This window comes from Ochotona princeps, chromosome 28 (genome assembly GCF_030435755.1).
Source record: "Ochotona princeps isolate mOchPri1 chromosome 28, mOchPri1.hap1, whole genome shotgun sequence".
Classification (NCBI taxonomy): domain Eukaryota; kingdom Metazoa; phylum Chordata; class Mammalia; order Lagomorpha; family Ochotonidae; genus Ochotona; species Ochotona princeps.
In genome coordinates, this window is record NC_080859.1 from 1,703,011 (window position 1) to 1,808,388 (window position 105,378).

Here is a 105,378-nt window from a genome sequence, read left to right on the forward strand (position 1 = left end):
ACGGTGTTGCACAACATTCGACCGTGGAGTGCAGAGGCAGGAGGAAGTGGTTCTGGGATGGGGAGAAGAGATGGGAGAGGTGCTGCGGATACACACCTCAGCCTCAGCAGGAATGAGTGGGCAGCTAGGGCTGGTGTCCCTCATTGCCCTGTGACCACCCTGCCCAGTCCAGCAGGGGAAAGAAGACCTAAGGTTCGCCCACTTAGATGCCAATGGTTACATTAATTTCAAGATGATCCACGCAGTTTGCGAGCGGGATATGGGACAGCTTCACTTGCACTGTACCCTGGCCTGCAGGTGACAGATCTCTGAGGGGGCAGTGTCCACTTGCCACCGGCTTGCGCCGTGGCTGACCCCTGCACCAGTGGAGCAACCCTCGAGGCTCCGAGCTCACGCCAGGAGCAGCTTCAGTCCATTGTTGGCTGTGTCCTGTGCAATGCAGGTTCTGAGAGGGGCAGGAGGAAGATTGCTTTTAGCTCAAATCCTGCAGCCCGTGAAGGTGACAATCTGGACAAGAACTCCAACGGCCAACGCAAGGGGAGCACTGTGCTCCCCTCGTGCTGCCCGGGGCTTAGCACCTCCTACCCTCATCCACCCCTCAAAATCCACCAGCTGGGAAATAAGGTAGTACATTGCCCCTTCACAAAAAACACAGACACCGCAGCCCATCAGAGCGCTGGTTCCAGGCCCAGCCGCTCCACTCCCGCCTCTCCTTCCTAATGTGCCTAAGCAGTAGGTGCTGGCCCCGTGCCTGGGTCCCTGCAGCCCACCATTGGGAGTCCTGTGTGGAGCTCTGGGCTCCGGGTCTGGCACGGGCCAGCTCTGGCCATGGCAGCCCACCATGGGAGGCCTGCGTGGAGCTCTGGGCTCCGGGTCTGGCACGGGCCAGCTCTGGCCATGGCAGCCCACCATGGGAGGCCTGCGTGGAGCTCTGGGCTCCGGGTCTGGCACGGGCCAGCTCTGGCCATGGCAGCCCACCATGGGAGGCCTGCGTGGAGCTCTGGGCTCCGGGTCTGGCACGGGCCAGCTCTGGCCATGGCAGCCCACCATGGGAGGCCTGCGTGGAGCTCTGGGCTCCGGGTCTGGCACGGGCCAGCTCTGGCCATGGCAGCCCACCATGGGAGGCCTGCGTGGAGCTCTGGGCTCCGGGTCTAGCACGGGCCAGCTCTGGCCATGGCAGACACTGGAGGAGTGGATAGTGCAAGGAAAGTGGGTTTTTTCTTTTGTCTTCAAAAAACAAACGAGCAAACTCCAAAATTGCAGGACTGTCTGTCTTTCTTTGCCAACAATTCCAGTTTTAAGTATCTCTGTAGTTGGTCAGATTTCTGAAGTTCTCCTGATGCTGCTTTAGAGAAGGCGGAAGATCCGGACTCCCAACACAGCTGCTCTGCCTGCTCTGCACAGGCCAGCACCTCGGCTTGTGTCTCCGGCAGGCTTGCAATGTGGTGCTTTCAGCATAAAGCACCAGATGTTGCGTGAATGGCCTTCCCTGCAACATCTGGGTACTATTCTTTCGGTTAATCTGGCATCCTATGTCCAGCTTAGATTCCTAGCACATTGTGCCACAGTGTGGATTTCCCTACATTGCTTTGTTAGCATAACTCATAGGTAAAAACGGGGCATGTTACAGTCCGTGAGGCAGCCCATGCTCTCTCCCTCACAGCCTACACTCCATTTCACATCTGAGTCTGTGAGCACTGAGTCCTGGGGCACAACAGGGCAGTGGGGGGAAGGGGCACCACATCAACCTCCATGTAGAATACAAGGCTCATTCAAAGACAAGCACCCCCCCCCCCCCGCCCTGTAAAAAGGTGCTAACTTGCAGTTGCGGTCATCATGTACATGTTTATCATGTGATAAGTCACAGTGGTTAGTGAAGCTTTGCCCCAGTGATCAGATTAGCTGCAGGCTCTACAGGGGACAGACTGGGGCTAAATCTGACTGCTGCGAGGCTGCGTGTCGCTGACTGATGCCATCAGGTTGACCTCCCAGCTCCTCATGATGCCATCCAGCTATACCTGCTTCTGTGGCTGGTGCACTGCCTGTCACCTTTTGTCCCATACAAGGTGCCCAGGTGCTCCTGTCTCTCATCGTGTTCATGGTGCCCAGCGGTGTCCTCACTGCCCCTGAGGGTCGCTACCCCCAGCCTGTCTTCTCATGGGCCCTGCGACCTCCTCCTCTCACCCTCCTCCCTGGGCTCGCCCAACACAGGCAGCTGTAACAGGTGGATGGTTACCTGTTCTCCTTGCTGTCCGTGAACAGTCTAGGGGCAGGGAGTCCGTGTGGGCCCCCTCTGCCTCTCCGGCGCCTGACCCACACGACGTGGACATGTTGCTAATGAAAGGAAGTGCAAGCACTGTGGTGGCTTCAGCGGAGTTCAAGTAGCTGGGTGGGTGGCAGGGCTGGCCACAGCAGGTCTCCAGCAGCCCTGTGTCACCTGACCATGTCCATGCCTCACAGCTCTCTGCTGCTTCCAGCATCTACCCCTGGGGGAAAGCTACCCTTTCCTCACTCGCAGCATTGCTCTGTATAAACCACTGAACAATTGTGAGGATTTGTTAACGGCAGGATTCAAAGGCAGAACAATTATTTTAAAGAAAGGTTTATGTATTTATTTGAAAGAGAATTTCAGAAAGAGAGGGCGAAACAAAGAAAGGCAGAAAGGGAGATCTACCCACTGGTTCACTCTGCAAATGCCTGCAACAGCCAGGCCTGGGCCAGGTCTAAACCGAAGGCCAGGAACCGCCTCGGCCCCCATGGGCTTGGCAGGGCTGAGGACATGGCTGTCACTGCTGCTTCCCGGATGTGTTAGCAGGAAGCTGGAACTGGAAGCAGAGGCAGGACGATCCTGGGCTCTGTGAAACAAGATGTGAGTCTCTCATAACTGACGCTTTGACATGAAGCTTCATAGAAGACAGACACACTGGAGCCAGCATTGTGGCACATCATGTTAAGCTGCCGACTGTGATGCTGGCATCCCGTATGAGTGCCGGTTCAAATCCTGCTTCTCTGTTTCCAATCTAGCTCTCTGCTGATGCATCTGGAAAAACAACGGAAGATGGCTCACGGCTTGGACCTCTGTCCCTGCACAGGACCCAGGTGGAGTTGCTGGCTCCTGGTTTGGGCCTGGCCCAGCTCTAGCAGTGTGACCATCTGGGGAGTGAACCAGCAGATGAGAGGCGTCTCTGTCTTGCTCTGTGCCTCTCTGCAGCTATGCCTTTCTGATAAACAAATGTTCCAAGAGGAGAAAGAGGAAGCTCCAATTAGGGTGACATCTGTGGTTTCCGGGGGTGCTGGCTGAAGGATGTGCTTACATGGGTGAAACTCTATCCTGGGACAGCACCAGTCTCTCATTTCGTTCAGCCTGAGGAAACACAAGATCTTGGTGAAATTCCTGAGCCTGTCTGCTGCTCAGTGCCCCCAAGCAGCAACTTACAACGGCCATGTTCTCCTCGTCTTCTTCCGCATCAGCAGCAAAGCAGAGAGGCACAGACTGGCTTCCATGAGAGCAGTGTTTCAATCACATGACAGGCGGGCATTTCTGCCATGGCAGGAGTGCTCCCAGCTCAGGCAGGAAGCATCCATCCCTGAGGAGCTCCCTCTGCCAGCACAGAGCACTGCCAGGCCCAGTGGTGCCTGCTGCTTGCTCACAGCCCGGCCCTGAGCCTCCCGGCTGGCCCACAGGGTTCCGGCATGCTCTCTGAGTCCTCAGTCGGCTGGCCAGCACCGCTGGGAACTTAGGGCTTGGGGGCCCACCTGGTCTTCTTCCTGGGAGCTCCCAGCATGGTGAGGCTCCCAGCTTCTTTCCCAACCACACTGACAGTTTCTGCCTTTGGTGCTGACCTGTCTGCTCTCCATGCACATTGCCATAGTCTGAATGGCCCAACTCACTGTCACCCATGGCTAAGTTCTATTGTTGGTCAGCAGACCAATAGGTTGATGCTGAGCCAAGTGACAAGGCCAGCACCACCGACCCGGGGTGCTGGGTGACCCACAAGTCCCCACAGCAACTCATCCCGACAAGGGACAAAGTGAGGGCAGCTTCTGAAGGAAATGTAAGCAGACGTTATAGCTGGGGTTTCCAACGGCTTGCTACGCACCCGCATGCTTGGTGGTTTGGATACTAAGACATGAATTCAATGATGCACATTGACTGTCGCTGCTTGCTGCAAGGACATCCAAACTCCGGGAGGGAGCAAGCAGAGAGAGAGGAGTCTGCCTCGAGTCCCAGGGCCACACCGTGGGAGGAAGCTGAGGAGCCCCGGGCTCTGGGCTGCAGCAGGCACAGGTGCTGAGCCGGGAGGTGACCAACACCTCTAAGAGCCAGGGAGCACCTATCCCCAAGGGGAGGCCCCCTTGCTCATGGACAGGACAGCAGCAGCTGGATGAGTCCTCCAAGTGACCACGGTGACACGGCAGCTAAAATGTAAATATGACTCCTTTCCAGGACTCATAAGCCGAGAAATCATTCTAGTTTATTCTTCCTTAAAAAGGGTTTATTTGTGTTTTTATTTAACAGGCAGAGTTATAGAGAGAATGGAAGATGGAGAAATGGCTGCGATAGCCAGAGCCAAGCTAGGAACTTCTTCTGGCTCCCCCACATGGTAGCAGGGGCTCAATTATTTAAGCAGGGAGCTGTATTGGAAGTGGAACAGCTGGGAATCAAACTAGCACCCATATGAGTTGCTGGCACCACAGATAGAGGCCTGGCCTACTATACCACAGCCACAGGCCCTAGAGTCTAACTACACTCTTAAGCCCCAGGAAGGTAGCTTATCTTGGATAACATGTGTAACCGTTGCATCTGTTTATATGTGGATTATAAATGAAAAACTTCCTTTCACCAGAACAACTGCATGGATTCAGTCAAGCAAACCCATCAGACTCCACACAGCACAGCAGCTGCCTCAGGGGCCTCTCCCTCACCCCACAGGGGCCTCTCCCTCACCCCACAGAGGCCTCTCCCTCACCCCACACAGTGCAGAGGACCAGCCTGCTCCCCGCCCTTGGTCCACCACACTGTGAACTGAAGGCAGCACAGGTGGGTGCCAGGGATGTCAGCGCGTGTTGATCCTCCCCAAGGAGCCACCTGCCCACAGTCACGCAAGTGTCTACATTGTAACGTCCCAGGCTCCTGAGGAAGTGGGGAGTAAGGATCAGGGGCATTTGCTGTGCCTTCCCGTGAGCTCTCCTCTGAAATCACTGCCCAGAGGATGGGGGCAACGTGCAGACACCCTCAAGGAACTCATAAATAAAATCATGAATATTTTGGAGATCTGATTTAAATGTGACCTGTTTCTAAGTCTCTGAAGCTCTTACTAGTTTCATGGAAATAGTAAAATGAGCACTTTGTCACTTAAGGAAAGCCGTCTCAATGAGACAAACCCATCCAGTGGCTGTTTTTATGTAAAAGATGCTTTGTTAATTCATAGTCGGCTATCAGTGTTCCCTGTCTGCCCCTGGCTTCAGCTGTGACAACAATCACCCAGCAGCAAACACCTGACGCTCTGCCGACTGGGTTACAAACAATAATCGAAACACGCATTGGGAAGGACACATTAGCCATTCATTCGTCCATGAGGAAATAATCCTGGGAAGAGGAGGATGGGGAACCCTCCCATAAGCCACCTCCCTCACCTCAGGGCTGGCGGCCAGGACGCGCCAGGCTCTCAGCCCCTGCTCGTCCCGCCCTGCTTCTGCCGCCGACTTCTGACCGGCTCTGGCAGCACCAGCGGCTCCTGCGTGACAACAGCGGGGTAGTTCTGGCCCAGCAGCTCCACCTCCACCTGCTGGCCCACAGAGGCCAGCGCCACGGGGACGTAGGCGAAGGCCAGGCTCTTGCCGATGCCGTAGCTGTAGCCCCCGGATGTGGTGTTGCCGACCACCTGGAAGACAAGAGCCATGAGCCGGGCACCTGCGCTCCGCCTGGCTGCGAGCTGCAGGGCCCCTGGGGATGGTGCCGCGCCCAGAGTCGGCTGGCAGGCAAGGCTGGCAGGCAAGCCCGGGAGCTGGGAAAGCGGCCTTGCAGGGTGTGCAGCAGGGCACACAGCTGTGCTCCTCCACAACTTCCTGTAAGGTACACTTGGGGGCATAATGTTTGTCATTGTCTTGCTCAGTTTCCCACCAGGAGATATGATAACAGAAGGATGGAATATCTTAATTTTAAACTTAACATTTTTCCCTTCCTGGGGCGGGCGTTCCTGGTGCCCAGCTTCCTGCTGATGTACCCTGGGAGGCAGCGGGGGCTCAGGAGTCAGGTCCTTGGCACCCACAGGAGAAGTGGCTGGCTGCTGTCCTCTCCCAGCCTGCAGGCAACTGGGGAGTGAACCGGCTGGCAGATGGGACCGCACCCTCTCCCAAATAACTAAGCTCTAAACAGATTTTTAAAAAATTACATGTTTTTCTGTCATCCAACTAGCAGGACAATACTAGATAACAGGCAGAAGCCAGAAACCAAAATGCAGAGTTGGTCATGGCCCCTGTTAGGGCTGAGCAAATAGTGCAGAACTTGTGACCCCTCAGAGCCGGTGAAGTGTACATCCGTGTGAGAGAACGCTAGCGGTGCGTGCAGTGTGCCCTGCAATCCTGAGGATGGGCTCAGGGCCGCTGTGGAGCCATGTGCCTCGTCCCTCGGCCCTCGTAGAAAGCTGACACCTTACATACACTCTCTGACTGCCAGAACTCATCTCTTGGCTCCTTCCGCAGGGATACAACATAGCAGCAAATTCAAGTACTGCCTTTCAGAACTTCCTGGATTTTTTTCTAAAAAATATTTTTGACTCATGGTTGGTTGAATCAGCAGGTGTGGAACCACAGAAGGTGAAGTACAGTTTCTGATGACTGTTCAGCACTGCTAGCTCCACCAGCCCTGGCACGGCATGGCACGGCACAGCTCAGAGCCTCCCGGGCACCAGCCAGCACGGCCAGCCATGTAGAATGCTGCTCCAAATGCCCGTGGGTGTGAATCAACCCAGTGGCCATGCTGCTGCCTGGGCAGAGAGCACATGGAGATGCCGACACAGTCCCCTGGTACAGGCTCCTGCTCCAGGCCCCCTAACCCCACACCGGGAGCTCCCATGTGACCTCTGAGCTCACCCTGACCGGGACGGCAAATGAAAACAACGACCTTGAGAAGGCTGTTCTGCTGAGGCGTCCCTGGCAGGTCACTGGCTGCCTGGGCAGGACACGCACCTTTCTCCTTTCCCTTCCAGTCAGGTGATCAGAACAGGGACTTGGGATGAGGGATGCAAAGGCCCAGGATACTTGGTCATTCCCTGACACCTCCCCCAGCCCTCTCCACTCCCAGTGTCCCAGGAGACCCACTGCACAGGCACCTGCCTCAGCCACCCACAGGAATGAGTGCTGCCGGCTCCTGGATTAAAGACAGATTAACCTAGAGACCAAAGTAAAATCCTAGCAGAAAGCAAAGCACCTTTGAAGATGAGCTCCATTTCTGTGGGGAGTCCAGGAGGCATGGGGAGATGTCATGGCTGGAGCAAAGGCAATTAGCCGAGAACCGGCCGTGCCCCCTCGGAGGGCTGCATCTCCCCGAGGCCCAGAGACCAGGGCTCATCACCAGTGCAAAGCGTGTCAACTGTGGGCATATTTGAAAACTGCAGGAAGAACACAGATTAAGCAAAGGGTTGAGTCAGAGATAGGGAGAAGAAAGAGGAAGTGGGGAGGTGAGGAAATTCCAACAGAACAGCACTGCAGGCTGGCAGGGAGGGCAGCCCAGACACCCGGCGAGAGCTGGCAATGTCCACTGGCCTCGTGGGGTCTGAGTGCGTCCACTGCTACTCACACGTGCCAGGTCTGGAGTGACTCCTAAGGCAGGAGGGGCAGAGAAAGAACATACTGCAGGACTCAGCAAGGCCTTGAAGAAAGGTCAGAAACTCAGCATCCAGTGCCCCCAACAGGGCAGCTCAAGCCGGTTCCACGGCCCCCTCCTCGGGCAGGTGCCGTGTGACAGAGGCCCCTCAATCACAAGCAGGCCGTCAGTGGGGGTTAGCCATGCGTGGAGTCCGCCCCTCCTCGGCCCATGCTTGTTTCCTCAGGAAGCTGAGGCTGCAGCCTGTCTCCCCGCCTATCACTACAGAGGCAGTGAAAGCAAACACAGAGGTGCTGCAGCTGGCTGGGAAGGGTGGTGGCTCAGGTCCCGATCATGCCCAGGACACTCGCAGCGGACACCTGCTCAGATGAGCCCCGAAGGGCTGTCCCTCCCCACCCCAGCAACTGCCTGTCCGTGTAGCCAAATGCCAAGGCATCCTGGGGTGTACCGTCACAGAGAGGGTGGGAGACACAGACCCCTGAGGAGGTGGCTGACTGCCCCTGGCTTCACTGAACACAGACGTGGCACAGTGCAATCTGCAGAGCGAACAGCAAAGACCTCTCTCTCCTCCAAGCACCCGGGGCTGCTGCCTCTCCCTGTACCTGTGATGGTTCCACCCGCCACTCCTGCACGTGTGTGCGGCTGCTGGTCTGCAGAAGTGCCTCCTTCCCAAGGTTCAGGCTCTTTGTAAAACTCAATGTCAACCAATGGGTTCTTTTACTCCCCTAACCAACACCTTTGTCACTGCCAGCAGGGTTGCGAGCTTTAGACAGAGCACACAGGATGTCACATTTTTCAAAGACAAGCAGCTAGCTATTGTCTTCCTCTCAGTTAACTGTCAAGTGAGAAGTCCCGCCAATAAATAAGTAGTCAAGCACTCAGAGAGAGCCTGCTGCAGGAACTGCATGGCCCCGGCAGCAGGGACCCGCAGCACTCACCTCGCCCTCGAACCAGACGCTTTCATTTCCCTCCGGATCAACATCGTTCGTGGCCAAGGTGAGGCACACCAGTCTCCGTTTCAGCCCCGTGGCTTTAATCTGTTTCAGGGCGTGCTTTCCTGTGAAGTCTGCAGGCTGCGGCAGAGCGAGATAATGATGATGAATGAATGCTCAGACGTTGTGACAAGGTTAGAGACACAAGCGTTGAAATTTGTCATTGCTATTTTCTCACCAATTACATATCAAAGAAAAACACAGATTGGATCAAATGTCCAGAGAAATCCTTAGTCCTCTGGTGACAGGATCAGCTGTGTATTCCTTCAGAACAGTTTATCCCCAAGGGTAAGGGATTGTGATGACGGCTCTGCCAGCACCACTTAGGCAGAAAGCCACCACTCTGTTGGGCCTGCCGGAATTCATCTGGAGGAAGGATCACAAAGAAAGTCACAGCAAACCCAAGATTAGAAAAGTGGGAACTCATGCACTGGAGTGAACTGCAGCCACTGGACCTGCCGGCCTGCACAGGAGCCAGGGCTGGGAGTGGATCTGACAGGGGCTACAGAGAGCACGCACCGTGGGTCATGAGACCAGGCCGGTGGACCTGCCGGCCTGCACGGGAGCCAGGACTTGGGGGTGGAGTGGGTAGTGTATGTGCGGGGGCTGCAGGGGCAGATGGCAGTACCTGCTGTGGAGGAGGAGAGTGTAGAATGGCATGGACGAGGGGAGGAGACAGCCCACTGGTGGCTTGGCATCACCAAGCAGCCTGTGTTCTCATTTCACTTTGACCTCAGACACATCAGGACCCCTGATCTTAGAGATCAGAACCATGGGTGTGTTGTTTGGCCTCAGCACACACATTGCATGACTTGTTGCTGATTCCTGTGCAAAGAAGCCCTCGGCTTCTCAGAGTAAAGATGAGGACATGGAGGCTACAGCCATGGGCACTGAGTGGAAATTCTCCAGCCCATGAGAGGGATGCGTTGGATGAGTCAGAAAGTCCTGTCGGGCCTCGGAAATGGAAGCAACGAGGTGGAAAAGCTGAAAATACCGACCCTGCGTGTTCTCGGGTCACAGTGACTCTGAGTCTGCAAGTCCCAACCTCTTCAACTCCACCAGACAACCCAGACGGAGCGACAGCCAGGAAAGCCTCCGCCACACCTCCGTGTGAGCACAGCTGACCAATCCCAGGCACTGGGAGGGTGACGGGATGAGATCTGGATTCTTGAGAAAACGGGGCGGGGAACCTGGGTGCAACAGACTGTATAATATGACAGCAAGGGAATGTGGGGGAGAGGTACGTTCGAACTCTGTACTCTTTCACAATCTTTGCTTTGTACACTCAAAACTGTTCTGAAATAAAATTTGCATTAAAAGAAAAAAGGAACTGCAGCCATGGCAAATACCTTGCTATCCTTACCTTCTTTTAAAGGTTTACTTATTTGAAAGAGTTAAAAATCTAATATTCCCCGGTTCACTCATCAGATGGCTCCAGTGTGAGGGGCCATCTTCCACCGTCTCAACCACTGGCTGTCCTGAAAGTGGAGCAGCTGGGACAACGGGGTACTGAGCATCAGGCGGCGGCTTTATCCCGCTGTACCACAGTGCCGGCCCCTAACCTTGTTGTCTCTACAAGGAGCCTCACTGTGGTGGACAAAGCTGACAGGTGACTCCAGATGGCTCTCCCCACGGCTAGCAAAGAGGCCCAGGCCCAAGCTGGGGCCAACGCCGCATGTGCGGGGCTGGCAGCAAAGCCAGGTGTCGATCTGTCTGCCCTCGAATCGTTCACCATTAGAGATTCAATTACATCTTGAAGGCTTTGGCCTTTCTGAATGCCCTGGAAGGAATTTCCTACTGTGCCCTGCCCTCTGGATAGGCAGGGATGGCTCAGGGCCAGACAGAACCCAGACCCGCAGCTTCAGGAAGTCCTGGGGAAGGGTGACCTCTGTCCCCTGTGTGCTCCCTGAGGATAAAAGGCCCAATCTCTTACAAACAAACTGAGGGAGAGGCCCAGCCAGATGTCTCAGTGGCTAAATCATCCCCTTGCATGCTCCAGGATCCCATATGGGTTCTGGCTTCTGTCCTGGCTGCTGCACTTCCTATCCAGCTCCTTGCTTGTGACCTGGGAAAGCAGTCGAGGATGGTCCAAAGCCTTGGGAACCTGCCTTCAGGCAGGAGAACTGAAAGAAGCTCCTGGCTCCTGGCTTTGGATTGGCTCAGCTCCAGCTATTGCAGCCACTTGGGGAGTGAACCAGTAGACAATCTTGCCCTCTCCAATATAAATAAACAAATAAATATTTATCCCCTACGCACACAGAGAGGGAGAAATGCAAACACACACCTGCTGTAGCATGGGTGTGAGCTGCACGCCGGGGGTTGTGGGGACAAGGACACGGGCAGCACGCCAAAGCGGGGCTGGGCAGCACCAGCAGCTACAGTCAGCCACAGCTGCATGGAGGAAGTGGCTGGCACTGAGCTTGCAAAGACGGGGAGCCCCCAGCACAAAACTGCAATGTGTATACCTGTCAAAAGATTTATGTCTACATTACATACAAGCTTTAAAAACTCACTAACAAGATGGGTAAGAGATCTGGCCAGATCCTTCAACAAAAGAAGAGTTTAAGGGGTGGTAGTGGATGAAGTTAGCACCTACGACACTGGCATCCCACATAGTCACGTGTCCGAGTTGCCTAGCTCCTGAGGCAGCTCCCTGTGGACGGCCTGGGGAAAGCAGCAGATGGCCGAAGGGTCTGGACCCCTGCCGCCTACATGGGAGATTCAGACGAAACTCCTCGGGTCTGGCTTCAGCCAAGCCCTGACCACTGCAGCCATCTGGGGCATGAACCAGCTAGTGAAAGACGTGCGTGTGTGACTCTAAAATTGACTTATTATTATTATCATTTAATTGGAAAGGCAGATTCACAGAGACTAGGAGAAACAGAAAGAGCTTCCTTCTACTGGTTCAACTCCTCAAAGGGCCACAATGGTTGCAGATCTGAAACCAGGAGCTTCTTCCAGGTCTCCCACACAGGTACAAGATTCCAAGGCATTGGGCTATCCTCTACTGCTTTCCCAGACCATAAATATGGAGCTGGATGGGAAGTGGAGCAGCCAGGATACAAAGTGGTGCCCATATGGGATGCTGATGCTTGCAGATGGAGGATTAGCCTGTTGAGCCATGTGCCAAGCCCTGGAAGAAGTTCCTGGTATTTGGAATGCAGCCAGTAGTCACTGAGCTGCCTTCTGGGGGCTCTCACTCACCCAGTAGGCGTCCACACTGCCAGGACCTGGGCATGGCCCCAGCTTGGGATGGGGGAAGGTATCAGGGACACGGAGTGCCTCACATTGACTCCTCAACCCACGGCCTCAGTGGGATTCTCTGGGGCTGTTGGGGGGCTAGGGGTGGGGTGCACAGCTTCAAGAGGAAACTTCCAAGAACTCCTGTGACGCCAGCGTGAGGCAGCTGATTTTCCCCTTGCTCCTGGTTAACACATTTCTTCCACTTCCACTTCCGCATACAAAAATAAATGAATAAATAGAAATGAAAAAGCCACTTCCTGTGGAAAGAAGCCCGAGGCCTTCAGGAGTGCGGTGGGCACAGCACGGGGGAGAGGAGGGTTGAGGTGTGCCTGTTGGGCTCCTTTCCCACAGGGAGGCTCTCTGCCAGGGAGCGTGGGGAATGTGCTGGGCAGCCCCCAGGGCCTCAGGCAGAAGGGGCATCACAGGTGTGGCCTGGGGGCTGAGGGCTCACACAGGGAAGGACACCAGTACCCCAGGGGCCACACCTGGGTGGGAGCTGCACCTCCCTTCCTCACCTGTACTGACAGGAACACTTCTCACCTGCCACGGCTGAAAGCCCACAAAGCCCAGCAGGAGCTTCCATAGAAGTGAGTGTGGGGGGGGGGGTAGGTGCCATCAGCTAATGAAAGGGGCCCGTGCAGACCCCAGGCAGGCTCCAGGGTCTGAGGGAGAGGTGGCGAGGGGGCGAGACAGCTCCGGAAGTGGTCAGGGGTCAGCACAGGCTGGAGCAAAGCACTGGCCTTTGCAGTCATTCAACCTCTCAGGCCTCCCTTACCTTCCTCAGGGCAGGCAGGCCCTGGGTGGTCCAGCGACCCCACTGGTCCCCTCCCTGTCTGTCCTCCACAGGTGTAACAGCTCCCACAGTCCCCACATCAGCATGTGGGGAACATGTAGAAAACTCCCCCTTTACTCTGAAGGGAAAGGAAACCAGACCTCCCACGACTGTCGAAAGCCAGGGATGCAGATGTCCCCCACGCTGGCTGAGCTCTGGTCACGCGGCTCTAACTTCCCCAACCACGTGGGACATGGCACGTTCCAAGGGCAGAAGGGGGGGGTGATGTTTCTGACTCTGGCTTTAGGCACAGGACTAACAAGAAAGTCACAGAGCTTAGCCTGGTGACAAGTTTTTCAGGAACACATTTAACATTATAGGCTGCCACAGTACCATGCTATAATTGTTGAACTATCTGCTTCATTTTTACATGAGCGCTGGAAGGCTAGCTGGAAGCCGGATAATCCCCTGAATGAGAGCTCTCAAAGCCTCGGCCCAGGAAGGAGCTCCGTGAGAGCTGGTGGGGGTCCCGCAGAAATCACGAGAACGCACATCACTCGAGACTGGTCCCTGTTGTACAACTCCGTTCTGAGCCAAGCCATGGCATGCGTGTCGTCTCAAAGGGATCAGAAAAGCACAAGCCGTGCCTGCTGACCACAACAGAGTTCTTAGACCCCAACTGCAAAATGAAGAGGTTGTCGAGCTCCGCCCGAGTCCCAAATAACAATATCCAAACGCCGAAGAAAACACAAGGCGCTGTCAGGAGTCAGGCCCTGTCTCCTGGTCTTAACTGAGCTGCAGCTCTGTCTGCCCACATCCGAGGCACCTGCTTCCTCAGGTCTGGGGAGTGATGGCACACCATAAAAATCAAAGCCACGGCTGATGGCGTAGACGTCTGACGGTATAAATAGGCATGGAGGTCAGCGGGTCAGCTCAGGATCTGAACACATGCAGCAGCTTTGGAAGGGCTGCCTGAGCCCGATTCACCCCACAAGACGGCACGCACCCTTCGTGAACATGCACCCAGGGAAGGGTGGCCCACCCTGGGGACTCAGGGAAGCACCCTCCGTGACAGTGCCTAATCTCCCACCCGCCAGAACTGCCACTCACTGCAACTCAGTGCTCTTAGAGTGGCACTGGGGAACGTGGTACAAGGCGAAACAAGCCACACCAGAAAGACTTCACGTGCTTCCTCTTATCTGTGGGACTGATGAGAGAGAGGCTGTGAAATGGGGTGCGCTGTGGGCTCTGGGTCCAGTTACTGTCAGATGGCAATACGCCCTTCCCTCCTCACACACGGATCACTGTCATGGATCCTTTGTGCTGTGATGTTAATCTGATTTTAGGAAGAACTACTATGTAGGTGCATATCTGCAATGTCTGTGTTGGGAGTGAGGGTGAAAAGGGGTTTTAAAGGATGCAAAGGCTGGTCCAACTGAACCAGGTCTTACAGGGCTCCAGGGCAGGACCGGAGCTGAGGGCGGCCTAGAAGGCAGTGCTGTTCAGACTGGCCCTCAGGGGCCTGGAGAGCTTCCTGACACCCAGCTTTGCTGCCTGAGTTCCAGAGACCCCAGCCTGGCAGGTCTGTGTGGGCCTGAGAGCTTCCCAGAGGAGCAGTGCCAGCAGTCAGGGGCCCACACTTGGGGAACCATGGCACAGAGGGGATACCCTGAGAACATTACTGTCCATCATGATCCCTGGGGCCCACATCCCACTGGCTTTTCTATGTAGAGGCTGCACTCACATACCATGGACCTAATAAGTAGGTGGATCAGCTGAGCAAGGCAGCTCCAGGCTGTGAGTCTCCAGGGAGAGGCAGGAAAGCAGCGCCTTCCCCCACCCCGGGAGTCAGGACAGCACCCACAGTTCCTACAAGATGGTGGAAACCTCCTACCTCATCCTGACAAATCTTCCTCTTGGAATTTAGAGCCCCAGGCCAGATTCTGCTCTCCAAAATCGACCAGCACTCTTGAGAACACTTTGATCCAATTTGACACACGATTACCATGGCATGTGCATTTATGTCCAGTTCACATGAAGCCACAACACAATCCGAGGAAGCACCTCCAGCGCCCTTCGAGATGTAAACCTACCTTGTCCAGCTTGACGAAATACTCCAGCCCAGCTTCCAAAGGATTTGTATCACAGTTCATCTAGAAGGAAAGCACACATTTGGGATCTCAGCTGGGTGTAAACCATCTCAACAACATCACTTCTACCCAGTGTCTTCCGAAGCAAGAAAACACTGCCAAGGTCTTTGCAGTTCAGACTCTGGATTAGACCAGTTATGGTGTGGTGTGGGCTCTAAAATAGGTTTTTAATCCAACATTCGAGGGCGGCCTTTCAGCAAACACCGTCAAGTGGACATGGTTAATTTTGAAACCCCCCTCCTTTTTAACCAGCACCTCGAGGGGGTAGCACTTGGTGTACCTTCCAGAAATAGCCCTCCGTAGTCTTATGTAATAACTTTACATAAGTGGGTTTGGGAACGTTATGTAATTTACTGATTCTACAATTAGCCAAAAAAAAAAAAAAAAAATCAGCTCGAAAAGGAAAGGCAGGTGGCAGAATGGCTTCTCGAGGGTTCAGAAAAGGGAACCATGGACACCGCGTTCAGACTCCGCAGACGCGCTGGGGCCTCTGGCCTGTCCACCAAGCCGGGCTCAGCTGGGACTTGGCAATGCCCTTCAACTGAATAGTTTTCATCTCTGTATTTTGTTGTTCTCTTTTGCTGCAAAGGAATGGGTTTAACCTCCCTAAAAAAGTGGCCAGACTTTCAAAGACAACACAGCATTTTGCACAATCCCGGTAAATACAAATTTGTTTTGCATAATAGGAAACTTGGCCTCATGTCTCTTAATTTGATCTACTCTCAATTTTCATCTGTTCACTCAAAAAGTTTCAGAATTTCTCGAAAGTTTAAAAAAAAAAAAAGTCTGGAGACGGCCGGCCAAGGGCTGCAGTGTCACTAGAGGGCGCGCTCGTACCGCCGGAGCCGGCAGGACTGGACCGGGACGAAGAGTTCTGACCCCAAAGCCAGGCCTGGGCTTCGTCCCTCGACGCCTGCACAGAGCGGTCCTCTGCTGCCGAGCCTCCAATGGGGTTCATTGTGGCAGACACCCGGACCTTTGACAGACTGCCCAGTGCTGGGAGGAGGGGGTGGGTAAATGCTGCATTGACAGGAACACAGACATTTTGGAAAGTTCACTACACATGCCTTGAAAGTATCTCAACCTGCAGTCCCCACTCCGGAGCCTTTTTTTCTTTTTTTTCTTAATCACTGTCCTTTATCTCAGCTCTCAGGGAAACGACCTGATCTGACCGTGTGAGCAGGCCACAGAGCCGATCTGATCACAGCCCAGGCCTGTTCACGGAGACCTCCTTGGACAGATGGGAAGACACACCAGGCATGAGAGAAGGGTATATAGACCTCCAGGCAGAGTGCTGAGAGGAACTCAGGGCACAGTTCAGCCTGGGGTTCAGACGCTCATCAGGAGGCCCTGTCCCACTTGGGGGTGTCTGTGTCTAACCCCAGCTTCCCACAGCGGGGCTCAAGCAAGGGGGTTTCTGCCACCCACACAGGAGACCTGGGTGACGTTTTCAGCCCAGCCCAGGCTGATGCGGGCATTTGGGGAGTTGCACTGTGGATGGAGGCAGCTCTCTCTTCTCTCTCTTTCTCTCTCTCTCTCTCTGCCAACAAAGGAAGCAGGGAGGGAAGGAGGCAGGAGTGGCAGAGAAAAGCCACAGCTGGACACACTGGGTGGTCACTCTGCCCACAGCATGAGCGTCATAACAACAGGTGTAAGAGCAGAAGATGGGGGGTACAGGGGACATGGAGCGAGGAGGGGTCTGAAGGGGCACTCCCTCCCCTCCCCACAGGGCAGAGGCAGGGGTAGCTGAGGGGGGCACGGGGAGGGGGAGAGATCTGAAGGGGCACTCTGTCCCTGTGGGGCTGGAGCAGAGGCCTGGGAACGCTGTAGCCCACCTCTGAGCCCCAGGCGCGGAAAGCCTTCTCCAGCCGCAGGGCATTCAGGGCGAAAGTCCCGAAGTTGTCAATGGCCTCCTCCCGGCCAGCATCCATGATGGCGTGATAGAGGGCTGAGGACTCCTCCCGCCGGTGGAACAGCTCCCAGCCCAGCTCACCTGCAACACACACACAGGGATGCTGAGCCCTCAGATCTGCAGTGGGGCAAGTCCACTCAGGCAGCAGCATGTGCTTGGCTTCTAAAGGGCCAGCTTGTAGCAAGCTGTCCTAGCACCCGCCTCCCATGCCCCGGACCCATGGGTGTGAGTGTGTGTGGGTGAGTGTGATGTGTGTAGGTGAGTGTGCATGGTTGAGTGTGAGTGTTTGTCAGTATGCACGGCTGAGTGTGAGTGTGCGTGGGTGAGTGTGGTCGGTATAGGCTAGAGTGCATGGCTGAGTGTGAGTAGGCACAAGTGTGCATGTAGGGCATGTGACCAGCCGTCGGTTTCCTTGCGTGTACACATCCCTGGCAGCAGTTCCTCCCTCAGCTCAGGCTGGCTTCCGGCTCTTACCAGTGTAAGAGATCCTGATGGCCGTCACAGGAATGCCAGCGATCTGGAGCTGCTTGGTCTGGAGGAACTTGAAGGCGTCTTCGTCGAGATCCTCCACCGTCAGTTTCTGCAGGACCTGCCTGGCCAGAGGCCCTGCCACGCCCACGACCCCCAGCTCCTCAGTGAGGTTGTGGATTTGCACATCATAGCCACCTCTGACCACCGCTTCTTCCATCCATCTGCACTCAAGTCACAAGCACCGTGTGAGACACCGCTTCCAAGAGGTGCTCTGCTGACACCCGACTCCCTGTCTGGAAGGACCAGAGTCCCCAGGTGCACGACACGGACACGTGGTTCTGAACACCAAGGATGCCCTGGGCTGAGCTGCCAGTGGTCTATGAATCACCCACCTGGTAGTCCTGGGGTGAACTCCCAGAGAACAGATGAGCCTCCCCCTTAGATTCTCTCCACATGGGATTACTTTTAATGGTGACAGTTTTATTGCATCTAAACTACTGATGCCATCTCTAGAACCCAACTTCAAGCCAATGTTCTCTAACACCTCTACACAGGAGGCCTACCTGTGCAGCAACAGGTCAACAACTGACCTGCCACTAGACACAGGACATCATAAGGAAAAGATGACAGCTCGTGCTGGGCCTCCTTGGCTTCAGCGCTGGCTGATAATCCACCAAGTCATGGCTATAGCTGTGCAGACCCACCGTGACACACTCGTCTGGACTCACACAAAGTTGAGCCACTAAGACAGTCCTTGAAACAGCTTGAACGGGCACATGTGACTGACATGGTTTCACAGCTACAGCAGAGCTTGTCAGAGGCCACAGGTGCAGTAAGGATGTTGTGAAGAGTTTCCCAATATTAGACTCCGACTCCATGGAGGACTAACGGCTGGCTCGAGGCTCAGCTTCACAGATGAGCTGCTGCGCTGGGACCATAGGGCACCAAGCACCACCCAGGGGAGCACGCCCCAGAAGAGGGTTGAGTGAAGGGGTCGCGTGTGCCATGAGAGTCACAGAGGCAGACTGGCCATTGTGATCGGCATCAGCCACACCTCAGGGTCTGAACCTAAAAATGGGGACAATCTACACCCTGCAAGGCACAAAGAGGATGGGCTGGGGCATGGCGTAAGAGAGATGGCATGCCGTGATGCCTACCCAGTGGGAACCGGCAGGACCGGAGGCACTTAACCCGCTGCCGGTCACCTGCTAGAGGGAGCTGGGAGGCGTCCTGACGCTTACGTGAGGCGGTCAGATATGAAGGTTAAAGTCATATGTTAACTTGAGTCCCGGTGAGAGGAAGCTCCTCAGTGTAAGGCACAAGTGCAAGGGGGAGGCCCCGCCCCAGGGTGGACCCTCACCTGAGGTCGTGAAGCTCTGACCCGGATCCAGTCACCAGCAGAAACTCCCCAGGGGCCTGGTGGGAGACTGTCAGTTCGGCATACACCCGGCCTCTTGGTGTCAGCATGTGACTGATGTTGGTGAAACCCACCTAGGCAGAAGCAGGCAGAGCCCCTCAGCACCGAAGCAAGATCTTGTGCACCCTTCTAGCACACGTGGGAGAAATGCAGTGCTGACCCGAGAGCCGCCCGGCATGCACTGCGGCTGGCAGCTTTACACCCAGGCTGCACGCCAGGTTCTCAACTCGGTCTCTTAGACGATTGTGGGAGTGATGCTTTGCTTCATGGCATTCAGTGTTAACTTCCTGTTGACATAGTTAAGCAAAGTCCCAAGCCCTGAATGATAATTCAGTGGACAGAGTGTTGACCCAGGCTCACGTGTTCCTGGGTTCTGATTCTCACAGACATCAGCCGGTGAGTTAAAACAACAGGGGTTTGTGGGGAAATGAGGGGCTAGACAATCGATGGGTCGGAATTCCGACCTCGTCTGATTACCTTGGGGATGACATTAGCAAACAGATGGTCCAGCAGTGTGACGGAGTCTGGGCCTTTGACGCTGAACTTGCCGAAGGGCGACAGGTCGATCACCCCTACTCTTTGCATAACCTGTTCGTACTCATGGCCTACAGGCTCAAACCAGTTGGTGCGCCTGAAACTCGGCCTGCAACACAATGTGCAGTGTTGTACAACAGCTTTTACTTACTTTCAAGAAACAAAGGACCAAGGATATTTTGATGAACTCCAGTCATCTGGAAAATTCTATGGTGTGAGGAGTGAGGCGGTGGGCAGCGGAGGTAAGTTCTGCCATCTCAAATTCTGTGCTGCGGGTTGGACGCTGAGCTCTCCACGTCCCTCCTCTGCCCCTTGGACCCACTTCCCAGTGAGTGAAGCACTAATTAACCAAAGGCAGAACTCAAAGTTTCCTGAGCTTGGATGTGAGGCGCTCTGTGCCGGCCACGCCTGGGTGCACCCCGTGGGTACTGGGCACCACTTGGAAGCCACCAGAGGTGGGCTTCGTAAATTCAGAGTATCTGGGAAAGGAGGGCCATCTAACTCAGTGCTTCTCAAATGTCAATTTGGGAATACAGTTGCCTGTATTTGTTAATGTCCAGGTTTGGAAGCCCTGTGTCTGGGCTGGGTGGGGCCCCAGTGTGCATTCTAACAGGCTCCCAGGCGGTGCCCACCAGGTGGTGCCCACGCTTGCAGGAGTGCAGACCTAGGCCTACAACTTCCTTTTCAGAGCACAGTGTTGGTTCATGTCAGGCCTGGGCCTGGACAGAGCTTTCCCAACATTACAAAGCATCCTCTCCTTTACAAAGTCGATGCCAAACACAGCCCTGCAGCTGGGGAGCTGGGGTGAAGTCTACACGGATTTCCAGGAGTGTAATCACTAAAATGGCAGAAAAAACAGGTCAGCTCAGGCATTCCAAAATGGGGAAGAGAGCCATCTAGGACAAAATAAAGTGCTTTATGACCACTCAGGCAGCTAGAACTGCAGCCTGCAGAGCCCGGCCCTCCAAACTACACTGTCTAGCATGGGGATGTGTAAACAGGCATCGAACCTGTTTAACAAAGCAAAGCAGCAGCCCGAATGTAACTCCCAGATTTCCTATGTCCTTCTCTTGGTGTCTGGACTTACGAGAAGGACATGGCCACCGCTAACACCCAAGGGCAACTTTGGCATGCAGCATGGGCTCACAGGAAGCTCTGGCGCTACGAAGCACTAGCAAACATCTCTCCCCATTAACAGCATTATCACCTCACCCCATGGCTAGGAAGTGCTTTTCAGATAGAACTGTGTGTCTGGAAGGCAGTCACAGGGAGAGACAAGCTGGAACATGCCAAACAGGAGGGGCACTGCTGGTCTAGTAACAGGCACGCAGGACAGCGGCACCTGGCCTAGGCTGCAGCTCCAGTGAGAAGAGGACTCCTGTGAGAAGGTGCTCCAGCTCCTGCGATGGGAGGAGTCACGCAAGGGGCAGGCGCGGTGCTTCCCTGTCACCCCTCCCTCTGCCTGCCAGCTTCTTCCCTGGGCAGGCTGCAGCCCTGGCCCACCGTACCTGTACTGGGTGTCCTGGCCAGCTCTGTAGAACCAGTGCGGCTGCTCCCAGCCTGCGTGGAAGCCCATGGAGCACTTGGACCGCAGGATGTCATAGAGGCCGCTGACTCGCTGCGTCGGCCGCCCAGCAAAGCGCTCCTCTTTAGGATAGCCGACTGCACGGGGAGAGCAGGCAGGGTCAGCAGCAGCCCACAGCAGTGCCATGGTGCCACGCAGGGACTCAGCAAATAGGAAACCTGAGGTTCAGGGGCACATTGTGCATGAATGCTTTAGGTCTGGCACAAAGCTGCCACGTCCACTGGGAAGAAGCACACACACTTCATCAGCAGCACCCAAGATCACCTTGGCACTGCACAGTAGGCACCAGTGCACACACGGGCACGGACACACACACACACAACCCGTAGGGTTCCTCCCCCACAGACATCCAAGCAACAAAAGGATGGTCTGCCAGGCACCAGCCAGGACGGACAGGCCTGCCCCTCACCCACGTTGTTGAATCCATAGGACTCCCTGGCTTTGGCCTCGGTGTACTGAGGGGTAGTCCAGCTGCCGTAGCGATTGGGGTCCAATTCTATCAGATCGAAAGGAGGCTCCCCGTGCAGGATCCACTCGCTGAGGAACTTCCCGATGCCTCCAGCATGGATGATGCCATAGCTTCCAGACACAGAAACAGGCAGGCACCCTGTCACTACCAGCGAAACACGCCTGGATTCCCTGCATGGCCCCAGCTCCATGGCATGCACAGAGAACACGGTCCTACCCTATGCACCGTTCCTAAAACCCACACATTCAGCACTCTGACTCAAGCTGCAGGTTTGCTTGTCCCCTGAAGACAGTCACCCATGCAAATGAGCTCCTGGCTAATGTGGGGCTGGCAGGCAGGAAAGGCCGCCACTTAGTGGGATAACCAATTCCTGTAGAGTCGCCAGGCAGGGGACACTCAGCTCAGCTCTGCCCCTTATGGTGAGCTCGCTGTGGAGCAACAGGGACATGTTCTTAGTAGCATTCAGGCCACGAAGGCACTGTCCAGGGAAGACTCTGGGGATAGGAACACTGGGCCTGAATTCTATGAACCGGTCACTTAGTGGGGAAGGTGCTCTTGTCCTTGTTTCCTTTTCCAAGTGAGACGATAAGGGAATATATCACCCCCACACCACCCCAGCCTCCGTGGGACACGGTGAGGGGCCAGGTCACCCGCACACCACCCCAGCCTCCGCGGGACACGGTGAGGGACCAGGTCACCCCCACACCACCCCAGCCTCCGCGGGACACGGTGAGGGGCCAGGTCACCCCCACACCACCCCAGCCTCCGCGGGACACGGTGAGGGACCAGGTCACCCGCACACCACCCCAGCCTCCGCGGGACACGGTGAGGGGCCAGGTCACCCGCACACCACCCCAGCCTCCGCGGGACACGGTGAGGGACCAGGTCACCCCCACACCACCCCACCCCAGCCTCCAAAGGTGATTCTGGTCTCCACCATGTGCACAGCACCCACTGGCCCTTATCTACGAATTGCTTTTGGGGGTGCATTTCTCTGTGCTTTAAGTCAAAGAAGCAGCCATGAAACTGAGTGAACAGAGAGGGGAAGGAAAGCCATAGAGTTCTAAGTGTGACCCTTTAAGGCCTACACCACATTCGGTGTCTAACACGTGTACTCCTTACACTATTCCTTGGCTGCCTGGACCCGCTACCACCAGACTCAGAGACACACAGAGGCCCGGGGACGCTCACCCAAAGCCCACGGCCACCCAGTAGTTGCGGACCCCCTGGTGGGGCCCCACCATGGGCAGGATGTCCGGCGTATAGGTGATGGGGCCGTTGACCACATTGACGACGTCGGCCCGCTTCAGGACCGGGATCATCTCCATGGCCATGTCCAGGTGCTTTGCCAGCCGGTCCAGGTCAGCCTCAAAGAGCTCCTTCCCGAAACCTGGAAAGACGGCAGGGTAGGGGGCACCACGGCGTGTGGACAGGGGCATTCTGAGTGATGAGGGAGGCCAGGGAGTGGCCACATTTGTGCTTACATGTCTAAACTCTCATGACATTACCGCCCTTGAAACAAAACCAGGTGAGCTCACTGTTTCCAGTTACCAGAGCATGCAAATGGATGCCTCTTGATTCCACTGTTTTATCCGAAAGTCCTTAAAAAAAACACAACCTACAACTTGGTTTGCCAAGACAGCTCTTTACCCCTGAATTAATTAATCCTAAGAGCCTGCTTCACCCCCTGCAAGGTGGGAGCACATGGGAGCTTGCAGTGAGCAGGGAACCCCACCTCAGGGCTGAGGGTGAGGGGCTGGGGCCCTTCCCACTGTCCCTGCAAGAACGGCACAGAGGCCTCCCTCTGGCAGCTCCCTCCCACAGCCAGGGGCTGCACGCTGGGACAAGAGGCAGGGTTTCAGGGCACAATCATCCAAGAGCCACCGTGGGTTCTGATGAGCTTCCAAAGGCCTCCCCACAACCAGGGGCTTCCATAGAGGTGCAGCCAGCCTCCCCGTGTGTGGTGGGCCAGCTGCACGGAGGTCCATAGCTGGGATGGCTGAAACCCAACAGCTGCTTGGAGGAGCAGTAGCCGGGGCCAGACAGAACCACAGCCCAGAGCCAGGCCCTTTCACGGGAAGATAGCTCCGTGGCCTCCTCTTGGAGCAACAGGGTGGAGGGGCACAGTCCTTCCTGAGGCAAGTGTGACCCTAGAAGGCACCGCTTGGGGCTGTTCTCTGCTTCCCCGTGATGTTTCAGAGGCTGAGCGTGCTCCTTGCTCTGGTCCTGCAGGGTGGTGCTGGGCTCCCAGCATCCCCAGTGGGAGAGCCCGGGAAGAGCTCTAAAGCTCCTCCTGGATGACGCGTCCTGGGAGGCAGCGACCACCTGACCACCCCGCCACACTCACGCGGGACCTCAGATGCTCCCACCTTCAACTTAGCTATTGTGAGCATCTGGGGAGGGAACCAGCAGAGGGGAGGGAGATCTCTGCCTCTCCTTGTCTTTCAAACAAAAAGTGTTTCCCAGAAGACAAAAGCAGACCCAGCTCCAGCAAGACTTGAGGGAGAAGCTACAGCGCCTCTCATATGAGCCCGGGGCAGGGGAGGCTGAGCCTTCCCTCCTGCCCTCTATGCTGTGCCAGCCCCTGCAGCTTCACCCCTGCCTGTCACACCTGTCTGCTTTCCCCATGGCGGCACTATTGCGGCTTTATGCAAACCCTGACACCAGAGTGGGGAGACAGCAGGTAGGTGGGAGGTTGGTGCTGGCAGGCCCCACGACCCACCTGTTACACACACCTTCACATTCCCACAGTGACTCCTGCCGCTGCTGCTCCTCCTTCCTCACTCCCTGCCGTGACTGTTCAGAGCGGCTCCAGCATCCCAGGAATCCACCTGCCTGGGATCCTGGGACTGTCTTTACAGTTGGCCCCAGCCACAGAGGGTCTGACCAAAATGGACTTTTTAATGACACCAAAATGATAATAGTAATAATAATAATAAAGACTGACTTATTTTTATTTTTTTGAAACTCAGAGAGACCATCCATCTGCTGGTTCACTCCACAAATAGTCACACCGGCCAAGGCTGGATCAGGCTGGAGTCCGGAGCCAGGAACCTGATTCTCACACGTGGCTGTAAGGGCCCAAGCACTCGGGCCTCCCAGCTGCGTCAGTGGGGAGCAGCCATGACGAGAACCTGCACCCAAATGGGATGCCGACCCTGCAGGCAGCCACTTACCCTCGGCGCCACAGCACGCGCCCTGAACCCACCTGGAGGGACTCCACTGGTGACCCAGGTGTCCTGAACTTTCATTTTGTCCTGGCTTTCGTATGGGCCCAGCAGGAGGCCGTCCCGCTCCTGCCTGACGTAGTAAGACCCTTCCAGGTCCCGGAGCACCGCGAGCTCGCGTTTCAGAGCTTTCACCTCAGGGATGGTGGCCGTGACGAGGTACTGATGCTGGACAGGGATGAGAGGGTGCTGCAGGCCGATCATCTTGCCCACTTCGCGTGCCCAGAACCCTTCAATAGAACATTCCAGAATGTTACCACTCGTACAGGGCAAGCAAGGGTCCGCTGACATGGATGCAGCAAGTTTTACTAAAACAAAACATTTGAGGGGCTTAAGTGGTCACAGCGGAGTCTGAGGAGCAGCCAAACAAAGCCACACACTTTGTCTGCAAACTAGAATGGGGGAAGAAGAGACAGGACACTTGACATTGCCCGGAATGCTGAAGATACCTGTGACACCCTTCCTCGCTGCCCCCAGGGAGCCCATGGTGAAGTTGGCAGTGGTGCACTTGGGATGTGGTGCCACTTGACCTGTAGGTGGGCTGCTTTGTTGAGGGGCTTCCGCCTGCTTGCCTGTTTGGTAATAACCTGAGTGACCACAGAACCCTGCTTATGTTGCTGCCTTACCAGTCACATGCTCTCTAGTGTCACCATTTCTGTTCCTGTTATTTCTCAGAGTCTAAGGGGCTGCTCTGTGTGTATGTGTGTATTTGTATGTCTCTCTTTCTCATTCAGCCACAATTACTGATTCTGAGCTAGCCTGGGACCCTGGGCCACCACTCTTAATGCCAAAGCTGATGTCTGTTAAACACCCCCTTGCCACCCTTGTGTTCCTCTGTTTTATGTTGGCCTGGCAGCTACTTTGCTCCTCCTTGTAAAGTGAGCCCAGCCGCCTGCCGGAAAAGCAAGAGCTTCAACCTGCAGGCAGCCGAGCTGTGTGTTGGTCATTTGATAATTCAGGTATGTGGTTCATCCCTGCTGTTAGAAAGACATACATCGCCATGCCAGAACTGTGTAGGAAGATACAGTAAAATCACATGTTCTAGTTACGCATACTAGAGCAGTCGTAAAAAAAAAGTTAAAAAACAAAAAAACAAAAAACCTAGTGGCTAAAGTCCTTTCCTTTAACATGTCAGCATCCCATATGAGCACCGAGCACCGGTTCTAATTCTGACAGCCCCGCTTCCCATCCAGCTCCCTGTTCGTGGCCTGGGAAAGCAGTCAAGGACGGCCCAAAGCCTTGGGATCTTGCACCCGTGTGGGAGACTGGGAGGAGGCTCCAGACTCCTGGCTTTGGATCGGATCAGACCGGCTCAGCCCTAGCTGTTGCGGCCACTTGGGGAGTGAATCAGTGGATGGAACATCTTCCTCTCTGTCTCTCCTCCTCTCTATATATCTGATTTTCCAAAACAAAAAACAAAACAAACAAAAAAACCTACTTATTCAAATCATCACAGTATCTTCAGTCTACTTGCTTTAATTAAAAGCATAAATTAAAAAAAATTCTTTCCTATTCAAATGCATTGATAAATTTTTCAGTTCAGCTACTGACTTATTTACTGTAGCCTTAAAATAAAAGTGAGACATTTGCATAAGCATATAGAACTATATGACTTCCTCTGCCTAAACAACTTCTATCATGCTGTGCCTTATAGTGTTGGTGTCTGTTGGTCAAGGCCGCCTAAATGTCTACCTCCTCTATATGTCTAGTCAGTTATTGCAAGCCAGCCAAGATTACACTTCAGCCAACGATGGACCATTTTCCTCCCTCCAGCACCAGGGTTCAATGCAGGAGGCCAGTGAGCAGGAGCCATTTAACATTAGGCACCGTCTCCCAGGTGACAAAGGAAATACCGTGCAAGTGACTGACCGTGGAATGACCTCTGTGGCAAGGAACAGGAATGGGTTAAGGCTTCACTACTTTAGGAGACTAAACTACAACCGAACAGCCTAAACAAAAGGTCATGGAATACATTAGAGAACACTCTGGAAAGCAAAGGTTAAACATGTTTTCTGCCAGCGTCCAAAGTAATCAGACATGGGTGAGAAAAGACACAGGTGGCCAAAGCCACCCCAGCAAAGCCAGCTGAGGACAAGAAGGAAAATCAGCAATAAAGAGAGTGGACACAGGAAGGGAATATATACATAGTTTGGATATAAATAAATATCTGGAGAAGAAAACACAAGAAAGAGAGGAGAGAGGCATCACACTGAAGCCACGTGACAGCTGGAGACGCGGACTGGCTCACGTGTTGGTCTCCCAGGAAGGTGGAGGCCTGCCACGATGGCATCATTCAGCTGACTGCAGGAGAGCCCCGACACGCTCACATGGAGGCCACCCAGAGCCTGAAGCAAGAGTCACACCCAGCTCAGCCCCCGATGAGGCACCCAGGAGAGCTCACCTGCCGCGTTCACAACACGCTTGGCCTTCACCGAACCCTGAGGTGTTTCCACATCCCACAAACCGTCAGATCTCAGTGTCAGTGAAGTTACCAGGGCAGGGTACTTCAAAAGGGCCCCGTACTTCCTGGCCCCAGCGGCCAGGGCCATGGTCAGTGAGTACGGGTCAATGTGACCATCTCCGGGGTTATAGAGGCCAGCCAATACCTGCGCCGAACACAGAAGGACCTGTGTTAGCACAGCCCTGGTCCTCCTCCAGGCCTTCCTGCAGCAGGGACATAAGCACCACTGCTTTCCAGGGGTCTCAGCACCTACTGGTTCTACCAGGGGGCTTAAGCCACAAGTTCTGGTCCATGGAAATGGAAATGCAGGTAAAGCTATCACGTGGCAGCTTCCATAAACCATTTTTATGTCTTAAAAACTTCTATTTACATATTTATTGGAAAGAGAAAGAGCAACAGAGAGGGAGACAGAGATCTTCCAGCCTCTCTCCTCAGATGGTCACAGCAGCCAGGGCTGAGCCAGGCTGAGCCAGGAGTTCCATTGTGGTCTCCTACCTGGCTAACAGGGACCCAAGGACTTGGACCGTCCTGCGGAGCTTCTCCAGGGTCATTTGCAGGGAGCTGGATGGGAAGAACAGCCTACACATGGGATGCTGGTGTTGCAGGTGGAAGCTTTACCTGTTAGGCCCCCACTCACCACTGGACAGAGACAACGGCTTGTACCCTCCACCTACCCCACGTCCCTCTCTCTGTCCAGTTGTCTGGAATGCACGCAGAGCTCTAGCAGCCACGCTGGCACGGGAGTGGCGGTCACACCCCAGTGTCGACAGCCATCACCTGGAAGGGACTGATGTTACACTCAGGGAAATAAGCCAATTCCCAAGGACAAATGTTATATGTGCTCTCTGATATAAGGCAACCCTCATGCAAAACACAAGATCAATAGATATCTAGACAAACATGGATACAAATATATTCTCTCAGATGAGTCGTATCATGGAGACTGGCACACCAGGAAGTAAAGATATGTTGCAGTATGCATTTCTACTCACAAACAAAAGGAGGACCCCCGAGGAAACTGTTGAGTGTACCTTTCTGCCATTGTCTATACCTACAATGTCCTGATACACTTGAACAGCAGAACATTGGACTTGTGACAATTGCTGAAGGACTACACTGTTGTAATATTATGGGAGAAAACAGTGCTGGGGTCATGGCAAGGTGAAAGGGAGAATCCCTGTGCCTATGAAATCACGTCATGAAAAATACAGGGGAAAGGAAGATGACTGAGTTCCTGAAGTCTTGGACTGCTTAAAAAACAACATAGGCCCTGGCACAATGGTTCAATGAGCTAATCTTTCCCTTGCAAGCACCAGGATCCTATATGGGCGCCGGATTATGTACTGACTGCACCTCTTCCCACCCAGCTCCCTGCTTGTGGCCTGGGAAAGCAGTGGAGGACGGCCCAAAGCCTGGAGACCCTGAGTGGGAGACCCAGAAAAAGCTCCTAACTTCTGGCTTCAGATCATCTTTAGCCAGTGTGGCCATTTGGGGAATGAACCAGCAGATGGAAGATCTTTCTCTACATTAAATACAAGAGTACTTCAAAAAGTTCATGCAAAATGAATTCAATTATAAATTTATTTTGCTATGAAATCTTTGAAATTCATGTGCATAAGATTCTTCCAAAGGTTCCTGGATATAACTTCTTTACATCAAAATAAATCTTTTCATTTCAGTTTTCTACAGTGTAAGTATCTGGTGTCTGGAAAAAAAACACATATATATCCTTGACTCCGTTCAACAGTCATTTCTGGACTATCTGGTTTGTGTGAGGACTCCAAGCTAAGTACTCTGGAAACATAAACAGAGTGGGGACGAAGCGAGCTGCTGCAGGGAGCCACGTGAAATACTGGAGTCAGGCCTCATCCACACAGCACCTGCTCCAGCACCAAACAGCAGCCACAGCCTGAGGCAGGCGCTTTCAGTACCCACAACAGGGGTCGCCCGAAGGAGGCGCCTGTCTCCTCCTGTGGCAGTGGCCTTATCACCACCTGTCCAAGCAGCCCGTCTGCAGGCATGCCCCTTCCTCTGTGTGCATCTGTGTGCTGAGCCCACCCATCATCTTTCCTGCCTGCTGTCCCGCTCAGGGCACCCAGGCCTCCTGGAATAAGGTGACAGATGTCCTCTGCTATGTGCAAACAGCTGATGAGGAGCTGCAATGGATTGTTCACGCAGCATCTGGCAGAATTCCTCACTAACACCATATGGGGCAGTGTCTTCTTGGCTAGAAGGTTCTGGATTTCACTGCTCCAGCAGACAACCTGGCCCCACACAGAGAGAACCACTGCCCCTCCACCCCACCTAGACAGCCATGCTACCTGTCCACAGCAGGGGACACGGCTCTGCTTCCACGGATGACCTCGTTGGGGTGCATGGGCAAGGGGCACACTGTGCAGAGCTGGAGACTGGGGGTCAACCCTCTGCTGCAGCTCGCCCTGGCCCAGCAAACCCAGAGCCACTGTGCACAGCACACGCTCCTGCTGAGGAATCACAAACACCCTGTCCTGGGAGGAGAAGTGCCTCACACTGGGCTTGGTTGGAGACCTGGCTGCAGCAAGCCCTGGGAGGGGAAATGCTGAATTTCTAACAAGTGGATTCTCCTGAGCAAATCTGGGAGACCCAGGCCCAGCAAGGGAGAACCAGGCCCAGAGAGGGAGACCCAGGCCCAGAGAGGCAGACCGTGGCCTAGCCCAGAATCGTGAGGGTGGCAAAGTGAGCTACGAGCTGGCATGTGCGGGCCCACGTGGCGTGCCACTGACCTCCACTTTTAAATGGACACAGGGTTTTGCTCTTTACTCTCTGGAGATGCTGCATGGAAACCCTTCAGTGTGGGGGACACAGTAACACAGTTACTGAACACGCTTCCTCAGGGGCCAGCACCGTGGCACAGTCTGCTGGACCACCACCTGCAACACCAGCACTGCTCACCCAGTTGGAGACGGGGCAGCTCCACTTCCACTCCAGCTCCCTGCTTACGGCCTGGGAAGGCAGCCCCTATACCCACTAGGAGAGCTGGAGGGAGTCCCATACTTCTGCTTTCAGCCTGGCCCAGCCCCAGCCACTGAGGCCAATTGGGCAGTGAACCAGTGCATGGGTAATCTCTCTCTCTCCCCCTCTCCCTCTCCTGCCCCCATGTCACCCTGGCTTTCAAATAAATACATCCTTGAAAAATAAAGAAAATGCTTTCTCAGTTGCCAGTGGTGGGAAGTTCACAGATTTCCATTTCCCTTTCACATTTCATTTAACAAATACAACAGCCCAAGTCCAACTTAAATCACCAGATGCTGCTACCCAAGATGTGTGCCCAAAGGCTTTCCAGTGTTCTTCAGATCTCAGGGCAAGCCTCCACGCAGTGACCATGCCCTTGGGATCAATACCTTGTCCATGTTGAGTAAAGGGAACATCTCCTGGACCTTCTCAGGCCCGATGATGTACTGCTCTGTCGCGTGCCAGCCGGTGCGTGTCATCTGATACTTAAACTCATCCACCCTCACAGGCGTCGTGGCGATGCGGACGCTGCCAGGCTGGTGGAATCCTACGGCCTGTGCAAACAGGAGCACAGCAGTGAGCCAGGATGAGCTCAAGGCAGGTATACGGGAAGAGGCAGAGATGGCGGCTTCTGTGAAGTTGTATTTGGCTGGCAAGTTCCTCCCCAGGCTCAGGTGCTCCAGGTATGCTGCTGTGAGCAAAGTGAGTCAAAAGTGTTCCTGGGGCCCGGCACGATAGCATAGTGGTTAAAGTCCTCACCTTGTACGTGCCGGGATCCCATATGGGTGCTGGTTCTAATCCTGGTGCCCCGCTTCCCATCCAGCTCCCTGTTTGTGGCCTGGGAAAGCAGTCGGGGACGGCTCAAAGCCTTGGGACCCTGCACTCGCATGGGAGACCCAGAAGAGCTCCTGGCTCCTGGCTCTGGATTGGCTCAGCTCCAACCGTTGCGGCCGCTTGGGGAGTGAACCAAAGGATGGAAGATCTTCCTCTCTGTCTCTCCTCCTCACTGTATATCTGCCTTTCCAATTCAAAAAAAAAAAAGTGTTCCTGGTGTACAGGTGCAAACGGAGCTTAGTGTATGACCACGGTCACAGGGGTGGGTGGGCATTTGCACAGGGGAACAGGGAAAGGGCCTAAGGAGCCAAATGCTGTGATGCTGACATGAAGCCTGAGCGGAACTACGCCCACATCTGATGCTGCAGGGACATCTGCAGTTGGCCAATCCCTTGGCAGGACCCTGGGGTGCAAGGACAAGGACGCTGCCCTCTGCACTTGAGACGACCTGCAGGGCTGTGCACATAAGCTCCAGGAGTGCACTGCGGAAGGCGTCTGGGGGACAAGATGTTGTTTCAGGCAGAGGAAGCAGCAAAGCAAAACCCAGAAAAAAAGCACAATGAAAAATTGACACACAAGAACCCAGTACACTGGAGCAGGCCTGCAGCCCTCCATCCTGCAGCCCTCCATCCTGCAGCCCTCCGTCCTGCAGCCCTCCATCCTGCAGCCAGCAGGGCCAGCAGGGCCAGCGGAGCCAGCTGGCCGCACTGGGCATGGCCATCACGAGAAGCACACAGGCAGCCTTCAGTCTCAGCCTTTGAAAGCGTGCAGTGGGAGCAGGTGCAAAAGCGTACTTCAGAGGACAAAGTAAAAGGGCCGGGATCCGGGTGACATTGTCATCTTCCTCAGAAACTAAACTACCTCCAGCAAACCCCAGGGCTTCTTAGCCTCTCAACCTATTTCTGTGCCACATTCGACATGGTGTGTGCCACGGACACCACCCCGCAGATGTCGGAGTGCATTAGAATTCTGACACATGCTCCACAGCCTGACCCTGCCCTCTAGGCCGCTGTGTGTGAGAGGCACTCACCTGCCCAGTCTCTTCTTCAAGTTTCTCATAAAGCTTGATGCTGTCGTAATGTATTTTCTTCAAATTTATTCCAGGATGAAAGTAAGTGGTTAAACCTGCCTTGAAGGTGAGGGAGGAAAGGAAATACAACATTAACATGCTCAAACCATTGATACTCTTCTCTTTGACCAACAACAATCAAGCCACTGTGCAGTGGAACAGAGAAGGAGAGAGAGAACTGGGAAGATTTAGATTCGAGGTCTGGGGACACAAAGGGACTTGGGAAGCTTGTGGAAAACAGAATTAAGAGGTAAGTGTATTTTACTGCAAAAAAGAATCTTGAAAGCCATACAGTTTTTACATAATCCTCATTCCCCACAAGCCTCTAAGATTCCTCATATGAACGGATTTCAGATTTTTTTTTTTCTGTATAAAAATTAGCTTATCTAATTCTATTTCCCCCAGGCAGCATGTGTGGGAATGGCACTCAGGCTGGCCAAATGCCCCTAAAACTGAAGACCCTCGACACCAAAGGGTCTCCTGACCCAACTCCACCTGTCTCTGCACCTGCAGACTTCCAGAAGGGCTTTGTAGGTAGACCTTGGTGATGAGGCAGGGCCTGCTGGAGCTTCCTGTGTTGGATGAGCACACAGACGGCCCACTACCACCACATGCTGAATGAACCTGGGTGAACTGTGGAATGCAGAGTAGCTGTGCCTGAACCTTTCTGCCCACTGCAGGCTGGTGCCAGGGCCCGTCTGAACCAAGAGTTCTTAACCGTTGCATACACCAAATCCTCTCTGGTGACAGTGTCTGCGCCCTCGTGGGGCAGCTATTTCTGTACCTTGGGGAGCTCCCAGGAACACAGTCTGACTGAAGTCAAACATACCTATGTACTAGGTCCAGCAGTGGCAGGCACCCGATCTCAGAAACACCCACCAAAGTCTGTCTGGTCACCTGCTGGGGACCACCAGCAAGTCCTGCTGTCTACGCTGCATTGTTCTCTGCTTCCCGCATGGCAAGCAGGAGTCGGTGCCCTTGTGTGGGAGGCAGGTGCGTGGCTCCCTGCTCTACAGCTGCTGCTGCATCCCATCAGCCCAGTGCACCTGCTCTCACAGGTCCCCAGTCAGAGAGGTCGGTGTCCCTCACTTCCACTGCTTGCCCCTACCACCTGCTCTGCTCTGCACAGGGGGAGGCAGGACACAGAGACTAAACTGTAAGCAGGGACTTTCATCTTTCACTCTGTCTTTGCAGCTTGGGGCTTCCACAGCAGTAGTCGTACGAGGTCACTACAGTGTCACTCCTTGCATGGCACTGCTGTTCATTTAAGTGCAGGTCTCACAGCATGTAAGGAAGGTGCAATGCTTTTCTCTCCTGTGACTTTACCAAGAACACATACAGTAAGAAGTCTAAGAGAAGAAAACACATCCTTCAGGATTTTAGAGTCCTTTTGGGGTCATCACACTTCCATACATGCGGCAATCACATCCAGGGTTTGTGATAAGAGGTGGGCATTCTGATTGGTGCTTAAGGCACTCAAGTGCAGAGCATCTGAGTTAGGAATCTACTGAACTCAACTGCACACCCTGGGAGGCAGCAGATGGTGGCTCAAGTGACTGGGTGTCTGCCACCCACGTGGTTAGACCAGATGGAGTGCCCAGCTCCTCACTCTGCCTGGGCAGGGCTGTGAAGAAGCAGATGGGTGTGAACCTGCACTGCTCACAGTGCTGTGCACAGAGACTGTGTCAAACGCAAGGCTGCTTACTGCGTGCCAGGTGGAGCCGGCCGTGAGCTCCGACTTCTCCAGCAGGACCACGTCCCTCATGCCTGCCTTGGCCAGGTGGTAGGCCAGGCTCACCCCCACGCAGCCCCCTCCAATGATCACCGTTTCCGCTCGGTCCTTCCATGTTGTTTCTGCAGGGGAAGCTGGATGTTCCTCCCTGCAAGACAGGTCATGTTGCGCATGATGACTTAGCTCAGCTGTGGTGGCTTTAGTTAGGTGCAAGACGGAAGCTTCCTGCCTCCTGCTCCCCTGGGACCTAACACCTGGTGCAACAGTTGGGGCTTCTCTGTGACCACTCGAGGCTTCCATCTTGCACAGTTGACCTGCGGGCTGCCACAGGAAGCCTCCTGAAGGTAGGCTCCAGGTCTGACTCACCCCTGGGGCTGCCCCTGCTCAGGGCGTACATCTGCACACGTGTGGCAAACGACACCCTTTGGTAACTGCCATGGCTGCCTTCCAGCCCTCTGTGTCCTACACAGAGCCCACAAAGAATGCATTTCTAGAAAAAGTGATGCTCGCGGGCATGGGGGATTGGTCCATTACTGCTTTCTTCTCTTGTCAGGTCTTTTCCTGAGTTCCTGCCATGAACAGGGCACTGTGTGGCATCCCTTGCTCTTGGCAGCATACAACCTGGCAGGGGACAGGAGACAGGAGATAGAACCAAGGGGGCAGCCAGCACAAGCCTGACCGTAGCTGTGAAGGAGGGATGAAGTCCACCAGAGGATCCATGCAGGAAGTTGCTGCTGTCCTGGGTAGAACTGGGGAGGACAGAAGGACACGCCAAGCTGTGCGGACGCTCCTGCCGGGGGTCCGAGGAAGCCCTTGACTCTCAATAGCTCTGAGGTTCACTGCTGTGTGCTGAGCCCCTGGGACTGGGGCCGGGGGGACACGGCAGATACTGCCCCGTATCTTAGTGAATAATACACTTCTGACTGCTAATGTCTCATGTTTCCTTCTTTCCTGATACCATCCCTTAATTATGTGTGCATCTGCCTCCAAGACTCACTGGAGGCAGTGTGGAATGGTCATAAAAGAGCTGAAATCAAACAAACTTAAAGGTAGGCAAAAAGCCAGTCACCTCTCTTACAAATCAGAAACGGGAAATTCTGAAGGTCTACATGTTCTCCCAAGTACTTTTCAAAAGAAAGCATTTCTTTAGAATACAGAAGTGCATAAATAGATAGGCAGCAATAGAAGAATTTGAATCTAATCATTCAACACAGAGCCATGCCTTGTTGGGCCCAGCAATGTGGCCTAGCAGCTAAAGTCCTCACCTTGAACACACCAGGATCCCATATGGGTGCCAGTTCTAATCCCGGCAGCCCCGCTTCCCATCCAGCTCCCTGCTGTGGCCCAAGCCTTGGGACCCTGAACCTGTGTGGGAGACCCGGAAGAGGATCTGGGCTCCTGGCTTTGGATCGGCTCAGCTCCAGCCGTTGTAGTCACTTGGGGAGTGAATCATCAAACAGAAGACCTTCCTCTCTCTCTCCTCCTCTTTGTATATCTGACTCTCCAATAAAAATAAATCTTTAAAAAAAGAGATCTCCATAATAAATAAATAAATAAATAAATAAATAAATAAATAAATAGATAAATAAGGTCCAGGTATGGGCGTTGTGAACACAGCAAGTAGAGTTGCGACCCATGGTGCCGGCATCCCATATAGCCACTGGTTTGAGTCCCAGCTGCTCCACTTGTGATCCAGCTTCCTGCTGATATGCTTGGAAAAGCAGCAGAGACAGTCCAAGGCCTGGCATCCCTGTACCCACACGTGACACCTGAAGGAAGCCTGGTTCCTAGCTTGGGCCTGGCTGCCTCAGATTTTTGTAGCCACCTGGGGGGTGGACCAGCAGATGGAATATTTCCCTCTCTGTTTTCTCGCTCTGTGTAACTTAGACTACTTTGAAATAAATTGAGTTTTTGAAAAAAAACATGGTGGCATAACAGGCTAATCCTTTGCCTAGGTGTCAGCATGCCATATGGGTGCTGGTTCAAGTCCCAGCTGTTCCAATCTTCAACCCAGCTCCTTGTTGATGGCCTGGGAAAGCAGCAGAGGATGGTCCAAGGCCTTGGGCCCCTGCACTCACATGGGAGACCTAAAAGAAGCTCCCAACTCCCAGCTTCGGACTGGCCTGAAGGCAACGAGTTAGCAGATGAAGTTCTTTCTGTCCTTCTCTCTGGCTTTCAAATCAAATCAAATCAAATAAATACCTTTTTTAAAAAGTTCTAATTTTACATTTTTTAAATTATTATTATTGGCAAGCCGGATATACAGAGAGGAGGAGAGACAGAGAGGAAGATCTTCCATCCGATGTTTCACTCCCCAAGTGAGCCGCAACGGGCCAGTGCTCGCCAATCCGATGCCGGGAACCTGGAACTTCTTCCAGGTCTCCCACGCGGGTGCAGGGTACCAAGGCTTTGGGCCGTCCTCAACTGCTTTCCCAGGCCACAAGCAGGGAGCTGGATGGGAAGTGGAGCTGCTGGGATTAGAACCGGCGCCTATATGGGATCCCGGCACGTTCAAGGCGAGGACTTTAGCCACTAGACCACGCCGCCGGGCCTGAAATTTTACATTTTTTCATCTAATCAGTTTTAAACAGATCAAGTTTGTTAAATTTTTATTTTATTCGCATTGGTTAAAAAGCATCACTGTTACTACATTTTCATGAGGTTTCCCAGTTTCCATTGATGCATTTTCCATCCACATCCTGTTAACTAATGTTTGGGGTGACCCAGAAAGTTGGACAGAACAAATAGCAGCATTGCCCGTCTCGTCGATGAGGAGGCATTAAAGCCACCTTCCACGGGACACAGCAGCACCGATAACTCGGTGGCCTTGGAACTCTTAGTACCAGGGACAAGCCCAGCAAGCACAGGGCCCAGGCAACCACCTGCAGCTGCAAAGACAAACGGACCGGAGGCAAGAACAGTCAAGACCAAAACATCTGCCACTCCAGCAGCCGAGGGGGTTGTGTGGCGCACACTCTGATGGGAGCTAGGACCCCTGACGCCCACAGAGAACGCTGGGGGCGCTCCTTGCCACAAGCGTGACGCCTCCTGGGCGATTGCACTGTGAGAGTGGGGTCTGCAGAGGCTCTTGGCGCTGGGGCAAGGGCACAGGACTCCCACCTGCGCAGTACACGCAGTTAACAACCACTGTAGACCATCTGACGGCTAACAAGCCACCACCGGGGACCCTCACCGGCTTGGGGACCCTCACCGGCTTAGGCACCTGCCCTCGATGGCCTGGGGACTTGCCACCACCCGCACCTGCGGGTGCACTACTCCCGACACAGATCCCCAAACAACATTCAGATAAGGCCGACGCCTCCAGTCCTCCGGACGCCCCACTCACCCTTCCCGGCAGTGGCTGGAATGCGGGCGCCCGGGCGAGCCCCTCTGCAGGAATACCCGCAGCCCCCTCAGTCCCCGCAGCATAACGTGGCCGAAGAGAGCGAGTGCACCTGCTCTAAGCGGGGCAGCTTGGGCCACCGGACAGACGCGGCGGCGGCCCCTCCCCAGGGCGGGGCGGGCAGGAGGATGGCCTTGCTCCCGGGACCGCGCTGGCTCGCAGAGCAGAGCGAGGCGCAATGGCAGCGGGTAAAGGCCCTGGAGTGACCAGGGTAAGTTCCCCTCTCCTGCGTCCCTCACGGGGCACCAGGCTCAAACCCCGGGTCTGTATGGTCGAGGGCTTGGCCTGATCACAGCCAAGGTTATTGCCACTTTCCAGGGTCCAGAACCCTCCCTGGCAGGCCTTGGTATGCTAAAGTGGCCGCCTGGTCTGGGAGCCATGTGGCCTTGACTCCTGCCCTGGGCTCAGCAAACTAAGCCCAGGGACCCCTCCTGCCCTTTCCCGTCCTCAGTAAAATCTATGTCGGGTGGAGGACCTGGGGGGGTTCCCACAAAATCGGGAGCAGCCTCAAGGCACCAGAGCATCTGCAGGACCACTCAGGGCCACCCTGAACTCCGGAACACAGACAGATGGTGGGAGGGGGAGGCCTGGCTGGGAAGTGCCCAAAGCCAAGCCCACAACAAGGGGGACACCCAGCACAGGGAGCACTGTCCACGCTCAAGCCTCCCCCATGGGAGTCTCCATGGGGCTTACCAAGGCAAACCAGGAGCAGGCACAGTGGGTGCGGCTCTGACCATTACAATGCCCACGTGATGAGCTGCACATGGGTCCCCCCAGCATCCCAGCACAGGACATGAGGTACATTAAGGACACAGAAGTGGTACATGCCACTTCACATGTGACATGTGGGTTTTACCAACCAAGCCTGGATTATAAAAGCAAGCTGCAGGCATGGAAGAAAGAATTTTCCATCTTCTGGCTCCCTGGGTCTGGGCCATACAAAGTCAAGAGCCCAGATTCCACTGGGGTCTCCCACATGGGTGGCAGGGGTCCAAGCACTTCCCAGGCATGTTAGCAGGAAGCTGTATTGGAAGCAGAGCACTTGAGATTTGAACCAGTACTGACAAGGGATGCTGGTGCTGCAGGCGGAGGATTATCCCACACAACACTGGCCCCAAAGGGTCACTTCCAGAATTCATGCAGTTGCCATGGGCACCACCTCCAATTAGTTCTTCTGTAAGAGGACAGTCCTGGCCAGGTAAGCCTAATGGGGGTGGGGGTAATCCAGGTGCATTGAGCCTCCTGGCTTCCCCCATCACAGGGCAAGCTGTCCTCCCCTGAGTGGGCAATGGCTCCGAAGCCGGATCACAGGTCAAGAGGCAGTAGGGGCTGACATGGGATCACTTGGGATCCAGCTTGGTCTTAATGTGTAAGGCTCTTCCTTCCACCAGCGCCCCCCCCCCCTTGTGAGTCTGGAGGTACATGAACACTCTCTGGGGTGGTGATGGCAGTGATGCAGTGAGCTGTCTCCCTAAAGGCTGTATAGAAAGTAGCCAGTTGCCAGTGCTGGGCATGGGCATTCATTCAGCCCTTGTTGTATGTCATCAGCTGCTGGCTCTGCTTCCTGCCAGTGTGCTCCCTGGGATGCCACAGGTGCTGGCTCTGTACCCAACACGTGGGAACGAACCAGGAGCTTGCTCGCTCTAAGAAAATGAACAGTTGGACAAACATCCAGATCACAGAAGAACATCTTGTGGTTGCTTGGTATCAACCACAAGACAGTCAAGTACAAGCTGTAGGTGTTTTTACCCTAGCTCTTCAAGAGTGACTTTTCCCCTCTTTTCTGGGAGAAACCTCTAGCATCTGTAAGTTTCAAAAGGGTCTCTTGGCTCACTGTTGGCATGGTCTGCTTAGGTGCTAGCTTAGGTGGTAGGGACGCAGGTAAGTCAGCCACACCTCCTGGGCGAGCTGAGGGGAAGGCTGTGCAGTGCAGGTGGGTGAGGCATGGGATGTACATGGCCGAGGGGACCGTCCACCAAGAGTCAGGGTTGCTGGGAAGTCAGGGGAGACCGCCGTAGGCACATCACTTGGTGGACGGACAAGCAGCTGCAGCCCCATTCTGCACCCTGCGGCCCCAGCCCCCTTCCCCAGGCTGCCTGGGAGGGGGAGAATGGCACCTGTGAGTTTTCTCTCTGGCCTTTGTGAGTCCTGGGCTGTGAGGTCAAGCACACTGTGTTCTTCTCATGTCTCCGGAGGGAATCATTTACCAGGTCACGTGGCCAAGACGCAGTCTTGATCCTTCTGCTCTGTTCCCAGCAGCTCTGTGGGGCAGGCAGCTCCTACCACCCATGTGGGAGACTCTGATGGTGTCCTGGCCTTGACCTGGCCCAGCTCTGGCCACTGTGGCCACTTGGGGAAGGAGCCAACAGATGGAAGTCTCTCTCCTCTCCTCTCTCTCCCCTCTTCCCTGTGTGTGTCACTCTGCCCTCCACCTTGCTTTGTTTACAATCGTCAGCAGTGTGCACAGTCTTGCTGCTGCCCCACTGTCCGGGATGCTGGTGCTCCCACCTCTGTCTGATGTCAGAGAGTGGGCAGGTACCAATGCCGCCTCCTCCTCCTCCTCAGGGCCTCCTGCAACGTCTGGATGCTGGCGAGGTTGTCGTGGGAGATGGCAGCTTTCTGATCACATTGGAGAAGCGGGGCTATGTGAGGGTTGGGTGCTGGACGCCAGAGGCTGTAGTGGAGCACCCCAACGCAGGTCAGGGCCTGGGACCAAGCATGGCTTCCCTTTGGACTGTGGTGTGAGGACTCAGCCATGAGTGGCGAGACCTCTCTCCCCACGCCACGTGCACCCTCATACCCCTGAATTCCAGGAATGTTTTACCTGCTAGACAAGGCTGAGGTCCCATCACTGTGGGTCCCTGTGATGGGACCCCAGGCAGACTCCCTGCCACTGCCACACCCTGCCTTGGGGGCCAGGTGGTACCAGGCCTACATCATCCAGCTGGGACACAGAGGGTGCCGGGTGGGTAGCAATGCCAGAACAGGGCTGCTGCCCCTTATGAAAGTGGGAATACACAGGGATGGTGCCCACAGGAGACTGACTGGCCTGACTACATGAACAGGTGCCTGGCCTGTCAGACACTGTGGATCTGACACCATCCTTCCCTTCGCCAACTCCCACAATCCCTGCAACATGATGTCACCTTACGCACCCCTACACAACTCTACACAGCCTTACACAGCACACACAACCTGACATCCCCTACAAAGCTTTATGTCACCTTGCACACTTACACAAGTACACACAACCTTATTTCACTGTACACACTCCTAACCAACTAGACTCTGGCTTACGCAAGCACACAGGACCTGGAACACCCCTACACAGCCTCATATCACCTCATGTACCTCTCCACAAGGATAGGCGCTGGCAGGCTGTAGGTGCTGGTGGGGCATACCCTGCAGGAGGGCTGAGAGCCTGCTGCCCTGACCCAGACCTAGTCCCATGCACCCATTCTGCAGTGCGCCAGCTCCACATGGAGTTCCTGAGGGCGGGCTCCAACGTCATGCAGACCTTCACCTTCTCAGCCAGTGAGGACATCATGGAGAACAAGGTGACGGGGGCCTGTGTGGAGGGAATGGTGGTGGGTGGCAGACACCACCTCCCTACCCATGTCCATCAGGCACCCCACAAACGGGCCTGTCCTGTCACTGAAGGTAGAGGAAGGCAGGGAATTGGGATTGGGAGAGGGAGAGAACGCCTGGGGATGCTCAGCTAACCCCGCCAGCTGTCAGTGGCCGAATCCCCAGGTCCTACACCACCAGGTCCTTATCAGGTCCCATCTGCCCACCACCCACAGTGGGAAGCTGTCAACGAGGCTGCTTGTGACCTGGCCCAGGAGGTAGCCAGCCAGGGTGATGCCCTGGTGGCCGGGAGCATCTGCCAGACATCCCTGTACACGCAGCACAGGGATGAGACCAGGATCAAAAAACTCTTCCGGTCACAGATAGAGGTGTTTCTCAGGAAGAACGTGGACTTCCTGATTGCAGAGGTGAGGTTGGTGCTGGAATGGGGGGGTTCCAGGGTGCAACGTCCCCACCTCCCCAACCTGGGCTCCCCGAGCACTGCCATGACCCTCACACCAGCATGTAGCCGACCGAAGGTGTGAGCCAGTGCAGGCTCGTTCCTAAGTTGGGTTCTCTGTGGAGCCAAAGGACAAAGCCAGACGGGCCCTTGGCCTTCCTAAGCGCTGGGCAGCCACAGCAGCTAGAGACCCTGCAGCCCAGGCTGAGAGGAGAGGATAGGGACAGTGACTGAGGGGGCAGGAAGCAGGTGGGGTGGGGGATGGACAGCAGGGAGCAAAGCCCAGGAGGTGGCGGTTGTGCAGGCTCCCGTGGTCCTGCCCAACGCTTCCCAGCAAGAAGTTTGCAGACCTCCCGCCCACCCACTTGTTAGCGCCCACCACTGTGATTTACTGCCCGCAGTAACACAGGCATGGTGTCCTGAACAAAGAGATGGGGGTCCTGGATTTTCTGTTCTCCCTAAGATAGAAAATAACACTCCCCACCCTGCCTAGCATGGTTCCTTGTGGGCCAAACTCTGGGGGGAGTCCCAGTTAGCCCTGGAGCTTGGCAGGCATTTAAGCAGTGAGCCAGGGGGTGGGAGTGCTGGCTCCATGCTCGCTGTCTCTTCCTTTCAAACAGATAAAAGTGAAAAAACAGGAATTTACCTGAGCCAGGAAGTAGTCTGCTGACTAATGTCCCCTTCCTGTCCTGCACTGGACACCCTGCTCCTCCAGTGATCCAATGCCCAGGGCTGTGCCCTGGGGAGGCTGGCAGCAGCTTCCTCCTGTGCCCAGAGACAAGACAGATTTCTGCCATTTCTCCCTGGTTTCCCACAGATGGGTTTTTCAGTGGTGGCCTTGAGGGCATTCCGAAGCACGGCCCTGCTAGAGACCCAACCCAGCACAAGAGTGGGTGGGTTTTTCACTGGGCGATCTTGTTAGGGCTTAAGTGTTGGCTGAGAAAGGCGCTGTGTGGTCAGGGTGACAGAGACCGGGTCCTCGGCAGGTCTCACCCCACGGGATGCGCAGGGTCACCCTGAGCACTCTAGCGACTCATGACTTTTCCTGCAGTACTTTGAGCATGTTGAAGAGGCTGTGTGGGCTGTGCACGTCCTGAGAGAATCGGGGAAGACCGTGGCGGTCACCCTGTGCATCGGGCCTGCAGGGGACCTGCACGGTGTGACCCCTGGCGAGTGCGCTGTGCGGCTGGTGGAGGCAGGTAACTCACAGCCCTTCCTATGAGTGCTCGGTCCTGGGTCCAACCCAGGAGCCGTTTGTCAGTAGAATTAACCGGGTTTGGTTGCCTTCTCTAAATCTTGGAAGATGAAAGACAGCCAATGTCTAAAGTACATGCTAACCACTGGGGGAGAAAACACATGGGGAGGGGGCCAGGTTGTGGTGCTGCACATTTACGGACTACTGCAACGCCAGCAGCCCAAGCACGCCCCAGTGTGAGTTGCAGATACTCCATTTCCAATCCAGTACCTTGCTAACGTGCCTGAAAAAGCAGTGGTCCAAGGACTTGAGCCCCTGCCACCGAGGTGGGAGACCTGGCCCTTTCCAAGTTCCTGACTTGGGCCTGGCTCAGACCAGGATTTGGGGAGTGAAGCCGGGGCGTGGATAATCTTTTGGTGTAACTCGTCCTGTCAGATAATTAACTCAATATTAAGAGAAAACAAAAACAACAAACAAGCAGAGGGGGTCAGAAGTCTGTATTCTCTTCCAGGGGCAGACGTCGTGGGCGTGAACTGCCGCTTTGGTCCCTCAACCAGCCTGGAAACCTTGGCACTCATGAAGGAAGGCCTGAGGGCCAAGGGGCTGAAGGCCCACCTCATGGTGCAGGCCCTGGCCTTCCACACCCCTGACTGTGGCAAGGGAGGCTTTCTGGATCTGCCTGAGTACCCCTTTGGTAAGCTGAGGCAGGTGGAAAGGGCCTGCTGTTGCTTCTGACAAAATTCTCAGGGTTACCAGAAACTGCGGAGCAGGTTCACCGTGAAGGCCCAGACAGAAGCATCTCGTGTTCATTGTGGAAAGTGACTAGGCAAAGCCTGCATAACCCACAGTTGGCAGTGTTTTAAGTGGAGGGTGGGTAGGGAGGCAGTGCACTGTGGTATCTGTTTGTAACTGGGGACAGTACAAGAAGCCATCTCACTGTATGGTCTTGCAGCCCTGGAGCCCCGCGTGGCCACCCGCTGGGACATTCAGAAGTACGCCAGGGAGGCCTACAACCTGGGCGTCCGCTACATCGGTGGCTGCTGCGGGTTCGAGCCCTACCACATCAGGGCCATCGCCGAGGAGCTGGCCCCGGAGAGGGGGTTCTTGCCCCCCGCGTCAGACAAGCACGGCAGCTGGGGCAGCGGCCTGGACATGCACACCAAACCCTGGATTAGGGCCAGGTGAGTGCGTGCGGGCACTGCTGGGCAGCGGCCTGGACATGCACACCAAACCCTGGATTAGGGCCAGGTGGGAACTTCTACCTGAGTACTTTTTATGTTTTCTCTCATCTCGTTTTCTTTACCATGCACATAAATAGTAAGGAAAGTTCCAGAAGCATAGACATGGGTGGAGTCTGGCTCTGCACCAGCCACTGCTGCTGTCTCCCGCCTCAGGCGTCCTTGGCTGCTCCTTCCCACGTGTGCCAGTCCAGGTGTGCCCTGGAGGTGGCACTCTTGTACTCCCGGATTCCCCGGCCCTGAGTCTGGACACTTTGGCTGGCACCGGCACTATGCCTAGACTCCGCTGGCCTTGTGCCTGTCCCCCTGGGACACATCTGCTGGGCCGTACAGAGAGGGGTGAGCCGCTGGGCTGCTGCTCGGCCAGTCCTGGAGACCTGTGCAGCATGGCTGCCTGTGTCTTTGACACTGAAATCTGCAGATCCTGGCCCCTGTTAGGTGAGGGGTTTCTTAGCTCTCCCCGCTTCACACAGCTGCAACCTCTGGTGGGACAGGCCATCGTGCCCAGGCCAGTGGATCCTCAGCCACGTGACCTGCTGTCCAGACCCACATCAGATTTCCACTTGCTTCCTGCTGGGAACTGCTCTCTGTACATCTGGTTTTCTAGGATTTTCACATTATATTCCGTTGTCCTTCTCAGAAGCAAAATCGCAGGCCTTCGTATTCCTAAGGTCTCAGCATTCCTGGACTGGACTGTGTTAGAGTCAGTCGATCTGCTACCGAAGACATGTTCCCTGTGGCTCCCTGACTTAGGGTGCTGTTTGGGATCCTGTGTGTCTGGCAGCCACCCCTCTGGGCGGATGGATGGATAACAGATGGGGACATTCATACAAGGCCATCTCCCCATCTTCTGGGGACAGGCTCTGCCACTGGTCTTTCCCTCGCCCTTGAGTGGTGTTCCATGTCTAATCATGTTGCTCTTTATCAGTTCAGTGGCCTCTGAAGCAGGCTTCCTTTTCAAACTGGAACCTCCTTCCTCATGTAAAGTCGTAGAAGCAGGAAATATCATTTAGCCAAATCTTTCTTTCAGGAGATAGGGATATTTGTTAGAGAAGAATGTTTTTATAGTTATCCTATTTACAAAAACTATTAATTCTAATTAAACAGTGAGGAAAGCACACACTGGTGATGATTAAAATTGTGTAAATAAATAAGAAATTACTTATCTTAATTATCACCTTTTAGGGACCATTCTTTGTTAGGCATTAAGAAATTATCTGCTAAACTAAGGCCATCTTTTTTTGAGGATTTATTTATTTTTATTGGAAAGGCAGATTTACAGAGAGGAGAGACAGAGAATAAGATCTTCCATCTGCTGATTTACTCCCCTAGTGGCCACAACAGCCGGAGGTAACCTGATCAGAAGCCAGGAGCCAGGAGTTTCTTCAGGGTCTCCCATGTGGGTACAGGATCCCACGGCTTTGGTCCATACTCCACTGCTTTCTCAGGCCACTAGCAAGAAACTGAATTAGAAATGGAGCAGCCGGGACATGAAGCAGCATCCGTATAGGTTGCCAGTGGTTGTTAAAGAGAGGATTAACCAACTGAGCCATCGCACTGGGTCCCAAGCAAGGCCATCCTTGTACCACAGACAATTACTTCTGATGCTGCTGGAACTCCTGACCACACAGAAGCTTGTAATTTCTAATATTTCATCACCTCAAAATATTTCTTTTTTTCTTGTTGTTGTGTTAAGTGAGGGAAACTCTAAAAATATATTTAACACAAAGATCTGTAACCAGGGACTCTTGCAATGTTTGTCTAAACACGAGGAACAAATATTGACAAGGTAATTTATTCTGTTAAAAAGACATATTTTTATTTGAAGGGCAAGATTACTGAGAGAGGAGAGAGATCTTCTGTCCCCCTGGTTCACTCCCCAAATGGGGCTAGGCCTGTCTGAAATCAGCAACCAGAAGCTTCTTCTGGGTCTCCCACAGGGGCTCAAGGGGACCAAATACTGGGCCATCCTCAGCTGGTTTTCCAGACACATTAGCTGGAAGGTGGATGGGAAGTGGAGCAGCTGGGACTTGAACCGGTGCCCACATGGGATGCTGGTGCTGCAGAGAGAGAGGCTTAGTGTGCTATACTATGCCGTGGCTATCCCCCAAGAAAGAAAATTACTCTGCTCTTTGTTACTTTTTGAAGAAATTGCACTTCATCTTGCTATATTAAAAAAAATTTCCTACACTATTCATTGCATTAAAATATTGAGTTAGGAGGATTCAGGTAGCAATTTCAGACCAAAGTAATTCATAAATAAGTAAAATTGCAACACAGTGGGCCTGGCACCAAAACTCAGTGGCTAAATCCTCGCCTTTCATGAGCTGGGATCCTGTATGAGTGCCAGTTCGTATTCCAGCTGCTCCACTTCCATCCAGCTCCCTGCTTGTGGCCTGGGAAAGCAGTCGAGGACGGCTCAAAGCCTTGGGACACTGCACCCGCGTGGGAGACCTGGAATGGGTTCCTTGCTTCTGGCTTCAGATCAGTTTTGCTCTGGCTGTTACGGTACTTGGGAAGTAAACCAGCTGCTAGATCCTTCTCTCTGTATCTGCCTTTCCAATAAAAATAAATAAACCTTTTTAAAAAATTGCAACATTGCCTTTCCAATAAAAATAAATAAATCTTTTTTTTTTAATTGCAACATTGCCTTTCCAGTAAAAATAAGAAAATCTTACAAAAAAAAAAAAACAAAACAGCAACACAGTTTCTTTTCTCTGCAAGGTGGTATGGGACCTAGGAACTGTTGCTTAGGACAGAAATGTGAGATGCTCTCTGTTTTGAAACAGAAGTTCCATTTCGGCCTGCTCATGGCCGAACTTTCTGAATGTATGTGTACACAGGAGGGTGCTTCAGGTAGCTTGTGGAAGTAAAAACACGTGGGGCAGGCATCTAGGCTAGCAGTTAAGATGCCAGGTGAGTGCCTGGGTCCAGCTTCCTGCTGTGGCACCCCATGACCACCCCACTCCACACAAACCCCCTCAGCAGGCGATCTGACCTGACCTCACGCCTTCTCGAGCCCCTGGGCTTCTCGTGAGCCCCTGGGCTAGTGCAGCCATCTGGGAAATGACCAAGAAAAGGAGAACATGCATTTGCTTGCTCTCTCCCACTCTTCCTGCTCTCAGGACAGAGAGAGCCAGGCAGGCAGGGAGGGGGCAGATTTTTGGTGTGAAAAGTTTTGAAATCCAGGCATATATATATATATATAGTCATTACATGCACTTTTCACGAACTGTCCTGAAGATCCTTTGTGCATGGATTTCAATTGTTTTACACCAAAATCGACTTTAAGATTCCCTGTTCTGCCAACTTTGTGAATTGCCTCGTCTGTGATATTTAAAGATTAGGCTTGAAGCACCTGACCCCTTTCCTGTCTGTGAACACAGGGCTCGGCGAGAATACTGGGAGAGCCTGCGGCCAGCCTCAGGCAGGCCCTTCTGTCCAGCGCTGTCCAAGCCAGATGTCTAAGCCGGTGAGGGGAGCAAGTACCCAGGGCACTCCGCCTGTCCTCTGCCCATTCTCAGCCCCTTCCCCTGATGTCACCGTCCTCATCCTCACCCTCATCACCTGCGACCTGCTGCTGCTGCTGCTACAGGGACCCCGCCCCACGCCTGCAGCCCCACACTCTCAGAGACCACCAACAACCACACTGGCTTCATGGAATGAGTCTGTTACCTTAAGATAAAGGGAAGTCACTTAAAAACGGTCAAGGCCGGTTCTGCAGCACCTGTGTCTCTCAGGCCGCTGGGGTGACGGCTGCAGAGGCTATGCCTGCCCCACATAAGACCCGAGCAGGCAGCCTTCTGAAGCGAGTCCCTCCAGCATTTTCTAAACATGTTTCTGTGGTCATGGACAGCTGCACTCAATGATGATGCCAGCTCCACACTCCACCTGACAGTTCATTCACAGATAAGACCCCCTGCTAATCACCACAAGGGAACCCAGTGAAGAAAGAAGACCTGGGAGGCAGACCCCACCTGCCCTGCCCGCCGCTTGTCCTGCCTTGGGCTCCTGTCCTTCTCTCTCTCTCCTGTTTCTTTTTTCACAACAATGGGTGGATGTGTGGTCATTAAAAAACATACAAATCATGTAATTGTTACGCTGCTTGCTTGTCTTGAATTCCATGTCATTCTTTACAACAATAATAAATGTAGTATCCACTATGTCCCTGCACTGTTCTCATTTTTAAGCCAAATTACATGTAAGATTTATTTATCTATCTGAAAGACTTATATATAAAGAGAAGGAAAGACAGAGAGGGAGCTTCCAGCTGTTGGTTCACTTCCCAGATGGCCACAACCACCAAGTCTGGGCTATGCCAGAGCCAGTAGCTTCTTCTAGATCTCCCAGGTGGGTGCAGAAGCCCAAGGACCTGGGCCATTTTCCACTGCTTCTCCCAGGCCATTGGCAGAGAGCTGGATGGGAAGTAAAACAGCCAGAACTAGAAGCAGCACCTGCATGGGGTGCTGACAGCACAGATGCAGCCTGGCACCAGCCCCATGCAGATGGTGCTTGTACAGTGGGTTAGGGCTGAGGAGGCTGGGTAACTTCCCGGAGACACCACACACTCAGTGATGTGGACCAGGACCCACGGCCCAGCTGCCACACTATGCCACACCTGTCATGCCTGAGGCTGTGGCTCCGGCCAGACATATCCAGGTGTATCTGCTGCCGAGTTTCAGAAACTTGAGGTCATCTTTCCTTCAAAGGAAGCCACCCGTCAGTCCCAACATGTGGCTCGTCACTCCTTGCCTGGAGTCTGAGTCATAGCACTGCCCCTATCATGCACAACCCTGCCCTGAGAGACCCAGAGGGGCTGGGACACAGCATGGGGTCTCCGAGCTCTCTGAGGGTGAGTGCTCCCCGAAGGCCGGCAGAGTGTCCACCTGCAGCCAAGGCCTCCTGTTCAGCCATCTCTCCTGGAAGCGGAATCCCCGTGGGAGTCAGAAATTGACACCCACAGCTGTCACCCAATGGGCCACATGTTACTACATATGGACACACATAGGGCAAACTCATGGCTCCCTAACACCCCAAAATCACTGTTAGCATGTTCCTAGCCTTACACGGCTTCATTTGCCCCAAACCTAAAGCACATCCTTTTGCCACATACTGCCTGGGTGCTGCACTACAGCCTTACCTCCTCAGCCCTAATTTCCACATGTGTACAATGCGGTGGCCACACAGCTGTGAGGACCAGCTATGATAGCAGCAATCTTGGGGCTGAGCCCACGCGAGAGCACCCACAGCCCCCGTGCAGGCATCTCCATGAGGTCTAAGACCTGAGCACTTTCCATGGAACAAAGTCACCGATTTTGTTTAACACACACATGGCTTTCAGCCCAGCAGTCTGAAGTGCAATGGCCTGGAGGCAATGTTGACCAAAGCTTATCCACGGGATAAGCACAGAGACCCACCAAGTGAAATGTGTGAGAAAGATTTCCTACTTGAACATGTGTAAATAGTGGTTGGGTAAGGCTTTAAATAATAATAATAATCAGATCAGCTCAGTTACGGCCATTGCATCTGTTTGGGAAGTGACTCAACAGATGGAAGACCTTCTCTCCCTATCTCTCCTTCCCTCTCTGTAAAATCTGCCTTTCAAGTAAAAAATATATAAATAAATAAATAAATAAGGGTGTGTGTGGCAGCACGATGGCTCAATGGCTAAATGTTTGCCTTGCACATGTCAGGATCCCATATGGGCACAGTTCGTGTCCCAGCTGCTCCACTTCCCATCCAGCTCCCTGCTTGTGGCCTGGGAAAGCAGGAGAGGACGGCCCAAAGCCTTGGGACCCTGCACCCGTGTGGGAGACTGGGAAGTAGCTCCTGGTTCCTGGCTTCAGATCAGATCAGCTCTGTTCTAGTAGCTGCAGCTACCTGGGGAGTCAACAAGCAGATGGAAGATGTCCCTCTGTAAATCTTCCTTCCCTAGAAAAATAAATAAATCTTTTTAAAAAATAAATAAATCTTTTTAAAAAATAAATAAATCTTCAAACAGAAAACAAAAAAGAAGGAGGAAGAGGGATAGTGAGTAACGCATGATCTCACCAGACAACCCTACACAACAGAGTAATTAAAGCCACTGGTTTCTTGTATGAAGACTAGTGGAACAGAATTATGCATGTGTGTAACTTAGAAAAGGGGCCCCTGAGACCTCTAGAATGAGGCCCCCAAAGAATACCCTGGTGCTGTCGCCCCTCTATGCTTTTTCACCAAGAAGCAGTCAGAGAGGTTGTTGCCCACCTGTCCGTAACAGCAGTTGGGGTCCATTCTTCCAGGGGAAGGAATGTTGAGCAGTCAGATGGGGTAACAGGCAGTTGGGGTCTCTGGTCCCTGGTGAAGCTACCTTTGTAAAACGTAACCCTTGCTTCTCCCTGTTCCCTGCCCTTCCAAGAGCACATTCTCCGTAGCTACATCCCTAGGGGATCTGTAGAAAGACCACTGATTAGCTCGATCGGAAGATAGTCCATTCAGAGAGCACACTGGGAAGCCTTGCCAGTGTGGAGCCATGGCTAGCTGCAATCCTGATTTGATACGGAAATGCACAGGCCAGGAACTCCCTAATCCTCATGTTTAGATAACAGATCAGCTATGCTTCTTGTCACACGCAGAGGAGCAAGAACTCCCATTGTCTCTAGTCAACTCCATCTTGCTGCTGACATATAAATTCCTCAAACCCTCCCTCCTGATGCCTACGTGACCCTCAGTCTGTAAAAGTTAATAAACTTTGCCTATTAACCATCAGAAAAAGGGGGGCGCAAAGACCAGAACAATGAGGAAAAATTCAAGCGCTTAATCAGCAAAGGCAACTGGTCAACCACATGGGAAGAAAAGGCATGGATCTCAAATTCTCTCCCAAATAAACTATCAATGTGTATGCACACAACTACTCCAGTGTGGGATGAGTCAGGAACGGGTTTCCCAACACAGGGGTCTTGAGCAGCGTCAGTGCAACCCCCACCCTGACCCCTGCACCTGCATACTGGCATTCAGAACTCCTCAGCACCCCCTGTCTTGGGTTCACAGAAGAGGGGGCTCTCCCAAGCAGAGCCCTCACCCTCACTCTACCTGGCAGTGTTTCCTGTGTAGGATGCCTTAGGAGGCCCTGCGCACCTGGTGTGGCTAACAGGCAGGACCAGGATGTGGGACCTACACTACCTGGTGTGGCTTACAGATGAGGCCAGGGCATGGGACCTGCAGGCAGTGAGCCAGGGCTCCGGAGCTTTCCCAAACGTGGCACCTGCCAGGCTCAGCCCCGTCCTTTCTTCAACAGCTCCCAGAGTTCAGCTCTGTGCCCCCACACCTCACGTGTTTCTCATCCTGCCCCTAAATCAATGACCACAGACATCTCGAAGATCATCTGCAGGCCTCGGGAGAAGGGCGTGGTCTGAGTGTTGCTGTTCTGCCTCAAAGCTTCACACACACTTGACAAACCCAGGCAGACTTTCCTCCACTTACCACCAGGACACAGACCTCCTTCCGCTACTGAATATTGGAAAAGATAAATAGCACATTCAAAACCAGGTAAGTGTACAGGAGACATTCACATCTATCGATGACAATGACCCAAACACTGGCACTGGTGGGCAGCCAAATCATCACCATCCTCTCTCTAGAGGTGCAAACATGGACAACCTATTTGGAAAGCAAGTTGGCCATATCTGTGGAAGTCTAAAATCCACACATCTTTGGACAAGCAATTTTTGCAGGCAGCAGCTTTGCTTGCTATGCCAGAGTGCCAGCGCTGCGGTTTTACTTCTAAGAATGTAACTGTCTAGAAACAACCTAAAAATCCACCTGTGACTCACTGGCTATGTAAACCACAGAACACTGCCCTGGAGTCATTAAAAGGAGCACCGTAGGAATACAAATAAGGACCCCTGGAGAATCAAGATGGTGGAATAGGATAGGAACACGTTTAAACAGACGGTGTGAAGCAAAGCAGGCATATTCCAGGAAACAGGAGAGGACAGAACAACAGCAGAAGGGCACTTGGAGACTTGCAGACACAGGAAAGCAGTGGACACAACGGTGTGGTGTTGCAGTGACCGATACCCCAGCAGCATTCAGCGAGTGGTGACCTGTATCAGCAAGGTGGGAAGGGACTTTCACTGGGAGCACAAGAGGTGAAACAAGACAAACAACTGCCTGTCCTGCTGGTCTATTTGACTTGACCAGGAGACGAGACAGAGCAGCAGGTCCCAGACAGACGGTGCGGGGAACAGGGTGGATTTCACAGTCCACTCTGCCCCCTAGAACTGAATCAGGCACCATTTTGAAGAGGGAGGAAGAGGCTACAACAGTAGTGTGCAAGCAGTGGGCTGGGAGTGAACTCATTTCTGGAGATTCTTCTGCCTCCTTCATTCTATTTTGGAGACTCTCCACTGCACTTGTAATTTGTTCCACTGTATTTTTCATTTGTGATATATCAGCTTTCATTTGATCACTTCTGTCTGACATGTTTCTTAAATTTGTTGAACTCCTGTATTACATGCTTCTCACTGTTGATAAAAAGCTTTGTAACAAGTGTTTTGAATTCTGCATTCCTTATTTTCCCAATGTATTCCTCAGTTAACTCTGAGGTTGGTCAAGGCTTTTGCCCCTTTGCAGGGGAGTCTTCAGTAATATTCATTGTGCCTTTATCTCCTCTTTTGCTCTTGGTCATTGTACTTCTGGTTAGCAGATTCTTCTCCTTGGGGCAGGCTTCTAAAGCTGTGTCACCCACAGGTCTACAAATCGATTTTACTTATTGTGGCTGGAACATGGCTCTTTGTTTGCAGCCACTTGTGCCACTCCCTCCAGAAAGTTCCAGGTCTGGGTTCCTATGTTAGACTTCTACCATGGTCTCTGTAGCCCCAGCTCCTGGCTCACCAGTCTCCACCTCCTGCGATATTGTGCTGAGGCTGCACCACTGTCTATACAACCTTTCTCCCACTTCGTATTAGAACAGTTTCCAGGATTAGGGAAACACCAAGTGTCCTATATAACTAGATGGTTGGTGGTGCTGATCTTGCCAGAACCTGTTGGCTATTAGGTCTGAGGGACACACAGACCTATTTTTCCTTGTGAGTTCACTCCAAGCTCAGTGCATGTGCAGCTGGCTGTTGTCCCTGCAGTCTTTGTCACACCATACAAAACGGCCCCCAATGTACCACTACTAGAGTTCTTGATCTGATGACCATCAGGTCTGAGGGCTACTCAGACCTGTCTTGGGTAGAACCTGTGAGATGCCAGTTGTTGCAGTTCACTGAGCCACTCTGACCTGCCTGGAAAGTTCCTGCTGGGAAGTCTGCAGTCAAGTGAACCGGAGCCCCTTTCTTGCGTTATTGTTCCTTTACCCTAGCAGGTTTGAAGATCCTCTCTATATAGTTTTAACCTCGGAGAGCCTTACATGAGTGTTGGGAGTGGGTCTGGTTGAGTTCAATCTGGTTGGTGACTTCTGATCTTCCTCTAGAGCTGTCTTGTTGTCTGTAGGTGTGAAGAGTCTTCTGTTACTCTCTTTGACTGCGCCCCGCACCTCTAACATGTCCAAGCCTCTCTGCATCCTCAATTACTCAAATATTTACTCTTTCCATACTGCCTCAACAACCCCCTAAGCTTCCAACTATGTATTTTCAAATATTCTTTCAAATCATTGATTCTTCCATTTGATCTGTTTTACTAGTGATGCTATCACATTTTAAATTATGCTTAGTGTACTTTCCAAATGAATTATTGCCCTGCTCAGTCTCTCTGTTGGAAGTATTAAGTCAGGGCTGGCAGTGTGGTACAGTGGATGAAGCCACTGCATGAAACCAATGGCATTCCATCTCAGTGTGGGTCCCTGCTACTCTGCTTCCAATCCAATTCCCTGCTCATGTGCCTGGGAAGGCAACAAGGCTCAGGTGCCTGAGCCCCTGCCACCCACTGGGAAACCCAGACGGACTTCCAGGATCCTGACTTCTGTCTTGCTCAACCCTGGCACTTGTGGCCATTTAGGAGATAAGCCAGCATAAATCGCAAAGATAAGCAAAAGACAGAGAAGCCAACACAGATCTTACAGATAAGCAGATGATCTCTCCTTGTACATCTCTCTATCACTTTGCCTTTAAAATAAAATTAGTTTTTAAAACTGAATAATTAAATCATTAAAAAAAAAAAAGAACACAATAGGGCTGGCGCTGGGTGTGGGTTAAGCGCCTGTCTGTGATGCTGGCATCCCATACCAACAAGGGTTCGAGTCCCGGCTGCTCCACTTCTGATCTAGCTACCTGTTGATGACCCTGGAAAGCAGCGGTAGATGTCTCAGGTGCTCGGGCACCTGCACCCACGTGGGAGACCTGCACGGAAGCTCCTGGCATCGGCCTGGGCAGTGAACCAGCAGAAGGAAGAGCTCTCTCTCTTTGTCTCTCTCTCTCTGTAATTCTTACTTTCAAATAAATAAATAACCCTTTCAAACCAAAAACACCTTGTAGAAACAGAGGCATCTGAATGTGACTGGGAATTAAGGCATTGGTACTAATTTTAGCTGTATGAGAACAGGTTTATCATTATTGCAGAAAAGGTAGAACTTTTTAAGTGTCAAAGCATGGTTTATTTGTAAATATTCTGGTAATATTCCATATGAGCTTTTACTGTGAGGTTCGCACAGGCTCTGATCTGGTAGGGGTAAGACAAAGACAAAGGCACTTGTCAGCAAACAAGAGCGGCCTGACTTCCCAGCCCAGAGCAGACGCCTGCTGGACCGCAGGGCCGCCAGTCACATGGGTGGCCGCCCACAAATCCTGTGAGGGAACAAGGAGGAAACATTGCAGAGCCTTCATGGAAAGCCCTGAAAGGGATCAGAGGGATGTGTGCAAAGCGAGAGTGAAGGTCACCTGGAAAAACAAGCAAGCTGTGGTCAGATAGCGCCCAGAGAACGGTGAGCAGAGTTGGGCAACCAGTTTGGCTGTACAGTCAGCTGCCTCAAAAACGAACATGCGCTGTGTTTCACGAGCAAAGCAAAGAGCTTCAGAAGCACGCCTCGTTGCCCCCCTCGGCCTGGCCCACTAAGTGGCCAAGGGGAGCAGGCCAGGCAGCTGACCTGGGGAGGCAGGGGTGGCAGGGAGGGGGAAGGGGCGGGCTGGGGCTCTGGCAGCAGATCTTACTTACGGCCTCCACCATTGGTAGGCAGAGAGGCATGAGGAGGAGGGGTGGGGGAGGCCGCAGTCTCCACGACACACACGCAGCTTCAGAGAGTGAATCTGGAGCAGCCTCTTGCCTTTGTGTGCTCTGTTTTCATAACCAATACACCACCTCACATTTATTTAGCACCTGACCCCGTGGTGGTCACTGCACCCTGTCTTCAAGGCTGTTTGGATATTCTCTCGGTCATTCCCGTGCCCTGCCCAAAAGGGCAGCAAAGCTGCCTTGTTCACTGCTGGGTTTTCAGGGTCCTGGCCTGTTCTGGATCATAAGACATGTGGAATGACTGAGCAAGCGAATGAACGCAGCTCTGCAGTCGAGCTCACAACGCTGAGTCAGCCAGCACCCGGGGCCACCTGCCTCCTGAAGGAGACAGCTTGTGATGGTGCTGGGTTTTCCTGGATACTCTGCCAGTCAGCAGAGCTGACGCTTCCTGGAGTTCACTCAGCATTCACGCAGCCTCCCGGCTGGTCAAGGAGCAATGCTGAGCCCAGTCTGGGGTGACCCCACTGTGCCCCACCTCTCCCTCACCATGCCACAAGTAACAGGGCATGTTAAGTTTTGCCTTCTCCCTTCCGCCCGCCTCTGCCGCAGACCCTCAAGCTTCTGACCTGGCTGGGAGTGCCTGGGCCACAGGCTCCTCCTCTCCGCCCCAACTTATTAGGGGCTGACCCAAAGTCAAGAGCAAAGGCCACCCAGACAACAGGAGAAATTGTTTATTTAGTTAGGCCTTCATATCCACGACACACCAAGAGCACCTTCAAACGGGCAAAGGATGGAAAAGAAGCAGCCCCAATGGCCGGGGGCACAGGAAAAGGCACTCCGCGTTCACGGTCAGACACCACCACCAGGAAGGCTGCTCTAAGGGCGGATGAGCAGAGAGCACCAAGGGTCAGAACGGAAGAGGCGACTCTGGAAGCTGCGGCCAGCTGACAGGAGTGGGATATGGTCGCTCCCACGGGCACCAGGAAGGCAGGGCCCTCCAGAACAAAAACACAGCTGTCCCAGGGGTGAACACTCATCTTGTTCATCTCTTGGTGGCTCACTACAAGTGAACCGGCAGGTGGAGGATCTCTGTCTCTCCTTCTTCATGTGTTAACTCCGCCTTTCCAATAAAAATAAATATATAGGGCCCGGCAGCGTGGCCTAGTGGCTAAAGTCCTCGCCTTGAACGCGCCGGGATCCCATATGGGCGCCAGTTCTAATCCCGGCAGCTCCGCTTCCCATCCAGCTCACTGCTTGTGGCCTGGGAAAGCAGTCGAGGACGGCCCAAAGCATTGGGACCCTGCACCCGCGTGGGAGACCTGGAAGAGGTTCCTGGTTCCTGGCTTCGGATCGACGCGCACCGGCCCATTGCGGCTTACTTGGGGATTGAATCATCGGATGGAAGATCTTCCTCTCTGTCTCTCCTCCTCTCTGTATATCTGACTTTGTAATAAACATAAATCTTTAAAAAATAAATAAATATATATATATTTTTTAATAGATAATACCTATTTTTTTGAAAGGCATGGTTACAGAGAGATAGGGGGAGGGGCAGAGAGCTCTTCCATCTGCTGGTTCACTCCCCAGATGGTCCACAATGTACAGGGTCAGGCTAGGCTAAAGCCAACAGCCATGCACTTCTTTCAGGATTCCCACGTGGGTGCAGGGATCCAAGCTCTTACTCCCTCATCTGCTGCTTTCCCAGGTCTATCAGCAGGGAGCAGAACCAGAAGCGGAGTCACCAAAACTTGAACGGGTGCCTATATGGGATGCCAGTCCTGCAGGCAGTAGCTTAAGCCCACATTGCAGTGCCAGCCCCTCAAATAAATAAATCTCTTAAAAACAAAATCTTGAGATGGTGAAGCCCATAGGTCTTAGGGCTATGGGGAAAGCTGCACGGAGCCTGTAAGGCGCTCAGCACAGCTAACTCACAGAGTGGCAGTTATCATCGTAAAGGGCACCTGCAGGCTGATCATCCCATCAGCACCCGAGGGAAGGGCTGAGCAGGGACGTTTAGAAAGTGACACTGAGAGGAGGTCCTAGGACTCACTGCTGTGGGGTGGGGAGCTCTCCCTGGAGGGAGGCTGGAAGAAGTCTGTGAGCCCTGAGCCCCATGGCTGGAGGAGCTCTGACCTCTGCTGGATTCTAAAGGGAGGCTGGAGGCACCCTTGCGAGGAGGTGCTGCAGAAGTGCTGGCCACCGCAGGGAACTGAAGATGCCTTGTGTCCTGCATCCAAGCTCTCTTATTTTCACTCACGGAGACACAAGGGAGCTCCATCACAACATCTCACAAACCGAGGGGAACATCCAGGCGGCCGCACTTCCTGTCCCCAACACCCAAGCACCGTTAATGGGAAAGCATCTCAATGGTGCAAGGTTAACTATGACAATTTTGGCCTCAGAAGAGCTATGAAAAGCTGGTTGCATTTCAGAGCCTTAAGTGGAATGGCAAGTGAGAAGTCCTGGCGTTTTTCCCATCCACACACTGGGACGGGCACTTGTTCGGCCGTGGATGTCCAGGGTCTCACTGAAACACAGGAGGCAGGATCTTCCCCCCAGCACCAGTGCTGCCCACACACTGTGGAATACAAACAATGGTGTCAGGAAAGCACAGCGGCAACCAGAGGCTCCAACTGCCTTTCCCTAGGTTATAACACCAAGGGGCGGGCTCCAGCGCTCAGCCTGCCCCTCTCCTTTGGGACTGACCTTCAACCAGAATGGGCTCTGTAGCAGGTCAAGGACTCGTTAGGGCATGCTGCCTTGTCCACCACTCTGCAGAGATCAGAGAGTCCAGCAGCCATCCAGAGCACCAGGGGGCACCTGGTTCTCTGGGACTGGGACAAGGACCGGCAGGGTTGGCAGCTCTGTGGGGGTGAGGGGGTGCCTGCTCACAGAACTGTGGGCAAAGGTTGCCCTGGCCACAGGTGAGCTGTGGGGACCCGCACCTGCCATGGTTGCAGCCGGCAAGAGCTTCTTCTGTAAATGGACCTACCAGGGGATGGAGGGGTGAGAACAGCTACAGACACTGGGCCACACACGTCTCACCTGTACCAACCATGTACACACCACAGCCAGGCACCCACCAGGTGAACACTGGTCAACATGTTAACTCAACGGAGGCCCTCTCAGACAGCCAGAGCCTTCCTAGCCCACCCAAGCACTGCACAGCACGGTGCAGACTCAGGCCTGGTTCTTGCTGACCCAGGTCTCTGCTGGGGGAGGGGTAGGTGAACCAATCTCCCTTCACCTTCTCATGGTTTCCAGTTTAAACCTGACATACTGATCATAAACAAAATGAACAAGGTTTTGTTTAAACACAAAAGACTGCCCTCACCATCTATTGTCAAGGTTTCTCGTGGTGTCACCGGCAGCTGCAAGGCCCCACTAGGTGTGGAGGGTGGATTCAGACATCCCTGGACGCAGGAGGCACTGGCCTCCACCAGATGTTTAGTCCAGGCTTCAGTGGAACTTCTAGGAACCAGGCCCAGGTGAGGGCCAGCCAGGTCAGGGTCAGCGGCCAAAGCGCTGGGGCACAGCTGTGTTTGGTCCCTCAGCTGGCGGTGGCCTCAGGGTGTCTTGTTTGTTCTAGGCCTGAGTGCCCCCTCCCATTCTGGGAAAGCAAACCTCTCCCTGGCTCTGGGAGAGGGGACAAGGCAGTCTGCACCCTGCCCACGCCCACTGCCGGGGGGAGTTCAGAGTATAAAGTGCCAGCTGTGGGCGCAGGCAGGGCTCACCTGGTCTATCGCACAGTGCTGTGTACACGTCCAGACACCACGAGGATGGCACCCATCGGGGGCAAAAGCACCAAGAGGGTGAGTGACAGAGACCCTGAGGTCCCCAGGCTCCAGGAGCCCAAGGGAAGCCTGCACCCCCAGCCCAGCCCCAGAGCAGGAGGAGCACCCCAAACTTCTCTGAGCATCCCTCACTCCTGCCCCATGCATCCCAGGCTGGCTCAGGACCAGACCATGCGCCTGGTCTCTGCCACACTCCCACCTGCACTCTGCAGACTGTCGTGCCATCAGCACGATTTTAAATCAAAACAAATCTAGCAGCTGCAGGTCCTAGTTGCCAAGCTCAAAACTGGGAGGCCCTGGACATGCACGCAGCCCTGGGGTTAGTGTCATCCTGGTAGGGAGAAGGGGGGCTTCCCAGATGGGGGGGAAGAAGTCAGGTGAAGCTGCAGGGCTGCCTCCTGCAGGGCCATCCCCCTCATCCTGTGGCGTTTGCCATTTGTCACATCGGTCATGAACGCCAGCAGGTGTGAGGCAGTGCTAAAGATACTCTGCATCATTCCGAACCTGGACACCATCCAAGTATCAGGGAGCCCTGGACCCCATCTTTCTGTAGCAAAGTGACACCCTGGGCCAGGTGCCTTAACTCCTCCTCCTCCAACTCACAGAGGGGCCTTGTTCCTGACACTTCCTAGCTGGACAGACAGGCAAGCATGCGTGTGCACGTGCGCGCACACACACACACACACACAGAGGTCCCATCTGCTGCTTCTCCCATACGCCCACATTGGTTGGCACTAGACCAGAGAGAAGCCAGGAACTTGATCCACATGGGATCCACCTACTATGAGCCCTCAGAAAACAGGTCGGGAGTGCCCAGAAAACAGAGCTGTGTCTGGAACCCAGGCACTCCAGAGAGCTGCAGGTGTCTCCACACTGAGTGCCTCCCCCCAACTGAAGTCTGTGATTCTTTGAAATTACAAATTCGTTACACTAGAAAAGAACTTCCTTAGTGACCGAATCCTTTGTAAGACATGAGTCCAGGAAGTCAGGGCCCGGCCTGTGAGTGCAGTGGCATAGGAGTGGGGGGTCCCTCATACGCCCACTGCTCACTTATCTTTCCTTGGTCTTGTCAGATTGCATACCTGAACACGGCTCAACACAGCTGTTGCTGCAGAGCGTAACTAACTTGAATTGGCACCCATATGGGATACCAGTGCCACAGGCAAAAGTTTAGCCTCCTATGCCACAGTGCTTATTTCAAAGACAGAGTGACATACTGAGAGGGATAAACAATGAGAGGAGAGAGAAATCCTGCCGCAACGGGCAGGTACAGGCCAAGCCAAAGCAGCCTTGGACTCCGTCCGGGTTTCTCACACGGGCAGCTGGGGCACAAGCACTTGGGCTGAGTGCGGCCCCATTCCCACACATTAGTAGGGAGCTGGACTGGAAGCAGTCAGAGGTTTAAGGCAATGGAAGTGTCCCTTACCCTGATAGTTTTATGCTGTGTATGAGTTACAGTTACAGGATGGATACACTGTACAACATGTGCAACTTTGAAAATATAATTTTGAATTTAGAATAAGTATAAACTCAGGACCAGTGTTGTGGCTCTATGGACTAAGCCACCGCCAGCAAAGTGCCAGGTGGAGTCCGGTTGTTTCACTTCAGATCCAGCTCCCTACTGCTGCACTTGGAAAAGCAGAGAAGGATGGCCCAAGTGTTTTGGCCCCTGCACCCAGACAGGAGACCTGGAAGAAGCTCTTGGCTTCAGCCTGGCCCAGCCCTAGTTGCTGCAGCCATTTGAGGGGTGAACTTAAGGATGGAAGATTTCTCTGCCCATTTCTGTCTGGAAGGCCTTGCCCCTAGCACATGCTCAGATTTTCAGTATTTGAGCATTCTGGCTGTCTCATGGAGGACCTTCCATTAGTGGATTTCTAGAACAATCACACGCTTCTCGTGAACGCACTCAAAGCCAGAAGCTCCTAGAACATAACACTTGCTCTGACCCCAGGGTATCCTAGAGCGGCTGAACGCTGGCGAGGTTGTGATTGGGGATGGCGGATTCGTCTTCGCGCTGGAGAAGAGGGGCTACGTGAAGGCAGGGCCCTGGACCCCAGAGGCCGCTGTGGAGCACCCAGAGGCAGGTGGGTGCCGTCTGCTCCACTTCCTTCAATGCCCTCCCCCAAACTCCTCCGCGTTCCCCTCTCTCCCTAGCCCAGGTAGACTTTCACATCCATTGGGAGGATGCAGCCAGCACATTGCCTGCTACCATTCAGAGCTCAGATGCAAAGAGTTCCCCCTTCCTGCTCTCCCCCAGTAGCACAGCTCTAGGCCTTGCCACCACAGTGAGCTGGCCACTGCTGCCTGCCGCCCACCCGTGCCCTCGCAGACCCCACCCAGGCCAAGGCAGTGTCCCATGCCCATGCTCCCCCAGGGCCACTCTGGCCCTCACCCTCATCCAAGCAATGTCTACCTGCCACATCAAAGCCATGGCGTGCAGACAAGCTGGCCCACGTCATCTCTTTGTAATTTTTCTCTTATTTGCACAACAATCTTGTGCTGGTTTACATTCTGAGAGCCTTCAATAGCCAGGGCAGGCAGAGGCTGAAATCAGGAGCTCCAGCTGGGCCTCCTGGGCGCATGGGAGGCCAGGAGGCAGCAGGAACCCACGTACGTGGGCCATCACCTATGGCCTCCCAGGCTCATCTGCCGAGCAGCTGAGACCCAACCTGGCCCTCCAGTACAGGAAGCACACATCCCAAGTGGTGGCCAAACCCACGGTCCCACAACACCTCCCTGGCCCACTCTGCTTACATTCACTTGTCCACCTGCACAGGACCTGACCCTCCTCACCATCTCACCCTGCTTTTGGGACCACAATCCTGTGCAGCTAGGGAGGGAACAGGGTGGCCCCTGCTGCTGTCTTCACAGGCAGGAGCCTCCACCAGGTCCTGTAACTGGAGGCAGGAGTGGCATGGGGGCTGGCTCCCAAGGGTCCAGGGTGCTCTCATCTTCAGGGTTCTGCAGCAAGCCCACCCAGTGTTTCCTCTACCCCTCACCCCTCTCAGGTCTGCTTCTTCCTACTCTGCCTGGCAGAGCCCCAAGGAGCTGAGCTGCTGCATGAGGAGGCCCTGGGCTGGGGCTCTAACTCCTTGGTTCCCCCAACACACACACTGTGAGTGGCTTCCTGCAACAGCCCTGATCCTGTGGCACTGCAGGTCCAGCAGTTCAGCAGGCCGACTCATCCATGCAGGAGTCGAACCGGGGGTGGAGGGCACGTTCTTTCTGTCCTTACTTGCTATATTCTGTAATGTTTTAAGATGAATCATGTACCTATCTGAAAGGCATTCAGAGCTTGTGCCTACTGGTTTGCTCCCAAACGCCTGTTTGGGCGGAGAGGGCGGGGCTAGAGCCAGGCACAGGTGCAGCACTCCCACATGGAACACTGGAACAGCCCCTGGCACTCGGTCCACCGGGTTAGCTTATGCCTCCTTCTCTAAATGGATTCTTGGCATTGTTGCTGTTCTGTCTGCCTTATTAGGATGGAAGCTCCCTGTGCCCTGAGGCAACCCCAGCCCCCGGCTTCCAGAACAGTCCATGTCAGCCCCAAGTCGACAGGGTGAAGGGCAGGATTCTGATTTCACAGCTGGGTGGGCTTGGGGGAGCTGGGCAGAAGTCAGGCTTCTCAGGTGGATGGGGGAGACTGGGCGCAGGCAAGAAGCGCAGAGCAAGGCCTCTGGGCTCTTGAGTGGATGCCAACCGAGCCTGAGATGTGGACTGCAGGCAGTACAGCAGGTGTGAGAGCTGGCATCAGAGCAGGGGGACCAGCCATCGCAGAGATGGAGTGGCAGCTCCAGCATGAGGCAAATGGGCTCTGGATGACCTTGGGGTCACCTGAGGGCCGCTGGGCGCTCTCTACAGCAGGTGCCCCCTGGCTGCTGGCAGGAGCAACTGTGATGTAAAGAAGAGTCTTCAGACAGTTCACGCCACGGAGGGCTTTTCCTGTCCGGACACTAAAATAAACTTGGCTCTTAATTCCAGTTCCCACGGCTTTTTGAAGTGCCACGATATGTGCCAAGTGTTTACAAATGGCACTCAGGTCAGAAGGTCTGAGGGTAGGCCCTGCTCTCCCTCCTGGCCCGTCTTTGCTGAAGCAGAGCCTAAGAGAGGATGCTGATGGCTTGGGTCAGTGGGTTCCCGCCAACACTCAGGCAGCAGACCTGGGTGGGCTGGCTAGCCCAGACCCACATTGCAGACCCATCGCTAGTGAACCAGAAAATGGAAGGACTCACTTTGTCTATCCTGCCTCCTCAGGCAAACAGGCAGCTTTAGAATCACAGATCCCTGACTGCCATGCAAGCTCTGGGTTCAGGGTTCACGAGGGAGAGCCCAGGAGCAGACACAATGGAATGAGTGATCAGGATCAAGAGCAGGCTCTCTCACTCACGTCCAGTTTCCCCTGCTGTCTGCCCTCCAGGCCCAACTTGGAGGACAGCATTGCTTGGGCACAGCTAGTGTTCAAGATGAGCTGTGCCAGTCTAGACTTCACCACAGAGATGACTGTGTTTGAAGCTATCCATTATGAAATTTCAAGCTTAAAAACAGTCAGACGCTGAAGGAGACTGCCCTGACACTGAGTTATGTGTGGTTACAGCAGCTGCAGGCATGTGCGCCTGTGTGTGGGGACCATGCCCCACCTGAGGTCTAAGACCCCGAAAGACGCCAAAAGCAACACAGGGTTAACTGCTCCCTCACCTGGGGCTGCAGCCCAGACTCCTCGTTCAGCCTAGGCTTCTGTCCATCTGTGCCTGGCTCTAGCAACGTGTCCCCGTCTCCTGCCCCTGTGCCAGCTTCCCACACCTGAGCAGCGGTTGCCTCCTTTAGCACCTAAGTGCTCCTCCTAGCCCTCACTGGGCCCTTCCCTCCACCAGCAGCCCTCTTCCCCCTGCCAGGCGGCCCTTCCCACCGTCCTGGGTCAGCTACTGCTGCATGGGCTGTGGGTTGTCCAGGGCAGTGCGGCGGGTTGTAGCCACATGCAGGGGTCATTTCCACACGTGACAAGGGATGCCCTGGTGGGTAATGAACTTCTACTCCCTGGCCTTGGGCTGGCAGCAGTGGCCAAGGGCTCCCTTTGACCTCTCGGTGACACTAGGGTGTACACAGGCCAAGCAGTCAGGGAGGGCAGCAGCAGCTCTGGTGGATACCCTGCAGGGCTGAGGGATGGGGTCTGAGCAATGGGGGGTGCTGAGCCCCTTGTGCTGTCTCCCCACAGTGCGCCAGCTGCACCGCGAGTTCCTGCGGGCAGGCTCCAACGTTATGCAGACCTTCACCTTCTATGCCAGCGAGGACAAGCTGGAGAACAGGGGCAACTATGTGGCTGAGAAGCTCTCGGTGAGTGGTCCAGGACTTGTCACCCAGGGCCCCTAGCCCATGCTACAGGCTTGCAGGGAGCAGCCTACAGAAGGCCCATTTGTAGCCAGTCATTCAGTGGGTCCCTGGGGAGGGAGGTAAGCCACCAGAGCCCCCCTCCGACGCGCTCCCAGTCCTGCCCAAAGTAGGGATATGAGGAGGGTCAGGGCAGGGTTGCAACCCCTCAGCCGCGACCTCACAGGAGACCCATGGGGCTGTGTGCCCTGGCTGCTGGGTTTGGGGTTTGCTGTGGAAGGGTAAGGGCCCATTTTTCAGGTCTTAAGTCATTAGGAAAGACCTGATGAGTTAAGTGTCGGAGACAATCGGAAGAACTTGGCATCACACACACACAATTGCCGGGAGCTCTTCCCAGTGCAGCCCAGGCATAGAAATCACCAATTTGGATCCTGCCACCCTCTCACACACACGCACCTTGGATTTCAGGTTACATCCTACACGTGACCTGTCTGCCTTACAGTAGCAACCGCTAACCATTGGCGCTATCCCTGCAAACAGGCAGAGCAGTGAACTGCCCCGCGACCAGCATTTCCCCAAGTAAAACTGTGTATCTGTGTGGCCCATGAAGGTGCAGATGCCTTGCATCCCCTCTCCCCCCACCTCAGGGGCAGAAGGTCAACGAGGCCGCCTGTGACATCGCGCGGCAAGTGGCTGATGAGGGCGATGCCCTGGTGGCCGGCGGCGTGAGCCAGACCCCGTCCTACCTCAGCTGCAAGAGTGAGGCGGAGGTGAAGAACATCTTCCGGCAGCAGCTGGAGGTCTTTGTGAAGAAGAACGTGGACTTCCTGATTGCCGAGGTTCAGGAGGGTCACCGGGGGCTGGCGTGTTTCCTGTCTCCCCAGGGGCTGGGCACCTGTTGGGACAACAGTGTTAGCCCAGAAAGTCATTTCTGCAGGGGCCTGCATTGTGGTGCCGTCAGCACCACGTGAGCTGCCATCTGCCTCCCATACGGATGCGAGTTTAAACCCCAGCTATTCCATTTCTGACCCAGCTCCCTGACTACGGCCTGGGAAAGCATTGGAAAAAGACTCAAGTCTTTTTTCCAATTTAGGTCTTTGGCTATATTTGATTGAGTCAATTTGATGCAGTACTTTCCAAATTTAGACTGAAATTCCTACTGACAAATCACCATTTGATTCTGTTCTATGTAAAAAAGAAAAACAAAAACAAAGCTAATGAATCAGCCCAGATCTACTAAGCTGTCAGTCTTTACTTGTTCTGCCAGGAGCAGGACTAATGGCTCCCCACCTGCTTTCAGTATTTTGAGCATGTTGAAGAGGCCGTGTGGGCTGTCGAGGTCTTGAAAACATCTGGCAAGCCAGTGGCCGTGACCATGTGCATCGGGCCTGAGGGTGACTTGCATGGCGTGCCGCCAGGCGAGTGTGCCGTGCGTCTGGTCAAAGCAGGTAAGAGCCATGCCATGGCTGTGCACCGGGGGAGCTTCGGGAACTGGGAAGGCAGGCACCTGATGCAGGAATACTAGTAACGGCATCCGTCTCAGCAGCGGGAAGGGGTGAATGCTTCCAAGGTTGCTGAGAAGGGCAGCTAGAGCCGTGCTTAGGGCTCAACACCAAAGGATGAGAACGTTCTGGAAAGTCAGAAACAGTAAAATACAAAGCGTTTTATTTTCAACTTGTCTCAAGGGGAGGTCTTGCAACATCAGTATCTTGAAAGTTAGCTGGCCTCTCTGCCAGGGTTGTCGCATTCTGACAAACCACAAGTACACTCTGCTCTTGGTAATTGGTGTAATCACTCAAAAAATTGTTTCCTAGGAAATACAAACCAACTAATACATCTCTTATGCAATTTTTATTCCTAGTATTGGGCTTTCTTTCTAGTAGGAATCATGTATTTTCAGAGCTGCCTCTCTTGAAAACCTAAAGAGCCCCTCCAAGTCAATGGAAGAGCCCAGCTCACCCCAAGAAATCGAGAAATTGTGATTGAACCTCTGTTCAAAATCCTGTTCTCACTCAACTCCCAAGTTTCCACGAATGTTGCTTGCCATTCATAAGTTATCTAGAGGCCTAGGAATGAAGTTGCACCACCCTAATTTGATCGGAAACATGAAACCAAAGAACAAGTGAGTCAGCTTGGGAAATGCCCCAGAGGCTTGGGGACGTCTGTCCCTAGTTGGTACGGGTACCTGGCCCTTGTCGTTTGCCTTCTGGGCTTGTCTGTGTCCTGGCTGACCCCTCACTGGACTATAGGGTGCTATAGGCAGAGCATAGGCGTATGTGGCTCAGCTTCTTGCACCTACCAGAGCCTTAATCAGCCTGTCCTGCAATATTTCATCAGATGCTACCCCAGGTACCCTGACCTGGCTGCTCCAGCCCAGGTATCACCCCCTGCTCCCAGCCATGGCCGACCCCTGTGCACACTGCTCGTGGCACGCTCGGTCTGTGAGAATGCTCACAGCACTCCCTGGTCACACCGAGTGAAACAGGTCTGCTGTTGTGGACTTTGGGCCTTGGATACAGTCCTGTGCTTCATGGGTCATCAGGCAGGGAGTATGTGTAGGTGCTGCTACCTTAACCTGACCCTACAGCACCCTGCGCTAAGGTACAAACCCTCCTAGTCACAGGCCAGGCCCTATAATGACATTTACCCATACACCTCTCACAAGAAGCCGCACACCTAACAGGCAGGCAGTCAATGGTTGAAGGGTGAGCAGCACAACAGCCCGGACAAGAAGGCAAGGCTGTGACCCACCCAGTGAGGACGAGAAGGCCATTGCAAGGTCAGCGTGAGAGATGGAGATGTGGGAGGCAGGCGTGCTGATGGTTTGCACATCCTGGGGTCTGAAAGCGAAGTGGAAGAGGTGATGTTGCAGGGACACTCCAACATCGCTCCTCAGTCTCCGGGAGCAGTGTACATGTCAGTCCACGAAGGCAGCAGGAAGCAACACGCAAAGGGCATGGGGGCATGGGGGTCATGGGGGCACGGGAGCCAGGAGCCGGGACCAGGGTGGGAGCAGGCCTCGGCCCCCTGGGCTAAGTGTTGCTGATACACTTAGCAAGGCACAGAGACACAGATGCAGCTCCTGGACCCAGCCAGATCACGACAAGTGCTCGGGGGAGCAAGACCTCACCGGAACAAGCAAGAAGACCAAGCCCTGGACACAGCTCCTTGAGCACCACTGCCCACTGAGGGCCAAGCGCCACCAAGGTGTGCTGTCGCCACTTCCAGAACCTGTGTAAGGCAAGCCCCTGAGCCAGCAGCTGGTCAACTATAGTTCTTTCTGGCCTGGGAACAACCCAAGAATCCTTCAACAGAAGAACATAAAACAACTCGGCCGTGAGAAAGAGTGCAGCTCTGCTAACACGCTAGGCCAGGGCTGAGCCAGGGCAGCCCAGAGTGAGCCCTCATTCCCACTCACAGGGTGTCCATGGTGGACATGAACTGCTGACTCAGCTCCATGAGTCGGCCAAGGGAAATCAACCAGCCACAAAGGGGCGGATCTCCTAGCGTTTCTCTGCACAAGTATCTAGAAAGAGTAAATCCACCAAGTTGACTGGGGACTGCTGGGAGAGGGAAAGAGGGAAATTGCTTGATTGCTTCACCGGCACAAAGTTCTCTTTTTGATGGCAGAAACTTCCAGAGATGATGGCAGTAACGGTGGCACAATATTGAAAATGGAATCAAGGCCACTGAAGCTGGTTGGCGTGGCCAATTTTTCAATTTAAGAAAACTTTCCTTTGAGAGTTCTTCCCATTTTGAAATGACAGGATAACAGACAGCCACTGCCTGCTCTAATCCTCCAAGAGAAAGAAACTTCCAGAAGCCAGGTAGACCACCCCTGGTGCTATCAGAAGTAAGAACACAATGGCCACAACGGTTGCTTTCAATGAAATAAAGAGAGGGGTGTCTGCAGTCTATCAGGTTCTCACTAAATCAGACCTCTCAGCAACTTCCAAAAGAAAGCTTCACGAAGACTCTCCGGAGGGCCGGTGATTCTGGAAGGGGTTAAACTGTGCCAGCAGTGCCTGTCAAAATGACTGACAGTCCACCATTGCGATCAGTTGAAGGCATGGGGCACAAAATTCCTCCTAGAGAACATACCCCTGAGGACTTTTTCCCGAATGACGCCCCTGCCCTTATGCCAGCAGCTCCTCGTGCACCGGCGAGCCACAGTGCTCAGTGCTGGAAAGCTGACCTCAGTCAGAGCAAAGCTCGGCTGACTTGGTTCATTCAGGAAGGAAGACGGACAGCCAGGACAGGCACGTGCTGCTTCAACTGGGCCAGACCCAGCATCCTGAAGAGCACCTGCCTCCCACTGTTGGGTGATGGGTTTCCAGTGCCAGCAGCAGCTACCTGCCTGAGCAGGAGGGCGGATGGATAGGGTCCCATGGGCACTCACTGCACCTAAGCTGAGTCCTCCCTCCGCTCGCAGGGGCGTCCATCGTGGGCGTGAACTGCCACTTCGACCCCTGGACGAGTCTGCAGGCGGTGAGGCTCATGAAGGAGGGCCTGGCTGCTGCCCGCCTGCACGCACACCTGATGAGCCAGCCCTTGGCCTACCACACGCCTGACTGTGGCAAGCAAGGCTTCATCGACCTGCCCGAGTTCCCCTTCGGTGAGTCCTGCGCTGGCGAGGGTGGCAGTCCCTACTGATAAAAGGCAGTGTTTGGGGCCAGGGTAGGCACTAGAGACACATCCCGCCCGCTGGCCCCTGGATCATGGCAGCCTGGAAGGACCACGTGGGCAACCAGCATGAGCCTCCGGGCTGCCAGTAGGTCACAGCAGAAAAGCAACAATGACAACGGGTCAGGCCTCTGGGTTCCTGGGCAGTCAGGGGTGGGATGGAGGGGAGGGTTGGAGCCAGGCCCTACAGAAAAGCTCTGTATTCCTCTGGGCCTGAATTTCCACCTTGGCAAACTAAGGCTGGGTAGTCATCTCCCAGGCCTGTATAACGCCCCAGGACGGAAGTCACTGCAGAGATGCTGGGTGGGGGCCAGGGCCTCCCTGGGAGGACCATGTGGCCCCATGAGAACGGCAGGGCTGAGCAGGCAAAGAAAGCAGACACGTGCATTGGGGCACGGGGTAGCGCAGCTGTCTGGCTGAAGCCACCTGGAGAAACAGCCCAAGAGGAAAAACATCTTTTTCTTTGGGAAAAAAAAAAAAAAAATCAGGAGAGCTCCCATCTGCTGATCCACTCCCCAAATGTGTACAACAGCCCCAGGTTGGGAGCTGAAGCTGGGAGCCAGGAACTCCACAGGTCTCCCACGTAGGCGGCAGAGACCCAATCCTGGGTGTGCATTGGCAGGAAGCTGGGATCAGGTGCTCCAAATGTGGGGTGTGGCTGTCCCCACAAGCAGCTCAGCCCACCCCAGAAACAATGCTCTGTGCAGCCCACCCTGCCAAGTCCCAGATACTCCTTCTACAGCACATAGATCCATCCCACAGGTCCAATCTGAAATGCTCCCGCTGCAGGAAGCTTGTGGAGAAATGCACACGAGGGGGTGGGGCTCCTTGGAAACGTCTAGAAGGCTGGGTGTCACTGCAGCAGAACTGGACTGCATTGATGGCTCCAGAAACGTGAGCCGCAGCAGCTGGCCTTGCAGGCTGACTGTGACCACTATCATTTCCTGCAGCCCTGGAGCCCCGCGTGGCCACCCGCTGGGACATTCAGAAGTACGCCAGGGAGGCCTACAACCTGGGCGTCCGCTACATCGGTGGCTGCTGCGGGTTCGAGCCCTACCACATCAGGGCCATCGCCGAGGAGCTGGCCCCGGAGAGGGGGTTCTTGCCCCCCGCGTCAGACAAGCACGGCAGCTGGGGCAGCGGCCTGGACATGCACACCAAACCCTGGATTAGGGCCAGGTGAGTGCGTGCGGGCACTGCTGGGCAGATATCCTGGGGTGTCCGCAAACCACCGTGGCTGCACGTCAATGAGCACGGATTTGGGGCTTGCAGCGATGGACATGGGCAGGGTCTCTGCCCCCCGAGCTTGCATCCAGGGGGGCAAATGGAGCGCGGTGGGGCAGTGTTCCCCAGCTCAGGCTCGCAGTCCGCCATGTTTTAATGGAACCCCGAGAGACGCGGTGGAAAACGCAGAGAGAACCAGGGCCTCGGCCTGTGGACGGCGTTTCTAGCGGAAGGGGTGAGCGGCTTCCGCTGGGCGGAGGGGTGTCCCAGGCCCCGAGGGGACCCCAGCCCTGTGCCGTCAGCCGCAGTGTGGGGTCCCCCCAGAGCCGCACGCTGGACAAGGCCCTGGCCTGTCCCCCGGGAGTCAGCACCACCGCACGCAGGGGCTGGGCAGGGCGAAAGAAGGGTGCACGGGCACCCAGGGGCTGTGCCAGGGGGACCAACAAGGAAGAAGGGGAAGCCGGCAGCGTTAGCACAGGCCCCTGAGGAGCACTGCGGCCGGGCAGGGTTACCTGTGCGGTCAGCTGGGCGGGAGGGACTCTTCTAGAAGGTCGGCCTCTGAGGAGACAGGGAAGCAAGCGGGGCCCGAGAGGGCGCAGAGGAAGCAGAAGTCGCATGGAAAACATGCGACCTAAATTCTTAGCTGTTTGTCTCTGTAAATCCAAGAGAACAATCCAGTCACCGCTGAGCTACAGGCAGCGGGCGCAACATGGCGGGCGTGCTTGGCTGCGCATGCTCGGAAGCTCCAGCGCGGGGTTGCGGGGAGCCCCCGGGCGACACCCAGTTTCAGGGGTCCCGAGTCCAGCTCCAGGCCGGGCCTGACGCGGGGCACTCTGTCCACGCAGGGCCAGGCGGGAGTACTGGGAGAGCCTGCGGATCGCCTCGGGCAGGCCATACAGCCCCTCCCTGTCCAAGCCGGATGCCTGGGGAGTGACCAAGGGCACCACCGAGCTCATGCAGCAGAGGGAGGCCACCACGGAGCAGCAGCTGAGAGAGCTCTTTGAGAAGCAGAGGGTCAAGTCCGCGCAGTAGCTACAGCTGTGGGCTGCTGTCCCGAGGCGGGTGTCCACCGAGGGCGAGGAGGAGAGGGTGGAGAAGGAAGGCTGGTACCATCTGCAGAAAAGAGGATTGCAAACAGCACCATCTGACCATTTTAGGTTACTAAGAAGCACACACACACAAAAGTGTATTAGGGCCACTTGCAGGGACAAAGCACTGTAGGAAGTGAATTTGGCCCTCCCAACAAACACCATTTGTATAATGACCCAGCCAAACATGGAACAGGCCACCCCTGAAATAAAAGATTCAATTGTCTCTGGCTTGTTCTTGTCCATCCCTTCACTTCCTGTTCCATTCAAACAGCTCGCTGCCTGCAGCCCTTCCCCCAGGCTCCTGTAACCCATGCAAGGAACAGCACCAGGCTTGGGGCACTCTAGAGCTCTGCAATCCCTGGGCGATTCGCAGCGTGGGAGTGGGAAGCCCACAGTGGTTGCGTAGGCTGCACAAAACCAGGGCCACCTCAAAGCTTCACTCAGGAAAGCCAGCGGCGAGCTGTAATCCTGTGCTCGCTGACCTTCTAAGGGTCACAATGTCCTTCTACAGTATATGGTCATTGGTTCAACTCCCACCTAGTCCGCTTCTGATCCAGCTCCCTATAACGTGCCTTGGAAAGCAGCAGAAAATGGTCCAAGTCCCTTTACCTGCGTAAACAGCCTTTTTACCTACATGGAAGATCTGTTGGCTTTAGCAGCCCAAGCTGTTGCAGCCTTTTAGGGAGTGAACCAGGAGATGGAAGATGTGTGTGTGTGTGTGTGTGTGTGTGTGTGCCCTCCCATCTCTGTAATTCTACCTTTCAAATAAAAAAGGAAACTTGAAAAACAAAAACTCCTTCCCTCAGAAGACGCCGTGGTGTTCTCGAACTCTGTGTCAACGCTGCCTCCTAGTGGTGCATTTTGAACTCTGCGTGCCAGCTTCTCCCCGCATGAGTTTTATTTCCAGCAATGTGACCCACAAAAGGGAAGGCTCATTCGGCGCCCAAGCGTTGATGGCAAATGCACACTTGCCACAGGTTATGACTTTCAGGGTCAGAAGAGCTGGAGCGGAGGTCAAAGTGGAGATAGCCCCTGTCAAGGGTAAGACTGGGAGTCAAGAAGCTTGCCCAGAAAGACTGGGACGGTCGGTTCTCCAACCAAAGGAGACAACCGCGACACAACTCCAAGTCCACGTAAATTCTATGGCCTGGTTCTTGGTCACGTGGGAGCACGACACCCCTGCGTACGAGGCAGCTCAGCCAGCAGGTGCAGCCCCAGCATCAGGCACAGAGGGACTGGACCAAGGGCTTCAGTTTCCAGCGTGTCCAGAGGGGGGCAGCAGGACGCCAGCAGCCGGCGGCTGGGAGCTGGGTCTTCCAGTGGCCCACACCTCTGGCCTCTGGCCTGTTACATCAGTGTTCCCCTGAAGATGTGCGAGTCTTAGAACCCTGCCCTAGACAACTCATCCAGTGGGGAAAGCTTCCTGGGTCTCAGCCAGCACCCCGTTTTCCCACTCAGCTTCTAGCTGGCCAGTGTGTCCCCACCAGTCACAGCCCTGTCTCCACCCCTGACAGAAGAGGGAGGCTTTGCTGCTTCTTTCCCAGCCCCCACTAAGCCAGTACTGCAGCGTGGGGAGCTGGCCCTCGTGCTCGGGCCCCTCACCCATGTGGGAGACCTGGAAAAAGCTCCTGGCCCTGGCTTCTGCCTGACCTTGCCCTGCCTGTCGTGGCCTTTTGAAAAGGTCTCTCTCTCCCTAACTCTGTCTTCTAAATGAATATGATAAATCTTTAAAATAGAAAAAAAAACAGGGCCGTTTATGTACCATTAAATCAAATGCACAACTTTTATAAACAAATTGATTATATGTATTTGTGTTTATTTGAAAGAAAGAGTCACAAAGAGAGGTCAACAGACTTCCACCTATTGGCTCACTCGCGGCTGGCCACAACAGGGCTGTGCAAGATCAGACCCTGAAATTCCATCCGGATCTTCCATGAAGGTGACAGCTGTTCAAGGACTTGGGTCATCTAACACTGTTTTCCCAGGTGCAGAATCAGGGAGCTGGATTGGAAGTGGAGCAGCCGGGACTAGAACCAGTGCCCATATGGGATGCCGGTGCCACAGGTGAGGGTTTAACCCACTGTGCCACAGCCACTGCCCCCAGAGGCTCTGCTGCAGTGTGGGCTAGGACCAGCATTCACTTGTAAGTCTGTGAAAACCCTGCAGACATTTGTGGACGAACCGAGTCTTGAAATACTCAGCAAGTTTTAAATAAAACTTTCCCCATGTACTCAAAATGGGAAAGAGGGGATTTCCTGAATCCCCTGAGAGCCCCAGCGCCGGGGCTGGGTGGACTCTGGGACTGTCCTCTCTGCTTTTGTACTTGGACGTTTTTCATCACAAAAAAAGCTAAGCAAGTCTGGGAGGCTGGGAAGAAGCAAATGCAGGAGTTGCTCGGATTTGAGCTCCGGATGGATGGGGGATGGCAGGCTATGTGCGGGTATGCAAGCGGCAACGTTCTCCCCCTCGACCAAACTGCAAGGATCCACCCCCGTGACCCACACAACAGAGCACCTGGAACCCCCAGTGCTCCAACCACAGTCTGCAGGTGTCGGCTCTCTCCCCTGAGGCAGACCACCCCCACTCCCGTCTTCCCCAGCCTGGCACCTCCCAACCACTCTCTCCCCACATACTCAGAAACCTCTCACCCTCAGGGTCCTCTAGTACTTAGCCAGGCCGGGTCAGCTCCTCTGGGCTCCCTTCACCTCCACCCCGAGGAGCTGCAACCTCAGCCCACCAGCCCAGCAGCCACACACTGCCAAGCTGCTCCTGCCACCAGCCAGGCTGGTTAGTCCGTTCTGGGGGCTGCCTCCTGGGATCCTCCCCTCTCACCCCACCCACTTTCAGCCTCTGCCTGAGGTCACCTGCCCGCTCATGCAACTTTGCTGGGCACCCTCAGGAGGCAAGAGGTTCCTGGGCCTCCTCACAGGTGATCCTGGCAGTACTCATCTGTGGGCAGCAGGTGGCCATTGGGATGAGCCGCGTGAATTAACCATGGGACCTCTGAGGACAGAAGCGTTTGCAGCAGGAAGGCAGTGCCCGGGGTGTGTGGGCAGCTCTGGGCGGGCAGAGCTGGAACAGCACCCGGAAGCACACCTACAAACAGTCCTGATGCTCAGAGCCTCCAGCTGCGTGGGCGGATGTTTTCCAGCAGGGAAGGGGCAGCCACCACCGGCTTAGCTGAAACTCCAAGCGCTCGGATGCATCACGGAGGTGACAGGAAGGAAGCACACTCGTCTCCAAGGAAACTGTTCTTGAAGGTTTATTTTATTTTTATTTGAAAGGCAGATTTATAGAGAGGACAACAGGGAGGGAGGCCTTGCATCCACTGGTTCACTCCCCAAGTGACCACAACGGCCGGAGCTGAGCCGATCCAAAGCCAAGAGCCAGGAGCTGCTTCCAGGTCTCCCATGTTGTTTAAGTGCCCAAAGACTTGGGCCATCCTCCACTGTTTTTCCCGGCTATAAGCGGGGAGCTGGACGGGAAGTGGAGCAGCCAGGACTTGAACCAGTGCCTAGGTGGGATGCTGGCATCACCACCAGCAGCTTAACCCGGTAAGCCATAGCACCAGCTACTGAAGTGTGTTTTTTTTAAAAAAAGATGAAACCCAGAGTCAAACCGATTCATAGTTGTGCTTCCAGTTCACACAACTGGCTTCCTAAGGTATCAGCTTAAAATAGGTTGCAGCATCACTAAGTTGGGAGCAATAGCTTTTGCAGGCCTTACAGAATTGCTTGAGATGTGAGTGTGCTAGTGGTTTTGTTTTCAATTATGTGGGATAAGGGGGCAAGAACCTTTGAAAGCTGCTGGAGCAGAGCCCTGGAGGGCACCCAACGCAGGGGCTCCCCCACTGCAAGGCTCTGTCAGACACTCGGTAATGGGCTGGAAAAGCCTGCCGTGTCAGCAAGCCAGCCTCCTGGCACGGTCCCTGCTCGCAGCACCGTACTGAGCGTGGCAGTCGCAGCGGCAATGCTCACGGCCCCGCCTGGGGGTCCACACTCAACCCCCGCACAGCACACATGCAGTCACAGGCACACACACTGCACACATGTCATGCATACAGATACCGCCACACATCACACATATTCACAACACACCCAACACTGCATGCATCATACAGGTGCCCATACACATCCATGCACATCATGGACACATCACACGCATCACACGCATCACATACATACACACCGTGAGAACACGATTTCACAGTTTCTCTCTTTTTACATTTATTTATTTTTATTGAAAAGGCATTTCAGATTTATGGAGTGAAGGAGAGACAGAGAGAATGACCTGCTATCCACTGGTTCATTCCCCAAATAGCCACAACAGCCAAAGCTCAGCTGATCTAAAGCCAGGAGCCCAGATTCTCTTCCAGGTCTCCCACGCTGGTGCAGGGTCCCCAGGCTTTTGGCTGTCCTTGACTGCTTTCCCAGGCCACAAGCAGGGAACTGGATGGGAAGTGGAGCAGCTGGGATTAGAACCGGCGCCTGTATGGGATCTGGCATTTGCAAGGTGAGGATTTAGCCATTTAATCATCGAGCCAGTCCTGGCCTGACTCCATTTTCCCCACTCCACAATGATTGAAATGCATGGGTTTTGTGACTTGTAAGTTCCAAGAGCCACCAGTGGAACCACCCAGTCAACCTGAGCCCTCTGAGCCTGCAACTAGGTCCTGGAACCGAACCATCTCAGGTGCCCTGGGGTCTGCTGGACATGAGCTGGAACAGGGGACAAGAGCCAAGCACCCCTCAGGCCACTAGAGGGCACCTCCTGGGCACTCACCGCACACCACAGCCCCCTTTCTGCTGGGCCAGGCTGGCAGCTGTGAGGACCCTGAGGGGGTCTGTTTAAGTGTGTGGGAACATGGGGTTGAGGGGTAAGTGTACTTTGGCGCAAAACAAAGTGAAGGCCAAGCCTAGACTGCGCATGACATGCATTTCCCCTGGACTCCAAAAGAAACTCCGGCTGTTCTTTCGCTTTCACGGTGGGCGTTTGGGTCACTTCCTGGGGCTTCTGTTGGCCACGAGAACAACCACCTGTGGGCGAATTCTTGGGTCCTGCTCCTGCGTTCACCAACGGGCATGCTCCAGTCACTGCTGTCAGGACTCGCACCGCGCCTAGGTAGGGAAGACGAACATGAGATCCGGGTCCAGGGCAATGTCCGTCTAGGGGCTGGGCAGTGGAGAGCCATGGTTTCTGTGGCGAGGGCGCTACCTGTTGGGAGAAATGAGTGTTGCAGGTGTGGTGGGACCCTGGCACCGCAGCATTCAAAAGAGCCATCACTGCAGTCACATTGGGTAAAATAAAAAAATCAAATGATCTGGGGGCCTTCACTAATGAAGCAGTGAGTAAAGCCACCATCTGCAGAGCCAGCATCCCACTGGGCCCAGGTTCAAGTCCCAGGTGCTCCACCTCCAATTCAGCTCTCCATTAATGCAACCTGGGAAAGCCGTGTAAATCCAAGTGCTTAGGTCCTGCACCCATGTGGGAGACCCTGGCTGTGGCACTCATTTTGGAAGTTATCTCTCACTGTCTCTGTAATTCTGCCTTTCAAATAAATCATTTTAAAAAAAAATCTTTAAAAGTAAGAGATCTGAAAGCTGCAAAGCCCTGGACCCTATGGCTCTCTGTAAAGCTAAGCATCAACAATCAGTAATGCCCTCCTTTGGGGGGCTGGATTCCCTGCAAAGGGCAGGGCCATCCAGAACAGGGACGGGCAGCATGGCCTGCCCTCCGACTCCAAGGCCTGGAAGAGCCGAGGTTGTGACCCCAGGAAGCGACACTTGCAAGCAAGAGCTTGGGTCAGAATAGGGGGCAGCGAGCACAGGCCTCCCAGCAGAAGGAGCCACTGTGCGAAGACCTGTAGGCAGACGCCCGCTTGGATGGATGCAGGCAGGGGCTCACGCACCCAGGTCAGGAAAGTTTCTCCTTTATTCTTGGTGCAGCGGAAAGCACTGGAAAGACAGAAGCAGGAAAGGATGTGATGGCATGTTCTATCCCACTTTTAAAAGCATTCCTTTGGGACCCAGCGCGGTAGCCTAGCAGCTAAAGTCCTCACCTTGAACGCACCAAGATCCCATATGAGTGCTGATTCTAATCCTGAGGACCCCGCTTCCCATCCAGTTCCCTGCTTGTGGCCTGGGAAAGCAGTCTAAGACGGCTCAAAGCCTTGGAACCCTGCACCCACATGGGAGGCCTGGAAGAGGCTCCAGTCTCCTGGCTTCAGATGGGAGCAGCTCCAGTTGTTGCAGCTGCTTGGGGACTGAATCATCAGACAGAAGATCTTTGTCTCTTTTCCTATGTGTATCTGCCTTTCCAATAAAAATAAATAAATCCTGACCCAAAAAAAAAGTGCATTGCTTTGACTGTCTTTGTGAGGAGGTGATGAGAGGTGTCAGGGGATGGTAGTGCCTCAAACTGAACCCGAGACAGACCCAAAGTTGCACTGCCCTCCTCTTCTCCTCGTCACCACCCACTCTGCCTCCCCTCCTCTCCACCAGGCAGGCTCAGGCTGGGAAACACCAGTGCCTGCTCTGGGCCATTCAAGGCAGGGGAAATGGTGACAAATGACCAATATGTCAGGCAACCGGAGGGCGGTGGCCCAGAGCCAACAAAGCAGGGACCCACTGTCACTGACTGGGAAGGTGTCATGGCCACCCAAAGGGGACTCCAGCCCTGCAGGGGATACTCAGGGGGCAGTGAGCCAGGGATAGCCCTCCGCTTGCCCCCCTCACCTCCAGGGTGGCAGTGCCTGCGCAGAAGCCAGGAAGCCGGGGAGCTGGCCCAGGGAAGCACCAGGGGTCAGCTCCCGGCCAGGCCCCACAGGGCGTGGTTCCCGCTGAGCGATTGCACGCCGCCACCAACCAGGTGGCTGTCCTGGACTTGGATGGCGTCCCGCTCATGTCCTGAGCCGTGACTCACCCACCCAGGCATCTCTCTCCTCCACCCCACAGCCTGCTGCTGCCTCCCTGGCAGGCCCTGTCCTCTCTCAGGGACAATGGAAGCCTCCCCTTCCCCACCGCACCCCCTCCAGCAAGGATTTTTAAACAGAGAGGCCTGTGTCCCCAAGGCCGCCCACAGCCAAAAGCCACTTCCCGGGGCCCCGGGGCAATCTGGCCGCAGCTTCCTGCAGACGCCCAAAAGCACAGCTCATCCCCCACCCCCCACGCACACACTCCTAGCACAGCAGGTTCCCTCCTGTCCACCTTCTCAGCCTGCACCTCCTGGAATTCTGCTTCTGAAATTCCCATCGTGTCCTGGAGCCCTCCCAGCCCTGCCAGTGCCTGGCTTCCTGCAGGCTCACACGGGAAGCTGGGATCCCAGGGAGCTGCATACACGGCTGGCCCCAAGATGGCTGCGCAGCATCATTGCCTAGACACCGCAGTCTGACAATGGACACATGAGCGTGTCTTCAGATGCCACTGAGTGCTTGAGGGCTGAAGGCTGACTTGGTGAAGCCAAGAGGAGAGCCCCATGGGACACAGGTCCCCGGCACCCTAGATTCCTCCAGGGTTTTCACCACAATCAAGGCCTCCCACTGCCCCACAGGAAGACAGGAGTCGACCCAGGAGCTCCAGGGAGACCCTGACAATTGCCCGGCATGGAGAAGCTTGGACAAGATGTCTAACCTGGGCCCAGTGGCGTGGCCTAGCGGCTAAAGTCCCCGCCTTGAACACCCCGGGATCTCATATGGGCGCCGGTTCTAATCCCGGCAGCTCCACTTCCCATCCAGTTCCCTGCTTGTGACCTGGGAAAGCAGTCGAGGACGGCCCAAAGCCTTGGGACCCTGCACCAGCGTGGGAGCCCCAGAAGAAGTTCCAGGTTCCCTGCTTCGGATTGGCACAGCACTGGCTGTTGCGGCCACTTGGGGAGCGAATCATCAGACGGAAGATCTTCCTCTCTGTCCCTCCTCCCTTCTGTGTATCTGACTTTGTAATAAAAATAAATAAATCTCTTTTTTACGATTTATTTATTATTATTTTTTATTACAAAGATTCACTCCCCAAGTGAGCTGCAATGGCTAGTGCTGCGCCGATCCGAAGCAGGGAACCAGGAACTTCTTCCGGGTCTGCCATGCAGGTGCAGGGTCCCAAGGCTTTGGGCCATCCAAGACTGCTTTCCCAGGCCACAAGCAGGGAGCAGGATGGGAAGTGGAGCCACCGGGATTAAAACCGGTGCCCATATGGGATCCCGGCATGTTCAAGGCGAAGACTTTAGCTGCTAGGCCACGCTGCCGGGCCCTAAATAAACCTTTTTAATAAATAAATAAATAAATAGATAGATAGTTAAGAGTCATGTTACTACACGGCGTGCATATAATCAGGCCAGGTTCAGTGAGACTAAAAACTCATTTTATGCCCAAATCAATCTTGCTGTGATTAAGTCTGGTAAGAATTAGGGCTGGAGAGAGAAGCTGCATTTCAGAACATCATAATGCCCCTCTTAGTAGGCTCTGGCCCTCTTGCTATTCTTTCAAGCTTTCATTTTTATCTGCAACTTGATCTGTATCTTGAAATCGTCCCTGGCTGCAAGCCTAATGTTTCCCAATGCCCGGCTAAGCCTTCTGACTTGGACTCAGGACAATGAAAACTGCTTTTTTCCTTAAGCTCTGCAAGTTGTGGCTGGCCAGCGTGAGGATGTGGGGAACTCAGTGCCTGCTGTGCTCCAGGGAAGCCTGGCAGGGACCACTACCTGCCCCTCTGACCCAGTGTGGGAGCTGCAGGTCACACAGAGGAATCTCCAGCCGACAGCCCTGCATCCTCCACCTGGTGCAGATGGTCCAATCATTCACTGTTGGGGCTGTTGGTTTCAAATCATTTAAAAAGGGACAGGCAGAGAAAGCTTCCTTCAGCTGGTTCAGTCTCCAAGTTCCTGCAACAGGTGAGAGTGAGCCGACGGAAACCAGGAGTCTGCAGGTCTTCCGGAAGGACAGAGACCTAAGCACTTGTGCCAGTGTCAGCTCTCCTACAGACAGTAGCGGAAGCCAGCCCAGAAGCAGAGACGTGGGGATTCAAAACAGGTACTCCGCTGCGAGATGCAGGAATCCCAAGTGGAGGGCTCACAGCTGTGCCAAAGGCCCACTGCCGATGCTCAGTTCTTGGTAGAAAGGTCCTTTAGGGGAGGCTAGTTTGTCTGAGCTGGATCGGGTCCTGCAAACAGCCCTCCGACACATGCCCCCTGGAGTGGGCGCAGCTTCCAGCAGGCTAACTTATCCCAGGAGCAGGTGGCTACCTTGGCGCGAGCCTTGGCCTCTCAATCCCCACTTGTGCTGTCTCCCCCACATCCCACCCACAGCTGCAAGTGTCTTTAAAGACTTCTATGATCAGTGTTAACTTGCCCACAAGCCTTCGTGCCATCATCTTCAGGCTGTCTCTGCTCATAGCCCTGAGTCTATCTGCCCACTCAGCAGCCTTCAAAGGCTTTGATCAGGACCTGGTGGTTGCTGCATCTTCAGAGGCCAGGCGTGAAAGGCCCATCCCAGGGAAGGCAGGCAGGGAAGAAACAGTTCTCTCCCTGTGTCCCTCTAGCACCTGCTCCAGCTACCGCTGCCTGCCACAGTGTAACACGCCGTGCAGCAAACTGTGTGGCCTGGGCAGCTCTCTGCTTCGGGAGCAGTCTGTACCACCAACGCAGCAACTCCCTGTTCCTCAGCTCATGCCCCATCCCACAAACAGAACCGAACACTGCACCTCCCTCAGTCAAGCTTTGTCTATTTCTGAGCGTCTCTAGCTGGTCTCCCTAATCCCTTCTAAGCCCAGCCAACCTGTGCACCAGATTGTAGCAGAAATCTCTGAGCCTGTCGCACCCTTCACCTCCCACACCACAGGCCTTGCCTTCTCTAATCCCAGCTCCTTCACCTCCAGCCCTAGCTTCCCCGGGCCGCCTTTCTGGTCTTACCCCAGCGAGGAGGGAGGCCCGGCCCCTCCGTCTCCCAACACTGTGCACATCGCCTTCCTGGGGCTGTTCACGTTGCAATGCAAGGGCATCTGTGTTGTTTCAGTGTCGCACTCACCAGTCTAAGTTTAAAGGTTACTTTCATCTCCTTACTGAATCCAAACTTCTACAACAGTGTAGTTGCTCAAGAAATATTTGCTGGGGCTGGTACCACCACATACCAGGCTAAGCCTCTGCACCGGCATCCCATATGGGCACCAGTTCGAGTCCTGACTGCTCCCCTTCCAATGCAGCTCCCTGCTGATGGTGAAGCAGCAGATGGTGACTCCACTCCTTGGGCCCCTGTGCCCACATGGGAGGCCTGGAAGAAGCTCCTGGCTCCTGGCTTCTGAAGGGCCCAGCTCTGGCTGTTGCTGCCATTTGGGGAGTGAACAAGCTGATGGATGATGTCTCACCCTCCCCCCACCTGCTGTGTAAATCTGCCTTTCAAATAAAAACAAATAAACCTTAAAAATAATAATGAAAAGAAATATTTGCTGGGTAAGCAGACTCACAAGTTAAAATAGAAATAACCAAACATCAGATTCTTCTAAGGACACATTTTACAAGAGATTCCCATCAAAATGAAAACAAAGCGTTTTCCCAGACAGAGAGCTATGAAAAACACCCAGAACCTCCTGGAGATGCAAGCCATTACACGTCCACCTGCCTCTCCCCCTCTGCGTATTCAGGAAGGCAGAACCAGGTGACAAGCCTCCTGTGGGCTGCTGGCGCTCAAGTGCTCCTTTCTGTCTGTTTCCGCTTCCAGAACACTCCTTGCTCAGTGCACATTGGCTGTCACCACACCAAACACTGCAGGTGTTCCCCTGAGCTCTCCGGAAGGACACACATCGGTCTTCTAGGAGTCCGACGCCGGCCCAGCGGCGGTCAGCGCTGGGATTGGGCTGAGGACCAGCAGGTGGCCCGGAAAACTTGGGGCCTCACATCAGAGTCTTCCATGCAAGTGAGAGACCCATGGAGCGCGGGGGTACAGGATTGAATCTGGAAGTGCCCCAGGGAGGAGTACACCACAAGGTTTTCAGGACGGTGTGAAGAGACATGTGACAGACACATGTAGCACAAGCAGCCCGCTTAGAGGCCTGCTTGCCCCCACCCAGGGCACTTGGTCTGCCCCTGCTCCCCTGAGCCAGCGACTGCCCCTGCCTACACCTACCCCCTAGCCCCACAGCTCTCACAGGGGCCACTTCTCTGTATGTGAGAGCCAATGTCTGGGTGTGGAGTGGAGAGTGCTTTATGGCTATGTCAAGCCTGTGCTGTCCCAGCACCCTGCGTGTGGTGTGGAGTCCCCCAGCCTGGGCAGCACTCACTCACAGGAGGGACACGGACCTCATTAATACAAGAAGCCCAGGGGCAGCTGTCCCTTGCTCCTGGGAAGGCCCCAGGGTCTCGAGTGAGTACTGACAGGGCAAGGAAAACATGTCTGTAAGGATGCTAACAGCAGAGGCAGGCGTTGATGGACAGGTTCTTCATCATCAAAGCAAAAAGCATAAAATCATAAGCTGAGAGTCACACCTGTTACTTCTCAACCCAGCTTGGTCAAGTCCCTTGTGAGTTGCGTACTTCTACTCACTTGTGCGATCGGCATCAAAGGCCGGCTTGAGGCTTACACAGACATAATCAAAGAGTATCTCTCAGTGCTGAAAGCCCACAGAATGAGCTCACTTCTTGGGTATGTGGTCCTGCAACCTTACCTGGAGTGCTATGAGTCGGAGCCGGTCTTTCCAGACTGGCTTTGTGGAGGCAAGCAGCCCATGTTCCACACGGCCAGTAACTCAGTGCCCACCTGCTGTCCTTGGCATCCTGAGAGCCCTCATTCAGGTGTCCCCAGCAACCAGAGGCCTCATCTCACCCTGCCGGGGTCAAGTGCGTCACACAAGGATATTGACGCTGGTCTGGACAGACAGCTTGCCTCACTCTTTGAAGTTCTCCAAAGCCAAACGTGCGATAAATGCTCATCACTGTTTACAAGTTGGTTTCAAAGCAAATAAGATGGCATTTCTCATATGTAAATTCAAATGACAACTCTAAACACAGAGTACACAGATACATAAGCTCCTGGGTGACGCCACCTGCCAAAGAAAGATGGATTTCCTGAGGAGCTATCATTTCTGGTCACGTAATCATTTCTGGTCACTCGTCTTTACTGTTTTCCTTTTAAAGGTTAATTTATTTGAAAGGCAGCGCTACAGAGAGAGATCTTCCATCTGCTGGTTCACTCCCTCAAAAGGCTGCAACAGCCAGGGATTGAGTCTGGCTGAAACCAGGAGTTTCTTCCAGGTCTCCCAAATGGGTGCAGGGGCCCAAGGACTTGGGCCAGTCTCCGCTGCTCTCCCAGGCAGCAGCGGCAGGAAGCTGGATGGGAAGTGGAGCAGCCGGGACAGGAACTGGTATTCATATGGATGCTAGCGTCAGAGGAGACATCTTAACCTGTGGTGCCACGATGCCAGCCCCATACGCTCTGAGGATTTGAGGTCTAAGGAGCCTGTGCTCTGGCCCCGTGGCTCCCCGCTGCCTCATGGAAGAAATCTCCAAAGAGCATGTCAGAGCCTTTCTCCTGCCTTCCCTCGCACTCCACCCACTGTTATTCTGTATGCTGAACTTGCTGACAATTGGACACCCCAAAGTCCTATTTTCATCTGTCTCCATGGCAACTCCACATTCAGAAGATGAAAGTGTTACATCCAAGACAACATGCTTAGACACAGCCGAGAAGAACATGTTCTCTAAGCCTGGCCACTTGGAGCTGCGTGTCCTGCTGTCCAGATCTCTGCAATAGAGCTGACTGCTCCCTGAAAATCCCCTCTTCAACAAAAATGACCCGAAGAGAATGAAACACTGGGCACACCATTGGAAATCTTGCTCGGGGTATGAAGGGAAAGACAAGCGACTGGAGACACACAGAGCAGACAGCTGGGGCACCCCGCTGAGGGCCTTAGGCCCCCACCTCTAGTATGGCTTTTGACCCCAGGTGGCTTCTGTAGACAGAGGTGAAGGGCAAAGGTGGAATCCCACCTGCAGAGTTGAGCAGTTGGGACAGCTTCCCCAGGCCCACTGTCACCACGCCAGGCCAGCACCATGGCAACCTGCGGCTGCCCCTCACTCGCACACCCACCCTGTCACATTCGGTCGCCTATGATGCAGCAGCCAAGTTCACACACCTCAGGTGAAGTTAGAGAAAACAAGCATGCTTTCCTGCGTAGGGAGAAAACAACACCACACACCTCATGTGACTTCGAGGTTGTCACATGCAAGCCAAGGCAGAAAGTACCACAACCTTCTGCTCCTGTCCCAAACCACCTGCTGCAACAGAGCCCAAAGTGGGTGGAAACTTCCGTGGCTGGGCCCTGGTTTGCCTGTGAGAGCTTCTAAATCTGTTCTACCAGCAGCCCCTAACCTAATCCAGGAAGTTCTCAAAACCCATTAAAGTACGGCCTAGCACTGTGTTACAGCGGGTTTAGCTGTCACCTCTGGCACCAGCATCACATGTGGGCACTTGTTCAAAGGCAGCGCCCGTCTAGCTCCCTGCTACTGTGCCTGGGAAGGCAACAAAAGACTGCCCGCATGCTTGGGCCACCCACTCAAGGGATGTGGTAGAGCCCTTGACATTGGCCTGGCCCAGCCCCTGCTGTTGGGACCATTTGGGGAGTGAACCAGTCCACAGATGATATCTGTCTCCTTCTCCTCTGTAATTCTACCTTTCCAATAAATAACATGTTTTCAAAAACTCATTACACTAATAACAGCAAGCATTGCCAGGTGCTGCGTGTACACACAGTTTTATGCGACCAGTCCTGTTTGTTTAGGACTGATGGGCACTAACTCAGAAGCCAGGCTGTCTGAGCTGTGGCTCACCTCGACATTCACTGGCTGTGACCTTGAACAAGTCATCAGGGACACCACAGCCTTCCCTGAGGGACTTGAAGATCAAACACAGGCGTCTCACACGGTGCCAGGACGGTAGGCCACGCATGCGACGCGCCGTCATTACGGTGCCACGTCACAGCTGAGACGACCGAGTTTAGGGCAGAGGACAGGACACATAATGGTCGTCACCATAGTTGTTATCCCCCAGAAGCCCGCATCAGTTCATCACCGAGCGTCCCTCTTCCTGTGGGTCGGCTCTCGCCTTCAGCGTTGCATCTATCTCGCCACGGAGCCGAGAACGGGAACTTCCGTCAGGGCTGGACATGACCTTCGTTTGGTATCGAGGCTAAGGCTCAACCTGCCGTTCTCCCAGGAGCCAAAGGCAGGTGCCCAGTGTTAGCTTCAGTGTTAGCTCCAGCAAAGTTATCCCAAGCAAAGACATGAACGTGCTCCCAAGTCCTCCTTACAGCAGTCTCACCGTGTGTGTTAGCTGTAAATGCCAGCGGTACAGCTAGGTACGTTAGCATAAATGAACAGGAAGGAGGGGCTGACACGGTGGTGTAGTAGGCTAAGCCTCCACCTATAGCACCAGCATCCCACAAAGGCACTGGTTCAAGTCCTGGCAGCTCCACTTCCAATCTAGCTTCCTACTGATGTCCTGGGAAGGCAGTGGAAGATGGCCCAAGTTGCTGGGCCCCTCTACTAATGTGGAAGACCTGGAGGACTGTGTAAAGCAAGCCGTGTCCCAGCTCTAGGGGCAACCACCGTGTTGGGGGCAGAGGGAGAGCATTCCTACCTTGGAAAGGAAGTATAGCCACAAAGACCCAAGAAGTCAAGCCAAGGTCCTGGAGGGGAAGGAGCCCACAAGCTCAAACAATTGCTATGGTCTTGCTTTAGGAAAAGGCCAAGTTAATGTCTACTCAAAGGCGCCCTCTTGGAGCCATATGACAAGAGCCCGCTGGAGGTTTGTCTGTCGCTCCTGCAGGAAGCAAGCCATGAATGCCTGGTGTCTTCAGACCCAAAGACAGTCACACCAGTCCCCAGAGAGAAGTAAAGAAAAGCAGAGAACAGAGACTGGACCTGAAGAAGACAGAGACTGAGCCAATGAGAACCACATGGTGCAATTCAGAACTCAGCGCAGCAACCAACTGCAGGGACACAGTACAAACTGACCTCACCCAGGCACTGGTTCGAGTCCCAGCTGCTCCACTTCCAATCTACCTCCCTGCCTAGGAAAGCAGTGGCAAACAGCTCAAATGCTTAGGCTCCTGAACCCAGGTGGGAGACCCTGAAGAAGCTCCTGGCTCCTGGCTTCAAATCAGTTCAACTGAGGTCATTTGGGGAGTGAACTAGGGGGTGGAAGATTACTCGCTATCTCTCCTTCTCTCTGTAAATCTGTTTTCCAAATCAAGATTAACAGATCTTTTAAATAAATAAATACATGATTGCATTAGAACATCTTGGAGCATAACCGCCATGACAGCAGGGGCTCGCACACGCATGTGTCCTCCACATTGAGAGGCAAGATGACTCAGCAACTGCCTGGCTTGGAGGGATACAAACACATCCCCTTCTTTTTTAAATCAACACCATGTCACAGCAAATGAGGTCTCAATTCAGGCTCCCCCGTCTCCAGCCTCAACCTGCAAAAACCTCCAAGCCACTTCTACAGCAAAGTTCTAAAGCTACAACGGCCTTCACCTGTTCACAAGCGTGTTTCTAGGCAGGGAGCTGTCCCTCTCTGTCCTGAGCTGCAGAGCTGGGGTTGTGCGCGACCTGAGATAAGACCAGGATGGAGTGAGGAAGGGAATTTTGCTTTCTCAGCTCTGAGGCAAGACCTAGAAAAGACCCTAGACCTTGTCAGTTCAGCAAAGCTGGGGACAGGAACCCTAATGGACGCCCTGGCACCTATCGGTTAACCTTCAGCGAACTCCTGGATCTGCAGGTGGCTCCTGCGACATACGCCTCAAACTGTGACCGTCATCCCCAGCCCAGAGCCAATCACTCTGCAGACTCGCTGAGATGCTGGCTTTCGGTCACACGTGACCTCACAGACAGGATAGCTTGTCCAAGGTCACGGACTCCCACGTGGGGAAGATGGGATTCCACCTGCCAATGGTGCCGCTGTTGCACTTGACCCTGGTCTCTGGACTGCTGCAACAGACCCAGCATGACAACTCAGTGGGAGGAGATGATTTAGGAAGGGCAGCTCTGTCACTGCCCTGGGAGCAAGGCCACGCCTCCGCACCAGACCACCGCTCAGCCCCTTCCCCCCCCAGCCGGGGAATGTTGACAGGGTCTGAGTGGTCCCTCCAGTTCCCCAGACTGCAGGCTCTAAGAAGTGTGCATTCGAACTGAGAGGCCGCATCACAGCTTCGGTAAGTTATCTGCAAGGATGGGGTGTCGGGAAATGAAGGGAGGCGGGATAACAGATGAAAGTCGAGGAAAGGGCGGGGCATGCCTGGCTGAGTGACGTGGCTAGTTACCCAATCAGCGTTGCTGCTGCACAGGGGAACCAGCTCCTCCATCCCCATGCATGAGCGTTTCCTGGACTGTCCAGCTGGCCCCAGCCCACTCAGTCCTGCCCCGGGATTAGCTTGTCCCTCTCCATTGTCCCTGCCTCTCAATATCTTAAAACTGGGAGAGTAGAGGTTCCCGTTTGAGCAGAAATGGGGATGGAAAGGAGTTAGGCTGGGAATTCTGTATTTCCTAAGGCTCTTAACTTGAAAAGTGTGGAGAGAAGGGATCAAGACCAGCATGTGGTGTAGCATGCTAAGCCTCCTGCTGAGGTGCCAGCATTCCATATGGGTGCTGATTGGAACCCCAGCTGCTCCACTTCCCATCCAGCTCTCTGCTAATAGCCTGGGATAACAATGGAGGACGGCCCAGAGCCTCGGGACCCTGCACCTGTGTGGGAGACCTGGAAGAAGCTTTTGATTCCCAGGTTTGGACTGGCCCATCTTCAGCTGTTTAGGCCATTTGGAGAGTGAACCAGTGGATGGAAGACCTATTGACATTTCCAAATATTTAATGGTGTGAATTTGGGCCATGGAACTGCAGCGGCGGTCAGCACGGAAAGCCAGAGTCTACTGAGCATGGACTGCGTGCTGCACTGCATGTGCCAGTCATCTCAGGTGGGGATCCAGTCTCTTTTCTGTTAGACCAAGAATCTAGGCACCCAGAAGTGAAAGCATTTTACCCCTGGCTGGAAGACTAGGAGTGCTAGGGGTATAAATTCAGGTCAACCAGTTGCGAAGTCAGGCCAGCTCCCAGAGGCCTCTTTGTGCTGCCCTGGTATGGATTGTGACTCCCTAGAAGCACAGACTTGTTCTAGTAGTGAGGATTCCAAGCCCCAGCCTGCCTTTACTCCGCGAAAGCAATAGACAATCAGAGCTGAGATCTGCCCGTGCACGGGACACTGATCCTTCTGTCTTTAGCTAACTCGGATGGGGTGGGGCTGGTGACGGGCAGAGACGCATGTCTCAAGTTTCTCATTCTGGCTTCATGTGGGAGCTAACCGACTTCCATGCCCAGTGGTCTTGCGCTTAGCACTCGGCCCAGGTGGGGCTCCCCTGCAGCAGGAGCAGCCGAAGCCTGCTGAGACCGCCCAGTGTAGCATCCCCAAGGGCCAGACTGGCTGCAGCCCTGAGCGGACCTTGTTCCCACTCTGCTGTTTACACGCATACACATGTGCGCACAGCAGACCTTCTAAGGATCAACAACACTGCACAAAAATCACGTACTTACAAGAAGGCCTGTCAAGAAAATGAAATTGTCCAACGGCATGTGGCTGGCCTGCAGCCAGGACGCGCTGTGATGAAGGTGTATCATGGCGCAGTCTCCCTGGCCTTGGTCTATTCAGCTGGGCTCTGTCCCAACATGAAGGCTTTTTAGCTTTCTGTGCCATCCGCAGCAATCTAGGAGTGAGGCAGTTGAAGCAGAAGAGTTAGTCTCCACTGGTGTGGGAAAGCTGGCTGTGGGTCCTGGCCCCTGGGGGCAGCCTGGCCCAGTATGGCCATTGTAGCCATTTGGAAAGTAAACCAGCAGGTAGAACATCACTCCCTCTGCCTCTGTCGCATTCTCTCTGTCACTTCATCTTTTGGATGACTAAATAAATCTTTTAAAAGAGATTTATTCTCTGAGGTTTAATAATGACACTATATTTATGTGTCTTGGAATTTTTCAACATGTGTTGTTTTAATCAAATAAAATATTTATGTAGAGGTTTTATGTGTGTGTGTTGGTTGATTTAGTAACATAGTTGTGAAATGGGTCAGACAAAATCATGATTAAGATATTGACTCAGAGGTGATTACAGTTCTCAGCAGCAGTGGGCATTTGGCACAATGACTGAGAGTCCTGTCTCCTGGAACAGGAGTGGGCGTTGTGACACCGTGAGTAAAGCCCCTGCCTGCAGTGCTAGCATCCTGTAGGGGCACTGGTTCAAACTCCAGCTGCTCCACTTCTGTATCTGGGAAAGCAAAACAAGACGGCTCAAGCGCTTGGGCGCCTGCCCCCCATGTGGGAGACCAGGATGAAATGCTTGGCGCTTGGCTCAACACTGGCCATTACTGCACCTGAAGCGTGCCCATCAGATGTAAGATCTCACCCTCTCTTCTCTCTTCCAAATAAAAACAAAATCCAATGAATTCGGAACCATTTCTTTACAACGCTTTGTTTCCTGATTATGAAGCAAAGATAATTTGAGCAATAAACAAAACCAATCCCCACTGAACCGCATCGTGCTGGGGTGAGCTGGTCGGGTAGCGGTGAATTTCTCTGTGACAACGGAGTACCTGGTTTGAATCCCAGCCATGCTGCTTACCCCTCGACTTCCTGTTCAGACACACGCTGGGAGGCAGCAGGTCCCAGCTCAAGTCCCCAGATCCTGGCCACCCGTGTGGGTGGCCTGGACTCAGTCCTGGCTCCTGGCATTGTGCTTGGCCATCCCTGGCTGTTGCAGGCGTTTTGGCGAGATCTCTCTTTCTCTCTTTCTTCTGAATAAAAAATAAATAACAAAATTTTAAGACATATATAGACCTTCTCAAACTGAAACTGCTTTAGTTATGAGTTGAAAACCTTATTATAGTTAAGTAAATCAGAAATCGGGGGCTGCAGTCAAACATATTACCTTCCATCCTCCTGGGTAGTGATCTACATTTAAATTTAAATAAGTTTTATTGAAATCAACTCTCTTCTAAGTTATATGTATCACTGCAATCATGGATGGAAGAGATCCAAGATTAATAGCACTCAGACATCGGCAGGATGATTTAAAAAACAGAAACTCATCTTGTTCTAATCAGAGGAACTGTCAGGGAAGAGCTAACTGCTTGAGGACGTCTGTGATATGAACGGTAACTTTGTGACCCCTAGAAGGAGTACAGTAGGGACAGGTCTTTAGTCGGGCTTTCTAAATCAGTTCATCCAACTCTCCTACACTCCCTCAACTAACCCACATTCTGGGTGTTCACCCAGGTAAAGGGAAGCAGCAAAGCAGCAAAAGGCAGATCTGGGGACCCTGACGGGTCAGCGTTGTGAGAGTTCATCGGTGTCCCCCCGGTCAGCTCACGTTTCACACACACGGCGACCCTGGGAGTGCTTCAGTGCTTCATGTTAAGACACAGGAAACAGTCCTGGAACACCCAGAGGGAACTCCCAGTGGGTATCAGGAACCACTCGTGGTCGCCCTCGGACGTGTAGGTCCCCCCAGGTCGCTGGGCAGGTGCCCTGACCGCCTGTGATGATATCTGTGTTACCAGCTGCAGAATCTCACTGCACTGAGCTCCCGTTCTCAGCCTGCCCTACAGCCATTATCTCTGGGATGGAAGCCGACCAGCTTTTGTTTGCTCTGGGTGTGGCTTGGGAACAGGGCGGAGCGGGACAGGAAGCACATGTGGGGCAGGCGGGAATGCTGGCTGTTTTCTGGGCGTTCCACCCCGTGGTCCTTCATGCTCATTTCCTGTGGTGTGACATCTGGACACTCGGTTGCTCCCAGTGTTCCGAGTCTATACCAGCTGCCCAGGTGCACCCCTTTCTCCCGGAACCGTTCTGCCCCTGGCCTGTATCACTCAGGGGCACAGCAGGCAGACAGTTCAGTAATGGAAATCCACTTAGCATAAGAGTTTTCTCAAAGTGGCAGTCCCTGGGCAGCCACATCAGTATCTCTGGGGGTGTGTGAGGTCCCACACGGGGTGCTGGTCAGAGGCTGACAGGGGCCTGGCGGTCCTGCAGGAGCTTCCGACACCCCTGAAGCAGAACAGGTAGGACAATGATTTAGATTTACACACAGAGGGGGAGAGTCTTCCATCTGCTGTTTCATTCCCCAAAAGGCTGCAGCAACCAAGGCTTGAGCCTGGCTGAAGGCAGGAGGTTCTTCCAGGTCTCGCACATGATACAGAGGCCCCAAGCACTTGGGCCATCCTCTGAGCAGGGAGCTGAATGGGAAGTGGAGCATCCAGGACTTGAATTGGCGCCCATATGGGATGGCGCCACTTACAGGGGTACAGAGGGTATTTTAACACATTGCATCACAACACAGACACTGACCAGTTTTTTAAATGTTTGATGCTGGGGTGGTAGCCTAGCAGCTCAAGTCCTCACCTTGGGATCCCTTATGGGTGCCGGTTCTAATCTCGGCAGCCCCACTTCCCATCCAGCTCCCTGCTTGTGGCCTGGGAAAGCAGTCGAGGACGGCCCAAAGCCTTGGGACCCTGCACCTGCATGGGAGACCCGGAACAGCCTCTAGGCTCTGGGTTCCTGGCTTCAAATAGGCGTATCTCTGGCTATTACAGCTGCTTGGGGAGTGAATCAACAGATGAAAGATCTTCCCATCTCTCCTTCTCTCTGTATATCTGCCTTTCCAGTAAAAATAAAATAAAAAATCTAAAATATTTGATGCTGGGACTGGCTTCGTGGTACAGCAGATTAAGCTGTTATCTAAAATACCAACTTCCAATGAGGTGCTGGCCTGTTTGTGTTCCAAACATTCCACTTCTAATTCAGCTCCCTGTTTTGTTTAATTTTATTTTTGATGATTTTTCCATAGTTGATTAGGGTGCAAAGGGTCAAGGGCTAGAGGAAGGTGAGTGACACCATTACTTTCACATTCTCTTTTTTTCCTTCCTGTATCTGGGGGAAGGTAGGAGTTAAGAGAAGCCACATCCAGCCTCTCAACCACCTCCATACTGTGGGATGGGGGACAGCCACCCGATACAATCCCAGGGTCTCTGATGTGGGGCATGCTCCGGGGGTCCTGTGCAAGATGTTTTGATAGTTCAACAGTTTTGAATTGCTGCTGATCTCGCCACTTCAAGCACAGTGAAATCTCTCCAGAATCTACCGATTGACATCGTCCACCTTAGAGTCTCTGCACAGACATTCACTGTCAACACTTGGCTTGGTGTTCGCTGTCCGGCAGCAACGGACTTGGTGCATGGAGCTGATAATAACACATGTGGATTACTTGACTGATGTCAATGTTACGGGATGGGAGCGAGATCATGGCTGCACTCCATAACAGTCAACAGCCAAAGCTTATTAATGACATCAGACTTTTAAGGCTGAGGGTCACCTAGGCACAAGGGAGGAGGGTTTGAGGAATTTACATTTCAACAGCAAGAAGGGGTCTCCTTCCCTATTCTGCTAGTTCCCATTTCCTTGCCTGGGGAGGAAGCACCTCTCTGTTTTGTATATACAACCAATTGTTCTCATTTAAATGATATCCAATCAACTATTCTCATTCAAACGATATCCAATCAATTTTATCATGCAGAAGACATCCAATTAATTTTCCTCCTACAGCTGGGATAGTATATCAATTTGTTCTGTCCTCTGTCCTCTGTTATGGTATCAGGTGTCTTCTGCAGGCTTCAGTTAACTGCCATATCCTCCATGTGCACCAGGATATGCTGTGCACTGCTCTGTCTAAGCCACTGAGGAGGCCCAACTGTGACACATGCACTCCAGCTGGGAGCTACACCCTAGCCCAGCCCAGCCAGTCCCCAGTTCCATCCCTAATGTAAACTGGCTGGTACTGTGGCCTGACCCAGTATGACCCACATACCATTCTGGCTTTCAGATTTGCCAGCAGGTGATATGAACTGGCCCAGTCTGGCTTGCCCTAGACTTGAGCCAAATGTATGCTGGTAGATAACATTACCTGGCCTAGTCTGGGCTGCTCCCTGTCTTGATTCTTGCGCTCACCTATAAGGATTGTGTCCCGGCAGAGGAGTTCCCCAAGCTCCTCCATCAGAACCTCTCCCAATACCAGATCTCACGCAATCAATAGGGCCATGGGCCAGTTGTATTTAGTCCACTCCTGTCCTAGCAGAAACAGTGGCCTTTTGTGACGGGCCCTCACCCTTTCTGATTCTTACTGTTGGGTATTACAGCCCAGCCAAGCCTGGTCCACACCCAGACACAGCTCACACATAGTTCAGCAGGGACAGAGACCTAGCCCAGCCCATCCTATACTCACCCTGGTTCTCATGAGCACCAGTAAGTGCTGGAATCTAGTCCAGTCTTGCACACCTCAGACCCTGTCCACACCTATACCAAGGGACACTGGAGCTATATCCAGACCAGAACACAGCCCACACTCCAGCCCTTGCAATCACCAGTGGGATGCACAACCCAACCAGGGCCTCCTCTTAGCTCCCTAGCTAGGTTTATTCCCAGCCATAGATCTTATGTGTGCCAGTGGTTGCTCTGACCCAACTTGTCATAGCCCCTCCCCTATCTTAGCCTTTCCCTTTGGAAGCTGTAACCTGGCCTGACCTGGCTGGCCCCCAGTCCCAATTCTCACTGGTGGGTGCTGCATCCTGGCCCTGCTCAGTCTGATCCTATCCCTGGCTCATGCAAACTGGTAGTGTGATAGCCCAGCCCAGCATGACCTGTGCTCTAACCTGGTGTCTACACTTAACAGTGAACTAAAATTTGCTCAGCCCTGCTCGGTCTGCCCCCTTCCAAAACCAACCCACACACTTGCTAATGGATGGAGCTACCTTGTCTAACCTGCCCAGCACCCAGGCATGGACTACGTGCTCACCAGCAGGTGCTATGACCCACTAGGGGAATTTCCCAAGTTGCCCCACTCATTTCACTCCCAGACTCAAGTATCACATATGCCAGTGGGTGCTAGGCTCTTAACCAGCATAGCCTGCCCTCTCCATCCTAGTCTTTGTGTGAGGTGTTGGATGCTTTGGTTCAGCCCACCCCACATCCTGTTTTAGGGTGCTCATGCAGGTGCTGCAGCCTGGACCTGCCCAGCCTGGACCTGCCCAGCCTGCTCTCTCAGCTCCCTGTCAATGCACCTGGGAAAACAGCAGAAGATGGCCCTAGTACTTGGGACTCCTGCATCTATTTGGGAAACTCAGAAAAAGCTTCTGGCTCAGCTTTTGTAGCCATCTGGGGAGTGAATCAGTGGAAGAAAGATCTCTGTCTCTCCTTTTCTTTGTGTATTTCTTTCAAATAAATACATCTCTTAAAAATAATGTTCCTGTGACATTATCTCATAGTGGAACATGAAAATTCAGGGCAATGAGTGCTGGGGAAGATGCGTAGGGCTCCCAAAGGGTGCATAACATGTAGACACACAGTCGACTTTATAAAAATACAGAGTAAGGAAGGACAAAAGACAGAAACCCTGCCAAAACCTTCAACTGATATGGGACAAACACACAGGAAGTTAGTTTGGGAGAGCTGAAAACTGTGGGCTGCGGCAGCAGAATGCTCTTTAACTGGAGATGTATTACACCCACATTCCCAGGGCACACCTGTCATAACCAGCAGTGGGCACCTGCTCACACCCTGCCTTGTGTGCATGTCCAGTTGGTGCACCACCGCTCTTCTTTAGAAATAGATGGGTTCTCTCCTCAGCCATTACAGCTCCCTGCCTGCAAGCCACTCAATGGGACTCCTGCCATTCCAAGCACCAGCTCAGACCCAGGCCCTGGACTCTTCCCCTCCCCACCTTCTGCGCTGCTTTCCAACCACTGAGTGAAAATCCCTTGAAAAGCCTCAGCAGTCCCACTCTGCTCTCCCCCTGGACTCTTCAGTCCCCCTAAGCTGTGTAAGATCCACCCTGCTGGAGGACTGGGCTACTGTTGCATGCTTGCTCCCTAGGCATGCTGGGAGCTGCGGTTGCAAGCAGAAGCTTGACTCTACATAACAGTGCTGGCTCCCAGGGTGCCTGATGATTCCTTCTGTTCCTCTCAGCCACAAAGGAGGAGCAAGGCATTGTGCTACAAAGCTTTTTGAACATGAAATTAGAAAATGCCTGTTTGAAGGGATTTTTCTCCCCAACGCTAAGCCCTAAAATGAAAGAAATCCATCATGCAATGTCGTCTACTGGGAACGCAGGGAATTCTGAGTAACAACTCCTCTCACTCACTGAACAACAGGCTCAGTGGTGGGAATTCCGGGGAGGGTGGAGTCGATGTCCTACAGACACCGAGTGACAGTGACAGCACAGTGCATCCAAAAACCAGTCCCTGCAACAACCCTGATGAAACAGTCTTCGTCTCTGCTTAGCTTTTCAAAGCAATGAAACCCCTGACAAGTCAAGGCTATTCTGCAGCCAGAATCTACACTGTTAGGACTTTAGGTTGCTGACTGACAGGAAATGAGAAACTCTGGTATACCCAGCGGGCACGCAGCAGGGCTGACATCCTGCGAGGCAAGCTGAGTAGCCAGCGGAAAGTCTCTGCTCAGTGACATGATCTCATGGTGGACCATGAAACCAGGCAAAGCTCGTTGCTGAAGCCACAGTCTTCACCCAAGAAGCACCTGCCCTCTCCGCCCCAAAACCCCAAGGACACACGCAGATCTGCCAAGCTGCCTAAGGCATCTCTCCCTGATGGCCGTTCCAGGCAGTGCCTGGTGTGCACGACCTGTCCTGGAATACTGACAGAGCAGGTGTCCTCCGCACTGTCCCCTGGCCAGAGGAGTTCTGGGCAGCCACAGGGGAGCATCTGCTTTGAAAGTGCCTGCCAGAGCAAGTTAACAGCATGATGGACAGCCAGGCCCTGCACACCCCGATCTGCTGCACTATGCAGAGTGTCTCAGGGACACTTGAGCCATTTTCCTGCAGAAGCTAGACGGTGCGGGGATAACAGAGCCCACCTGTTAATGCTGCCTCACAAGCAGAGAGACACATCCATGAGATTAGCCTGGCCAAAGGAGTTGTATACCAGTCGTCTAAACATGGCAGTCCTTTAAGGAAGTAGCCACTAAAGAAGAAGGCACATAAAACCCAGTGCTTGGAGGTCCACCTGCATCCCATGTGGGGGCACAGAGCTTGAAGGTGCACCTCTGCTTCTCATCCAGCCCCTGCTAACGTGCACCGCGGGAAGCAGCTTGGTCACTGGTTCGTGTCCCAGCTGTTCCATTTACTGCCCAGCTCCCTGTTAACGATCTGGAAAAGGCAACCAACAATGTCTCAGAGTTTGGGTCCTTGCTCTTCACAAGGCAGACCCAAACGAAGCTCCTGGTTTCCGCCTGGTCCAGTGACCATATGGGGAGCGAATAGCAGATGGAAGAGCTCCTCTCTCTCTGTAACTGTTTTCCACATAAATAATTGTATCTTTAAGAAAAAAAATCACAATCAAGAGTTGGAGATTGGGGCCTGGCGCGGTAGCCTAGCAGCAAAAGTCCAGCTCCCTGTTTGTGCCCTGGGAAAGCAGTTGAGAATGACCCAAATCCTTAGGATCTACACCCGCGTGGGAGACCTGGAAGAAGCACCTGGCTCCTGACCTCTGATCATTTCAACTGTAGCTATTGTAGCCACTCTCCTCTCTCCTTTCTCTCTCTCTCCTCTCTCTCTCTCTCTCTCTCTCTCTCTCTCTCCTCTCTCCTCTCCTCTCCTCTCCTCTCCTCTTTGTTAAAGTGCTTTTCTCTCTCACTCTTGCTTCCTGGTTACCCTGTGGTACAGGAGCAGGCTTGCTGTTTCCAGGGACAACCCTCCTAAGTATGTCCATGTGTGAAGTCCGACCTGCTGACTCCACTCACCTGGCACAGTCACAGCTGCACCCTGAGTGCCACCCATCTGTGAGCCACATGGCATTCCTCTCAGGCTGAGCTGGATTACATCCTGGCCTGGCTCCATGGGCGTCTCTCACCCCACAGGCTACTTTGTTGTCCTGGCTCTGCCTGCCTGCACCCAGCCTGACAGCAGAGGCTGCTAACAGGGTCACTAGAGGGCTGGCTTGGGCTGAGGCCTGGGCTCCACGCTGAATCTGTCCAGCAGGGTAAGTCAGTACGAGATGCAGTCGAACTGCCCTGAGCCCAGGCGGGAGCTGTAGCACAGAGCAGAGCTAGCACAAAGGGAGTGAGGTCTGGCAGCACGCCACAAAAGCCTGACTCACTGTTTTTAAAATTCATGTTTCTCAGCCCTGTTTTCCTATAAGCCAGCACTTGGGCTTTTAAAAACAATTGTATTTGTTTTACAGCATGTTCCCCTTAAAGTATGGATGCTCAAAAACAGTTGGAGTCTGTTGATGTCTGTGTCTTTCCCTCCATGTCAGAGATTGCCTTTGTAGAGAGATTTCATACAAAGAAGAAAAACTATTAAAGAATGACCTCAGCTTTCAGTATGCTGAGAGAATGCTTTTTAATATTTATTTTTAAAAAGGTTTATTTATTTTTATTGGAAAGGCAGATATAGAGAGAGGACAGAGAGGAAGATCTTCCATTTGCTAGTTCGCTCCCCAAAAGTGAACTAGCATTGACCAGAGTTGACTCCATTCAAAGCCAGGAGCCAGCAGCCCCCTCCAGGTCTCCCACGCAGGTGTAGGGTGTAGGATCCCAAGACTTTGGACCGTCCTCTGCTGCTCTCTCAGGGCACCAACAGGAAGCTGGATGGGAAGTGGAGCAGCCAGGACAGGAACTGGCACTCACATGGGATCCTGGTGCTTCCAAGGTGAGAATTTAGCCATTGAGCCGTCATGCCAGGCCCTACTATCTGTTTTTAAAAGAATGTCCTTTAAAAGATTTGTTTATTTGAGAGACAGAGTTACAGAGGGAGAAAGATAGAGAGACAGAGATCTTCATGTGCTGGACAAGCTCTCAATGGCCGCAGTGGCCACAGCTGGTCAGTCTAAAGCTGGGAGTTTTGTCTGGGTCTCCTATGTGTGGCTGAGCACATGGGCCATCCTCTGCAGGTTCCCAGGTGCATTAGCTAGGAGTGGATGGGAAGTGGAGCACCCAGGACTCAAACCAGCACACATGTGTGATGCTGGCACCACAGGTAGTGGCTTTACCCATAGAGCTGGCCCCATCACATTTGCAAAACAGTGCTACTAAGGGAAGTTGTGTCTAGAGGTGAGTTTAGCAAAGTGTATGCTGCAAAATCTTCCCCAGTAGGTTCAGGAGTGCCTGAGCACTGGGTATTCCTGTAAGATCTTGGCAAAGCACCTTGCATGCCAAGGCTTGGCAAGGCCCCATCCTCTGTCGTCACCATGGTGATCCTGCTCCAGCACGTTTGTTGCTCCTTAGGGCACCCCAGATGCCAGGGCAGCTAGAGAGTGCAGGGATGGGTTGCTGGGGTGGAGCTGACAGCGAGTGAGGACTGCCAGGGTCCTGGTTCTAATCCTAGCTCTGAGAAGTTTCCTGAACTTGCAGATCTTTGGAATGGATGTGAAAACAGCACCTCAGAAAGATTTTCATCAAGATCACCCAGAGGATGCTGGGAATAGCCAGCCCAAGTCTGGTTCCTTTCAGCCAATGAAATGCCAGGTTCATGTCCTCATTGCTGCTGTTAATCATTTCACCATGGAAAAAGAAAGCCGGAGAAGCGGACAGGGAGCCTGTGCAAAGACACACAGTGAACTGATGGGGTGCAGGACACCACACCCCAACATGGCTCTTTGGCATTTGGAAAACAGCAGAAATAGAGGGACCCCATGCTCCCCTGGCCGTTCCCCGGCCCTACCCTCTGAAGCAGATTCTAAAATCTGCACCCCGGAGCCATTGCCCAATGCCCAGCAGAGAGCAACATCCGCGTCCCTAGAGGTACAGAGACGCCACGAGGAATGTGAACTAACAGGCTCGCTGTGCCACAGGCCCTGACCACCAGGTCACACACCTCCGGCTCATCACGCCTCATCAATCCCCGAGCGAGAAAACACAGCTGTGCTCGTTTGTTCCTCTACAACTTGGGTTTTTTTTTTTTCATATTTATTCATTTTATTACAGCCAGATATACAGAGAGGAGGAGAGACAGAGAGGAAGATCTTCCGTCCGATGATTCACTCCCCAAGTGAGCTGCAACGGCCAGTGCTGCGCCGATCCGATGCCGGGAACCTGGAACCTCTTCCAGGTCTCCCACGCGGGTGCAGGGTCCCAAAGCTTTGGGCCGTCCTCAACTGCTTTCCCAGGCCACAAGCAGGGAGCTGGATGGGAAGTGGAGCTGCCGGGATTAGAACCGGCGCCCATATGGGATCCCGGGGCTTTCAAGGCGAGGACTTTAGCCGCTAGGCCACACTGCCGGGCCTTCTTTGGTTGTTTTTTAAAATTGTTTTGTTCTGGGGACCAGCACCTAGCATAATAGGCTAGGCCCCACCTGCAGTTCCAGCGTCTCTCATAGCCATCAGTTCGAATCTCAGCTGTTCCACTCCTGATTCAACTTCCTGGGAAAGCAGGAGAGGATGGGCTCCGGTACCCGTGTGGGAGACCCCAATGCAGCTCCTGGCTCCTGGCTTCACATCAGCCCCACTGTAGCTACTGTGGCCATTTGGGGAGTAAACCAGCAGATGAAGATTTTCTGTTTCTTTTTCTCTTTGTAATTTTGCCTTTCACATAACAATAAATCTTAAAAAAAAAAACCGTGGTTATAAATTCATTTGAAACACAGAGAAATAGAAGCAGAGACAGACAGCAAGCAATCTTCCATCTGTTGGTTCTTTCCCCTCAAAATGCCCAAAACAGCTGTGACTGGGCCCGACTAGAGCCAGAAGCCAGGGCCTCCCTCTGGGTCTTCCACACAAGTGGCAGAGACCTAAGTGTGTGAGCCATCATTACCGCCTTCCAGGGGTGCATTACAGGAAGCTGGACTCAGAAGTTGAGTAACCTACAGGTTGCAGGTGTTGCCAGTAGCATCCTAACTGATGTACTGAATACTGTCCTATGGAAGGCTCCCACATCACACAAAACATGTTACATAAGTGTGTATGTTTGTCTCTTGTTAAAGGTGACTCAGCCACAGGTGTGGGAAAATATTTCCTGTTTTTCTTACAGAACAACTGGGAAGAAGCTCTAGGCATGTGTCTTCCCTGTGCTGGTTCACTGCCCCGACGGCCAGGATGGTCATAGCGGAGCCAGGCCAAAGCGAGCAGCCAGGAACTTGTCAGTCTCCTCATGTGGATGGCAGGGCCCAAGCACTTGGGCCATTTTCCACTGTTTTTCCCAGGTCATCAGCAGGGAGCTGGATCAGAAGTGGAGCAGCTGCAACATGATCCAGGGCCCGTGTTGACCGCCAGCATTGAAGATAAAGGTTTTATCTGGTACATCACAGTGCCAGCCCTTGTTGTGTGTGTGTGTTTTAGCTGCTTTAAGTGTACCGTTAAAAGCAATATCGGGGCCCAGTGGCGTGGCCTAGCGGCTAAAGTCCTCGCCTTGAAAGCCCCGGGATCCCATATGGGCGCCGGTTCTAATCCCGGCAGCTCCACTTCCCATCCAGCTCCCTGCTTGTGGCCTGGGAAAGCAGTTGAGCACGGCCCAATGCATTGGGACACTGCACCCGCGTGGGAGACCCGGAAGAGGTTCCAGGTTCCCGGCATCGGATCAGCGCGCATTGGCCCGTTGCGGCTCAGTTGGGGAGTGAATCATCGGATGGAAGATCTTCCTCTCTGTCTCTCCTCCTCTGTGTATATCTGGCTGTAATAAAATAAATAAATCTTTAAAAAAAAGTAAAATAAAAGCAATATCACTGAAATAATGTCTTGAGCTCAAAATCATCAAGAATATCCAGGCTTAGTGTTTCAACCTTGGGTCATGTTTACTGCTTTAATGTCTTAGAAACAACATGCATTTTCTTCGTCTTGTGTCTCAGTACGCAGTAGTTGCTCGCAGGTCCTAGGCAGATGTATCGTCTTATACCCGGGACTTGAACCCCTGTGGATATTGGTGACCACATAGAACCTGGAGCCAATCCTGCTCAGGAACCAAGGGCGGACTATCATCCGGGGTCCTGCGCTGACTTGGACTTGCTCCCTCAGCCTGCAGAACCTCTGTCACTCTCTGAGCCTTAATCCAGCTTGGCCCTCCCAGCACCGCTTCCCTGTACCTGACCTCCTCCCGGTCTGGCTGAGGCCCCAGCTGTGGGATCTTCCTCCTACTGCAGCTGACCCACCCCTGGCACTGAGAAGAATAGAGAGAGGAAAGAAAAAAAAAGAGAGAGAGAATCTTCCATCTGCTGGTTTATTCCCCAAATGGCTGCTATGGCCAGAGCTGAGCTGATCTGAAGCCAGGAACCAGGAGTTTCTTCTGGGTCTCCCACATGAGTGCAGGAGCCCAAGGACTCGAGCCACCTTCTGTTGCTTTCCCAGGCACATTGATAGGGAACTGAACTGGAAGTAGACCTGCCAGCCACGAACCAGGGCCCATATGGGACGCTATTGCCACAGGCAAAGTCTTTACTTGCTTTGCCACAGTGCTGACGGCCTGTGTTTAAGACTTTGAGTTAGAGTGGATTTGCTGCTGCAGCTATAGAGAGTAGAAAAGAACCATCTTGGTGAAAGGACAGACGTGACGGTCAGCCAGCGAGAGGCGTCAGTTGGGGGCTGCATCCCTATGCCCTTTCTCAAAAACACTTTTGAGAGCTGCAGTTATGGTTTTGGGTTCCAGAATCCACTTTGGGGAATTAAAGTCATCTACAGATTTCCTGCACCTGGTGAGTGAGGCAGCAGGGACTCTGCATGGAGGAAGGACCCAAACCCTGAAGCCAGGCAAGAATTCCTTCTTAGAGGGCTCTCCAACTCCCTCTACTTCTAGTTTCTGGGTGACAGAGCATGAAGAGCACTGTTAAAGCATAGGCGGCTGGTGGGAGTGCAGGGGAGAAGTTGGCAGGGGAGGGAGGTGGCAGGGAGCCGTAGCTGCTGGCACACCTGATGGGGGCCTTCCCACAAGCTGCTCCCAGCCGCTGACTGAGCACAGCAGCGAGACAAACAGGCCAGATTCTGCAAGCAGGCACCAGTGGCCACAGGACGCTCCACCGGCCTGGCCAAAGCTGCCCCAGACCACATGACCCCTTGAAAGTCTGACCGTTCGCTGTGCCTGGCTTGGGCTCCCTGGCCATGTTCCCTGAGATCTGGAACACATCTGTTCTTGTCGTCATGTCTGCTTCTTGGAGGACCTTCCCTGACATAGTGGTCAGATAAGTTTCAGAGCAGGCCTTTGGTGCATTGGTCGAGCCGCAGTTTGCAACTCCGGCAGCTCTGATCAGAGTTAACCTGGAATCAGCTCTGCTTCGTGCTAATGTGTGCTCTGGGAGGCAGCAGGAAGAAGCTCTAGTGGCTGGGTCCCTGCAACAGACGTGCAGCAAGCTCACTGGTGGCTGGCACCTAGCGTAGCCTGGCCCATCCCTGGCTATTATGGACTTTCTGGGAATGAACCAATGGATGGAAGAGCTGTGTTCTGTGTGTCTCTTTGCCTTTCAAATAAAATGAGAATAAATTTTAAAAAGATTTTTTTAAATTGAATTTCACATAGACAACATATAATTGAATGAGAAGAACAAACAGAGGAAGTGAACCTACATCCTTCTACTTAAGATGCCAAAAACTGTCTGCGTGCCGGGCTTCTCCCAGCCTTGTGTTCCTGGACGAGCTCTGGCCCTGGCCCAGCCCCCTTCCCACCTTCCCCATGGAGAGGATTTGGGGCGGGACCTGGAGGTCTTGCAGACTCATTTTCATTCTTTCAAACCAAAAATGTAAGAAGAACTCAAAGAGAATTCCAGATATGCTGAATTCTTCTCCACAGGGAAGGAGAGGATGGGATTCCACAGGAGTGCCTCAGCATCTACAAGACCAAGGGAAGGAGACAGCTTCACTTCCCAGGCGGTTATCTCACGTAGTGTTTTGCAAACACTCTAAGATTGTTTTTTGTTTTTCATATACTTAATTGAGTCTGCTCCTCCTAGGTACTCCAGACCTGTAAAACAGGATCTTATCCCACATAAACTTGGCTGCCCTTGGGGAGGGGGAGGGCAGGCAGAGCTCTGGGAGGCTCTAGGCTGGGCTGGCTTTGGGGGAGCAGGTTGGCAATTTCTCGCCCTCTGCACTCTCTTGTGCAGAGCAGACAGCCTAGCTTGAAGGGTGCAGGTGCTGGTTGCCCCATCTGCCTTGCATGCACCAAGACTGGCCCCACCCCAGGCAGCAACAGGGTCATGTCCTGGGCTCCTTTTTTTTCTCCCACAGGTTTTCTTCCCTATATCCCTTACTTCTCACGTCCAGCTGGCATCACTGACACCTGAAGGGCTCAAAGAAGCAGGCAGTGAGCTGGAGGTGGGAATGGGAGCCTGGCTGGGAAACAGCCAGGAGTGGTGGGCGGGGCACACAGTGGGCCTGCAGGAGCTGAGCCCATTTCCATAACACGCCCAGACCCAAAACAGTTGCGCCCTGTGACCCAGGATTCTACCCAGATGACATGGAATCACCATGAGAGTTATCACACTAGCTAACACATGGAACCAACCCAGATATCCATCAGCTGATGATTGGATGAACACAACGTGGTTTACATATGCTAGGGAATACTACTTAACCTCTAAAAAATGGAAACCCTATCTTTTGCAATAGAATGGATGCAACTGGGAACTATTATGCAGAGTGAAATAAGCCAATCTCAAAAGGACAAATACATTTCTCTGATACGCAGCAGTTAATACAGAACACAAAAAACAACTTACAGGAATGAGTTTCTCCTCCTGCACTAGCTGAGAGGGATGTGCAGGAGGGCCAAAGCACATGTTACTCCCTGCACACAGGGTCCAAGTGGACAGTGACACCCAACCATGAGCAGCTTCCGCACACACGTGTCGGAGTAAGGTACAGGGGCCCATGTGGATGCTGATTTTAGTCACAGCTGCTCCTTTTCCAACCCAGTTCCGCTAATAATGCATCTTGGAAAGCAGCAGGTGACCCAAGTGCTTCGGATACTGCCATCCACCCAAGCGACTCAGGTGGAACTCCAGGGTCCTGGTTTCAGATTGTCCCAGCTCCAGCCATTTCAACCACTTGGGGAGTGACCCAGCCAACTGGAGGGATCTCTCTCTGTCTTTGCCTTTCAATATAGAAGTCCTTCAAAACAAAACCAGCAAAGACTGTGCATGGCCCTCAGGCCCTCCCAGGTTTTGGAGACCACATAGCACAGCTGGAGAGACTGTGCAGGCTGTTCATCAGGTGCCTAGAAGGCTGCCAACTCGGAGTGGGGCGCAAAGACGCGTGGTCCTGTCCACAGGCACACAGCCCTCCTGCTTGCCACCAGCTGCCAGTGAGCCTAACCCATGCAGGCTCTTCAGACAGCTGCATCTTTTTATAGCTAAGATAACAATTCCTAGGAAGAAATAAAGCACATTTATTTTCAATTTTTAAAAGATTTTTATTGAAAACTTAAAGGCAGTTACAGATGAAGGAGACAAAGAATTGTTTCGTTCACTGATTCACCCCTGCAACGACACAGTGACCAGAGCTGGAAGCTGGGAGTTTATTCTGGGTCTCCCACATGGGTACAGGGGTCCAAGCACTTGGGCCATCCTTTGCTGCTTTCCCAGGTGCACTAGCAGGGAACTGGACGGCAAGTGGAGTAGTCAGGACAAACTGGTACCCAAATCTGATGCGGGGGCCACTGGCAGAGAATTGGCCTAGAACACCACAGAACCAGCTCCAAGACACATTACTTTTGATAAAAGACAGTAGCTGGAGGCCTGGGGTGAAAACACCTGTGGAACCACTGACGGATTTTCTCAGTCCTGCTGTGGTGCCATTTTATACCTGTGTACAAATATTACAAGGCCAATGTACACAGCCATATCCCCTGTAAACTCATCCTCTGTGCTGTGTGCCGTATTGAAGAAAGCTAGCAATCTGCAGCCATTTACGGAGAGGATTTTCCTCAGTGGAGAGAACTGCTCTATCCCCGCTCTGCTCGGCCTAGGGGTGGCTCCCATCAGCAGCGGCCTCTTCTCCCTGTCTTCCCCTCACGGCGTGGGAGAGTGCCTGGCTCGGCTCTTGGCCTTGTTTATGACCCTGATGCACAGCCTGGGAGGCAGCAGGTGGAGACTCAAGGGCCTGCACTGAGCTCCCAGAGGCCGGGGTCACAGGCATTGGAGAAATAAACTACTGGATGGGACGTCCATCTCTGTCTCTGCCTCTCAAACACATTTTTAAAAATTGAAAACAATTAAAGGTACATGTCCAGCTGACTGACTGGGCTGTGTGTGTTCAGAGGCTGGAACAGGCTACGGAAGCCAGCATAGCTGGCATTGGCAAAACCGGTTTGCAACTATTACAGACGGGTGGATCAAAGGGAAAGAACGCATACGCACAAAAAAAAGAAGGCGGAGTTGACGTGCCGAGGGGTCCGTAGCTGCACCGACGTTTCTCCCTTCTGGGAGTCTGGAGGTCACCTGTGCGGCAGGTGTACAGGCTCGAAGAATGGCCAGCGCGCTCACGGGGAGCTTCCCGAAGCCGCCGGCTCGGGGGGCAGGGGGCGTGGCCCAGGCCGGGGGCGTGACGGCGCGGTGGG

General features: G+C 53.7%; 3 protein-coding genes across 7 annotated transcripts; 2 read left to right on the forward strand and 1 right to left on the reverse strand.

Annotated features, from left to right (window-relative positions):
• Window positions 1-5,633: 5,633 nt before the first annotated feature.
• On the reverse strand, window positions 5,634-64,694 carry DMGDH (dimethylglycine dehydrogenase). Of its 4 annotated transcripts, XM_058656424.1 has the most exons (17): window positions 64,567-64,694; window positions 33,661-33,835; window positions 32,463-32,588; window positions 31,917-32,015; window positions 30,442-30,606; window positions 27,002-27,206; window positions 24,582-24,830; window positions 22,565-22,763; window positions 21,314-21,483; window positions 20,828-20,981; window positions 19,263-19,428; window positions 18,729-18,859; window positions 17,372-17,589; window positions 16,821-16,978; window positions 14,929-14,988; window positions 8,767-8,901; window positions 5,634-5,885 (listed from the first exon to the last, which is right to left on the reverse strand). In XM_058656424.1, the coding sequence occupies exons 1-17, from the start codon at window positions 64,599-64,601 to the stop codon at window positions 5,670-5,672; spliced, it is 2,661 nt and encodes an 886-aa protein (XP_058512407.1). In that variant the 5' UTR covers window positions 64,602-64,694; the 3' UTR covers window positions 5,634-5,669. The 4 variants fall into 4 exon arrangements, with proteins under 4 accessions (XP_058512407.1, XP_058512408.1, XP_058512409.1 ...); XM_058656425.1 differs by lacking the exons at window positions 32,463-32,588; window positions 64,567-64,694 and adding an exon at window positions 41,764-41,888 and having other exon boundaries at window positions 31,917-32,011; XM_058656426.1 differs by lacking the exons at window positions 32,463-32,588; window positions 64,567-64,694 and adding an exon at window positions 37,034-37,161 and having other exon boundaries at window positions 31,917-32,011.
• On the forward strand, window positions 37,237-47,122 carry BHMT2 (betaine--homocysteine S-methyltransferase 2). 2 transcript variants are annotated; one of them, XM_004586314.2, is made up of 8 exons: window positions 37,237-37,301; window positions 39,656-39,788; window positions 40,556-40,647; window positions 40,894-41,085; window positions 42,169-42,316; window positions 42,824-43,006; window positions 43,265-43,493; window positions 46,937-47,122. In XM_004586314.2, the coding sequence occupies exons 1-8, from the start codon at window positions 37,269-37,271 to the stop codon at window positions 47,016-47,018; spliced, it is 1,092 nt and encodes a 363-aa protein (XP_004586371.2). In that variant the 5' UTR covers window positions 37,237-37,268; the 3' UTR covers window positions 47,019-47,122. The 2 variants fall into 2 exon arrangements, with proteins under 2 accessions (XP_004586371.2, XP_058512411.1); XM_058656428.1 differs by lacking the exon at window positions 46,937-47,122 and adding an exon at window positions 43,561-43,711.
• LOC101519034 (betaine--homocysteine S-methyltransferase 1) lies at window positions 58,481-70,883 on the forward strand. Its single transcript, XM_004586240.4, has 8 exons — window positions 58,481-58,513; window positions 60,447-60,579; window positions 63,708-63,826; window positions 64,468-64,659; window positions 65,121-65,268; window positions 68,253-68,435; window positions 69,454-69,682; window positions 70,573-70,883. The coding sequence occupies exons 1-8, from the start codon at window positions 58,481-58,483 to the stop codon at window positions 70,757-70,759; spliced, it is 1,224 nt and encodes a 407-aa protein (XP_004586297.2). The 3' UTR covers window positions 70,760-70,883.
• Window positions 70,884-105,378: the final 34,495 nt, after the last annotated feature.

Coding starts and splice junctions, on each gene's coding strand:
- LOC101519034 (XM_004586240.4), top strand. CDS start 58,481: ATGGCACCCATCGGGGGCAAAAGCACCAAGAGG. Junction 63,827..64,467: donor ATGTGGCTGAGAAGCTCTCG/GTGAGTGGTCCA, acceptor CCCCCACCTCAG/GGGCAGAAGGTCAACGAGGC. Junction 64,660..65,120: donor TGGACTTCCTGATTGCCGAG/GTTCAGGAGGGT, acceptor ACCTGCTTTCAG/TATTTTGAGCATGTTGAAGA.
- DMGDH (XM_058656424.1), bottom strand. CDS start 64,601: ATGTTCTTCACCTCCGCCTCACTCTTGCAGCTGAG. Junction 32,589..33,660: donor CCGGCTCCACCTGGCACGCA/GTAAGCAGCCTT, acceptor TGCATTCCACAG/TTCACCCAGGTTCATTCAGC. Junction 21,484..22,564: donor TGGGTGGCCGTGGGCTTTGG/GTGAGCGTCCCC, acceptor TGTGTCTGGAAG/CTATGGCATCATCCATGCTG.
- BHMT2 (XM_004586314.2), top strand. CDS start 37,269: ATGGCAGCGGGTAAAGGCCCTGGAGTGACCAGG. Junction 39,789..40,555: donor AGTGGAGCACCCCAACGCAG/GTCAGGGCCTGG, acceptor CCCATTCTGCAG/TGCGCCAGCTCCACATGGAG. Junction 43,494..46,936: donor AAACCCTGGATTAGGGCCAG/GTGAGTGCGTGC, acceptor CTGTGAACACAG/GGCTCGGCGAGAATACTGGG.